This window comes from Lacerta agilis, chromosome 8 (assembly GCF_009819535.1).
Source record: "Lacerta agilis isolate rLacAgi1 chromosome 8, rLacAgi1.pri, whole genome shotgun sequence".
Classification (NCBI taxonomy): Eukaryota; Metazoa; Chordata; class Lepidosauria; order Squamata; family Lacertidae; genus Lacerta; species Lacerta agilis.
In genome coordinates, this window is record NC_046319.1 from 83,767,859 (window position 1) to 83,905,802 (window position 137,944).

General features: G+C 53.5%; 7 protein-coding genes across 9 annotated transcripts in view; 3 read left to right on the plus strand and 4 right to left on the minus strand.

Moving 5' to 3' along the window:
- Positions 1-565, minus strand: part of PPP1R14A (protein phosphatase 1 regulatory inhibitor subunit 14A) — a 5,984-nt gene extending 5,419 nt beyond the window's left edge. For both annotated transcript variants that reach the window (XM_033158641.1, XM_033158640.1), the window contains exon 1: positions 321-565. In XM_033158641.1, coding sequence (XP_033014532.1) covers positions 321-542 — 222 coding nt within the window. In that variant the 5' untranslated portion in view covers positions 543-565. The remainder of the gene's footprint in view (positions 1-320) is intronic.
- A 10,873-nt stretch (positions 566-11,438) lies between these two features.
- On the plus strand, positions 11,439-24,175 carry SPINT2 (serine peptidase inhibitor, Kunitz type 2). Its single transcript, XM_033158642.1, has 7 exons — positions 11,439-11,544; positions 16,992-17,156; positions 17,946-17,996; positions 18,209-18,265; positions 18,398-18,565; positions 22,483-22,557; positions 23,841-24,175. Exons 1-7 carry the CDS (start codon positions 11,475-11,477, stop codon positions 24,005-24,007), a joined length of 753 nt encoding a protein of 250 aa, XP_033014533.1. The 5' UTR covers positions 11,439-11,474; the 3' UTR covers positions 24,008-24,175.
- Positions 24,176-28,117: 3,942 nt separating this feature from the next.
- On the plus strand, positions 28,118-30,072 carry LOC117052505 (ADP-ribosylation factor-like protein 6-interacting protein 4). Of its 2 annotated transcripts, XR_004427261.1 has the most exons (5): positions 28,118-28,244; positions 28,396-28,523; positions 28,632-28,709; positions 29,587-29,731; positions 29,762-30,072. XR_004427261.1 is itself a non-coding variant. In XM_033159492.1 (4 exons), the coding sequence occupies exons 1-4, from the start codon at positions 28,223-28,225 to the stop codon at positions 29,674-29,676; spliced, it is 318 nt and encodes a 105-aa protein (XP_033015383.1). In that variant the 5' UTR covers positions 28,118-28,222; the 3' UTR covers positions 29,677-30,072. The 2 variants fall into 2 exon arrangements, 1 of the variants encoding a protein (XP_033015383.1); XM_033159492.1 differs by having other exon boundaries at positions 29,587-30,072.
- Positions 30,073-30,769: 697 nt separating this feature from the next.
- Positions 30,770-35,703, minus strand: YIF1B (Yip1 interacting factor homolog B, membrane trafficking protein). The gene is made up of 8 exons (XM_033158643.1): positions 35,624-35,703; positions 35,332-35,531; positions 34,161-34,265; positions 33,895-33,973; positions 33,702-33,759; positions 32,990-33,145; positions 32,695-32,788; positions 30,770-31,443 (listed from the first exon to the last, which is right to left on the minus strand). The coding sequence occupies exons 1-8, from the start codon at positions 35,673-35,675 to the stop codon at positions 31,288-31,290; spliced, it is 900 nt and encodes a 299-aa protein (XP_033014534.1). The 5' UTR covers positions 35,676-35,703; the 3' UTR covers positions 30,770-31,287.
- An 18,085-nt stretch (positions 35,704-53,788) lies between these two features.
- Positions 53,789-62,854, plus strand: KCNK6 (potassium two pore domain channel subfamily K member 6). Its single transcript, XM_033158644.1, has 3 exons — positions 53,789-54,188; positions 60,114-60,509; positions 62,147-62,854. Exons 1-3 carry the CDS (start codon positions 53,879-53,881, stop codon positions 62,380-62,382), a joined length of 942 nt encoding a protein of 313 aa, XP_033014535.1. The 5' UTR covers positions 53,789-53,878; the 3' UTR covers positions 62,383-62,854.
- Positions 62,855-63,545: 691 nt separating this feature from the next.
- Positions 63,546-112,727, minus strand: LTBP4 (latent transforming growth factor beta binding protein 4). Its single transcript, XM_033158645.1, has 33 exons — positions 112,702-112,727; positions 110,522-110,592; positions 107,988-108,165; positions 106,638-106,792; positions 94,212-94,442; positions 90,864-91,096; positions 87,301-87,406; positions 86,921-86,995; positions 86,585-86,707; positions 84,538-84,702; positions 84,007-84,183; positions 83,525-83,611; positions 81,216-81,347; positions 79,817-79,942; positions 79,587-79,712; positions 77,810-77,935; positions 76,399-76,524; positions 75,867-75,992; positions 75,644-75,769; positions 75,255-75,380; positions 74,966-75,088; positions 74,745-74,876; positions 72,892-73,023; positions 72,615-72,740; positions 72,303-72,440; positions 71,958-72,182; positions 71,222-71,296; positions 70,936-71,064; positions 70,081-70,230; positions 69,073-69,225; positions 66,083-66,466; positions 64,899-65,048; positions 63,546-64,772 (listed from the first exon to the last, which is right to left on the minus strand). The coding sequence occupies exons 1-33, from the start codon at positions 112,710-112,712 to the stop codon at positions 64,624-64,626; spliced, it is 4,692 nt and encodes a 1,563-aa protein (XP_033014536.1). The 5' UTR covers positions 112,713-112,727; the 3' UTR covers positions 63,546-64,623.
- Positions 112,728-132,385: 19,658 nt separating this feature from the next.
- The window catches only part of SHKBP1 (SH3KBP1 binding protein 1), a 17,589-nt gene continuing 12,030 nt past the window's right edge, over positions 132,386-137,944 (minus strand). Inside the window, exons 14-18 of the mRNA XM_033158647.1 lie at positions 137,691-137,846; positions 137,491-137,587; positions 136,525-136,703; positions 134,636-134,768; positions 132,386-133,228 (exon numbers count right to left, since the gene is read on the minus strand). Coding sequence (XP_033014538.1) covers positions 132,832-133,228; positions 134,636-134,768; positions 136,525-136,703; positions 137,491-137,587; positions 137,691-137,846 — 962 coding nt within the window. The 3' untranslated portion in view covers positions 132,386-132,831. The remainder of the gene's footprint in view (positions 133,229-134,635; positions 134,769-136,524; positions 136,704-137,490; positions 137,588-137,690; positions 137,847-137,944) is intronic.

The following is a 137,944-nucleotide window of genomic DNA, read 5'->3' on the forward strand; positions in this document are numbered from 1 at the left end:
GGAGTTCCCCTCCAACTCCACACTCCTCGGATGCTCAGCCCACACGCCGCATCATGCTGGGCCCTCGCTCTCCAGGGAGGGCGGCGGAGCAGCACAAGACCCCCGCCTCCAAGCCCTCGCCAGATGCGCCTCTTTCCCCCAGATGGCAGGCCGGATCTGTGCCCCCCCTTCCCCCTCTGTCGAGGAGCGGCGGGGCTGCATCGGTAGCCGCGCCGGAGGAAGCCGGGACGGAGTCTCCGCGAGAGGCTTCCGACGGGGCGGGCGTCCCTCCTGCTCCCCTCCCTCCCGGCCCTCGCTTCCCCTCCCTCCGGCCCGCTCACCTGTCCCCGGTAGAGCTCCTCCAGGCGGCCGTCGATCCACTTCTCGGTGTCGAGGCGCCGCTGCAGCTCCCGCCGGTCGTACTTGACGGTGACCCTCGCCTGGCGCCGCTGGATGCCGGGGCTGGGCGTCCTGTCCGCCGCGCGGCCGCCCCCCGGAGACAGCCCGGCCGGGCGCGCCGGCGAAGCCCGTCCCAGGCGCCTCCCCACCCGGTTCGCAGCCATCGCTCGCGCCGCCGCTGCCCGACGGGGCGCCCGCCGCCCGACGGCGCCTTATAGAGGACGAGGGGCGGGCGGGCGGGGCGGGGAGGGGCCGAGGGCTCCATGGCGCCCCGCCTCCCCGCAGGCCCGGACGGGGCGGGCGGTCCCCCAGCGCCACCTCCCGGCCGGCCCCGTCCAGGCCAGGCTGCGGGATCGCGAGGGAGACCCGCCCGGCCGCCTCGGACCCGAAGGCTCAGCGTCCAGTTTCGCGTGAAAGTCTCCAGCCAGATGCCTCTGAGAAGCGCCTGCTCTGTTGGGAGGTAGGCTGCCCCTGAACATGGAGGCTCCGTGCACCCCCACCCCCAATATATTCCTTTCCTCCATGCATTCGTCTTTTAAGGCTGTCCATCATCTCATGGCAAGGGATTCCTCAACAGGGAATGTGCGAAAATGACTTTTTGGCCCCTTTATTCCCTGGGTCCTTCTGAACTGGGAGCCGAGAGGTTGGTGTGATGGTGATGGACACCCGGCCCTTCATTTAAAGCTGCCTTGGGAAGGGGGGGGGGGAAGCCGGGGTTGGAGTAGAGGGCAAAGGATGATTTGGGGATGGGGGAGTGGGAAGGCGGTGAGACGGACCCCTCTAGGGGATGTGAGAGGCGGGGCTGGGGTCTCCGTGCCAATTTGCCCACCCCCACAATTGCTCACAGCAGCTGAGTTCTGCCCTGTGGGGTCCTCCTCCGGGAGAGGCTTGGGTCTCCCCGACCCACTTCCGAACCACACAGCAACCCCCCACCCCCCACCCCCGAGCAGACAGCTGGGCAGGAAGGAAGGAAGGAAAGGAGGGGGACGCGCAGCTCCTCTGCCTGTTCTCGTCGTTCTTGCCAACGCGACGCCCACGGGCTGCAGAGGGAAGTGAGGCGGGGCAGATGGGGCTCCTCAACCTGGGAAGGGAGCGGTTATAAAATTTCAGGGTGCACAAATAGCAGACACACAGTCCACAGAAAACCAACCCTTCACCCTTCAGATTTTAGGAAATATTCCCTAAAAAAATTACTTAGTTTTAGTACACAGAACAATCCCCAAAGCCATCTTGTCTCTCTTAATGACTCCAAATATTTCCATTTAGAATAAAGAAATAAAACTTGCTTCCTAAATCTCCGCTGCCTTGTGGGATTTTCCAGAAGGAGAAAAGGCTAAGGAATAAAACCTGCATTGATAAGAAAGGGTTTCGCAAAATATTATAGACAATTATATAAAAAATCTGGAAATCAGGATATTAATAAAATTGTGAAATATCTGAAAGGAAAAGAGGTGCGAAAGATAACGACAGAAATGAAGAACCGACTAAACCAAAAAATTGAAAAAGAGGAGATTACCAAAGCAATTAAAAATTTGAAAAGTGGGAAGGCTCCGGGACCGGATGGATTTACGGCAAGATATTACAAAAAATTTAGAGACATTCTACTTGAACCCTTCAAGGAAGTGATGAACAATATTTTAGAGAAAGCGGAAATACCAGATACCTGGAAGGATGCGTACATAACATTGATACCAAAACCTGATTCAGATTTGCTCCAAATCAAGAATTATAGGCCAATTTCGCTATTGAACAATGATTATAAGATTTTTGCTAGTATATTAGCAAACAGAATGAAGAATATACTGAAAGAAATAATTCATGAAGACCAGGCGGGCTTCCTACCAGGCAGACAGTTAAAAGACAACGTAAGAAATATAATTAATATCATTGAATATCTGACTGTCAGGAATGAGAAGCAAGCCGTTATGATTTTTGTGGATGCGGAAAAGGCCTTTGACAATATTTCGTGGGACTTTATGGTAAAGAATTTTGAAGCAATGGATATGGGAGAAAAATTTATAAGAAGTATCAAGGCAATATATTCACAGCAAAGAGCAAAAATAATTGTAAATAATACGCTAACTGAAAGTATAGAAATTGAGAAGGGAACAAGACAAGGATGTCCACTATCACCGTTATTATTCATCTCGGTCCTGGAAGTCCTTTTGAAGACGATAAGGCAATCAGAAAGAATAAAAGGAATTACAATTGGAAAGACTCAACATAAAGTGAAAGCCTATGCCGACGACTTGGTACTGACAGTTGAAGAACCTTTAGAAAGCGCAAACGCAGTATTAGAGGAGATGGAAGAATTTGGTCAATTCGCAGGATTTAAACTTAACAGGAAAAAGACCAAAATCTTGGTTAAGAATATGAAAAATGGAGAATTACAGGAACTGCAACAAAAAATACAAATTGAAGTGGCAAAGAAAGTTAAATATTTGGGAATATGGATAACACCAAAGAGCATTAATCTGTACCAAGACAATTATGAATTAACATGGAATAAAATTAAGAGAGACCTGGAAGTGTGGGAAAGGATGAAACTTTCCTTATTGGGAAGAATTTCAGCGGTAAAAATGAGCGTGCTACCGAGAATGTTATTCTTGTTTCAAACAATACCAATAATAAAAGGGACAGCTGTTTTCAGAGAATGGCAAAAGAAACTTTCAAGATTTATCTGGCAGGGGAAAAAACCCCGAATAAGATTTAAATTATTGACAGATAGTAAGGAAAGAGGAGGTTTTTCCTTACCGGATTTGAAGCTATACTATGAAGCAGCTTGTCTATGTTGGATAAAGGAATGGATAAATTTGAAGAAACCAGATCTTTTAGACCTTGAAGGACACGATAACAGATTCGGATGGCACGCATACCTTTGGCAAGAAAAGATAAAGGTACACAGAAGTTTTGGAAACCACATTTTCCGGAAGTCGCTCTATGAAGTATGGGACAGATATAAAAACCTGTTGGAAAGGAAAACACCATGGTGGTTATCCCCAATTGAAATAATTAGTTTGAAAAAGACAAATATGAGTCAGAAATGGATAACTTACGAGACATTGCTCAAGAAAGAAGGTAATAAATGGAAATTAAAACCATATGAGGAAGTGAAAGAACACGTTAATAATTGGTTGCAGTACCATCAAATTAATGAAATGTTTAAAAGCGATATGAAAAAGACGGGATTTAGCGAGACAAAATCCAAGTTTGAAGTTGAAGTACTTAACAATGACTTTAAAGTACTTGCTAAGATGTACAAAATGCTGTTGGAATGGAACTTAAAAGATGAAGAAGTGAAATCGGTGATGATTCATTGGGCAAAAGATATTGGACATAACATTATGCTAGAAGACTGGGAAAAACTTTGGAGGGAAGGAATGAAATTTACGGCATGTACGTCAATAAAAGAAAATTTATTGAAAATGATGTATAGATGGCATATTACCCCAGTTAAACTAGCTAAGATGTACAAGTCAGATAATAAGTGTTGGAAATGTAAACAAAATGTCGGCACCTTTTTTCACATGTGGTGGGATTGTAAAAAGGTGAGAGTGTATTGGGATATGATATATCATGAGTTAAGAAAAATGTTGAGATATAATTTTGTTAAGAAACCCGAAGCATTTTTGTTAGGTATTGTAGGTACAGACATTGAAAAAAAGGATATTAGACTTTTCCAATACGCAACGGCGGCAGCTAGAATCCTTCTAGCACAAAAATGGAAACAAGAAGAACTACCGACGAAAGAGGAATGGACAGTGAAATTGACTGAATACGCAGAAATGGACAAACTAACGGGAAGAATCCGAGAGCAGCGGGACCAGAAATTCATCAAAGACTGGTTAAAGTTTACGAACTATTTGAAAGACAATTTATATTTGAATACGTTAATAGGATTTCAAGAAGTTTTGTAGTGAATGTGTAGAACTATTATTGTAAGTAGGATAGTAAAGTAAGGGAAATTCTTTTTTTTTTGAAATGTAAGCAATAGTTGATTAAAGAAGTATAATATCAAGTTAAAAATTAGAAAACCATTTGAAGGGACTGACGGAAGTCATGGCTTGGCAGCCAAATGGAAAATATATGAAAATGTTTGTTAAGGATTTTTGTAGTATTTTAGTGTAAAAATAATAAAAATTATATATATATATAAAAAAAAGGAATAAAACCTGCATAAATCTGGAGTGGAGTCCTGAGACTCACACTAAGACGACTGCGACTAATCTTATTATTCAATTTTACGTTTCCAAATAAACATTTTACAAACTTTGAAATATCCAATGACTTCCCTTCTTCCCTTTCCATGGTCAAAAAATTGTCAAGTAGCACCTTAGAGACCAACTAAGTTTGTTCTTGGTATGAGCTTTTGTGTGCATGCACACTTCTTCAGATACACTGAAACAGAAGTCTCTTTCCATGGTTCATTTTACATATCCTACATCCCTGCGTATTTTTCTATAACCATTCAAATCATTTTTCCACTGTTACATCCATCAGAAATTATTTACTCTGTTGATGCAGCCAGCATTTTGAGCTGCATAGTTCTTTTCCATATAGTCAATAAATGTTTTCCAATCTTCTTTAAACATATGTTCTTATTCTATATATTAAATCTGCAAGTTGTGCATATTCTGTCAACTTAAGTCGCCAATCCTTTTTAGTTGGGACCTCGCTCACTTTCCATTTTGGGGCTGACAAAACACAGGCCGCAACTGTTGCATACAGTACATAAATAACCTTTTCCTGACACCTAGGAATTTCAATCTGGGTTATCCCCAACTAAAAGGACTCTGGGTTTTTTTTTGGGGGGGGGAAGTAATTTTAAACTTTTTTTTTTCAATTCATTATAAATCATTTCCCGATACACTTTTACCTTTTTACATGTCCACCACATGTGGAAGAATGTTCCCTCCGCTCCTTTACATTTCCAACACAGATCTGAACCTGTGTTATAAATCTTAGCCAACCTACTTGGAGTTAAACGCCATCTATGAATCATTTTCAGATAATTCTCTTTCAATGAATAACATGCTGTACATTTCAGGTTGCTTTTCCAGGGGTTTTCCCAGAGGTTAAGATCTACCGGTATATTGTGGGCAGTTGCACTGGGGCGGATCAGGAGGAGGCACTGGGGGAGTTTGTGACTGGGGCCAAGGAGGAGCAAGCGCGCTTCTTCCTGTTCAGGGAGGCAGGAGAGGATGTATTTTTTTTTTTAATTAATATCCTTCCTAACTTGCGCTAGCAAGTCCCTTTACTTAGCAGAGTTTCACATTCCCCTTTTAAACACACAGTGGGTAGCTGGTTGCAGGCTTGTTTAAGCCTCTATTAAGTTCCTGGCAAGTTCCCTTATGTCCCTCTTAAAAGAATAAACACGGCACAATCTTGTGTAAAGTATATAAAAGAAGTTTACTCACAGCATCATCAGCTCCTAGAACCACAGAATCCTAGAGTTGGAAGAGACCCCAAGGGCCATCCAGTCCAACCCCCTGCCAAGCAGGAAACACCATCATAGCATTCCTGACAAATGGCTGTCAAGCCTCCGCTTAAAGACCTCCAAAGGAGGAGACTCCACCACACTCCTTGGTAGCAAATTCCACTGCCGAACAGCTCTCACTGTGAGGAAGTTCTTCCTAATGTTTAGGTGGAATCTTCTTTCTTGTAGTTTGAATCCATTGCTCCGTGTCCACTTCTCTGGAGCAGCAGAAAACAACCTTTCTCCCTCCTCTATATGACATCCTTTTATATATTTGAACATGGCTATCATGTCACCCCTTAACCTTCTCTTCACCAGGCTAAACATACCCAGCTCCCTAAGCCGTTCCTCATAAGGCATCGTTTCCAGGCCTTGGACCATTTTGGTTGCCCTCTTCTGGACACGTTCCAGCTTGTCAGTATCCTTCTTGAACTGTGGTGCCCAGAACTGGACACAGTATTCCAGGTGAGGTCTGACCACAGCAGAATATAGTGGTACTATTGCCTCCCTTGATCTAGATGCTATACTCCTATTGATGCAGCCCAGAATTGCATTGGCTTTTTTAGCTGCTGCATCACACTGTTGACTCATGTCAAGTTTGTGGTCTACCAAGACTCCTAGATCCTTTTCACATGTACTGCTCTCAATACTCTCCAAAGATTGTTCTAATGTCAGCACCACATCATCAGCAAAAGTCCTTAATTTATAAATTCTACATCGCACCTCAATACCTTTAATTTTCCCATTTCTCCCTATATTTCTCATGTCATAATAAACAACAGTGGAGACAGGGGGCAGCCTTGTCTCGTTCCTTTTTCTATTTGGCATTTGTCTGAAAAAATATTATTTATTAATATATTTGCGGATTAATCTGTATAGATTGCTTTAATTCCTGCTAGGAAAGAATTACCTATTTCCATTTTCTCTAAAACCTTGTTAATAAATGACCATGAAATATGGTCAAAAGCTTTTTCTGCATCTAAAAATGTCAATGCAGCCTCTTGCTCATTTCTTACTTCCAAATACTCTATTAAATTACCGGTAATTACATTTCTTGTATTGTCTTTCATTCTGCTAATTTTATTATTTGTACCCAGCCCATCTGACTGGGTTGTACTCTGTACGCCTCCTTCTGGCAACTCCTGCAGCCCAGGTAATGCCCAGTGTCCTGCTCTGCTTGTCTTTGGGCCACGTCCATGAGGCTGCTGGACCGATGCTCAAACTTGGTACAAGGCAGCTTCCTGCATTTCCACAGGGAAGGGTCACCACTTACCAGTTGCGAAAGGAGAGATCCTCTCCTCGGACATCCTGTCCTGGGAATCAACACAACAGGTAGAAACTCCGAAGGGGCTTTTGGCATTTCCCTGACATTGTGGCGTAATTCTGGCATAATTCCTCTGAACCAGAGACCCAAATCTTTAGGCCCAGCCAGCTCCCCCCTCCCCATGGTCCTTCTTATCCTATTGGGGGAGGGGGCCTTCCAAGCTGAATTTCTCCCTCTCTTCTATTCAATTGTTCCTTTCATTAGCAAAAGCACTTTGTCCAAAGTGCTTTGCATAAAAGCAAAACGTCATCAGAGGTTGGTAGGAGAGGGAGGTGACCAAGAAGAGGAAGACACCAGGATTTTCCCCGCCCCAAAACAGGACCTTCTAGCGCCAACTCCCACAGGGAAGGACACAGACCCATTGCTCTAGATAGAGTTATTAAGATTTCAAGGGCTCAGGATATATGCCATAATCACCACAATTATAACAAGCAAAGGCTTGACATATCTCGCTTTGCATGTCATGAGTCTATCTCATATATGAAACTCCAGTAGCTAATGAAAACAATTGCTTACATAAATGGACTTTTCCACGATATTCTAATTTTTTGAGTTTTCACCTGCATAAAAGGGGATCTAAAAGTTGTTGGAAATGTAAAGAAAAAGATGGTACAGTACATTTTATTATATGTGGTGGGAATGCAAAAGGGTTAGAAATTATTAGGAAATGATATATATAATGAATTGAAAAAAAAAGTTTTAAAATACTTTTGTTAAGAAACCAGAAGCATTCCTCCTAGGAATTCTAGATCAAGATTAGAAAGGGGAAAAAAGAAAATTGGAAATTATTTATGTATGCAACAACAGCGGCTAGAATTATATTAGCACAAACTTGGAAGATAGAACAAATACCAATAAGAGAACTATGGCAAGGGAAACGTATGGAATATGCAGAACTGGCAAAATTAACAGATAAATTACATGAAAAGGATAACAAAGATTTTGAAAGAGAACGGGAACCATTTACAACATATATGAAGAGGCAACATAAGGAAATGGACTCACTGGCCGGGTTTGAGTAAACAATCTCAACTGCATACAACAAAAAAGAAGACTATATGCATTGGGAAAATTTTGGGAAACAACACGCAGGGTGAGTAATATGGAAATGAAACAAAATGGGAATATGAGGGAAGTCCAGGGGAGATGGGGGGATATGGAAAATTGTTAGAGAAATATTATTAAGAGGATGTATACATGGTAAAACCAATAAAAATATTTTTTTGAAGAAGATTTCATGGAGGCCTCTTTGCTGTTTGAAGCCTCCTGGGAAAGATCTGTATCCCAAAATACGAAATGTAAACCATCAAAACATATAAGCCAGATGCCCTAATGGGAAGTCTAGAAGCAAGACCTTCATATTACAGCCAGTCCCACCCCTCTGGCCTTCAGAAGAATTGCTGCCTCCAAAAACCCTGGAGCCAAAGCCGAGCCATCCTGGCTAGGAGTCATGGATACCCTTCTCTTCCTCCATGAATTTGTCCCACCCCACCCCAGTGGGTGGCCATCCCTGCTTCCTGAGGCAGTGAGTTCCGCAGTTTTACTTCCTTTTCCTCGGCCCTGCTGGCATCCAACCCCAGCGTCTGACCCCACTGGCTTCTGCGGTTCTGAGAGAGGGGCAGCAACTCTCCTCTCCACTTTCTCCAGGCCACACGGCAGCATTGTATGCCTGCGAAACACGGACACTTATCAACGCCATCTCCAACTCCTCAAAAGATTCCATCAATGGTTTCTCCGAAAATTTTTACACATCACTTGGGAAAACTAATGCCAGAAGAAGCAAAGATCACCAGTGTGGAAGCAATGATTCTTCATTGGGCTGGTCATGTTGTGTGGATGCCTGATGATTGTCTTCCAAAGCAACTACAGTGGTACCTCCTGTTGTGGACAGGATCCGTTCCAGAGTTCTGGTAGGATCCCGAGGTTTCCGCAACTGGGGGGACCGCTTCTGTGCATGTGCGCATGGCAAAACCCAATAAAATACTTCTGGGCTCGCTGAGGGAACATCCCAAAATTTACGTAACCAGAGGGTTACGTAAACAACAGAGGTACTTCTGTACTCTATTCCCAACTTAAAAATGGAAAGCGTAATGCTGGTGGTCAACAAAAGAGGTTCAAAGACTCTCTCAAGGCAAATCTTTAAAAATGTAGTATAAACACCGACAACTGGGAGACACTGGCCTGCGAGTGCTCCAGTTGGAGAACAGCCTTGACCAAAGGTGTCATGGGCTTTGAAGACACTCGAACTCAGGACGCAAGGGAGAAATGTGCTAAGAGGAAGGCACACTTGGCAAACCCTCACTGTGATCAACTCCCATCCGGAAACCAATGTCCCCACTGTGGAAGGATGTGTGGATCCAGAATTGGCCTCCACAGTCACTTACGGAGACATCACCTTGCCGACAAAAGTCCGTCTAGTTAAAGCCATGGTTTCCCCAGCAGTGATGTATGGAAGTGAGAGCTGGACCATCAAGAAGGCTGATCGCCGAAGAATTGATGTTTTTGAATTCTGGTGCTGGAGGAGACTCTTGAGAGTCCCATGGACTGCAAGAAGATCAAACCTATCCATTCTCAAAGAAATCAGCCCTGAGTGCTCACTAGAAGGACAGATCCTGAAGTTGAGGCTCCAGTACTTTGGCCACCTCATGAGAAGAGAAGACTCCCTGGAAAAGACCCTGATGTTGGGAAAGATGGAGGGCACAAGGAGAAGGGGGCGACAGAGGACGAGATGGGGGGACATGGTTCTTGAAGCTACGAACATTATGAGCCTAACCAAACTGCAGGAGGCAGGGGAAGACAGGAGGGCCTGGCGTGCTCTGGTCCATGGGGTCGGACATGACTAAACCACTAAACAACTTTAGGAATGTTGATATATAATATAATATAGCAGGGTTAAACATTTCCTTATTTAAATTTACACAGCAGCAAGTGGATTGCTGACTTGATTGAGTCCTTTTTAATAATTTCTACCTTCCTGCCTACTTGGTTGTTAATCCCTTTTGTCCCTCTTAAAAGAAAAATACACATGAATCTGAATGATAACAAAATAAACTAGTTTACTGTCAGATTCATTGAGTACATACTTAGGTTACAAAAGATATAAACTATATATTAGATCAGAGGTCGGCAACCTCCGGCCCATGGGCTGGATGCGTCCCACAAAGGCCGTTTTACTGGCCCACGAGCTGCCCGCTCGGCAAGCCCCCTGCGCACTGCGCTAAAGCAACACAGCGTGACTTGGGGACTGGCCAAGTGGCAACGGAAATCACGTCTGGAAGTTGCGTCTGCGCATGTCCAGATGCCGAAAAATCGTGTCTGCGCATGTCCAGATGCTGAAAATTGCTTCTGCGCAGGTGCGATTTTCGGCATCTGGGCATGCGCAGACGCGATTTCCGGCATCGCACTGTGCATGTCCGGCCCACGGATGCTCTCCAGGGGTTGATCCGGCCCATGGCCAGATAACCTTGCTGACGACACCTGTATTAGATATGAGTGAGTCCTCAAAAGACTCCATCGGAGCATTTACCACTTAACACTTCTATCAGCAGCAGCCTAACTGAGCAGCGGACCAAACTGACTGTCACATGGAGGCAGTTAGTCCTCTCTCGGAATGTTGGATTTGACTGACATGTCCCACAACAACAACAACGTCACTTATGGACTCATTGTTAAGACCGTGTTCATGGACGACCGTCTTACCTGGCTATGAGTGATTGCCAAAGAAGAAGAAGAAGAAAAACCAGACTCGCCATAGCCAGATGGGAAACCCATCTCCAAAGGGGAATATGACCCAGGCTGAACAAATGAACTGGCAACCGGCACTGCCATACGCCCGGAATTTCCCGGACAGTGACTCCATGGTCTCTTGTTAGGACCCTGTTCATGGAAGACAATCTTACTCGGCTACGAGGGATCGCCAAAGAAGAAGATGATTTTATCCGCTGCCCCCCCCGGCGCCCCCCCTTGGCGTTGCCTGTCCCGCCCTGACTTCCCTCCGCCGGGATCCCGGAGAACTGCCTGCAGCCGGGGCCGCCTTCTTCCCGCGGCACGGCAGCAGGATCCGATCGCGCCGGACACGGGCCGGCAGCAACCGGAGCCCTGCCGGAGGGGCGTGGCCTCTTCCTCTCCCCGGCCCCGCCCAGGTGCAGGTGCGCCGAGGGGCGTGGCCGGCTCCCTCCCTCCCTTGTGACGTGGGGCGCGGCGGTTGGCGGCCTGGGCGCGGGGGGCGGGGCTCACCTGCGGGGTCCGGGGGCGGCGGGCGCGGAGAGCGCAGTTGGGGCTTCTCAGGCAGCCAGGATGGGGCGCAGCGCGGGGCTGATCCTGATGGCCGCGATGGTGCTGGGCGCCGCCGCCGAGGCGCTGCCAGGTGAGGGGGGGTCGGGAAAAAACGGGGGGGGGGTTCTTTCTCTCTTTCTTTCTTTCTCTCTCTCTCTCTCCCTCCTGTTTTCTTTTCGGGGAGGGGGCGCCGTCGACTGCCGGGCTCCCCCCCCACCGGGCCGCGCAAGGGGGCGGGGCTTCTCTGCGGGCCCCTCCCCCTCCCCGAGGGACAATGGCTGCCCGATCCCTTGTTTTTGGGGGGTGGGGGGCTCCCCCCCTCCGCCGTGGTCCTCCTGTGGCTCTATGGGGCCCGCGCGGGGCTTGGGAGGGGGTGGCCCCATTCGGATGGGGGGGGGGGAGGCGAGGCGCGGCTTCCCGGCGAAGGTGAGCAGGTTCCCCTCCCCCCCCCCCGGCAGGAGGAGGAAGTGATCTCTCTGCCCGGGACTGTCTGTGCCCAGGTGTGTTTGCCAAGCCCCCCCCCCGCGTGTGCTCTTTGTTCCTGGTTCAGTTCCTCTGTACCTGGTGGCAGGTGCGAATTCTGCGCGAGGCGTGGAAGGTGGAAGGGCTGGGAGGAGAGAGACCCCACCCCGCTTATAGCCCTGGACAGGGGCCGGCCCCATAGGTCTGTGCCAGGGGACTGACTTGCCCCACTCGCCCTGGGCTGCTGCCCAGATGGTGTCTCCTCTTAAAGTCGAGGAAGTTGTGTGTTTATAACAACAACAACAACAATTTATTATTTATACATCTGGCTGGGTTTCTCCCCCCCCCCCTGTGTTTGCTCCTCGCTGGAGGGAAGGGTTGGGTCCCGAGTGGGGGGATTGGCAGAGGCAGTGATGGCACAATGGGCCGACTGTTGTGCCCCCCCTGGCACTCTTGCCATGCCAGTTTGGGAATTATGTGGGATAGGACTCCTGTCCGCCTGCAGAACTCCTGGTGGGTTTTGTTTTATTATCGGAAAGCTCTTTCCTGGCTGCCACCCCAGGGTGGGTTTTTTAGGCTGTGCTCCCTGGACCCAAGGCGGCAAGAAAACAGAAGTGGAGAGTTGGAGGGGACTCCAGGGGTCATCCAGTCCAACCCCCTGCAGCGCAAGGACAGAGATTCTCCATGGCTGGGCTTTGCGCTCCGGCTGCGCTGAGCTTGGTCCAGAGAGCTCTTTACTGTATTTTGTTAGAGAGGGCGAGAGTGCACCTGTGAGCACAGAAACCTGCTTTGTGGGCGAAAGAAAACAGCCTTTCTGGGTCAGGCTTCCAGGCGGCCTCCTCCTGAACTGGCCTGGCCAGGTGGGAAGGGAACCTGATCGGACTGGGTTCTGCAGGGCTGGGCAGACAAACTGGTTCAGCCTGTTTGTGGTGAGGTCACCGGAGCCGCTCTCCCTGAGTCACCAGGAGTCACCAGGCCGTCTGGCTCTGGGGAGGGGGCATCATCCTGCACAGGGCATCCTTCCTTTCTATTATCATTATTATATTTATAAAGTTTTCATTTTATTACATTTAAACAAATCCTTATTGTACTCATTACGTATTTGCTCAATCGAGCTTCGACTTCCCTCCCTCCCGTCTCATGGTTTCCATCATTCATTCTTACGTCATAGCGTTTATACATTTTCCCATTTATTCCATTAATCACAAATCTTTAAATAAATATAAAAAGGTACAAATCCTTAACACTGCAAGTTTTCTTACAACAACCCCGCTAGTTTTGCATCCTTCCGCCTCCACCAGAAACTTCCCCCGTGTCCCACTTTGGGGTCTTGGTTATTCCTTCCGTGCCCCGCTCACCTTCCTTAAACCTGCAAAAGAGCAGAACAGGGCTACCCCCACCTCTTAATTTTTTTAAAAATAAATCTTTTTTTTTTGTAAAATTTTTTTTTACAAAAACAAATCACAATAATAATTTAAAGTCCTTATCTTCTTGATTCCTGAGTCTCCCAGTCAGTTTTGGCATTTCAGCATAGTCCAGCAGTTCGGTTTTTATAAAATCATACTGCACGGATAAATACTGGAATATCCCATCCTAACCCAGAAGGTGATTCTAAGGCAATGCATGCAAAATATCAACCGAGCAACACAAATTCTTCTCCCCAAACTACTGTTTCTACAGAAGGCGATAAACAGTTTAAAGTTAGCCAAAAAGGTTTTCTGCTGTGAAGGACGTCCTCTCATTTCCATTTCTTGGCCTGGCCACTGGCGCGATTCAGTTACAGAAGAGTCTTTGTGCTTCAGGCCGTGGGCCAATTTCCTTTTATGATCTGATTTTTCCACAAGTGCTTTTTTTTTTGGCCATGCTTTGTTGGACCAATTTGTCAGAGAACTTGAGCTGTTCTTGTTTTCAACTGTAAGCCGCCTTGAGTTCCTGTCAGGGAAAAAGGTGGGGTACAAATGAATATGTCAATAACAATAATGCTAAGAGACGCCCCCTAAATTCTTCCAGCATCTCCTAAGAAGAGGACTTATTAAAGTTTTAAGCTGTTCAGTTGATACTGTCTCCTTAGACACGGAGAGACATTTTGCTTTTTGTCAGGGAGTTACTCCTTCCCTTGGATGTTGCTCATGACTAACGACAAGCCTTTAGGGAAGCTAAAACTATTTCTTGTCCATAATGGAATTACAGAGTCTCTGCAGCCATGACTGCTCAGTCAGTTTCAGTTCCTCAGAGTGGCGGGCTTCCTCTTGCCCGTCAACACAACCAACGGATCGGCACCCTAAAATGACATCTGCGTCTCCTCCCTCTCTCCCCCCCCCCCCGGCTCATCTTCCTGTCTGTGACTGACGGTGCTGGGCCTCTGTTCTGTCATCCCCAAGACTGGCATCTCCCTCTCTTCCGGAGACATTTCCTGACGGGGGCTGGAGGAGGAGGAGGATGAATCTGTAGAGATTATGGGTGGCTGTTCTCTATAACCCAGTGACCCCGCTTGCTCCTCTCTGCCTCCCTGCTCCTCCCGAGTAGTCCCTCTTTCCCTGACACTTTTATTTGGGTCCTTTCTCTCCTCCTACATCCCCTTCCTTTATGACAGGCACGTCCAACTCCCAAGAGACTGCGATCTACTCCCAATATAAAAAAAAATCGGCAGTGATCTACCCATTGTCATTGCCAAGAGTTGCTGAGCTTTCTTTGGGGGGGGCGGGAATGCAATGCAAAAAATCTCTCACACAACAGTCGGCCGCCCTCCCTCCTTCCCCCACTCTGCGATGGGACCTAGCACCGGGGACGGGGGGGGGGCAGGGACATTCATTGTCCACTTTATTTAATCCCGAGATCAATCAGGAGCACCCCGGGGATCTACCGGTTGAACAGGTCTTCTCTAAGAGGGTAACCTAACGGACAACTGCCAGGCGTGTAGAAGGGAGAATTCTCCCAGGTGTGGCCTGGCCTCTGTGCAAAGGATACCCCCCCCCCCGGAAGAAGTGTGCATGCACACGAAAGCTCATACCTAGAACAGACTTAGTTGGTCTCTAAGGTGCCACTGGAAGGAATTTTTTATTTTTTATTTTGTTTCGACTACAGCAGACAACATGGCTACCTACCTGTAAACTAGACCCCCCCCCAGACTGCTTCGCATGGAGGGAAGAATTGACTCCCCTTGCCCCCCCTGGGCAGACTGGGGGGCCACCGTAGTCGAGGGCGGCTGTGCCTCTGCCCATGTGAAGGGTTTTGCCAGTGGTTGGAGAAAGTTCTCTTGAGGTTGCTGCTGCTTTGTCACCAACGGAGGAGGCCTGGTGGGGAGGAGCATCATCCTGGGGGCTGGGCTAAGGGAAGGCAGCCTGTGTATGCTCAGAGGCACACTTTCCCTCTCGTCGTGCCGCAGCCGCCGGCTCGCCTTCCGCGCTCTCCCTTCCTTTATTATTGAGATTTTATCTTTTAATAGCTAGGAACGTTATAAAAACAAACACACTGTGAGCCTGAGAGCAGATTAACTCCAAAGGGCCGCCCAGGTCCATATTTAGATCTACATCTAACTCCTCAGTTAGCTAGCAAGCAGAGAACTCCAGTAACATAAACAGGAAGCAAAGACTCTCTGGGCAAACTTGGCTTATCTGTGTGAGAAGCGAATGGGAATCGTCCGCCCCAAAATGTAGTTGAATCCTGTTTAGAAGCAGCACCTTCCCTGTGGAGGCTGTGACTCTGGTTCACAGAGGCCTCCAGAAATGGGCGCCAGTTGGCCGATTGTGTTGGCTGTTGGGTGTCAGTTGGAGACTGGCAGTTGGAGCAGTCAGGGAGAGAGGGAAACAGCAATATCTACCTACCTACCTACCTATCCATCCATCCATCCAGGGGTGTCTTACCCATAGAGGCTAGTGGCGCAGGGTGTCAGGGCGCCAGGGAACAGGCAGAGGCTGGACATGGCGCCTCCCGGCATCAGCTTGCCCTCCTCGCCCGCCTCCGCCATGCCACGCTGAAGCAGCACCGCACCCGGAGCCTCCGTCTGCCATGGCCACCGCGGCACAAAGCGGCCAACTGAGCTGGGAGGCGCCGCATCCAGCCTCCGCCTCTTCCCCACTGGAGAAGCTGCTCTCCAGCCCCGCCGGCACCGCCGTCCTCCCTAAAAAACCCTAGGAAAGGGGGGGGCACCGCCGGAGGGAGCTTTGCACCACGGCGCCAGATATGCTTAAGACAGCCCTGTATCTATCTATCCAGTGCCAGATTTACATATAAGCTAAACAAGCTATAGCTTAGGGCCCCATTCGGTTGGGGGCCCCCAAAAAATTAAAGGAAAAGAACAACTGGATGTACATTTCCAAAATATAAGATTAAAATAAAATCATACATACATACATACATACATACATACAGCAACAGTGTTTTGTGTTGTGTAGGCTCCTATTTCCTAAAACTTTGAGGCCCTTCCCCATTTTTTTGGGGGGGGGAAAATAAAGATAAACCCAGTGAGCTTCATGGCTGAAGCAGGGATTCGAATCCTGGTCTCCCAGGTCCTGCTCCAGCACTCTAACCCAGGGCAGGATTGAGGTTTGATGCGGCCCTCAGTTCCTGACGGTAATGGGGCCCTTTCTATGCTCAGCTGTCCTTTGTCAACAACAAATGGTCGCTTTTTTGTGTTGAATATATGCTATATGTGGTAATTGATGGACCTCGTAGGTATCTCAAGCCATTTGCGCATGCTGCCATGCAACCAGTCCATGCAGAATGTGGGCACCCTATATATAGAAAGGAGCAAGCCAGGGATACTTGAGGGAGCAGGCTAGCAGGCGGGGCCCATGACTGATATCATAGGAGCCGACACAACACAAAACACTGTTGCTGTATGTAGGTTTTATTTTATTTGTTTTTTACTTTACATTTTGGAAATGTACATCCAGGGTTTTTTCCCATTTATTTTTTGGGGGGCCCCCAAGAGAGTGGGGCCCTAAGCTAGAGCTTCTTTAGCTTATACGTAAATCCGGCACTGCTCTAACCCCCCCCCCCCGCGCGACTGGATAGGTCCCCTCCTCCTTGTCGCAAGAGCCACTGAGCATGCTGGCCCCCTCTGCTTCCTTCCAGACGATTGCTACCTGCCCAAGGTGGTGGGACGCTGCCGGGCTGCCTTCCCCCGGTGGTGGTTCAACGCCTCCAGCCAGGCCTGCCAGGAGTTCATCTACGGCGGCTGCCGGGGAAACGCCAACAACTTTGGCTCGGTCGACAAGTGTCGCCAGATCTGCGCTGCAGGTAAGTGTGGGGTGTGTTCTGGTGCAGGTGAACCACCTGTGGCTTTACAGAAGTGTATCAATTGTTTTCAAAAAAATATATTTTTTACTAAGTTTTACATAACATTTAAATTCAAACACATCATTCACCTCCTCATTTAGGATTCTTTGAATCCCTTGGCTTCCCTCCGCCCTTCCAGGGTTACCGTTATCAACCCAATTTTCCATCTGCTTATCTTACTTCCTCTAAGTTGTTAAAAGAATATTATCTATTTTTCTGTATATTACAAGCATTACTCTAATCCTGCCAAAGGTTTTAATTGTTTACAAATTAAAATTAATTGTATTAATTGTTATATGTGTATATATAACTATCATCGATAATTTTTTATTTATACTCCGCCCATCTGGTTGGTTTCCCCAGCCACTCTGGGTGGCTCCCAACAGAATATTAAAAATACAACAAAACATCACACCTGAAAGGGGTCTTTCAGGTGTCTTCTAAAAGCCAGAGAGTTGTTTCTTTCCTTGACATTTGATGGGAGGGTGTTCCACAGGGCGGGCGCCACCACCGAGAAGGCCCTCTGCCTGCTTCCCCGTAACCTCACTTCTCGCAGGGGGGAGAACTGCCAGAAGGCCCTCAGAGCTGGACCTCAGTGTGCGGGCTGGACAATGGGGGTGGAGACGCTCCTTCAGCCTCTCCTGCTTTTCGCACATTGGGAGACTCGTGGTCTCCTCCCCCCTCCGGCTCGTTGCCCACCTTGGGGAGTCTTGGCTGCGGCCGCCTGACACCCTCTCTCTTGGCTTTCAGATGGCGGCAGGGGGGGCACAGAGGGAGAAGCAGCAGCACCCACCAGCAAGGGTAAGAGGCCGGGAGATGGGTAAGAAAGTCTCGGGGGGGGGGGACTGGGAGGGAGCTCTATGCCTGGGCCCTCCTTGCACAGGGAGACTCAGGGCACCCTAACCCCCCCCCCCCGAGAATGGGTGGCCTTCCTCGCAGGGGCGTCTAGGAGTTTGCCAAAGGGGCCAGGCGTGGGCTCTGGACTGACTTGCTCCGCCTTCCCTCCCTGACAGCCGCGTCTGGATCCGGACACCGCCGCCTGCCGGGAGACGACCGAAAGGGCTTCCAAGGTAACCGGGGTGCCTTTCTGTGGGGCAGGGGTGGCAGCTGAAGGGGGAGAGGTGGCTCCAGCCCCCCCCCGCCACTTCTGGCCTCTCTCCAAGGGCACCTTTGAGTCTCATTTTCCTCCTCCCCCCCCGCAGAGTTCTGCGCTGCCCCCCCAGAGGTTGGCCGCTGCCGCGGAGCCTTCCCCCGTTGGCACTTTGACCTGGAGACCCGGACCTGCAAGATGTTCATCTTTGGCGGCTGTGGGGGCAACAAGAACAACTACGACTACGAGGAGCACTGTCTCCAGTGCGCCAGAGACGGGGGTAAGGAGGGGCCGGCTGGGCGCCCAGGCCAGAGCTCCCCCCAGGGCTCCTTTGTGGGAAGCTTCCTTGCCCCCCCCCAATTCCCTCCTCTCCACAAAATCCAAGGAGATTTGGAAACGTTCCAGAGACTCCTCACTCCCTTCTTTTTAAAACTTTTATTGGTTAGCAAAGGAAAAAAGGGCAAAAAAAGAGAGAAAAGGGAACCAAAAAATTTAAACCACAGAAGCATCACGGTATGGAGGGACTAAAGGGCAAAGATCCAGCACTGCTCCAGAGTATGTTCCCTTTGCAAAGAATAAAGATTTAGAGAAATAAAAGCGTTCTCCACCTGGGAGTCCCATCCTAAAGGAGATTAGAGGTTCTACATGGTCTCAGGTGAGCCGGGTGTTTGTCCTGGTGGCTCGATGCGCCTCAGTGTTTGTCGAAGGCGTATCTTGTCATGCCTTGTCATATAGCAAGAAAACCGGTCGTTCCAGCTCTGCCCTTTCGATCCTATTAGTTTGTGGGGCGCCTTTTCCAGGAGGGCCATTTGCCAAAGCCTTGAATGCGGCCCATCCAGTTCCTTAAGCCTCAAGGTTTCCTGGATGTGGCAATGGGCGCCCCTGGCTGCTGCTTAGAGGCGTTTTAGAAGTGAGCTCCTTCCTTCGCTTCTCCCTGCCAGGAAGGCCCCGATCCCGTCCTTACCAGGCCTCCATTGGGACTGGGCTCTGAGGACTCGCAATTCCCCGTGGCTTCTCCTGCTGGAGCATTGAAGGATGGATGGATTGAATTTATATACCGCTCTATACCCAGAGGGCTCAGGGCAGTTCACGGAAAAGATCACAATATATAAAATCAAAAGAAGAACAATAACCCAATAATACCCCCCCCCAAAAGAGCCACATTTTAAAAGGGTATAGGACAGTGATGGCGAACCTTTTTGAGCCCGAGTGCCCAAACTGCAGCGGAAAAAAACTTTTTTATTTCAAAGTGCCAACACTGCAATTAAACCTGAATATCGAGGTTTTTAGTTAGAAAAAACTCCTACAGTTGTCCAAACATTTGCAGTCTTAAAAGTAAAAGTAAAACACAATAACAAAGTTTTCAATGTTACAGTTTTTTATTGAAAAAAACCATAAACTCTACATGTGCATGTATTTTAGACAAAGGGATACTCAACTTGTAATAATGATTATATGCCAGACTGACATTGTATGGAACAAGCCTTGTTGTTGTTGTTCAGTCGTTCAGTCGTGTCTGACTCTTCGTGACCCCATGGACCAGAGCACGCCAGGCACGCCTATCATTCACTGCCTCCCGCAGTTTGGCCAAACTCATGCCAGTCGCTTCGAGAACACTGTCCAACCATCTCATCCTCTGTCGTCCCCTTCTCCTTGTGCCCTCCATCTTTCCCAACATCAGGGTCTTTTCCAGGGAGTCTTCTCTTCTCATGAGGTGGCCAAAGTACTGGAGCCTCAACATCAGGATCTGTCCTTCTAGTGAGCACTCAGGGCTGATTTCTTTAAGAATGGATAGGTTTGATCTTCTTGCAGTCCATGGGACTCTCAAGTCTCCTCCAGCACCATAATTCAAAAGCATCAATTCTTTGGCGATCAGCCTTCTTGATGGTCCAGCTCTCACTTCCGTACATTACTACTGGGAAAACCATAGCTTTAACTATACGGACCTTTGTCAGCAAGGTGATGTCTTTGCTTTTTAAGATGCTGTCTAGGTTTGTCATTGCTTTTCTCCCAAGAAGCAGGCGTCTTTTAATTTCGTGACTGCTGTCACCATCTGCAGTGATCATGGAGCCCAAGAAAGTAAAATCTCTCATTGCCTCCATTTCTTCCCCTTCTATTTGCCAGGAGGTGATATTTAGATAGTTTGTTACTATTTCAACTTTGATTCAGACTGAAACAATATGCATATGATCAGGATGTCAAGTACTTATAGAGCCCAGTTCTGAACACTGCATCTGAAATTGTGTCCAAATGGTATTTGTGGATCTTCGTGAACAGATGGAGACACAGGCAGAAGTAGAACATTGACAGAATTTTTATATCGAATAAATAAATGGATCACTTTAACAGAATATGTGCTAAAATTAAGCTGCTGGTCAGGCAGATATATGTGTTAGCATAGTGGAAATAACTCATCTTATGCACAGTCTCTGAATAGCAGTAACAGATAGAGATTATAGTGCTGCTCCAAAAGGTTTTCTTTTTCTTTTTCCTTACAAGCATTTCTAGGGGCAAGCAAGATGTGATGTTAAATGTGTCTTTGCATCCAGTGTGCTGGCTTGCTGTTATTGTTTTAAATGCAAATAGCATCAATTGGGGCAGTTGATAATAATCAGGGCCACAGCAGATGGAGAGTTCAACCCTTTCCACACCTATTGTGGTCCTTATGAAAACCACCCCTTTGAAATTGCTATTTGCATTGGTAGGAAATGCAAATGTTAACACGGGAGGCTCTCTCCAAAGCAAATTAGGAATTGACCTCAGAAGAGCAACAGTCCTTAGGGCTGCAGCATGGGAGGAAATGGTTAAATTGCCTCTCCATGCCTGCTGTGTCCTTCATAAATATCCTTTTTGCCCCCAGCAAGAAGAGATGTTTTTACAATGCAAACCCACATCCCATCAGGAGAATATGCAATGCGGATGGGAGAAAAGAAAAGAAAAGTGGAGTGGAGAAGGCTGAAGGAAATGCTGGGGCTGGGGCTGGGGTGGAAGAAATGGAAAGGACGCAAAGAGGAGCAGGAAAGGAGGAAGGGAAAGGGACAGAAAGCGAACGAGAATCAGGAGGAGGCTGAAGGAGACCAGCAGCGCAAAAGGAAGGGAATATGAGGAGCGAGGGGAGAGAAAAAGGGCGAGAAGGGGCGAAGGTGCCCGAGGGAGGGGCAACAGAGAGAGAGAGAGAGAGAGAGAGAGAGAGAGAGAGATGGCTGGGTGCAGATGGAGAGAGGGAGGCAGGGAGGCGCGAGAGGGAAGAGCGAAGCCTGAGAGGCAGCAGCACAATGAGCAGCGCCGTCTCCACTCCCCCCCCTCGCAGCGCTCAAAAGGAGGGCTTCCCCCTCACCCACCACCCGCCGCCCCTGGCCCAGCCCCCGCTGCTGTTACCTCGTCGTCGTCGCCGCCTCGCGTCGAATCCTCCGCAGCAGCCAGCAGCAGCAGCAGCAGCCAAACACCACTGGGACAGGCGCCAAGGAGGGAAATTGCTGCTGTCTGCTGCTGCGCCTGCGCTGGCAGGACGCATGAGCAGAGCTGCGCGGCGGCGCCATTTCCCCGCCCCTGGCGTGCCAGCAGAGAGAGCTCTGCGTGCCAGCTGTGGCACGCGTGCCACGGGTTCGCCATCACTGGTATAGGATGTCCATCAGGTCAACCAAAGGACTGGTTAAAAAGGAACGTTTTTGCCTGGCGCCTAAAGGTGTGTAATGAAGGTGCCAGGTGAACTTCCCTGGGGAGAGCATTCCACAGACGGGGAGCCACTGCAGAGAAGGCCCTGTTCTTGTGTTGCCACCCTCCAGACCTCTCGAGGAGGAGGCACACGAATGAGGGCCTCAGAAGATGATCTCAGGGTCCAGGTAGGTTCACATGGAAAGAGGTGGTCCTGGAGGTATTGCGGTCGTCAGCCATTTATAGGTCAAAACCAGCACTTTTGGCCCATAGCTCCCCAGGACAGGACAGGGAGGCAGCGGCTGCTGCCCAGCCCCTTCTCACCAGCTGCCTTTTTGTCCTGGAGGAGAGGGCTCTGCGTGGCTCCTGGGCACAGTCAGGGAAGCCATGCTTCTGAATCCCTGTCGCTGGAAACCCCAGGAGGGAAGACTGTTGCTCTGGTGCTCGGACCCTGCTTTGGGGTTCCCTATTGGAACACCCAGTGTTTCCCCCTTGGGCCTGATCCAGCCGCAGGGCTCACCTTGCATTCTCCCCCCTTTTCAGAGTTAACGGAAGAGCCGTTGGAGCCCAAGCAGCACAGCCACCTCTTCCCGGACCCCATGATCCACTCCACCAGAGGTAGGTGCCTGGAGGGGGGAGTTGTGGTGGGGAGGGGAGGGGGTCGCAGCGCCAGGCCTCTGACTCTCCTGGAGGAGGCCAGGGCCTGGAGTGTTTGTCATTTAAATTCTACTTGATATTGATCCAGACCAGAGCTCTGACATATAGTTAGCAGAGTAAAAACAGGATTCCCAAAAAATGCAGGATTCCCCTAAAATAGACCAGAGGCCATTGCGTTTCATCCAGCAGAGCTTTACTGCTACTGAAGGCAAAGGAGCAGAATGGTCACAAATCCAAAACATTCAAGGATTTGCCCTGTCCAATTGCAGCAGATTTAACTTAAACTTACCATAACTTATAATAAGACTAAGCATACTATGTACAGAACAGCAGAAGGAAGAGAGATAGAAAGAGAAAGCGAAGCCCAGGCTCCTTCTGGCCTTACGGTTATAGTTTGCATGACCGTGACTGAAAGGGATGGCAGGGCCAGTTTAAACCAGCTCTGCTTTTCTGAAGGAATAACCCAAACATCAGGAACCTTCTGCTTGCATCTTTCAAACAGAGAAGCTTCCCGAACCCTCTTGAATTAACAAGAAGCGACACATCAGATCAGTACTTTCTGCACTAAGCAATGCAAGCCGACAGTGTTTGGGGGAGCCTCTGAAATCCAGAGGAGATTTGCCAAGGGTGCTGCGGGGCACCCTCGGGGGTCTGTCGCTTGGGTGCATCCGCTCTTGGCCCCCAGCCACCCTCTCAGCTGGCAGGTTTCCTGGCTCTGCCTCCAGCCTCTCTCTGGAGCTTCCCATTTGGGGAAGTGGCCTTAAGGTGGCACAGTCAGAAGGGCGTCCCCAAAGGCAGGAATCGCCACCTCGGTTCCTGGCCGTGGGTGGGGAAGAGGCAATATCTCTTGGTTTCTCTTCCTGGGGGCCAAGAAGTCTCCGCTGCAACCAGTCATATACGTGTTCTCTGATCTCTTCAAATTCCTCGAGCCATTTTCCTTCCCTATTTATTTGTTTTATTGAGGTTGCTTCTACTGGAGACAACAACCATTGGGTTTTTTGTTCTAATTAATCTTTATTTTTCTCCCATGCTATGAAGAGTGATCTCCTGATTATATGGTTATGAAATCCTTTGTGTATTTTCCCTTTGTTATACCACAAATAAGCGTGCCACCCAAATCTGTTATCATGACCTTCCAGATCTAACAGATCTGTATTTTCTAACTTAATCCATTCTCTGATCCAGGTAACACAGGCAGCTTCATAATAACTTCCCCTGACACTTTAACCCTTTCCCCTCTGCAGCAGTGGTGTTGGCGGTGCTGTTGGCCCTGATGGCGGCTGCCCTGCTGGGCTCCATGGTGCTCTTCCTGGTCAAGATCTGCCGGAGGAACCCGCAGCTGAGCCTGGGGCCAGTATGGACCACCCTGGATGACAAGGAGTACCTGATGAGCAACGCCTACACCCTCTGAGCGCCAGGGGTAGGCGGGCTCCCTCTTGCCGGCTGGGGCTCCAGCTGCATGTAAATAATGGAGACGTGGTGCTCTCCCCCTGCCCTGCCCGCCCCCTCTCTGGGGCCAGCTTTGTAGAACACGCTTGGATCATAAATCTCTCCCAGGGAGGGGGCTCTTTTCTCATGACGTTGCTTGTCTCTCCAAGTTTGCTCGCCCCTTCTCTTCTAAGCACAGCCGCCAGGAGCAGGAACACGGTCGGGGGGCAGGGGGGGGCTACATCTGGGGCCCCACCTCCCCGGAAAGGTTACTTGGGGCATGGGGGAGGCCTATGCCCCAAACATGGAAGAGAAGGGCGCCTGGGCAAATGTAAGAGCCCCAAGATGGGCGGCCTGCCCCTCCCCCCCATTTATCACAGCCACCCTCCTCAATGCCACAGCCCGCAAGCAGTGCAAGTTGGGGGCCCCTCCCCAGCCTTGGGATCCACTGCCGTTCCCAGATTCCGGTGGGTCTGGTCTGTGGGAGATGCTAAACGCAGGCGGCGAAGCCCAGTTCTTACAGTGGGTGTTTTTTTGGGGGAGGGGGCACAACACTGGAGTCCCCGACTCTGTGAAGCTGTGTCTCCTGACTGCAGGATAGAGATGTGAAGGTAGAGGGTGAGAAATTGGCCTGGCGGGGGCCCTCTTCTCCTCCTCCCCAAGGGTAGGAAACTTTGCTTTGTAGGGGAGGGAGGGAAGCGTCCCTGAATGTCCACTCTTTCCCCCTCCCCCGGTGTTCACAGCGCTGCTCCTGAGAGTTGAGGATTAGGGGCGGGGGGGGGGGGAAGAGAGGTCAAAGTCTCTGTCGGGTCAGAAATGCCCTGCTTCTGCCTGTCTTTGGTGCACCACGATGCGTGGGGGTGGGGAGGAGGACTTTGTGGACTTTGCCGTCTGTTTTATGGTCTCTTGTTGCGAGGGGGTGGGGGGGGAGGAGGAGGCGACGGTGGCGGCTGCTGTTGCTGCTGCTTCGAGGGAGACTCCAGCCATTTCTCACAGCCCCAGACAAACCCCACTGGGTGTCACTGAGCCCCACAAGCCAAGTCTGGCCACAGGTGCTGTGCTTACCCGAAAGGGGACTGGCCCTGGCCTTCCTCTCCTCAGAAAGACACTCCCCAGGCAGACAGGATGACCCCCCCTTCAAGGCCTGCTTTGCTTTGGCCCCTTCCGCTCCTCCTTGAGCTGCTCCTGCCTTGTCCAAGGTTTATTTCCGTGTGTGTCCAACTCTGCTGGCTTCTCCCGTTTGTTTTGGATCAATTGAAGTGAGTTCTGGTTTTTTCACGTTTGCCGGAGAGGCCTTTCCTCTCTGTCTCTGCCTGAGCTGCCGCCGCCGCCGCCGCCTTCCCTTCCTTCCACCTGCAGCTTCCCCATCCATCCCTCCACCCTGGCCCCTTTCTGGGGCAGAACCAGCCTCTCCTCTCTCCTGGCCTTCACAGGTGTGCTTTCCAGGTGTGGCCTCTGGTCCCTGCCAGAGTCATTGCAGCAGCAGCAGGAGCTTCAGGAGGAAAAATAAAATGGGAGGCAGGTTTTCAGTTTGGTCCAAGTCCTCCTCTGTGGCCTTGAAATCATCTTGTGCTTCTGGGACTGGCTGCACCGAACATGTCTGCATCTTCCAGATCTGTCAGGCACCGCCAGGCTCCAGCTGCAGGGCTGGCAGGCGGGAGGAACAAGCAGGCCGCTTACTTCAGAATCGTGGAGCCTGCTTGTCTGTCTGGGTCCTCCCTTGGAGCTGAGGCTGCTGGACCTCCTCCTCTGGAGAAAACAAGGAACTGACACCCACTTATTCCGCATTCGCCCCCAGGAGCTGGAGCGACTGCCCTGCAAGGCAGACTCCCTCCCTCCCTCGTTCTGGGGCTGCTTTTGTTCTGTCGGAGCGGGACCCTTCCTGCCTCCAGACAAGCAGCTCCCCTCCCCTTGGTGGGCAGCCAGGGTGCCTCTCTCTCAGCAAAATCTGACTTGTGTGTAGCATTCAGTGGGTTTTTATACTTTTTTAAAAAATTGAAAGTTGATTGCATTGAATCTTTTGGAATTGTTCTTTTAATTGCCTTTTTAAATCTGGAAGGTCTTTGAATAAAACAGATCAAACCCTTGCGGTGGCTGGAGTAATCTTGTGCTGGACAGCGGGAGAGGGGAGGGGTGTGCGTATCTTTTGGGGGGGACCCCTGGCTCTTGAGAGGGAAGGAAGGCAGAGAGGCAGCAACCTCTGCCCCCCACCTGGGGGAAAGCCTAAAAGCCTGGTCTGTCTCTGCACCCCCCCCCCAAGGACAAAGCCATTGGGGGCAGCTGCCTGGGTACCATTCCTGCTCCAGGCCCGTTCTGTGTGTTCACCTGGGGCGACTCCTGTTGTGGAGAGGGGAGTCTAGCTCAGAATACCTGAAGGAGCGTCTCCACCCCCATCGTTCAGCCCGGACACCGGGGTCCATCTCTGGGGGTCTTCCGGTGGTTCCCTCACTGCAAGAAGAGGTTACAGGGAACCAGGCAGAGGGCCTTTTCGGTGGTGGCGCCCGCCCTGTGGAACACCCTCCCACAAGATGTCAAGGAAATAAACAACTACCTGACTTTTAGAAAACGTCTGAAGGCAGCCCTGTTTAGGGAAATGTTTGATGTTACATCGTGTTTTTAATATTCTATTGGGAGCTGCCCAGAGTGGCCAGCCAGATGGGTGGGGTATTTATTATTATTATTATTATTATTATTATTATTATTATTATTATTATTACCAGGACAAGCCTCTCTGGCCTCTGTCACATTACTCTGCCCAAAGGAGGGACCTGTGAGAACTCTAGCCTTCCCCTGCCCCACACCCACAAAAGCCCCACATTCAGGTAAGGCCACAATTCAGCCACATACAAATCAAAAGCTTTATACTGAAGCTGGTGCAAGGGAACATTTCCTGCTTGAAACAGAAAATGCCTGGCAGGCACAGCTGCCTCTTGGCAGGTGTCCAGACCCACAGTTTTGGGGCAGTGGCCCCCCCTCTCTCTCTGTGGTTTTTAGTAAGCAGAGAGAGCAACTATTTTCCTCTCTATCAGAACCCCCCCCCCCAAAAAAAAACAGCACAGAGGGGAGAACAAAGAGGGTTTGCATGCTTCCCTCCTGTGTCCCCTTGTGATAAAATAACCCCCTCCTGCCTAAGGCTGGAACAAGCAGGAAGCAGATGCTCTGCAAGTCTACCTGCTGGCCTGTTGCACCACTGGGGGGGGGCAACCCTTAAAGATTCAGGCACCCCCAATGAGCAGAGCACCAAAGCAGGCATGGCTGTACCTTCCCCGCTGCACTGAGCCAGCCTCCGTTTTCTGCTGCCCAAAGGATTCACCTAACAAGGAAATATGTTGCCTCGGTAAGAGCTGCTGGACAGGAACAGGTGGGACAGGAACCCTCCTTTGTGGAGGTTTTTTTTTAACAGGTTGGATGGCCCTCTGCCAGGGGTTCTTGGTTCCTGGGGTTAGACTAGATGACCCTGGGGTTCATAAATGTACAAGGCAAACCGAAAAGGCAATCAGATAAGGCAGACAGGAGAGAAGCAACACTCAAATTTCTGCTGGGGACCACCTCTTCCTGTGATCTATGTATGATGTTTTGGGGGGTGGTCTTCTTGAGCTACAGGGGAGGCAATCTCAAAAGTCTACTAAGAACTAGCACACCAATGTTCGGGGTTCGTCTCCTCCCTCCCTGCGTGGGACCCTGTTGCAACAGTTGAATAAAGATCAGTCTTGCTAGTTGCTTTGCTTCTCAATATTCTCTGGCTGGCCTGTGATATGTTCTCCTACCGATAGGGGACCCACTTAAGGACTCTATACGGGCTCTTGGGTAGCCCATAAGGGAAAAAGGAGCAGTTTTTTCTTACAACACTGTCTCTAAGCTCAGGACGTCTGGCCAGGCGGGCAGGGGTGTGCGCGCCCTATGCCCACCAAGCTCCGGCCCCCGGAGACCCACCTCCCCGTCTCTTGGCCACTTCTGCGCTTCTCGGCCCGGAGAAGCCCCTGGCGCCCCCCGACGGGGCGGCAGCAGCCCCGCCCGCCGAGGGTGACGCATCGGGCTGGTTCCCGAAGCCCGTCCCCCGCGCTCGACGGACGCTCCGGGGCGGCTCCCGAGCCAGCGCGCGCGTCCCTCCTCTCCGGGCGCCGCCTCGCCTTTCCGCCGCCTGCCTTTGGGGAAGCGCCCCGCCGTCGCCCACCGGAGCAAGTGCGCACCTGGCGCGATGGATTTCGACCTGGCGGCAGGTGAGTTGGGGTGGGCTGCCTGGCAAGACGGCTGGGTTTTCTTTCTTTTTGCGGGCGGCGGGGGTCCCCAAGGCCAGGACGCCTGGGTCCCCTCGAGGTGAGGCCCCGCGTCACCCTAGCGCGCCTCTTTCGCTCTCTCCTCTGCCTGCAGCGCTGGGGCCCGACCCCCCGAAGCCCGAGCCCGTCGCGGAGATGAAGCCGGGCCCGCGCAGCGGCGATGCGCCTGCCCAGCCGTCGGGGGCGCCTTCTGCGGTCGAGGGCGCCGGAAAGAGCCTCGCGGTGAGTTGGGGGGTCCCTCCCCTCCCATTCCCCTCTTCCAAGGGCCGCGGTCTCGCTGGAGCAAGTGGCGGAGACCCCCCCCCTCTCACTCCCGCTTCCCCCTTGCAGGAAGGCGGGCCCCGATCTGCATCCGACTCCAGCAGCAGCTCCTCCTCCTCCTCCAGCGACAGCGACCAGGAGCGCAAGGCAAGAGGCGGTGGCGGGAGGTTGGCAGAGGGACACCCCCGTCCAGGAGAAAGAGGCCTGACCCCCTCCTTTTGCAGACCTTCCCGGGAGGGGCGCGTCCATGGAAGCCTAGAAGTGCAGCTGGAGACCAGACTAGGAGAGGGGCTCCAGCCTGGGTCTCCCACCATGGCCACCTGGCTGGCCCTCGTCAGGAGGGGGGTGGGATGGACTAGGTGCCCATTGGCCTCTTCTTGACTTCAAACCCTTTCCAGTCCAGGTTCAGATGTGCCTCTTTGCCCAGGTTTTGAGTTTGTGGGTGTTATGCTTACTGCCAGTTCTGTGTGCCTTTGGGGGTGGAGATGCTCTCTCTTAGGAGACAAGCAATAACTCCCTCCATCTCAGGACTGTGGGCAACGCTTGGGTGCAGGCAGCTCCCCAACGCTTCAGCCAACAGCTCCACCCAGCACCCCCCCCCCCAGAGCTGGATATGTCAGGGATTGAGGCTGGGACCCTTCTGCACGGAGACAGGGCACTTTGGCCCCTTCCCAAGCCCCACATGGGGCAAAGGATTCCTGCACTGCAAAGGGTTGGACTAGATGGCCACCACACCCCTTCCTACTCTACCATTCTCTGGGCAATGTAAAAATCTCCTGCATGGATGCCAACTGGCCTTTGATAGTTGGTGAAAGCAGTGTCCACAGGCTCTCTCCTCTTCCGTGTCCCCATTTCCTAGCCAGCCCTATCCATTCCCCCCCCCCACTGCACACCCTCAACACACCCGCCCCTGGATTGAGAGGGCTGGCTCCTGGCCCAACTTCCTTTGCCTGCTGGGGCCTCTCCTGCTGCAGCTGGTGGGAAATGTTGAAGATCTTCTGCTTCCCCCCACCCCCCTCTGCAGGGACCTGGCACTGGCCGCCAGAAGAAGCTGAAGAAGCCCAAGAAAGAAAAGAAGGCCCAGAAGGAGAAGAAGAAGAAGAAGGGCCACTGAGTCCTGCACACACCAGAGCCCCTCGCTGCAGACCTGCCTAAGCCCCACCAGAGCCCAGCACATGCTGCTCCTCCCAGCCATGGAGCAGCTCCTTCCTTTGGCTCAGGACTTAAGCATGTTATGCTCCCTGGTGATGGTTCAGCAGGGGAAGGGCTTTGCAGTTTGAAGGTTGGAGCACCAGGGGGCTGGAAGGCAGGCCTTGCATTGTATGCGGACGTGCTTTGCTTTCTTCTGCTGGCAGCAACAGCACCAACTTGGGATGGCTTTCAAAGATTGGACCAATTCACAAAGGAGGAGGAGGAGGAGGGCCAACGAGGGCTCCTGGCCACAGAGGCAGTAAATGCTTCTGAATGGCAGGTGCTGGAAACCGCAGGAAGGGAGAAGGCTCTTGTGCCCGGATCCTGCTTGCTGGCTTCCCAAAAGAGGCACCTGAGAACAGGATGCTGGACTTATTGGTCTGATCCAGCAGGCTCTGCTTATGTTCTCATGGAGGGTTTTTTTTCTTGCTTTTTGCACTATTGGGACAAATAAAGGGAGCTGCCTTTTCTGATACACTGGAATGTCTACGGAAGAAAATGGAAGGTGAAACTTCAGCGGAGTAAAATAATTAAATCCTTTCGGTGGCAAGGTGTTGTGAGGGTGTGTTAGTTTGCAGACCCAAGGAGAGGTGTGAGACTCTGGAGGGTGGGGTGGCTGAGCTGGAGGGGGCGAAAGGTGGGCAAAGGAGGAGGTTGCAGATTCAGCCTTGCCTTCTCTCCATGCGAGAGGAACCACCATTCAGCCCCAGGCCCCACTGGTGGAACAGGAATTGTGGCAGAGGGGGAGAAGTTAGTTACAAGGAAGAGGGTGGGAAGGACTGCCGTTCTTCTGCGAGGGCCAAGCCCTTGTGCTGCACCCCCATGCCCCCCAACCCCTCCTCCCCGGTTTGCATCCAGTAAACAGTGGCACGGTGTTGCAGGCTGAGCGAGCGACGTAAGCTGCATGCTCTGCCGAGAGGAACCGCCACAGCCAGCAAGAGCCTTTCTGCTCCAGAAAAAAAGCCCCACTTTCTGCCTCTCTCCCCCCCCCCCCCACCACAGAGCGACCCCCGGTGCAGGTTTCATTCTTTATTGGCCAGTTCTTACGTGTACAGCACCAAAGGCTGTGAAGTTGAACAGAGAAGCAAGCAGCTTGTGGGCTGGGGGGGGGGGAAGGGGGGTGTTGGTCGGCTGCTCCATGAAACCCCCCCCTGGCAGCCTCCCCCCGCCCTCCGTAGTAATACTGAGTGGCTCGCAAGCAGCAAAACCTGGCGCACAGGCAGAGAACGCTATGGGCTCTCTGGTGGTGTGCAGTGGTCGAAAGGGCTCTGGCCTGCATGCAAAGGGGGCTGGGGAAAGGATGCTGCCCCCAGGCAGAGGAAAGGAAGCCTGCCTGGGACCCCTGCCGGAGCCTCCCCCCCATCTACAAACAGGCTCCTGCTGCTGCCCACGCACCCCTGACAACATCCACACACCCTGAGGTCGCTGAAGCCAGAGCCACAGTGGCTCCAGGCCAGGTCTATGTCCAGCCTGCCGCACAGACCCCCCACCAGGAGTGGGCACCCCTGCCCTGCCCCCTTGGCAGACCCGTCCGTCAGTAGATGAGGTGAAAGGTGAGCCAGTACATGATGAGCGGCTGAAGGCCGGCCACAGCCATGGTCAGGTACATGCGCAGCTGGTTCTTGGCTCCCCGCACCAGCACCCCCTCGGCCGCTGCCTCCGACAGGATCTTCAGGCGCAGGGTCCTGATCTGGAAAAGCCAGAGGAAAAGGCAAATCACGGGCCAAGCGCAGGGAGGGACACGGAGGCCCTGCCTTCCTGGGGATTGGCCAAGCAGGGTGGAGGGTTCTTGCAAAAGGCGCCGTTTTATTTAAAGGCCATCTGCGTACTGCTTTTACACCTCAGAGGGGTTTGCAGCAATAAGGCCATGCGATTAAACCCACCAAAAAAAGTTACAAACAGAGAGCAATTAACTATTCTGGAAGGATGTATTCTTAAGTCGCTGGCATACGACTGGCGGAACAAAAAAGGTTTTAGCGGGTGTTTAACAGCTGGCACAAAGGCTGCCTCTTGCATCTCCAGTGGCAGAGCGTTCCACAGGACTGGGCGCTAAAGGCCCAGTTGCTTGTTGTTATCAAGTGAGTATCTCCAACATGGGGAATGGCCAAGGACACTCCGGCAGGTGATCTCAGTGACTGAGCTGGGACTGAAAGGCTTAAGGGCCTTTCTAGATCAACACAAGGACCTTGAACCCAGGAGGAACCTCTGAAGGAACAAATTCACGGAGAAGAGGGCGACTGATGGCTACCAGCCATGACGACTCTGCTCTGCCCTCCACAGCGATGCTTCAGGAGCCCAGTTGCTGGAAACCACAGGAGGGGAGAGGGCGTGGCTCCTTCCTAACCGAGGGCTGCCCTTTGGGGAATCTGGCTGGCCACCGTGAGAAGAGGATAATGGACCAGACGGGCCACTGGCCGGATCCAGTAGGGCTCTTCTTGCGCTAAGTGTCCAGGGGAGCCGTTCAACAGGAGTCATGCGTTCTCAACCAGAGGCCCCTATCACATTTTGCAGCAGCTGGAGATTTCAGACTGAACCAAAGGGCAGCCCTATGTAGAGCGCATTGCAGTCATCTAGCCTCAAGGTTACCAACGCATCGACTACAGTGGTCAGGCTGTCCTAGTCAGGGGCAGACCTCTGGCCTTTCAAATTTCAGTGGCGCCCTGTGCGAGGCCAAAATTCAACACCTGCCCGTCCACCTCCTGCCTTCCGCTCTGCGCATGCGCTGCGCCATAGTTGTGGCACTCCCTCAGCTCTGCTCAGTGCGTGGCAGAACCAGCCTCCCCTGCCCTAAATCCATTAACAAAGCTGGTAAAAGGCTGCTGTTCCGAGAGGCCAACGCAGAGCCCGAGACAAGGCCTGCTCCTGCTGTGTAAAATGCTGAACATGTGCAGAAGAATTTGGGAAACGAGCCTCCACCAGGCACTTCCTGGGAAGTTCTTACCATGAAGACAAAGATTGTGATGCAGCACCAGCTCAGCAGCAGGTAATAGCCCGTCTTGCCAAAGAGCAGCCCAGCCAGGAGGCCAACGATCATCCTGTCACAGGAGGGGAGATGCGTTTGCCCAGCCCACAACAACAACTTATACCCCACCCAACTGGCCAGGGCCAGGCCTCCCCAGCCACTCTGGCTGGCTTCCAACAGGATATTAAAAACAATAAAACTCCAAACATTAAAAGGGGCTCAGTCACCCCCCCCCCTGGCTGGAGCAGGCTGCCCTCGCCTCCTGGTTACTCACCCAACGTACTTGTACCCTGAGAAGGCCACCAGGTCAATGGTGGACAGGTCGGTGTTGACAGTGACCAGGTAGAGGCTGAGGAGAATGGCCAGCACCTCAACAATGAGCCAGGCCAGGGCTGAGCTCGCCTGCAAGCCCAGCAGGTCGGGGGAGAATCTGCAAGGGGCGGGTGAGGGAGAGCGTTGAGGAGGGGGCTCCCTGGCCACCCAAACTGCCCAGGCCCCCAGGAGGGTGCTCACAGCCCCAGACCCTCTCACGCCCCTTCCGTGATTCCAACTAAACTTTTGGAAAATATTCTTGACAGTAAGGGCCTGTCCACAGCGGAATGGACTCCCTCAGAAGGCGGCAGGCTCTCCTTCCTTAGAGGTTTCTAAGCAGAGGTCGGGTGGCCCCCTGTCAGGGACTCTGTGATTCCTGCACTGCAGGGGGTTGGACTGGAACAGAGGACTATTCTAAGAGTGCTGTTAGGCGACCGCTTATCCCCCTGCAGAGCTACGGGGTCCCCAGAGTTCCTAACAAATCTCAGCATCCTTCACAAGCTACACATCATGGGATTTTTTGCAGGATGCCATGCCTTGTTTGGGCTGAGCTGGCAAGGAAATGAGGGTGGGGGTCCAGGTCTTCCTGGGAAGCTCAGCAGCGTTTTGGGGAGCTGCCTTGCCCCGCCTTCCCTAGGAATGCCAGCAGAAATGAGATCCCTAAAACTTCTCACCTGTTCTGGGTCCCCAGCGCCAGACCCGCCACCAGGACGTAGGTGATGAACGCCATGACTGCGGAGGGAAAGGGCTCCTTAGCCACAGGAGAGACCGGCACTCAGCCCTGCCAAAGCAAGGCCTCCACCATTTCCCTCCCCAGGGGTATCTCCCCCCCAAGCGACCTCAGGGACCCAAAGAGACCTGCCGTACCTGGAATGTAGAGGTCGGGAGCGTTGATGTCAAAGCGAGGGGCCACGGGGGTGTCCTGCTGGTACTGCACCTGCCAGTCCTGCCAAAGACAGCCAAGAACCCCCACAGGCTACCAACGGGCTCCCTGCCGCCAAGAGACCAGGGTGGGCAAAGGGGTTGGGGTGGCACAGGGAAAGGCACCCTGGCCTGAGCCTCAAAGCCATAGCAGGGGGCTGCTTGGAGCAGGCCGATCCCGGGGGGCCCCCATCCCGCCTTTTGCAGCTCACCTGGTGCAGGAAGGGGAAGAGGAGCAGCCCCAGCTTCCTGCCCACATAGACGGTGTCCACGGCAAAGTAGTACTTCAGCTTGGTCACGGGGACAAAGCGGTCGATCTGGGGGGCGGGAGAGAAGCGGCAGAAGCAGAGTGTGAACAGAGAGGAAAGAGAAGCCCCCTTCAAGGGCCGTCACACGGGATGCGGATCCCCACCCGTCCATGAAGCTCGCTGGGTGGGACCCTGGGAGCCAGCCTCTGCCTCTCTCTGCCCAGCCTACCTTGCAGGGTTGTGGAGAGGATTTAAGTGTGGAAGCAGGGAGAACCACGGTTGCCAACCGTCGCTCCTCAGAGTAAATGCAATGCAATTAATAATACGAATGTTTCTAAGCCCAGGCTGGCTGGCTGGCTGTCATGGATGCGTTGAGTTGGGATTCCTGCATAGCAGGGGGCTGGACTAGATGGGCTCTGGGGGTCCCTTCCAACTGTATGATTCTTGGGTTTTAAGAAAAGGGGCCAAGCTTGTTTCCTGCCACTTCAGAGGGGGAGGACATGAACCAGTTATGGTCTGGGGTTATTAACGGGAGCAGGGCCAGATGATGAGGCCCTAAGCTCCTGAAGGTAATGGGGTCCTTGATATGTCAAACTGTCCTTTGTCAACAACAAATGGCCGCTCTTTTGTGTTGAATATATGCTATATGGTAACTTATGGTCCTAACGGGTATCTCAGGCCATTTGCACATCACAAATAGGTGCCTACACAACACAAAACACTGTTGCTGTACGTAGGTTTTATGTTATTTGTTTTTTATCTTATATTTTGGAAATGTACATTCAGTCCCCCCCCTTTTAACTTTTTTGGGGGCCCCCAAGAGAATGGGGCCCTAAGCTGTAGCTTGTTTAGCTTATACATAAATCCAGCCTGTATGTAAGCCCTCCATTACGGGAGGGTTTTAAGGAGAGCTCCGGGGCTGGACTAGAGGACCCCTGGGGGTCCCGTCCAACTGTATGATTCTTGGGTTCTAGGAAAAGGGGCCAAGCTGGTTTCCTGCCGCTGGGGGGAGGGAGGACGACCTCAACCGGTTATGGACTGGTCTTATTAACGGGACGGTTTTAAGGAGAGACCCCGGGGGACCCCTCGCCTGATGTGCGGCGGCGCTCTGCGCATGCCCCGGAGCCGCACTCACGTTCCTGCCCACGATCTCCTTGCCCTGGCTGGCCAGGCTGCTCCCGTAGGCGGCGGCGAAGCTGGAGACGGGCTCCGAGAGGAAGGCGGCGGAGGCGCTGGTGTCCTCGAAGAGCCGCTGCGGGTCCGCCCTGAGGGCCGGGCTGGAGGCCGAGAGGCCGAGCGGGGCGGGCGAGGAGGCCGGCGGGCGGCGCTTCGTGGCTGCCGGGGGGGGAGAAGAGAGAGCGGGGCGTCAGGGGGGCGACGGGCCGACCTCGCGGGGCCCCCTCCCGCCTCTCCCACGTGACACCCACGCATGCGGCTGGGCGTTGCTCCTCCCGGCGCGGCGGCGGCGCCTCGCTCCATGTCGGGCCGCTTTCAGGGCCGCCGCGATAGAAGGAGGAAGGAGGCGGGCCGCGCGGCGCAGGCGCACTCGGAGGCCGACCCGCGGCCAATCAGCGCGCGGCGCCGGCGGCAAGAGCCAATCGCGGGACTCGTAGCAGAGCGCGCGCGGGCGCCGTGACGCGTCGGCCGACGCGCCTCTCCGTCGGAGCCGCGGGAGGGAGGGAGGAGAGCGCGCGGTTGCCAAGGGGACGAGAGAGAGAGAGCGAGCGGCTCACGTGACCGGGGAAAAAGCTGTTTCCGTGAGGGGGAAGCGCATGCGCCGGGGGGGAAAAGGCGCGGAAAGAGGGGCTGGCATTCCCAGAAGCCTTTGCGTCTTCCATCCCAGAAGCCTTTGCGTCGACTTTGGAGTCGTCCTGAGGGGAGTTGAGCTTGGAGGGAGGGAGGCTCTGCCATGGCAACCAGGCCCAAGGCCCCGCGCAGGCCCAGGACCCTCGGGGGCCGGGCGGCGGGAAGGAAGGCCCTGACCCCGGGGCTCCAGGACGGGATTCGCCAGAGCATCCCTGGCCCCAGAAGGCCCCCCAGGCCCACTTCTGCCCAGGGGGAGCTCCACGCCAGCCCCCCCCTGAAGGCTGAAGCGCTTCAAGGGTCACGTCACCCCGAAGAACGTGGTGTTAAGGGGGGGGGAACTCCTGGGTGAGAGACTCTACTCAGCAGCCCAGCTCGTGGGGGTGCAAGTCCCCCGCGGGTGCATGCGGTCAGTAAAAGAAGGACGTTCCGGCCAAGTCATTTGGAGCAAAACAGCGGTCAGTAGACCATGATCTTTATTGTTGCGCTACAAGTCCCCCCCCCCCAGGAGTAAGAACCCCGAACATGGGGTGACCTCCTCTTTTAAAACTTGCCTCTTTCACCCAGAATACACTTCGAGAGGCATCGTTGATTCATCATCGCTACGTCACTGTTGTTGTTCAGTCATGTCCGACTCTTCGTGACCCCATGGACCAGAGCACGCCAGGCACGCCTATCCTTCACTGCCTCTCGCAGTTTGGCCAAACTCATGCCAGTCACTTTGAGAACACTGTCCAACCATCTCATCCTCTGTCGTCCCCTTCTCCTTGTGCCCTCCATCTTTCCCAACATCAGGGTCTTTTCCAGGGAGTCTTCTCTTCTCATGAGGTGGCCAAAGTACTGGAGCCTCAACTTCAGGATCTGTCCTTCTAGTGAGCACTCAGGGCTGATTTCCTTGAGAATGGATAGGTTTGATCTTCTTGCAGTCCATGGGACTCTCAAGAGTCTCCTCCAGCACCAGAATTCAAAAGCATCAATTCTTCGGCGATCAGCCTTCTTGATGGTCCAGCTCTCACTTCCGTACATTACTACTGGGAAAACCATAGCTTTAACTATACGGACCTTTGTCGGCAAGGTGATGTCTTTGCTTTTTAAGATGCTGTCTAGGTTTGTCATTGCTTTTCTCCCAAGAAGCAGGTGTCTTCTAATTTCATGACTGCTGTCACCATCTGCAGTGATCATGGAACCCAAGAAAGTGAAATCTCTCACTGCCTCCATTTCTTCCCCTTCTATTTGCCAGGAGGTGATGGGACCAGTGGCCATGATCTTAGTTTTTTTGATGTTGAGCTTCAGACCATATTTTGCGCTCTCCTCTTTCACCCTCATTAAAAGGTTCTTTAATTCCTCCTCACTTTCTGCCATCAAGGTAGTGTCATCAGCATATCTGAGGTTGTTGATATTTTTTCCGGCAATCTTAATTCCGGTTTGGGATTCATCCAGTCCAGCCTTTCGCATGATGAATTCTGCATATAAGTTAAATAAGCAGGGAGACAATATACAGCCTTGTCGTACTCCTTTCCCAATTTTGAACCAATCAGTTGTTCCATATCCAGTTCTAACTGTAGCTTCTTGTCCCACATAGAGATTTCTCAGGAGACAAATGAGGTGATCCGGCACTCCCATTTCTTTAAGAACTTGCCATAGTTTGCTGTGGTCGACACAGTCAAATGCTTTTGCGTAGTCAATGAAGCAGAAGTAGATGTTTTTCTGGAACTCTCTAGCTTTCTCCATAATCCAGTGCATGTTTGCAATTTGGTCTCTGGTTCCTCTGCCCCTTCGAAATCCAGCTTGCACTTCTGGGAGTTCTCGGTCCACATACTGCTTAAGCCTGCCTTGTAGAATTTTAAGCATAACCTTGCTAGCGTGTGAAATGAGTGTAATTGTGTGGTAGTTTGAGCATTCTTTGGCACTGCCCTTCTTTGGGATTGGGATATAGACTGATCTTCTCCAATCCTCTGGCCACTGCTGAGTTTTCCAAACTTGCTGGCATATTGAGTGTAGCACCTTAACAGCATCATCTTTTAAAATTTTAAATAGTTCAGCTGGTATATCATCACTTCCACTGGCCTTGTTGTTAGCGAGGCTTTCTAAGGCCCATTTGACTTCACTCTCCAGGATGTCTGGCTCAAGGTCAGCAACCACATTACCTGGGGTGTATGAGACCTCCATATCTTTCTGGTATAATTCTTCTGTGTATTCTTGCCACCTCTTCTTGATGTCTTCTGCTTCTGTTAGATCCTTTCCACTTTTGTCCTTAATTGTGGTAATCTTTGTACGAAATGTTCCTTTCATATCTCCAATTTTCTTGAACAAATCTCTGGTTTTTCCCATTCTGTTATTTTCCTCTATTTCTTTGCATTGCTCGTTTAGAAAGGCCCTCTTGTCTCTCCTTGCTATTCTTTGGAAATCTGCATTCAATTTCCTGTATCTTTCACGATCTCCCTCGCATTTTGCTTGCCTTCTCTCCCCCGCTATTTGTAAGGCCTCCTTGGACAGCCACTTTGCTTTCTTGCATTTCTTTTTCATTGGGATGGTTTTTGTTGCTGTCTCCTGTATAATGTTACGAGCCTCCATCCACAGTTCTTCAGGCACTCTATCCACCAAATCTAAATCCTTAAACCTGTTCATCACTTCAACTGTGTATTCATAAGGAATTTGATTTAGATTGTATCTTACTGGCCCAGTGGTTTTTCCTACTTTCTTCAGTTTAAGCTGGAATTTTGCTATAAGAAGCTGATGATCTGAGCCACAGTCAGCTCCAGCTCTTGTTTTTGCTGACTGTATAGAGCTTCTCCATCTTTGGCTGCAGAGAATATAATCAATCTGATTTCGATGTTGCCCATCTGGTGATGTCCATGTGTAGAGTCGTCTCTTGTGTTGTTGGAAAAGAGTGTTTGTGATGACCAGCTTGTTCTCTTGACAGAACTCTATTAGCCTTTGCCCTGCTTCATTTTGAACTCCAAGGCCAAACTTGCCAGTTGTTCCTTTTATCTCTTGACTCCCTACTTTAGCATTCCAATCCCCTATAATGAGAAGAACATCCTTCTTTGGTGTCATTTCTATAAGGTGTTGTAAGTCTTCATAGAATTGATCAATTTCGGTTTCTTCAGCACTGGTAGTTGGTGCATAAACTTGGATTACTGTGATGTTAAAAGGTCTGCCTTGGATTCGTATCGAGATCATTCTATCATTTTTGAAATTGCATCCCAGTATAGCTTTCGCCACTCTTTTGTTGACTATGAGGGCTACTCCATTTCTTTTACGGGATTCCTGCCCACAGTAGTAGATATGATAGTCATCCGAACTGAATTCGCCCATTCCTGTCCATTTTAGTTCACTGATGCCTAGGATGTCAATGTTTATTCTTGCCATCTCACTTTTTACCACATCCAGTTTTCCAAGGTTCATGGTTCTTACATTCCAGGTTCCTATGCAATACTTTTCTTTACAGCATTGGACTTTCCTTTCGCTTCCAGGCATATCCGCAACCGAGCGTCCTTTCGGCTTTGGCCCAGCCGCTTCATCAGCTCTGGATCTACTTGTACTTGTCCTCCGCTCTTCCCCAGTAGCATGTTGGACGCCTTCCGACCTGAGGGGCTCATCTTCCAGCGTCATATCTTTTATATGCCTGTTGTCTTTGTCCATGGAGTTTTCTTGGCAAGGATACTGGAGTGGGTTGCCAGTTCCTACTCCAGGTGGATCACGTTTGGTCCAAACTCTCTACTATGACCTGTCCATCTTGACCTGTCCATAGCTTCCCTGAGTAATTCAAGCCCCTTCGCCACGACAAGGCAGTGATCCATGAAGGGGACTACGTCACTAGCATGTCACAAATGGGGAGGGGGTGGTGCTGTGGGTTAAACCACTGAGCCTAGGGCTTGCTGATCAGAAGGTCTGCGGTTCGAATCCCCGTGACAGGGTGAGCCCCCATTGCTCGGTCCCTGATCCTGCCCACCTAGCAGTCTAAAAGCATGTCAAAGTGCAAGTAGATAAATAGGTACCACTCCAGTGGGAAGGTAACTAACGTTTTCATGTGCTGCTCTGGTTCGCCAGAAGCAGTTTAGTCATGCTGGCCACATGACCTGGAAGCTGTCTGTGGACAAACGCTGGCTCCCTCGGCCTATAGAGCGAGATGAGCACCGCAACCCCAGAGTTGTCCACGACTGGACTTAACAGTCAGGGATCCTTTACCTTTTTACACAAGGGTTACACAAGTTCAACATTAGGTCACTTTATCAGACACCTTTGCCAACACCTCTTAAGTTCCCATCACAGAAAGAACATAGAATCATAGAATCATAGAGTTGGAAGAGACCACAAGGGCCATCCAGTCCAATCCCCTGCCAAGCAGGAAACACCATCAAAGCATTCCTGACAGATGGCTGTCAAGCCTCTGCTTAAAGACCTCCAAAGAAGGAGACTCCACCACACTCCTTGGCAGCAAATTCCACTGTCGAACAGCTCTCACTGTCAGGAAGTTCTTCCTCATGTTTAGGTGGAATCTTCTTCTTGTAGTTTGAATCCATTACTCCGTGTCCGCTTCTTTGGAGCAGCAGAAAACAACCTTTCACCCTCCTCTATATGACATCCTTTTATATATTTGAACATGGCTATCATATCACCCCTTAACCTTCTCTTCTCCAGGCTAAACATACCCAGCTCCCTAAGCCGTTCCTCATAAGGCATCGTTTCCAGGCCTTTGACCATTTTGGTTGCCCTCTTCTGTACACATTTCAGCTTGTCAGTATCCTTCTTGAACTGTGGTGCCCAGAACTGGACACAGTATTCCAGGTGAGGTCTGACCAGAGCAGAATATAGTGGTACTATTACTTCCCACTATAAAACTTGACATCTCCTTGCCTTCAGGACTGGTCTGGAGATGGGCTTTCAGAACACCTGACTTGCTCAACTGCCTCTGTGGATGTATAGTGTTGCCCCCTTGGTCACTCCCTGGGTGGGGTGCCGTGTGTGTGCTCTCATGCTTTGGGAATTATGGCGGGATGCCCTGTTCCTGCTGCCTGCGTGACTTCCTGCTTCTTGGTTCATGGAGGGAGGTGGAGCCCAAATTCGCCTTTCCTTCAGGGTTCAAATGGCGTTGGAATGGAGGAAATTGGCAAAGGGGTTGATTTATATGAAAGCTAGGTATCTTCCCTGAGCCGTCAAGTTGAAAGGAAACATTCAGGCATAATATTTGTGGCATTGTAACAACTTTAAAGATGTGCCCCCCCCCCCATTTCATTTCCGTAACAATGGGAATCGGCAGGCACAGAAGCGCCCCCTGGCCGGCTGAAGAGGCTGCTTGCATGGAGCAGTGGGCATTGTGCAGGGTCTTTGACGCAGGCGAGATGCACCTGTTGCAGAGGAAGAGGCCTGACCGGACCTACGTTGCCAGAGCACAGGAAGCAGCCCCTGGATTCAGAGCAGCGAAGGATCGGGTGACTGTGGCAAGGCGGTTGGGCACTTGATCAAGCTGGGCTTGCAGGATAGGCCCAAAAACCACCATGCCCTCAAAGGCAAGAACTAGAATGAGAGAGCTGAAAACAATGCCAATATATTTCACATCTGTGTGCCCCTTTGGTTTCAGATAGTATGTGGGTAGACGAGTCTAAAAAGCCCAGTTTTCATGGCCCTCTAGTGGCTATGATGGCTCGTTTGCCATAAGTACTGTAATGTATTTAGTGTTAGCTCTGAAAGCGAATACTTGATTCTGATCCAGCTTAGCCACTTGATCAGGGCCGCCTTAGGCAGATTGGCTGCCGTGGCGCGGTGATCCCTCCGGCGCCCCCGACATGCCGCCTCTCTGCCTTTGGGGCCACCTCCCTCCTGCGCTGGCCGCCCCTCGGGAGGGGGGGTGGGCAAGCGGGGGATGAGGGGCGTGACACGAGCGGCGCGGGGCTCTGCGTGCCCTTCCAGCGCTCCAGCTGGAGCTCCCCGCGCGGGATGGGAGGTGAGGGCGGCCGGCTCGCAGCCCGCCCAGGAGTGGCATGAGCAGCAGCGGCTGCGCTGGTGGCGCGTGAGCGCCCGCCCGCCCGTGGGGGCGGGGGCGGGTTGGGGAGGGGGCGCACGGTAGCCCCTATCGATAAGACGGGGCTGCACTTGATGTACCATATATTGTGCTCTAGGAAGACAACAAGCTGCTCATGTTCTGCAAAAAGGAGGCTCTGGCTGGAGCCAGATTGAAGTGGACTTGTTAGCAAGCAAAGCAACTCATCAATTATCACATAATTTTTGAGATTTCAAGACCCTCAAGCAGAGGCATGAGATGCCTTAGTGTCCCTGTGGCCTCAAGGCCTCCTCTATGCATTCCACATCAATCCATCCTTCCACGGGTCCTTTGCAAGATCAGACAGGAAAAGACACAGGTGGTTATGCTGCCTTCTTTTTGGCCCTGCCGACTGGATGTCAGAGTTTCAGGCCCTCTCAGTAGGTTATCCCGGCCAGGGGCGTAGCAAGGTAAATTGGTACCCGGGGGCAATTTTTTTTGTCAAACCCCCCCCCCCCCGGCATGGGAAGGTCAGGTGGTACCCGGTCCGAAAAATTTCTTGTCAAAATGTTTCCTTGATAATTTGTCACGCCCTCCATTATGGAACCCGGGGTGGCTCGCCCCCACTTGCTACGCCCCTGCTCCCGGCTGACCGCCTGAAAAAGGTTCAGCGGAAAAGTTTACTTTAGAGGCAGCATCAGTGTTCTAGGGCTTCAGCCACAGGGTGCATCTAGCAGCTACCTGGGATGCCATGGCTCTAGATGCAAACGGCATGGAGTCCATGGAGGCATCTGCCATAAAAGCTTGAGCTTTAAGGTGTTTGGTCAGAATCTGGGGCTGTCGAGCTGGATCTTGGGGAGGAGATTGCAATAAATCCTCAAGCCATACGATACATGCTCAAGCACATGAGGATGCTATGCAGGCAGCTCTCGTAGAGAGGGCTGTTGCATCATGAGTCTTACATAAAGCAAGTTCGATTCTCCTATCAGTAGTGTCCCGAAGTTGAGCATTTCCTTCCTTGGGGACCAGATGTTGCAATGACAGATTTAAAACTGGTCTGTCTATAGTAGGAGTCTTAATATATATCATGATTCAGGATCCAAGTCATATAATTTGTCAGCTAAGGTAGATTTTTAAAAAGAGTATAGGCACATCAAGTTCAGATTTAACTACTGCCTTAAGCACTGAGGGAACCAACATGAGGTTGGCTGGGATACGGCTATTAGTTGACAAATACAGATCCTTGGATAAGAGCTTGCACACCATTGTTCTAGGTTCTCCCTGCGTGGGGTGAGCGGGGGACCCTGTTTCAACAGTTTAATAAAGATCAGGCTTACTAGCTGCTTTGCTTCTCAGTATTCTCTGGTCCCATCACCTCCTGGCAAATAGAAGGGGAAGAAATGGAGGCAGTGAGAGATTTCACTTTCTTGGGTTCCATGATCACTGCAGATGGTGACAGCAGTCACGAAATTAAGAGACGCCTGCTTCTTGGGAGAAAAGCAATGACAAACCTAGACAGCATCTTCAAAAGCAAAGACATCACCTTGCCGACAAAGGTCCGTATAGTTAAAGCTATGGTTTCCCCAGTAGTGATGTATGGAAGTGAGAGCTGGACCATAAAGAAGGCTGATCGCCGAAGAATGGATGCTTTTGAATTCTGGTGCTGGAGGAGACTCTTGAGAGTCCCATGGACTGCAAGAAGATCAAACCTATCCATTCTGAAGGAAATCAGCCCTGAGTGCTCACTGGAAGGACAGATTCTGAAGCTGAGGTGCCAATACATTGGCCACCTCATGAGAAGAGAAGACTCCCTGGAAAAGACCCTGATGTTGGGAAAGATGGAGGGCACAAGGAGACTGGGATGACAGAGGATGAGATGGTTGGACAGTGTTCTCGAAGCTACGAACATGAGCCTAACCAAACTGCAGGAGGCAGTGGAAGACAGGAGTGCCCGGCGTGCTCTGTTCCATGGGGTCTACTTCTCCCTTACACAGCTGCAGGTGAGGCAGTGGAAATGCTGGACCAGTGTCTTGCCTCAGTAATGGACTGGATGAGAGACAACTGAAACTCAATCCAAATAAGATGGAGGCAGTTACAGGTAGGTAGCCGTGTTGGTCTGCCATAGTCAAAATAATAATAATAAAAATTCCTTCCAGTAGCACCTTAGAGACCAACTAAGTTAGTTCTTGGTATGAACTATGGCAAGTTCTTAAAGAAATGGGAGTGCCGGATCACCTCATTTGCCTCCTGAGAAATCTCTATGTGGGACAAGAAGCTACAGTTAGAACTGGATATGGAACAACTGATTGGTTCAAAATTGGGAAAGGAGTACGACAAGGCTGTATATTGTCTCCCTGCTTATTTAACTTATATGCAGAATACATCATGCGAAAGGCTGGACTGGATGAATCCCCAACTGGAATTAAGATTGCCGGAAAAAATATCAACAACCTCAGATATGCTGATGATACTACCTTGATGGCAGAAAGTGAGGAAGAATTGAAGAACCTTTTAATGAGGGTGAAAGAAGAGAGCGCAAAATATGGTCTGAAGCTCAACATCAAAAAAACTAAGATCATGGCCACTGGTCCCATCACCTCCTGGCAAATAGAAGGGGAAGAAATGGAGGCAGTGAGAGATTTCACTTTCTTGGGTTCCATGATCACTGCAGATGGTGACAGCAGTCACGAAATCAGAAGACGCCTGCTTCTTGGGAGAAAAGCAATGACAAACCTAGACAGCATCTTAAAAAACAAAGACATCACCTTGCCGACAAAAGTCCGTATAGTTAAAGCTATGGTTTTCCCAGTAGTAATGTACGGAAGTGAGAGCTGGACCATAAAGAAGGCTGATCGCCGTAGAATTGATGCTTTTGAATTATGGTGCTGGAGGAGACTCTTGAGAGTCCCATGGACTGCAAGAAGATCAAACCTATCCATTCTCAAAGAAATCAGCCCTGAGTACTCACTAGAAGGACAGATCCTGAAGTTGAGGCTCCAGTACTTTGGCCACCTCATGAGAAGAGAAGAATCCCTAGAAAAGACCCTGATGTTGAGAAAGATGGAGGGCACAAGGAGAAGGGGACGACAGAGGATGAGATGGTTGGACAGTGTTCTTGAAGCTACTAACATGAGTTTGGCCAAACTGCGAGAGGCAGTGAAGGATAGGCGTGCCTGGCGTACTCTGGTCCATGGGGTCACGAAGAGTCGGACACGACTGAACGACTGAACAACAACAACAACAATGAGCTTTCGTGTGCATGCACACTTCTTCAAATGGAGGCAGTTAGTTATACATAGGGCTGCCCCTGAAGGTGGTTCAGAAACTTTAGCTGGTGCAGAATTTGGTGGCCAGGTTGCTCACTGGGGCAAGATGTTGAAGATATTTCACTATTCTTGGCCCAACTTCACTGGGTCAAATTTCAATCCACCCCACCTGTCCCTCTGAGGTCCATCTGTGATGTCAATCCCCTTTTATTAATAATCTGGGAATCTCTTAGTAACGGGAGTTTTCCTGTCCAGCGGCCGTGGCCGGTTATATCCTCCGCTTTGGGCTTCAGGGGTTAAACTCTTCTTTGCCTACAGTTCAGGGTCTCTCTTTCATTAGATCCCTCACTGTATCAGTTAGCTAAGCCCTCTTAGCAACTCTGTGGCAATACCAGGGTTTCCGCCCGCTAGCCCCTCCTGAGGGAACTCTAAGACACAAATTATCACCTTGCAGGTCAGTTTTGTCCTTTCCCTGAGTTCACCTCCTCATGAGCATACATAACTCGCTGGACCAAATGAACGACGATATTTTCTTAGCTCAACAATAAGAAGTCTTTATTTCTTTCAGAACATAACGGTTTCAGTAATGGTTTATAAGCTTAGTTTCATAACAGTGTAAACTCTTTCTTTCAGCATCATATACACATCTTCAACGTATCCTAACCTAACCTAACCTACCCACCACTATCCTGGCCCCACACCCTCCTCCTTCCAGTCACCACCCACCCTCACTAACGGCTGCTCCCTCCTTTTAAACAGCGGAATGTCCCGCCTCCCATGAGATACCTGCCACTCAAACTGGGGTGCCCATTAACTCATAAAACACCGTGGGCTTCTGAAAATCCCTTAACTTAGATCTGTTTCGTTACAGTCTGCCATAGTCAAAACAAAATAAAATAAAAAATTCCTTCCAGTAGCACCTTAGAGACCAACTAAGTTCGTTCTTGGTATGAGCTTTCGTGTGCATGCACACTTCTTCAGATGGAGGCAGTTAGTTATACATAGGGCTGCCCCTGAAGGTGGTTCAGAAACTTTGGCTGGTGCAGAATTTGGTGGCCAGGTTGCTCACTGGGGCAAGATGTTGAAGATATTTCACCATTCTTGGCCCAACTTCACTCCAGGCCCAATTCAAAGTGCTTGTTTTGGCCTATAAAGCCTTAAGTGGCTCATGACCACAAGACCTCAAGGGCCTCCTCTCCCCACGGGAACTGACCCAGATCCTCCAGTTATCACCTGTGTGTTCTTGTTTATATTATGTATTTTGTTTTATTATATATTTATGTTTTTATGTTGCGACCTGCCCTGAGATCTACAGATAAATTCTGGTATACAAATGAAATGTATGTATGTATGTTTATAAGTAAACTGCAAAATAGCAAAACCCATTTATTTCCAGATGAGAGTAGATGTGAGGACGGACCCCTCTCAGAAAGTGTTGGGCCTGGTTATAATTATTATTTATTGAATTTATATACCGCCCTATATCCGGTGGTCTATATATTTATATACTGCCCTATACCCAGCCTGCCCAGGGCAAGGACGGTGCTTTTAAGCCAAAGTGCATGACTTGGTCAGAAATCCGGACTTAACTGCTCCCTGAGCCGCCAGCCAGCAGCCTTTGGCCGCCCTTGAGTTCCGCCTGGCTTTGCTGAGCCCTCCCCACCGAGCCTTTCCCCGAGAGCAAGGCTTCTGGAACAAGCCGCTCACCTCTTCCCCACTTCTTGTTGTTTACCCAGAAGCTGTTTCCTACCAGGAAAGACGGGTCAGGAAACCCACTTGAGAGCCATGAAGAGGCAGGGATTTGGGAACAGCAGGCAGTTCTCTGTGCCCAGCAAGGGACACTCGTGACATCCCATCATCGCAGGTGAAATCCAGTTGACGTGCAGCAGGGGAGAGAGGAGGAGACGGGATACCAGGTCCTTCCAGGTGGAGCACGGAGCGTGTCTCATCTGTCGCTCTCCAGGCCTGAGCGACATGCCCAAGACAGCCTCCTGCTCCTGCTGCTCTCACCTATGGGTGCCTCCTTCTCAGTCCGCCACCAGAATGGGGTGCAAGCCCCTGCGGCACTCTTCCCGAGTTGCTGCGTCATTAAACTTCAGTGGATAAATTTGGACACCATTCGGTGCTTTAAAGAGCTGCACTGCCTGCCATTCCAGGTCCAGGTTCTGTTTCAGGACCACCGGACCCCGTATGTCTCTCTCTCTCCCCCCCCCCAGCTCCCCTGGGCATTCTGCTCAATATCTGAAGTATTGCTACAGTGCCAAAACTCCATAGCTGGATTTTTGAGGAATGGGCAGTAGCTCTGCCTGTCTGCCATGCTGCCCTACAGCTCCCCCCCCCCCAGATACACTACTGGATGGGCGTCTCCTAAGGACGGCCGGGGGGGGGGTCTTCTCTGTTGTGGCACCAGCCTTACGCAGTGGAGCCTGACAGGCAGCCCCCAAACATTCGGGCTTTCAGGTGCCAGGTCCAGCCCAGCTTTTCAGGAAGGTTTGTTAGGGTTGACTGGTGAAGCTTCCGTATGATGATGATGATGATGGCGATGATTTGGGGTTTTGCATTATTTGTTTTTCTTTCCTTCGTTTTATGAGTTCCTGCTGGGATAAAAGCGGATATAATTTTTGCTTTATTTTGATGTTTTCTATAATCCGCCTTGGATATGGCAGAGATTGTCTGGGGTGTGAAGACAGTGGATACATCATTAAGAAGTGCCGAGCACACATTTAAAAAAGAAAATAAAAGGAACATTTTGCCCACATTCTTCTTGGCTGCCCTTCCTCAGAAGGCCAAGCAACTCAAGCACCTCTGGGAATCTTGAATCTTGTAGCACCATCAAAGACAGGTAACTAATTGAATATGGTATGAACTGCCTTGATGGCAGAAAGTGAGGAGGAATTGAACCTTTTAATGAGGGTGAAAGAGGAGAGCGCAAAATATGGTCTGAAGCTCAACATCAAAAAAACTAAGATCATGGCCACTGGTCCCATCACCTCCTGGCAAATAGAAGGGGAAGAAATGGAGGCAGTGAGAGATTTCACTTTCTTGGGTTCCGTGATCACTGCAGATGGTGACAGTAGTCACGAAATTAGAAGACACCTGCTTCTTGGGAGAAAAGCAATGACAAACCTAGACAGCATCTTAAAAAGCAAAGACATCACCTTGCCAACAAAGGTCCGTATACTGTATATACTTGAGTATAAGCCTAGTTTTTCAGCACATTTTTTGTGCTGAAAAAGCTGCCCTCGGCTTATACTCGAGTGAGGCGAGCGGTGGGGGCGGCGAGAAAGAAGCCCTTTCTCTCCGCTCGTGCCGCCACCCGCTCTCCCCAGTCAACCATTCCTTAAGAAGCGTACAAGAACGGCGGTTCTTTACTCTCCCCAGGCAGCTTGTTCCATTCCTGAACTGCTCGCATAAATGCAAACTTGGCAAAGGAAGAAGAGGAAGGAGCAGCCCAAAGGGCTGCTTTCGGGCTGCTCGTTCCTCCTCCTCTTCCACAGCAGCAAAGGTGAACCGGCTTATACTCAAGTCAATAAGCTTTCCCATGTTTTTGTGGGAAAATTAGGTGCCTCGGTTTATATTTGGGTCGGCTTATACTCGGGTATATACGGTAGTTAAAGCTATGGTTTTCCCAGTAGTAATGTACGGAAGTGAGAGCTGGACCATCAAGAAGGCTGATCGCCGTAGAATTGATGCTTTTGAATTATGGTGCTGGAGGAGACTCTTGAGAGTCCCATGGACTGCAAGAAGATCAAACCTATCCATTCTCAAAGAAATCAGCCCTGAGTGCTCACTAGAAGGACAGGTCCTGAAGTTGAGGCTCCAGTACTTTGGCCACCTCATGAGAAGAGAAGACTCCCTAGAAAAGACCCTGATGTTGGGAAAGATGGAGAGCACAAGGAAAAGGGGACGACGGAGGATGAGATGGTTGGACAGTGTTCTCGAAGCTACTAACATGAGTTTGGCCAAACTGCGGGAGGCAGTGAAGGATAGGCGTGCCTGGCGTGCTTTGGTCCATGGGGTCATGAAGAGTCGGACACGACTGAACGACTGAACAACAACAATGAACTTTCATGGACCGGATCATGCCATAAAAGATTGGTTAGCGTTGAAGGTGTCACAAGGCTCATTTTTGCTGTGACAGATGTAAAACAGCTCCCCTTTTGAAAGGTAAAGTTATTAAGTGGGTCTTTCACAACAGAGTTCACTTATTAGATTTTTATTCTACTATCTTCCACTGAACTGTACATGGTTCTCCCCTTCTTAGCTTCTACCTCTGCACAACAGCCCTGTGAGGCGGGTCAGGCAGAAAGATGGTGACACTCTCAAGGTCGCCTAACCCAGTGAGCTTCCTGGCTGAGTGGCAATTTGAACCCAGGCCTCTTAGGAGGAACATTTTACCCCTACACCTCCCTGTCTCTCCGGTGTATTGCAGAATTGGGGCCTCTTTTAATCTGGCCAGCCTGTTTCTAAACAAGCTGCCTCTTGCTTCTAAGATTATAAACACCATCCAACAACAATTCACAGGCAGAGTGCAAATGCCCCTGCAGGCCAGTTTCCTTTATTCTGGACCCAGCCTCTGTGCATGGCAAAAGGCAGAGGGTCCAGACTGGCCCCGATCTGCGTGACTTGCAGGACGGTGCCAGAGCCTGGTGGTGACCCAGTTCAGGGCCCTGAGAAGAACAGGCTGTGCTTGTGTTCCTCCGGCAGCTGCCCTCTGTGCCCCCTTGTTGAGCAGCCAGTCTCCCCCTCGGCTAACTCCTCTCTGTCAATAGACCATGGACTGTCGGACTCACTTTGACCAGAATGGGCTTTGCGCGCTGGAAACCCTTCTTGCCCTGCTGTCCCAGCAAAAGAGGACCCTGGCCGTGTCTGGCGGCTGAATTATCTGTTCCTGGCCTCTCCTGCGTGGCCAAGGGGCCAGTCACCCCACTCTGCAGGGCCTGCTTATCTCCTGCCTCCGAGGTTCATTGCTGCTACCCCCCCGCCCACCTTCCTGCTCTGTGCTGCAGTTCAAATGAGACTTTTCCTTCTTGCAATGTGGGGCTCCTGAGCTCAGCAATGTTATATTTAAAAAGAAATGCTTCTGTTCCCTTATGGGGTATCTAAGAGTCCATATAGAGTCCTTAAGTGGGTTCTCTATCAGCAGCAGACAATAACTGAGGCCAACCAGAGAATATTGAGAAGCAAAGCAGCTAGTAAGCCTGATCTTTATTACACTGTTGCAACAGGGTCCCACCCCTCGCAGGGAGGGAGGAGAGGAACCTAGAACAATGGTGTGCAAGCCCTTATATAGACATTTGAAAATTGCCTCCCCTGTAGGTCAAGACCCCCCTCAAACGTCATACATACATCACTGAAGGAGGCAGTCTACAGCAGAAAACCTGTCTGCCAGGATACCTGATAATGGTCACTGATTGCTTTTACCCGGGCATCCTGGCCATTCTTTTGTGTTGGTAAATACTCAGTTCCTGAATCCAGGTCACAGGCTCCCCCTATTCATAGACAGATATGCTCTTAAGACAGGATTTGTGAGCAAAGAGACAATGGGGAGGCCTTCCCATTTCCTTCCTCCTTGCAGAGAAACATTTGAGGTCCATTTGGGAGAGTCAGAATGGTTTCAGGATTGCTCTCCTGTACTATTTCAGACACGTAGTTTATATACTTATGCATGTGTTTGCCTTGTAAATTTACTAGCAGTACATGTAAATTTATGAGCATTTATTTTATATATATGAAACCTTACAATTCCTAAAACAGCAATGTCTACAGGTCTCCCCAGCTGAGCCCATGTGGAAAGGATATGGGGTCTTGGTGGACTACAACCTGAACATGAGTCCACAGTGTGAGGCAGCAGCAAAAAAAAGGAAATGCAGTTGCATCCACAGAAGTCTAGTATCCTGATCAAGGATGCTGGAGGAGGCTCTTGAGAGTCCCATGGACTGCAAGAAGATCAAACCTATCCATTCTGAAGGAAATCAGCCCTGACAAGCTCACTGGAAGGACAGATCCTGAAGCTGAGGCTCCAGTACTTTGACCACCTCATGAGAAGAGAAGACTCCCTGGAAAAGACCCTGATGTTGGGAAAGATGGAGGGCACAAGGAGAAGGGGACGACAGAGGATGAGATGGTTGGACAGTGTTCTCGAAGCTGAGTCTGACCAAACTGTGGGAGGCAGTGGAATACAGGAGTGCCTGGCATGCTCTGGTCCATGGGGTCACGAAGAGGCGGACACGACTAAATGACTAAACAACATTCTGCCTTAGTCAGACCACACCTGGAATACTGTGTCCAGTTCTGGGCACTACAATTTATGAAGGATGTTGACAAGCTGGAAGGTGTGCAGAGGAAGGTGACCAAGATGATAAAGTGTCAGGAAACCGAACCTTAGGAGGAACGTTTGAAGGAGATCCCCGATGTTTATTCAGAATCTCTACCCCAGCAGGAACTCTCAAGACAAAGCCAGGGAAGCAGGAGATGGTTTGTGCTCATGGTGGGATGGTGGCATTCCACTTTCAAATGTTCACAGCAGGCACCCTGCATGTTTTCCTATCAGTGCTACTGCTGCTTCCCTGTAACCTCCTATACCACAAATGTGGGTCTGGTATATATATCTGCCACTAATGCACCATTAGGGCATCAGTGACTTGCCTCAGAAGACACCCCCTTCCCCAAGTCTGGAGGGGCCGCCAGTGTTACCAGGAAATTGAAAGGAGGGTGAGAGACCTCCCCCCCACACCCCAGCCTTGGCTCTCCACACAACCAGGCAAAGACATTACCAAATGTAGCAATTCACTGATAAATGTATTTCTGTACTGGCTCAATGGGAAAACTTTAGAAATTTATAAGAAATCACATCATTGTACAAGTGGTACCTTGGATTAAGAACAGCTTAGTTTATGAACAATTTGGATTAAGAACGCTGCAAACCCAGAAGTAGGTGTTTTGGTTTGTGAACTTTGCTTGGAAGCAGAACAGGTTCCGCTTCCTGTTGAGTGTGTTCCATTTGTAAATTGAGCCCCCCACTGCTATGGGAAAGCATGCCTTGGTTTAAGAACACTTTGGTTTAAGAACGGACTTCCGGAACGGATCAAGTTTGTAAACCACTGTATCAATCTTCTCAGTTCCAATGGCATTTAGGACCCAAGGAGAACTTAATCTGTTCCAGGAGTCGGTTCGACTCCCGGAACGGTTCAAACACCAAGGTGCGGCTTCTGATTGGCTGCAGGAGCTTCCTGCACTCAATCAATAGCCGCGTTGGACGTTCGGCTTCCGAAAAACATTCACAAACCACAACACTCACTTCCGGGTTTGTGGCGTTTGGGAGCCAATTTGTTTGGGAGCCAAGACATTCGACAACCAAGATACCACTGTATAAGGGGAGGGATGAGTGAGCCCTCCATAATCCCTGAGATGTACAGTCACTTCTGTCTGCAGGGCCTTCCCAAGGAGTCAGTCCTGCCCCAAGAGTGTCAGACAGATAACCATTCAATCACAATGCCTACCCACCCCATAGTGGGATGAAGCCTGGACAAGGCAAAGGGGTGTATTTGACTTGACTCAGGTGGTACCAGGGAACTGTAAATACTTTCCTTTGTACTGTGATGGAGCATGTATGAAATTTGAGTGACAGGGGCATGCCTGGATTTCAGGTTCTACCTGTGACCACACCTTTTCTGTGATGCTTCTGGAAACGTATTATGGGAAACTCTTAAAAACGGATGTAATGGGGCTTTTGGCTGCTTCATCTTTGTGGTAGTGGGAAGTTGTTGCAACAATAAAGATCAGGCCTCCAGGCTGCTGTTTTGTTTCTATCTCCTGGCTGAAGTCTCCAAGGTTAGGCAACTGTGGGTGCTCCAATGATTCCCTTATACACCAGGGAGAGGCAATTCTAGAAAAGACTGTCGGTATCCCCAAGGGGAAAAGCCCTCCCCACCAGTGAAAGACACCAGAAAAACCCTCCCTGCAGGAATATCAGCCCTGCTGGGAATACTGGCCTGCTGGCCACGCCAAGCCTCCTATTGAGCTAATTCTTGCCCGTCCTGAAAACGCGCTTCATTTGGGGTGGGATGTGAAAATGAAACACTTCATAACTGCACGCGAGAATCTCAAGGCGATCTCTCGGTGCCCGACTTGCGCGCGGGGGTCGCCGTCGCTCGGGGACAGGGCAGGTGTTTGGAAGCAGAAGCTCGCGCCCTGCAGCAGCCGGGTAGGGCTGAGAAAGGCGCTTTCCCCCTGGGGAGCAGCTCGGCTGGCGGCTGCTCCAGGGGCAAATAAGCAGCGTCCCTGAGCATGGGCAGAGGGTCACCCTCTCCGCAACTGAGCCTCCCGACTCGGCTTGGGCTGGAAGGGGCGCGCCGAGGCGCTTCCGCGTGCCGATCCGGGCCCCTCGGGGCGCTCCCTCCCCTGGGCGGCGCCGGCTGCCGCTGCCAGGTGCGACGGGAGGCGGGCGTGGCTCCGCCCGACGGGAGGGGCTTGGCTGGGCCGCCTAAGAGGCTGGCTCGCCGCGTCGCCGGGACGAGCGAGACGGAGTGCGGCGTGGCGGCCTCCTCCCCGCTCCGAGAGCCGCTTCCCGCTGCGCGCGCGGTGCCCGGCCGCCGGCCAAGCGGGCAGGTGCCGTCGGCGGGGTGGCCATGCGGCGCTGCGCCCTGCTGGCCGCCTTGGCGCTGGGCTACGTGGGCTACCTGCTGCTGGGCGCGCTCATCATCTCGGCGGTGGAGCGGCCCTACGAGAGCCGGCTGCGCGCTGAGCTGCGCTCTCTCAAGGCCGCCTTCCTGCGCGAGAGTCCCTGCCTGCCCGAGCCCGCCCTCGAAAGTTTCCTGGTCGCCGTCCTGAGTGCCAACCGCCACGGCGTGGCTCTGCTCCGCAACGGCTCGGCCGCCCCGTCCAACTGGGACTTCGCCTCCGCCTTCTTCTTCTCCAGCACCTTGATCACCACCGTCGGTGAGTCGCCGGGCGAGACGCGCGTCTCGCGGACGGGGACGGGGGAGGCGGCTGCGGATCCCACCTCTCAGTCCCTTTGCGCCCCGGAGACTCCAGCCAGGGCCCCGAGCGAGGCTCCCTCCCCGCGTGGCCCCGACGCCAGTCCCCGCTAGGGCCGCCTGCTCTCTCCAAGGGACGCCGGTGCTCAGCGCCGCTTTCCCTGCTCTGTTACAAGGGGAAAGTTCTCTTTGCGCTTATCGCACCGCGCAGCCGTCGGCTTGTTTGCTCAGGTTCCGCAGAGTACAATGTGACTTACTCCCGAGTAAGCACGCACTGGAATACAGTAATGCATCCTGAAGCGAGTCCTCCTTCCAGGTAGCTAAAGGAACCTGGCAGTTTGGGGAGTGGGCGTCCATCCAAGTGTGAGCCTGGGCCAGCAGGGGGTGGCAGGGTAAGGCAGGCCGGGGTCCTTGGCACAAGGTGTCAAACACAGAGTTCTCAAATTGGAAGGGACTCCAAAGGGGCATCTAGTCCAACCCTCTACACTCCAGGAATCACAGCTAAAAGAGGGGGGACTGGGGGAGGGCTGAGATGTTTTTTTGGGGGGGGGTCATCACCTGCAGGATGGTGATGTAGCTTCCTGGTTTCCAGTTGGAAGTTTGTATGTGGGGCTTCTGGCATGAAATAGAGGAACTGCAGCCCTGCAGGGGTGGGACCCCCCCCCCAGAGCACCTTGACACACAGGCCCACATCCTGCTGCTAGGAGCTTAGTACCAGGAGTAGCACCAGCTATTCCTCCAACATGAGGAATCTTGGTAACCCTTACAACAACCCTATGGTGCTGGTCTTACCAAGCCAGCCAATGCCAGGATTATTGCCATGCCGGGGCAGTTGTGGGTCTGAACATGTGGCTTAAGACATGACCTCCCACCCCGCCAGCCTCTGCAGCCCAGCTTCCTTGTTCCTGCTTCCTCCAAGAGGTTCTGGTGTCTACCCTTTGCGGCTAAATAGCGTCTTCTTTTCCAGTGTTTCCTGCAAGCGAGCAATGGAGGGTGTGTGTGTGTTCAGAGGTTAACTGCAGCCAGCTGTGAGTGTTAGCCTGTGGGGCGGGAGAGCCTGGCCCTCTCTGGCTGTGCTCTGCCCAGGAGTGGCCTGCCAGCACAGCTTTCTGATCCAAGTTCCCTACATCCTGTTTTTATCCTGGTGGGTGTGGACAGAACAAGGACTGAGTCACTGCCCAGCTGTACAGAAGTCCTGGACTGCAGAGCTAGGCCCGGTTCCTAGAGGGAGGGGGCTGGGGTGACATCTGGGAAGAGAAGCGCCCATCTCTTCCAGCACTCTGTCCCCACCGGGGCCAACCAGAGGCCTCTCTGGGGAAGAAGCCTGCAAGCTGGACCACGCAGCGCACAGTCGAACTGGGGAACTCCCTCCTGAAGGAGGCAGTAATGGCCCTTAACTTGGATGACTTTAAAAGAGGAGCAGACAAAAAGGGCCTCTTGATGGAAGCATTGATGATGCACCTGAATCCTAGTTGCTGGAAGCCACGGGGGGGGGGGGTGGAGAGGGCTGCTCTCGCACCCGGCTCCTGTGTGTGGCCTTCTCATAATCTGCTCAGCCACTGTGAGAACAGGAGGCTGGACTAGATGGACCCCCTTTGGCCTGACCCAGCAGGTTCTCCTTGCGTCCTTCCCCCAAGCAGCTGGCACTGGGGGGCCTTTCCTGCCTCTGACTGTGGAGGGAGACACAGGGCCAGCAGAGCTAGGAGCCATCAGTGTTGCCTCTCAGGCTCCGTTGGGGCACTTGAGTTGGGACCCCTGCATTGCAGGGGGTGGGACTAGAGGCCAGGGGGAAGCTGCGGCCTGCTCTTGGTTCCTGGAGGGGGAAACGGCTGAGCTTCGTGGAAAGTAGCAGACGGCATGTTCTCTGCAGGAAGTCGGGTGCCCTCCCCGCTCTCTCAGCGCATGCGGTGGCCTCCCTTTGCTCTGCTCCACCGCAACCCTCCGGAGAGCTTGCCCCATCTCTGTGGGGATGCTGTAGAGCTGGGAAACGGGGAAGCAGAAGAAGGTGCAACGAAACCTCTCCCGGGCCTTGAGCAACTCCCCTGGGAGGGAACTGGCCTCATTCTGGCCCCCCAAGTGGCTTTAAAAGAGGATCCGGCAAATTCACAGAGGAGGAGGACTGTCAACGGCTACTAACCAATATGGCAATTGTCCCACTTGCTGGAAACTGTAGGAGGGGAGAGGGCTGCTCTTGTGCTCAAATTCTGCTTTGCGGCTTCCCGCAAGCGGAGAGCAGGATGGGCCATGGGTCTGATCCAGTAGCCAGCCTGCCTCTCCTTAGGTCCTTATTTTTGGAGCCCTTTAATTTAGGGGGAAAGGCAAGTAAGGGGAGCAGACATGACAGAGATTATGCCTAAAGTGGAGAACCCCACCTAGGGGTCACCCACTGCAGCTGAAAGTTTAGAGATTCAGGATGAGCGAAAGGAAATACGGTACTTCTTTGCACACTGCAGAATTAACGCTGGGGTTTGCTGCTCTGGGATGTCGAGGTGCCCATCAATTTGGATTAGACAAATTTATTAAATTGCAGAACGGGGCTCTCAGTGGGCCTTTGGTCAGTTCCGGCAGCCCAGGCTAGGGACCTCAGGGATCATCTAGTCCAACCCTCTGCGATGCAGGAATTGCAGTTAAAGAATATCTGACAGGTGGCCATCCACCTTCTGATTCGAAACCTCCAGTGAAGGAGAGCCACCGCTTTCCCCAGAAAAATGGCCCTTTTGGTTCCTTGTCAGGCTGAGAAAATTCTGCGTTTTCCATCCGGCTACTCTTAAGGGCCTCTTGTGATTGGAGTCTCCTTGGAGGAGCTGGGCAAGTGGGCAGGCCAGATGTGCCGCTGCCGCTGCTGCTTAGCCCACGGAAGGAGCAGCCCCACCCAGGGGAAGGCTGCAGTCTTGGCCTCCCTGGACTGGCCCCCTGCCAGCCCTGTCTGGGCTCATGGCTCTCCTCTCTCCCCATCTCAGGTGAGGGCATCTACCCAGTGCAGGTCATTGGGTGGAACTGGCTGCCCATTCACAGGGCAGGGGCTTCTTGGTTGGCACAATGTGTGAACTGCTATGATTGTGCTGTAGTAGTAGTAGTAGTATCATCTTCCGAAGCAACTACTCTATTCCCAACTTAAAAATGGAAAGTGTAATGCTGGTGGTCAACAAAAGAGGTTTAAAGACTGTCTCAAGAAAAATCTTAAAAAATGTAGTATAAACACAGACAACTGGGAAACACCGGCCTGCGAGCGCCCCAGTTGGAGAACAGCCTTGACCAAAGGTGTCTTGGGCTTTGAAGACACTCAAACTCAGGACGCAAGGGAGAAACGTGCCAAGAGGAAGGCACGCTTGGCAAATCCACACCGTGATCAACTCCCGCCCGGAAACCAATGTCTGCACTGTGGAAGGACGTGTGGATCCAGAATTGGCCTCCACAGTCACTTCAGGACTCATTGTTAAAACCGTGTTTATGGAAGACAATCTTACTCGGCTACGAGGGATCACCGAAGACAAAGAAGTAGTAGTAGCTATTAATAATAATAATAATAATAATAATAATAATAATAATAATAATAATAATTTATTTAAATCCCGCCCATCGGCTGGGTTCCCCCAGCCACTCTGGGTGGCTCCCAACAGATTAAAAACAGAATAAAACATCAAACATTAAAAACTTCCCCAAACAAGGCTGCCTTCAGATGTCTTCTAAATGTCAAATAGTTGTTTATTTCCTTGACATCTGGTAGACAGCTGCCCTGGACACAGAACTGACCTGTGCCTCCATGGACAGCTGTGAGTCCTAAATGACTCCCAGGCTGTGCACCTGGTCCTTCAGGGGCACAGTTGCCCCGTTCACAACCAGGGAGTCCCCCACACCTGTTGTTGGAGGCTGCCTGTCTTCAGCATCACTGGTCAGAAGGATTGGTCACAGGTTTCACTTAAAAACTAATAAATTAAGGTGTAGCCCCGTTGCAGGTATTTCTTGTCCTCTTGTGTGGTGTGTGTGTTGGTGTGCATTTCAATGAACTGAATAGAATGAAAGTTTATGAGTCATTTGGGGCGGGGGGGGTGGAGGGAGAGAGTGTATGGACTTTTAAAAGTTGCTATTTGGACATTATGGTTTCATAGATTATAAATACCTCGTTGATTTCTTAATCGTGTAATACGTCATGCTGTAATTGTGTTAGGTTGTTCTTTTAGTTGCTGGTTTGTTAAATAGTGTTCGTTTATTCATTTGTATACTGCCCTTCATCTGTGGATCTCAGTGGTTCACCACATAACAGTACAAGATTAAAAAACAAACAAACTACATCATAAAAACAAGAACCAAAAACCCTGCACGACCCCCCTCCCAAAAAGACAGAAGCAGAGTCTAGGCAAGTTCATAAGGGAAGAGGCCGTCCGTTACTTTTTTTGGTTTTGTAGATTGTAAGTGTATTACTGATGATTTGCTAATTACATTATAGGATTTATGCCGTACTTAGAATAATATAATTGTAGAATTGGAAGGGAACCTCAGGGTCATCTAGTCCAACCCCCTGCAACGCAGGAATTTCAGCTGAAGCATCCGTGGCAGACGGCAGCCCAACCTCTGCTTGAAAAACCTCCAAGGAAGGAGAGGCCACCACCTTCCCAGGGAGTCCGTTGCACAGTCAAATGGCTCTTTCTGTCAGTTGCTTAGAGCCTGGTGCTGAGAATGCCATAGTTGTAGGTTCAATCCCACTATGGGACAGCTGCATATTCTGGTGTTGCTGTGGGTTGGGCTGGATGACCCTTGGGGGTCCCCCTTCCAACTTCTGAGATTCTAACATATTTCTTTTTGAGGGCCTCCTGGATGCCAGCAAACCGTTGGCTCCTCTCCCCCTGGCAGCCTTGGCTCTATTTTCTTTCGCTAAAAATAGCCTCCTGCTTCAGCCGTTTGTTCCTCATATGATCGGCCTTTATCTCGCACATGTCAGCATCCTTTGTGCGCTGCTGGGGGGGGGGCTGCTCTTTGCCAAAGCCCCAAAGCCTTTCCCTTGCTGTTGCTATGAGAAGAAGGCTCATGTGGCCAACTCAAGTCTCGAGGGCAGCTCAGCCTCCCTTGCTTGCCCCAAAGTTCCTGTTTATTGCATTTATATCTTACCTTTTTCCTCCAAGGAGCTCAAAGTGACATCCATGTGTGTGTGTGTCCCCAATCTCATTTAAACTACACAACAACCCTGTGAGGTCAGGCTAAGAGGCAGGCACTGGCCCCCAGGATTGCCTGGTGAGCTTCATGGCCGAGGGGGCGGGGCGGGATTTGAACCCAGGTCTTTCCAAGGTCCTAGCTGGGCGGACACTCTAATTACTGCACCATATTGGGAGGACTGATAGTTGTCTGGCTGCCTCCCTTCCTCCATTCATATTTAATTAATAATAATAATGATTAATAATTAATAATAATAATAACAACAACCACCTAGTTTTGCAAGTCAAGGGGGCAGCAAATGCCTTTGCTGAGGTGACTAATGCGCATCTGCCTTCTGTGGGGAAGCAAAGATCTGATCTGATCTGCCCAGCTCCTCCCCCAGGACCCCTAGAAGCTGCCCTCAGCCCCTTCGGCAATCCTGTGAAAGGTCAGATATCCAAAGCGCCCTGTTCCCTTTAAATCAGTTGTTCCCAAAGTGGGCAGTGGGATTACCTGGAGGTGGGGTTGCTAAGAGACAAGGGGGCGGCTGACCTGTCAGGTCAATTTTCTCTTGGAAGGTGGCGGACTCCCCTGGTTGGCGGTCTTTAAGCAGAGGCTGGAGGGCTTAGTTTGAGCTGGGACTCCTGCCTTGTATGGCGGTTGGACTAGAAGACCCCTGGCGGTCCCTTAAGACCCCTGTGCCCCTCTTTGCCTCCTCCTGCCAGCCGTTGCCCTTCTTCTCCCTCCCTCCCTGCAGGCTACGGCTACACCACCCCTCTCTCGGACGCGGGCAAGGCCTTCTGCATCTTCTACGCGCTGCTGGGCGTCCCCTTCACCATGCTGGTGCTCACGGCCACCGCCCAGCGCCTGCTGGGCACCTTCACCTCCGGCCCCCTGGAGTACCTGGCGCTGCACTGGGGCCACAGCCGGCGGGCGCTCTCCTGCGGGCACCTCGTCTTCCTGGCACTGGTGGTGCTGGTTGCCTTCTTCCTGATCCCCGCTGCCATCTTCAGCTCCCTGGAGGAGTCCTGGAGCTTCCTGGACGCCTTCTACTTCTGCTTCATCTCCCTCTGCACCATCGGCCTGGGCGACTACGTCCCCGGGGAGCAGCCCGGCCAACGCCTCCGCTCCCTCTACAAGGTCTCCATCACCGGTGAGCATCTCTGCGCCAGTCGAGGGCAAGGCGGGCAGCGGGGGTGAGCAGGGCCGGGTTTAGGTTTGATCAGGCCCTCAGCTCCTGAAGGTAATGGGGCCCTTTATATGTCCAGCTGTCCTTTGTCAGCAACAAATCGTCGCTTTTTTTGGGTTCAGTATATGCTATCTGGTAATTTATGGACCTAATAGGTATCTAAAGTCCTTTGCACAGGTTGCCATGCAATCAGTCAATGCAGAATGGGGGCACCCTATATATAGAAAGGAGCAAACCAGTGATATTTTAGGGAGCAGGCTAGCAGGCGGGGGCCATGACTTACATCATTGGAGCCTGCACAACACAAAACACTGTTGCTGTATGTAGGTCTTGTGGGAATGTTTTGGGATGCAGAAGAGGATATATTGTTTAAAATATGCTATTCCAACTTGTGTTTACAAGTCCCAGAAATTAGCAGAGTTCTCATTCCCCTTTTGCTCAGGTTTGTTAACACCTCTGTAATAAAATGTTCTGGTATTTTCCCCATTAATCCCTCTCAAAATAAGACACTACACAGCCTTCTATAAAAGCATAAAGAGTTTCCTTACAGACGTCCCAGAAGGCAGACTTAAACTTAGTAAAAGTTACATTTACTCAGGAGACTGTTCCATAAGGGAAAACAGCTCCTTTGTCCTCTCTTGGCATCTAGCAATGCGGCTTCTTTGAGAGCGTGGTCCAGAAGAGGAAGATGGAGTCTGGTCCCTGTGGTTTTGTGTTAACCTGCCCAGGTGAGACCACACCCATCTCCAGTTACACAGAGGAAGTCCATCCCAGCCCAGGAGAAACAGGAAATTCTGGCTGGTGGACTAAGATGCCTTTTGTGTCCACTCTAGCAATGTTGTATTTGACTGCTCCTGTGTTTTACATCCCACAGGTTTTTTTTTAAAAAAATCTTATATTTTGGAAATGTACATCCAGTTGTTTTTTCCCCTCTAATTTTTTTTTGAGGCCCCCAAGAGAGTGGGGCCCTAAGCTAGAGCTTGTTCAGCTTATATGTAAATCCGGGGGGTGAGGATAGTTACAACTGCAGGACTCCCTGCCGCAGGATCCGGCGACGGCCACCGTCTCGGATGGCTTTGAAAGAGAACTGGGCAGATTCATGGAGCAGACAGAGATGGCTTTGCTCTGCCTTCCACCGTTGGAGGATCAGTCGCTGGAAACCGCAGGGGGGGAGAGGGGCTCATGTTCTGCTTCTGCCACTGAGGCACCTGGCTGGCCAGTGTGAGAACAGCACTTTGGACCAGGTGGGTCCTTGGGCCTCATCCAGCAGGTTCTTCTTGTGGAGCCTCCATGCCCAGGGACAGTCTGCCTCTGAAACTACAGGGGGAGAGTCCTCTTGCGCTTCCCACTGGGGCAAGTCGTTTGCCGCAGCATCCAGAAACTGACTGTGGTCTTTTTTGGGGGAAGGCAGGGGTCCTCTGAGCTGCCCCAAGCGCTGCAGCCTTGGCCGGAGGAAGCCCCAAAGTGGCAAGCGGGGAGGGCATGCAGAAGAGCAAGCGGTGGGTGGGAGGGTGCTTCTCCCTTGTGCCAACCCTTGTGGGGAGGGGGCGCTGGTTCTGCCTGCCTTGCCCTGCTACCCCCCCTCTTTCTTTCCCCTCCAGTTTACCTCCTCCTGGGGCTGATGGCCATGCTCCTGCTCCTCCAGACCTTCCACCGGCTGGCCGAGCTGCACGGCCTCTCCGACCTGGTCTTGCTCCCCCGGGAGCAGCCCTGCGAGGAAGACCACCAGCGCATCCTGGACGAGCCCCCGACTCCCTCGGAGCCCCGCCAGGCGGAGAAGACCCCCGTGCAGCCCAGCCCTGGGGGGCAGGCCAACTACTCCTCCATCAACAGATGATCCGGCCCAAAGCTGCAGGGGGGGCAGGGAATCCTTACAGAGCCCCCTTTCCTGGGGGGATGTGTGCCTGTTTTACTCCCCCTCTCACCCTGTATGCTGAGCCTCTGCCCATGTACAAAGCTTCTTTCTCCTTGGCCCTGTGCTACTGGGTGCTGGCCAGTCTCTTGTGGGGTGGGGGAAGGAGAAAGCCCTTCTCTCAGGGGAGGGCCTGAACACAACCTACGCGGGGAGGCGATGTCGTCACTGGGTGCTTCCTCTGAGCTTTCAGATTTAACGTTTGTAGGGTGGTGATTTTATTTGAAAAAGAACAAAGAATGACGTTGGAACTCATGGACACTTGATTCCACACAGGGACACGAGATTCTGCTGTTGGGGGTGGGCCTCTCTCACGCCCCCCACCCCAAAGGGAACATGCTCTGTTGCTGCCCCCCCCCACTTGCCTGAGACTGCCTGGATTTGCCCCTGAGCAGATTCAACAAGGCCCTTTGGTCCCCCCTCCCCCTGCCTCCCCCTCTCTCTGTGGGAGGGGCGGGCTTGCTTTCCACCCTTGCCTCCCCCCCTCCCCAACTTGCAGAGAGCAGCTGTTGGATTTTAATTTAACTACAAAGCGTGGGCTTCCACCTTGCAGAACCTCATTTCCAGACAGGATCAGCTTTGCAAGAGCTGAGCCACCCTGCTGCTGTGTGTGTGGGGGGGGGATTGGCCACAAACAAGACTGAAAATGGAGCTGGGGGCGGGGAGCAAGTTTTGGGGTGGGAGGGAGATGGGAGTTGACTCGCCAATATGAAGTGCCTTTTTCCCCTTTTGCTTTTAATGTGCACTTGTAATACTTTGTGGAATGAATGGAGAATATTTAAACGGATGGGTCTGGCTTCTGTGCCCTGCAGGGCAGTTAGCGGGTGGGGGGGCATGTTGGAGTGACACACACAAGCCCCCAAACACACACAAACACAAACCCCCCGGATGATTTGAGAGCAGGAGACCTCGCAGGCGGCGAAGGGAGAAAGGGCACCCCACAAGTTGCTCCGCAGGCCCTCGTCTCCCCCCAGCCCTGGAACTGGGGAACTGGGCTCTCTTTTCTGCCCCCCCCAACCTCAAACCACACCCTGCCCTCTCCCCTCCCTGCCCCATCTCACTTCCCAAGAGACACCCACTCCATCACATTTTGTAGAAAACCTTTATTGTTCTAGTAACAGCAGTGAGGGGGGTGGCGATGCCCAGGAGCACCCATCTTGCGGTGGGCAAGGGGGGGGGCTAAGCCAGGCAAGCAGGGGGGCTGGCCCTTGTTGCCTGGGAGGGGTGTGTGTGTCTGGATAGCTTAGGAAGGGTGTGGGACTGGCGGGGGGGGGTCTGCTGGAGCCAGGGGGGGATTTGAAGCCCTTCTCTGCCGGTTCTGGAGGCTACAAGACCAAGGGGGAACATGCACCCAGTTGTGAATGTCTTTTTCCAAAACCAGCCCCCAGGGGGGTTCTTCTCCCCACCCTCATTACAGCTTTGGGATAGGGTGGGGGGGACACTTGCCCCCCATCTCAGCAGGGGGGTGGCAGCCCACCCAGTAAGGCATCCTGGCTTTCTTTGGCAAGCAGACTGGGTTCCCCAGGGGGGCACCAAATATTTGGCCCAGGCAGACTCTGGGGTCAGATCCGCAAGGCTCCAGCATCTAAAGGCCCAGGAGGCTGGGCATGTGTGTGGAAAGGAGGGCGCAGGGCCACGCGCAGAGTGCCTCTTCCTCCCTGAGGCGATGCAGAAATAGCCTCAGTGACCCCCTGCCCCCCCCCCAGCTGGCGAGGAAAGTGGCTTGGCCTTTACAAAAAACATTGCCAGAAGAGGAATGGGGCAAATCCAGTGGGGCAGAGTGGAGGCTGTTCAAATGGGGGTGGGGGGAACAAGCTCAGTTTGCTGAATGCCACCCCCCTTTCCCGAGTAAGGCAAGCCTGAAGTTCAGCTTCTTTTTTGACTACAAATATTTCCTCAAAGATGGGCAATTAAATCCTATTTTGAGACTTTTTGCACTGATGCAGCGGGCCAAGTTGGCCCAAACTGGGAGTGGACAAGAGCTGCTTCCTACCCCCCCCCCCCAAATATAAGTGCATTTCCAGGCCACCTCCTCTGGGTCTCCCTGGGTGAGGAGCCTCCATTTGCTGGTGGGGGGGGGAGAGGATTTTGTCCTGGGTCACCCCTCCCCTCCCAGTCTATACAGGTAAATAAATACTTTCCCCCAGCCTTTTCCTCCCCCCTTGCTCAGGCTCGGCTGCGGGGGGCAGGGACGCAGCGGGGGGGCTGCCCAGCGGGCACAGTGCCACGGGGGCACAGGCAGCGGTAGGAGCCCTCCATGTTGAGGCAGCGCCCCCCCGGGCAGAGGTGCTCCGACTCGCCACACTCGTCGACGTCTGCGGAAGAGGGAGAGAGACGCGAAGGGGCTGAAAGGGGGCAGCCAAACCTTGGCATGGGCCAGGTGGCCCTTGGGGGTCCCACCCCCAGGCACGCCGCGATGGCAGGGCGTGGGGCAGACTCACCCAGGCAGGCCATGCGGGCGGGGTCCAGGCGGTAGCCCTCGTGGCAGTCGCAGGTGAAGCCGTCGCCAACGCGGACGCAGCGCCCGTTCTCGCAGCCGCTCAGGATCCCACACTCCTCTGCCAGGAGACCCCCAAATCCCTCAAAGGGGCCTGGGGAGGGAGGGAGGGGGGCAAGGCAGATTGGCAAGCGGAAGAGAAAAGGTGCCCAGTTCTGATGGTCTCCCCGCAGGAAGGGTTTTGTAGAGATAGGAAAGGGCCACACCAAGGATCCAAGGGGAAGGAGCGACACCCTGTGAGTAAGGGGCGCAGCCCACGGGGCTTTCCAGCTTAGGAAAAAGCAGTGCTTTTTTCCTGGGGGTACGCATACCCCTAAACATTTTGTGAATCTTTGTACTTTTGTCCATTTACTGTATTTATTTGTTCTTCCTTATTTGGACTACTGCATTTCTTTTTTCCTGATTTGAACTATAAAACAATGATTTTCTTGAGTCAAAATGAAAGTACCCCTAAACATTTTTTTTAAAGAAAAAAGGCACCGGAAAGAAGGCAAGGGAGTCGGAAGTGAACTTAACGCCTGGCCTGGAGAAAAGAGAGCAGGGGAAAGATTTCCTCCCTCCTAACACTAAAACTTGTGGACACCCAATAAATAGACCCAGGACAGGTTTAGAAAAAAGGGCTGGTTCCTTCGGCACCAAGTTCAACTGTGGAACTCCCTGCCACATGTCTGGATGGCTCTCAAAGAGGATTAGACAACATCCATGGCGACAGGTGGCTATTAGCCATGATGGCTCTGCTCTGGCTCCGTGGTTCAGAAGCAGTAACTGCTTCTGATTCACAGTTGTTGGAAACCGCAGGAGGGGTCTTGGGTGCAGATCCTGCTTGTGGGGGTAGGGGCTTCCCACTGGGGCATCTGGTTGCCCACTCCACAGACCTGATCTCTAATAGCCAGGCCCTTCTTATGGAACCTCCAGCTCCAGAGGCAGTCTACCTGGGTTCTCAGGGGTACTTGGCCACTGCGAGAACAGGAGGTTGGACTAGATGGGCCAGTGGCTTCATCCATGGCAGGGCCACCCCCACTTTCCACCAGGCCTTGCCCACTTCCACACTAGAGCCCCCCCCCCCCCAGTCGGTGACAGTCGGCCACATATGCCAGTTTGGGGAAAACCCAGCCCCCCCCCACTTACCATAGTCCTCGCTGGCCCTTCCTGGCCGTTCCAGGTAGGAGCTGGAGCCGCTGCGGGGTGGGGGCAGGTGCCATTCCGGCTCGGGGGGGCTGCGGGGCCGGTACACCCCCCGGGGGGTCTCTGCGGGGCCCTCCTGCCTGGCCTCGCCATAGGGCAGGTCCTCAAAGTCGGTGGCCTCGTAGGGCGAAGGGCCGTACAGGGAGTCGCGGGGGAAGAGGTCGTAGTCCGGCAGGCGGGGGGGTCCAGGGCGCGGCGGGGGGGCGAAGATCTCTGGGCTGTAGGGCAGCCCGCCGTACTCAAAGGGCGGCCCCACACCTCCCGGGCGCGGACCTGCTCCGTAGCCAGTGGGGGGGCGGAGGACGTTGCAGAGGGTCTCAAAGTCATCTGGTTGGGGGGGGGAGAAGGAGATTGTTGGTCAGGGGAGCGTCACAAAGCCTCTTCTCTCCCCAATTCCCAAGGGCATCTGCAAGTGGGGCTGGGGAGGGGGGAGTTACATGGGAATGGGTCCCAGGCAGGGCCAGATTTAGATTTGATAAGGCCCTAAGCTCCTGAAGGTAATGGGGCCCTTGATATGTCCAGCTGTCCTTTGTCAACAACAAATGGTTGCTGTTTTTGTGTTGAATATATGCTATATGGTCATTTATGGACCTAAGAGGTATCTCAAGCCATTTGCGCATGTTGCCATGCAACCAGTCCATGCAGAATGTAGGCACCCTATATATAGAAAGGAGCAAAGCAGGGATATTTGAGGGAGCAGACAAACAGGCGGGGCCCATGTCTTACATCATAGGAACCAACACAATACTAAACGCTGTTGCTGTATGTAGGTTTTAATTTATTTGTTTTTTATTATTGTATTTTGGAAATGTACATCCAGGGTTTTTTTCTTTCCTTTAATTTTTTTGGGGGACCCCAAGAGAGGGGGGCCCTAAGCTAGAGCTTCTTTAGCTTATACGTAAATCCGGCACTGATCCCAGGCCTCCCTCCCGTAGTGCAAAGGGACTCCAAGGGGGAAAGAGGAAGCCCAGCACTCGGCAATGTTGGAATTGCAACTAGGGCAGCATTCGAACTCATGAATTCGGACTAAACCTTAGGGGTACAGTGGTACCGTGGTTGTCGAATGGCTTGGTTCCGGTTTGCAAATGTTTTTCGGAAGCCGAGCGTCCGACGCGGCTCACGGTTGAGTGCAGGAAGCCCCTGCAGCCAGTCGGAAGCCACACTTTGGTTTTCAAATGGACTCCCAGAACGGATTAAGTTTGACAACCAAGTGGGGCGCGGGAAGAGCGTCCCGCGCCCTGGGCTCCCCGGCTATGCCCGCTGTGCTCCGAACCCTTCCCCCGCGCCCCCTGTAAGGGGGGAGTGGGGGTGAAGGGACCACGGAGTCGGGCTCTAGGGGGATATGCCCCAACCGGGATGTTTACATGCGGCGGCAAAGTCCGTGAGGAGCGTCTCTGTTCTACCTGTCATTAAGGAGTTGCCAAGAAACCAGAAGCTGTGAGTAATTGACTGACTCTTTGTACTTCGGGAAAAGCTCTGGGATCAAAAGAAAAGGCAGCCCGCCTCTCTCCCTTCGGGTGGTGGAAGGACTTAACTCTTTAAGTGACTGCTGCTACACTAATCATTTGAAAGTACTCGGAATTTGAAAACTGACTCTGTAGAGATTCCCTCTCAGGGGTTAATTGAGGAAAAATATCTCCATTTGAAGTTTTGGTCTTTATACTCTGGCTTCGGAAGAAATGGCGGCGATTTGGAATTGCGCAGGAAAAAATTGAGACAAAGGAGGAAAAAGACAGGAAATGTAATTTGATACCCACCTCCCTTCCCCGAAGATGTTGGACTTTGCGCTTATGCTAGCACAGAAGGACTGGGAGGTAGAGGAAAAGCTCACTGTCTTTCAATTGGAGCTGACTAATCGAAAATTAAGAGTCTTGTGTGGGATTATAAATGGAAATAATCTGCATTCCACAGAGGAGGCTCTCCAAAAAATCTACTCAATGGAAACAGACTTTTGCAAAGAGCTGGAAGATGTGCTGGAAGGATGGTCTGAGATGGCAGAGCAAATCCGATTGGAACAGGGACTGTTTTCAGGGGGTGGCAGAAACCCTGAAACGGAAAGTTTTTTAATATCTAGATTCCGAGGTGGCAGCTCGGGGTCGAGGGACAGAGAATTAAGATTTCTACAAGAAGAAGAATTTTGGTACAAAGCTACGGAGAAGCTCAGAACGCAGAGGATGAACATCTTGGAGCTCGATGCAGGGCTTGTTGTGGTTGTAACCTGGATCTGTGGACATTCAGAAGCATACAATAGGGGATTCGGTTCTGGTGAAAGACAGGAGAAGACAATGGACAAAAGGGGAGTGGGTTGAATTAATCATGGTATAACATAGATGGTCTGCCATGGTATCCGAAATCGGAGTGTGAAGTTTGTTAAATAAGTTTATGTTAAATAAGTAAGGAGATATTGAATTTAAGTTAAAAGCAGCATGTTAAATGATAGAAGAAATAAGTTTAGCTCTAAGAATATTTGGTTAAGTTTTAGGCTATAATGCAAAAGATAAGACAAAGGTGTCTTTTCTTTCTATATCAAGTTAAGTTAAACTTCTATAGAGAAAAGATGTTAAGGAGAAAGTGTATTGTATTAAAACCGAAGGTGCACAGGCGGGGGAAGTCAAGTGTCAAGATTCGGAACTAGAATTTTTTTTTTTTTTCTATAGTAAGATATACAGATAAGAAGAAGAATCCTGACATTATGTGTATGTGTATTTGTATTTGTTTTGATATTTGTAGGTGTGGGGGTTGGGTTTATGTTGTTTTGTGAAAATGCCAATAAATTCTGTTAAAAAAAAAAAAAAAAAGTTTGACAACCAAGGTACCGCTTCCTTTGGCCCCTGGGAGGACAGGATGCTGGGCTCGAGGGGTCTCCTTGGGACTGACCCAGCAGTACTTAGGCTGCAATGCCTCCCCCCCCCCCAGCCCACCATGGGTCTTACCTGAGTCTGGGGCTGGGCACAGAGCGCAGTCCATGCTCCAGGCCTCGCCATAGAGGCAGCAGCACTCCGTGTAGGTGACCTGCCGGTCCAGGAGGGGGCGGCTGCAGACCAAGTCGGGCCCCACCTCTTGCCAGCACACAGCCAGGTTGTCATCTGGAACGCAGGGAGAGCGGGAGAAATGGAGATGCGGCCGCAATGGATGCCAGGCCCTCTTCTCGCCCCCTCCCCCATGGCCCCAACCCTGCGCGGATCCCGTTCACAGGGATCCTGCGGAGTGGTGGAGGAGTAAACACAGAGAGCCCAAATGACCAGATCTGGATCTGGGGCTGAGTTTACGGAATCAAGGAGGCAGGTCCTGGAAAAAGTTTGGGATCTGCTGAGCTGGAGCATCAGCCCTCCACAAGAATCCCACATGGAGTGATCCCTTTCAAAATCCTGAGGTCAAACCGCAAAAAAACAACAAAAAACGGCGAGGCTGAAGATGGCCAAAACAAATTAGCCTCTGGAACCTACCACCACAAGATTTTGCAGCCGCTGGCCTTTGGGGAAAGAGGTGGGCCCAGAAGGGGTCAGAACTGCTTCCTCCAGGTTCACAGACTTAATTGTATGAGAAATGGAGGTCCAGCATTTTCCCCTTTTAGCCTTCTGGCGCCCCGCAGAATTCGGCGCCTGCAGGCTAAAAGGGGAAAAACCGAGCCGACACTCGGCGGGAGCGGCGCACGCACCCTTGTTCACTCAGCGCGCTCGTTTGGTGTTCCCCGGACTCTCGCCTGGCGCCCTCCAGAACTTGGTGCCCTGGCGCCCCCCCCCCTAGCCTCAATGGGTAAGAAGGGCCAGGTTGGAAGGGAGCCCAAGGGTGAGCTGGCCCAAGCCTCTTGAATGCAAGAATTGAGGGGAGGAAGGGAGTCAGAGGGAGGGCAGGATGGGTCAAGGAGAGAGAGAGAGAGAGAGACAGCCGAGGGGGGGAATTGGGAAGCGGGTGGGTGTGGGGAGGGGTCTGCCCCCTACCTGCGCCTTGGCTGTCGTTGCTCACACAGCGGCGATGCGAAGCGTCCAGCACCAGAGGGGCAGCGCAGGAGCAGTAGTAGGAGCCAATGGTGTTGATGCAGCGCCCCCCCACGCATGGCTCCGCCTCCTCGTCAAGGCACTCGTCGTTATCTGGGGAGGGACAAGCGGGGGGGTCAGAAGAGCAGGCGAGGGCCTCCTTTTTGCAGAATCATTGAATTGCAGAGTCGGGAAAAGTCGCCAAGGGTCACCCAACCCTCTGCAATTTAGCTAGTTCCTAAAGTTTATACACCGCTTGATTGCAAAAAAAGCATCTAAGCTTTTCCCAAAAAAATATAATAAAGGTATCGATAATAGTTTAATACGTTCAGAAATTTAATAGGCTTAAAACAGATTGAAACTTGCACAGAATTTCTGAACATCTGGGTTAGGCTCAGTGCTTTTTTCTGGGGGTATGCATACCCCTAAACATTTTGCGAATCTTTGTACTTGTTTCCATTTACTGTATTTATCCCCGCCCCCCAAACTGAATTATAAAATGGTGATTTTCATGAGTCAAAATGAGAGTACCCCTAAACATCTTTTTAAAGCAACAAAGCACTGGTTCGGCTTCTCTAAATGGGAACATTTCAAGCACAGCAGAGGTGGCACGGCCTGATATCAAGAGGCAGGGAGTTCCACAGTGTCGGTGTTAATTGGTTTCTTGCCAATGTGAGCGCTTTGCTGATGCAGGAGGTCAAGTAGGCGTGTGTGGGTTCCAGGAGGGACCTGTTTACCCCGGGGTCCCTCAAGGGCATAATTGGGGCAAGAGGAGCTGCCCAGGCAGAAGGGGGTTCGGGGGCGGGCAGAGGCTCTCACCGATGCACTCCAAGTGCTGCGTCTCGTAGTAGTAGCCGTTGGGGCAGTAGCAGGCGTAGCCGGGGACCTTGTTGACGCAGACGCCCCCCTTGCACACCTGGGCGTTGAAGAGGGAGCACTCGTCCACATCTGCCCAGGACAAGGAGAGGGTCAGCGAGAGAGCCCCACAGGACCAAGGGCAGCGCGCCCAGAAACCCCAGTGCCTCCCGGGGCCAAGGACAGACCCAGGAGGGTGGCCAGGGCACCTTCCCCCCGACAAAAGCCCCCCGAGAGCAGCAAATCTCACCTGCAAGGGCAGAGAGGCTTCCTGTGCCAGGGGCAGCGAAGCCGTTGCCGTGAGGACACAGGATCTGGTACTCAGCTGGGGGGCAGAAGGAGGAGAGGATGTGTCAGCAGCGCCCAAGGGCCCCCCCACTCCTGCCCCGCTTGCAGAACCCTACAGAAACTTCCCACCTGCACCCATAACGGGCTGTGTTGCCTAGTGGTTGGAGTGTCAGACTAGGGCATGGGTCAGCAAACTAAGGTCCGTGGGCTGGATCAGGCCCAATTGCCTTCTAAATCTGCCCCACGGACAGTTCAGCACACGTGTTCTTTCCCTCTCCCTCCCTCTCCCTCACAGGGTGGCGGCACCAGTGCCTCCTCCCTCCCTCCTCCTGGCTTCTCCCTGCCCTGCCTAGAGGAGGAAGGGGGCTGGGCTTTGTTGGTGCCAACCCCTCTCCGGAGCCCTTTCGCGTGCCACTCATCGTCCCTCTGCTGTGTTCAACCCCCCCATATAGTCCGGCCCCCCACAAGGTCTGAGGGACAGTGAACTGGCCTCCTGCTGAAAAAGTTTGAGGACCCCCGGACTAGGACATGGGAGAGACCATGAAGCTCTCCCTGGGCGAGCCAGGCTCAGTGACTGCTTCAGCCTCGCCTACCTCACAGGGTTGTTGTTGCTGCGGGGATGAAATGAGACGAGGGTTCGAATCCCCGCTCGGGCTTAGGGCTCAGCGGAACCTTCCCCGCCTCTGAGAGTTCCTTACCTGTCCCTGGGGCGGGGCAGGCCTGGATGTGGCAGTCGACCCCCCAGCCATGGCCCAGGCTGCAGCAGCACTCTTGGCGCGTGGCGTTCCAGGCCAGGACGTTCTCGCACGCCTGCGCTGCGTTGGGGTCATAGTAGCATTCGCGGCGGACGCCCTCACTGGTCCCGGAGGGCCAGGTCTCGGGCCGTGGAGACTCGGGGTGCCGAGGGAAGGCCGGGGGGCGCGCTGGAAAAGGCGGAAGGGGGGAGAGTTGGAGGAGGTCCGGGAAAGAGCAGCCGGGATGATCCAGGGGTGGACCCTATGGAGAAAGGAGTCCCCCCCCAGCCCAAGCTCGAAGCCTCTCACCTGGCACAGCAACACAGCGCCCGACCATGGGGTCAAATTCTTCGCCCGCCCGGGGGCAGATGCACAGGAAGGAGCCCTCCACATTCTCACAGGGGGCCGTTCCGCAGACCCCTTGCAGCATCTCACACTCGTTCATGTCTGTGGGGGGCAGCAAAGAGAGGGGGGTGATGGCGGAGGGACTCACTGGGGACCTGCCCCCTCTGCCACTGGTCCCTTACGGAGACACCCCCTGGCAGCCTCTTCCCCAGGAGACCTTGGTGGAGAATGGGGGCATCGCCAGCACCCCTCCCTCCCTCGCCCCCCTCCACGTACCCAGGCAATGGCGCCCGTCCCTGGCGCTCTCGTAGCCCTGGTCGCAGATGCACTGGAAGGAGCCGGGCAGGTTGTGGCAGACGGCGTGGGCGCCACAGAGGGAGCTGTTCTGGCACTCGTCCACGTCTGGAAGACACCAGGGCCACCCGCTCAGCGCCCTCTCCCTCCACCCCCCCAAGGAGCCTCCTCACAGGCTTGCACCCCTTTCCCAGCTCGGCCCGGGGGCAAGAGGCGACCCACTCCCGTCTGATGGGTTCGCCCCCCCCCAGTGACTCACCCACACAGTCCCCGGTGGCTGTGGCTTGATAGCCAGTCTGGCAGCTGGCAACGCAGTGGTAGGAGCCCGGGGTGTTTTCGCAGCGCTTCTCCCCACAGAGGCTCACGCCGTACTCCTGGCATTCGTTGATGTCTGAAGGAAGGCCCCATAAGGACATGTTGTGGGGCAGGGGAGGAAAGAAAAGAGAGGAGCGGCGCCCAAGGAGCGCAAAACGTGATGTCAAACTTAAGAGCGTCAACAGAGCTTGCTGCATCAGGACAGCAGAGCACAGAGTCCAGCGTCCCGCTCTCAGGGGGGGGGGCAATGGGGACTTTGCAGCATCCGGGACGCAGGAAAAAATTGGAGGCAGAGCCATTGGAGCTGAAAGCCATCCACAGGCATCTCTCCTCCTCCATGAATCTGACTAATCCTTTTAAAAAGCCACCCAGGTGGCTGGCCGTCAATGCCTCCTGTGGCAGGGAGTTCCACGGTTCAACTCGGCAAAGAAGGACTTTCTTTCACCTGCCCTGAACCTTCCTGCATTCAGCTTCATAGGAGTCAGGAGCCTCTCAAGTCTGGAGGGATCTCTTTGACGGGGGGGCAGCTTCAGGAAAGAGCTTTTGCTCCTCCTCCTCCTCCTATTATTATTATTATTATTATTATTATTATTATTATTATTATTTATATACTGGCGGTTGGAGGATGGATGGCGGCTAACAGATTGAGGTTGAATCCTGACAAGACAGAAGTACTGTTTTTGGAGGACAGGGGGTGGGCAGGTGTGGGGGACTCTCTGGTCCTGAATGGGGTAACTGTGCCCCTGAAGGACCAGGTGCACAGCCTGGGAGTCATTTTGGACTCACAGCTGTCCATGGAGGCGCAGGTTAATTCTGTATCCAGGGCAGCTGTCTACCAGCTCCATCTGGTACGCAGGATGAGACCCTCCCTGCCCGCAGACTGTCTCACCAGAGTGGTGCATGCTCTGGTTATCTCTCACTTGGACTACTGCAATGCGCTCTATGTGGGGCTACCTTTGAAGGTGACCCAGAAACTGCAATTAATCCAGCATGTGGTGGCTAGACTGGTGATTGAGAGCGGCCGCCGGGACCACATAACACCGGTCCTGAGAGATCTACATTGGCTCCCGGTACGTTTCCGAGCACAATTCAAAGTGTTGGTGCTGACCTTTAAAGCCCTAAACGGCCTCGGTCCTGTATACCTGAAGGAGCGTCTCCACCCCCATCATTCAGCCCGGACACTGAGATCCAGCGCCGAGGGCCTTCTGTCGGTTCCCTCACTGCGAGAAGCAAAACTACAGGGAACCAGGCAGAGGGCCTTCTCGGTAGTGGCGCCCGCCCTGTGGAACGCCCTCCCATCAGAGGTCAAGGGAATAAACTACTACCTGACATTCAGAAAATACCTGAAGGCAGCCCTTTTCAGGGAAGTTTTAAATGTGTGATGTTTTTGTATCTGATTTTTGTTGGAAGCCGCCCAAAGTGGCTGGAGAAATCCAGCCAGATGGGCGGGGTACAAATAATAAATATTATTATTTATTATTATTATTACTGCCCGATACCTGGAGGTCTCAGGGTGGTTCACAAAAAAGATCACAATATATAAAAACAATAACCCAATAATACCGCCCCTCCCCCAGCAATAAAGGGGGTGGGGACTCCTTGGCAGCCTCAGAAATCACAGAATCGTAGAGTCGGAAGGGACCCCTGAAGGTCCTCTAGTCCAACCCCTGGCGAGGCAAGAATCTCAGCTAAAGCATCCAAGACAGATGGCCACCCAACGAAGCCCCAGAGCAAAAGAGAGACTTCCAGACCCCCCCCCACCGAGCCCCCCGCTTGGGCCCTGGCAGCAACACTCACCAATGCAGTCTCCCGCGCTGCCAGCCTGGTAGCCAGCCTGGCAATCTGCCACGCAGCGGTAAGAGCCGGGCGTGTTCTCACAGCGCTGAGTCCCACAGAGGGCGGCCCCATACTCCTGGCACTCGTCGATGTCTAGGGGAGTCGGAGGTCAGGCCCATGCCAGAGTTTCTTGGCCCTCCCCCCCGCCTCCCTCTTGCCCCCCCTCCCCCGGCCCTCCTCACCCTCGCAGGAGGCCTTGTTGGCGCTGCTGCGGGTGCCCGGCGGGCAGTAGCAGTCGAAAGAGCCCTCGGTGTTGGCGCAGTGGCCCCCGGCACACGCAGTGCCAGGCAGGCATTCGTCAATGTCTGTGGGGAGGGAAGGAGGGGGTCAGCGCGGCAGGGAGATGCCCGCCCGCCCTGCCCAGCACCCAAGGAAGAGATCCAAGACCGCTGCCTCCCTCCGTCTGCCAGGCCGCATCTGTGCCAGCCTGCATCCTGCGCCGGGTGGCCCTCGGGGTCCGGGGCCCCTTACCAATGCAGGAGGCCCCGCTGGGGGCGAGGGTGAAGCCCTGGGCACACAGGCAAGTGTAGGAGCCCTCGGTGTTGAGGCACTCGCCCCGCGGGAAGCAGAAGTCGCCCTCCAGGCACTCGTTGACGTCTGGGGGGCAGAGAAGGAGGCGGGGGGAGTTGGGGGTGCTCAGCCAGGGGAGCGTGAGGAGGCGGCTCAGAGGGGGCAACTCCAGAAGGGCTGCCCCATGGAAGTTTGTTTTTGGAAGGGACCCCTGAGGGTCATCCATTCCAACCCCGAGCACACCAGAACACACAGCCAAGGGAATCAGTGGAGGTGGGTATGGTCTGCCTGCAGGGGCGCCCAATGCCAAATCCCCCCCCCCCAGCCGCCCGCCCCCTGCCCCCCCTCACCCACGCAGGACGTCCCCGTGCCCTCTGCGCGGTACCCTCGTCCACACTGGCAGCGGAAGGAGCCCTCCGTGTTGATGCAGCGCCCTTGAGGCCCACAGGGCGTTCCCGCGGCACACTCATCCATGTCTAGAAAGGGGCAGACGGGGAGAGTCAGGGGCCCCGCGGGGCTGACCCCAACCCCAAAGGCCCCCCAAGCAAGGCGCCTCCGCTCTCATCCTCTCACCCAGGCACTGGTTTTCCGTCAGGCTGGCGCGGAATCCCGCAGGGCAGAGGCAGCGATACCCGCCGGGCACGTTCTCGCAGCGCCCAGACCCACAGGGCGGGGGGCTCTGCTGGCATTCATCCACATCTTTTGGGGGGGGGGAGAGAAAAGAGAGACACACCAGAATTTCACCATGACCAATTCTTTCTTCTTTGTATCTCACTTACCCTCCCAGTCGCTTCCTTATCCTCTCAACAACCCTGCGAGGTAGGCCAGGCTGAGCGGCAGCGACTGGACCGAGACCCCCCCCCCAGCGGGCTTTGTGGCCGAGTGGGAGGATTTGAACCCGGGTCTCCCAGGTCCCAAGCCGACGCTCAAACCGCTGCCTGCGCTACACCAAACATCTCCGGATTCGTGGAGGAGCCGTTTCGAAATCCAGATCTCTGCGCATGGACAGGGGCGCTCTGGTTTTCCTGTCCCCCTGGGAACTCATGCCCAGCCCTGGAAGCCAAGGCAGTGGTCGGTGTCTCCGCCCTCTCCCTGGCACTCTTACCTACGCACTGAGTGCCCAGCGGGTGGGGCTGGTAGCCAATGGGGCAGGTGCAGCGGTAGCCCCCGGGGACGTTTTCGCAGCGGCCGGGTTGGCAGATGGTGGGGGTCTCCCGGCACTCGTCCACGTCTGCAAAAAAAGAGCGATGGAGGTCTCGGGGGCTTCTCTGCGCCTGACCCTCCCTCCCTCCCAAGGTACTTGGGCCCAGGGGGGTCTGGAAGCCCCCACTGGACATGTGGAGTGGGGGCTGGCTGGCTGGCTGGCTGGGACCAGGGTGGATAAAAATCAATGATTTTTTAAATATCAGATTAAAAAAAATTTAATCAGATTTTTAAAATAAAATGCTTTTGGAGGAAAAATCTTTCTAAAGATAGTTTTCTATTTAAGTTACATTATAGTCCAAAGGCTATTAATCAGGAAACAAGGGTTTGTTTTAATTTTTTCATGTGTGCTAAAACTCAATCTAAGGGTTTTATTTTTTTTTATTTTTTTAATCATTTAACCACATCGGTTAACAAACATGGATACATATGCTATAATGTTATTGTTTTAGTTAAATAAATTGTTGAAATGGTTATTAAGGAAATGATTATTTATCTCCTTCCAATCAAGTACAGCAGAAAAGTTGTCTTACAGTTAACTTATTGAACCTCACAATAATTTCATAATTGCTTGTCTAGGTATTTCTAAACAAAATAAAACATAAAAAATCTTCAGATACGAAAGCTCATACCATATATAAGGGTCTGGTGACTTCTATTTCATTGTATCTGAAGAAGTGTGCATGCACACGAAAGCTCATATACCAAGAACAAACTTAGCTGGTCTCTAAGGTGCTACTGGAAGGAATTATTTATTTTTTATTTTGTTTTGACTATGGCAGACCAACTAATAGTTTAACCAAATCAGGAATTGGTGATATAACTGTAAAAACTACTCTGAAAACTTATGATTCCAAAAAGGAAACCTTCATCTGGTTGTAAATATTAGGATGACACCAGCAAAAACGAGTCTTTCTGTAAAAAAAATAAATTATTTCAATCCAGTCTTACTGACTAGTGGTTTAAATTGTGATTTAAACCAAATCCACCCTGACTGGGACCCCCCCGTTTGCTCTGGTGCTGGGTCCCAGGAGGAGGCAGGTTGGGGGAACGTTCAGCAAAAGGGCCCCATGTCTACAGCAGTTGCTTGGCATGCAGAAGGCGCCCAGGCTCCCTCCCTGGTGGCAGCATCTAGAGGGAGGGCTGGGAGGGCTGCTGCTGCCAGCCTGTGTAAGCAATACTGAGGCAGGTGGGCCCAATGGTCTGACGCAGGGCAAGGCAGCATCCCCCGGGAGGCGGGCTGTGGGGGCCGAGGGCCGTGGGCCCCAAGCTGGCTGCTGTGGGAAGGGGGGCAAGGGGGCGCCCTCTCTCACCCTGGCATTCGGTGCCCGTGGGGCCGGGCTGGAAGCCGGAGGGGCAGCTGCACTGGTAGGAGCCGGGCGTGTTCTGGCAGCGGCCGCGGGCGCAGGGTGGGGGGCTCTGGGAGCATTCGTCGATGTCTGGGGGCAGAGAAAGGGGGTCACATTCAACTTTCAGCTTGGGAAAGGCTGTGGAAAACTGATTTGAAATTTTATTAGACATTTGAAATTGAAATCAGAGGATATTTTAGGCGATAGTAATAAAATGTTAGGTGAAAGTAGGATGTAAGAAGTTAGAATAGTGTTATGTGTATTTTGTTAGGAATAAGTTTATGGATATATGATGATAGATAAGGATTAAGAATATTGGAAGAAGAGGAAATTAAAAATGTTTTAAAGTTACTATAGTATATTTGAAATGAACGCAGAAGAGAGGTCGTGAGGAAGTCCCAAATTAAGATTATAAATAAGGTAAGTATAGTTAAAATAAATGTTTTTTGTTAGGTTTTGTTTTTGTATTTTGGTTTTGTAGTGTATTGTAGTAGTGTTTTGTTTTGTATTTTGTATGTTTATTCTCTGTTATATTCTTTAAAAAATTAATAAATTCTTGATTAAAAAAAAGGAAAACTGATTTGAAATTTTCAGCACGTCAAAAGAAAATGCTATGAAAATTCCCCGTGAGCAGAAATCAAAAATGGAATTGCTGGAATGCGGATATAACAACAGAGAAACTTATTTCATACAGAACTATGAAGGCGAAAGTTGAACAGATCAGTGGCAGGAAAAGGAAATGAAAATTAAACGAAGAATTAACATCGGAACGGTCTGCTGACTAATTAAGAAATGCAATGTGGTATTAGATGATCAGCACTTCACGAAATTCAGAGCAGGGGAAGTCACGCAAAGATATATAATTTGGCATTTATAGTTGGCTTTTTTGATTGTATTATAATTTGGAATGTTTTAGTGTGGTTTTTCTTGGATTATTAAAATGGAAAACTTAATAAATATTATTTCAGAAAAAAGAAAATGGTATGAAAATGATGTGCTATTGGTATTTGACTCCCAGTAAGCTAGCAAAAATGTATAAGACGGGTACAAATATCTACTGGAAATGTCAAGAAAAAGAGGTCACCTTTTATCATATGTGGTGGAATTGTAAGGTCATAAAAGCATTCTGGGTAATGATATATAATGAATTGGAATCCTAGAATCATAGAATCATCGAGTTGGAAGAGACCCCAAGGGCCATCCAGTCCAACCCCCTGCCAAGCAGGAAACACCATCAAAGCATTCCTGACAGATGAAAAAATATTTAAAATAACTTTTATTTAAAAAAAATAAAAATAAAAACCAGAGGCTTTTTCACTAGGAATTCTGGGTGGTGAAAGGTAGCAGAAAAGATTCCCACTTTTTGCTCTTAAAGTCCTCGCCGCTGTGGTTGCGTATATGAAAAGGGTTCTGTAGGTTTCTTTTGACATCGATGCGCTAACAAAAAGACTTCAGGGTGTTTGGTTTTTTTTGAAACGGGAATTTAAATTTTTGGAGTTTGTTGTAGGTATATTATGTCCCCAAATTCCCTTATCTTCGCACAGCCCCACCATGAAAAGCATTAATACCGGAGGGGAGGGAGACCCAGGAGGGTAAGAAAATGGGGGGAACGAAACAGGACCCCCAAAAGGCTGCCTCCTCCACCTGTCCCCCCCACCCTCCCTTGGTCAGAGGGGCCTCAGTTTCCCCTCCAGCCTCTCCCTTCCTCCCAGACAGGCAGGGACCCCCCCCCCCCTGTTACCTCTGCATTCAAAGCCGGTGGGGCTGGGAACATAGCCGGTGGGGCAGGAGCAGCGGAAAGAGCCGGGGGTGTTTTGGCAGTGCCCGTTGGCACACGGCGGGGGGGTCTTGGCACATTCGTCAATGTCTGGAGGAGGAGGAGGAGGAGGAGGAGGAGGAAGAGAGTGTTGCTTTGAGGCGGAGGTGGGGAGCAGTCCATCCCAGCCCCCCCTCTCTTTGCCCCAGACCCACCCTGGCACTCGGAGCCGGAGGGGTCCACCTGGTAGCCGGCCCGGCACCTGCAGCTGAAGCTGCCCACTGAGTTCTCGCAGCGCCCGTTGGCACAGGGGCGGGGGCTCCTCCGGCACTCGTCCACGTCTGGGGCGGGGAGGGAGAGAAAAGAGGGGGGGTCAGGGGGAAGGAAAGAAGTTGGGCCACGGAGACACGCGGCCCTCACCCCACCCCACATTTCTGCTGCCCCCATTGCTGGATTTACGTATAGGTATAAGCTAAAGAAGCTCTATCTTAGCACCCCACTCTCTTGGGGGCCCCCAAAAAAAATAAAAGGAAAAAAACAACTGGATGTACATTTCCAAAATGTAAGATAAAAAAAACAAATAAAATAAAACTTACATACAGCAACAGTGTTTTGTGTTGTGTTGCCTCCTATGATGTAATTCATGGGCCCCCAACCATTTTAAGTTAGAGCTTAATAATTATTTCACAATTAATATGCTTCTTCTTAATTGTATTTCAGTTCAACAATTACTTTGATAAAATACATATTTTGTCATGTGCAAGTGGCTTTAGATACCTATGAGGCCCATAAATTACCATATATTCAACACAAAAAAACAGCGACCATTTGTTGTTGACAAAGGACAGGTGGACATAGAAAGGGCCCCATTACCTTCAGGAGTTTAGCCACCTGCTAAAGCTGAGCTCTGCAAAACACTCCGGGAGAGGCTACCTCTGAGCATGTACAGCCTGCTTTCCTAACCACAGCTGAGCTTACGGGCCACAGATTTCCCCAAGTGCCGCAATAGTCCACTGGGAGAGGCAGAAAACGCCTCTGAGTGCCAGTTGCGGTGGCTGCTGTGGGGCTCAGGCGGGGCTGGTGGCCCCCCCCGGCACCCAGTTCCTTGGGGCACTTGGCTGGCCACATGGAGGTGGGCACCTCTGGCTCTGCTGAGGCCGCCTTCTGATGCCATGCACACCCTCAAAGCTTCCAAAGAGCACAAGAGGATCATTCAGGATCAGGCCCGTGGCCGGCCAGCCTCCTGTTCTCACAGTGGCCAACCAGGTGCCTGTTGTGAGAAACCTGCAATCAGGATTTGAACTCAAGAGCCCCCTTCCCCTGCTCTGGCTTCCGGCAACTGGGATTCAGGAGCATTTCTGCCTGCAACTGTGGAGGAGCCATCGATAGCCCTCCCCTCCTTCATGAATTTCAAAGCCATCCAGGTTGGCGGTCCTGTGGAAGGGAGTTCCACAGATTAACAATACACTGCGTGAAGAAGTCTTTCCTTTTATCCGTCCCGAATCTCCCTACGCTCAGCTTTGGAAGCTGAACCCCGTGTCCCCAAAGGGTTGCCTCCTCCTGCTCCTTGCTTCTCTCACCCCCCCCCAGAACAGCCCCCCCCCCGCCTCTCACCAATGCAATGGGTGCCTTGAGGACTCAGCCAGAAGCCGCGGTCGCACACACAGGTGTAGCCACTCTGGCGGGGGATGCAGCGCCCGGGACCACACACTTGGGGCCGCCGTTCACACACACCCTGCCCAGCGTCTGGTGGGGAGAAAACAATAATAATAATAATAATAATAATAATAATAATAATAATAATAATAATAATTGTACCCTTCCCATCTGACTGGGTTGTCCCAGCCACTCTGGGCAGCTTCCAGCATATATAAAAACAATCACGGGAAGGTAAAGAAGAGAAGAAGAGTTTGGATTTCCACTACCCGAAGGAGTCTCAAAGCGGCTCACATTCTCCTTTCCCTTCCTCCCCCACTGTGAGGTGAGTGGGGCTGAGAGACTTCAGAGAAGTGTGACTAGCCCAAGGTCACCCAGCAGCTGCTTGTGGAGGAGGGGAGACACAAACCCGGTTCCCCAGATTACGAGTCTACCGCTCTTAACCACGAGAACAGAATAATCCAGTGGTGTCCAAACTTTTTTCAAAGAGGGCCAGATTTGATGAAGTGAAGGGCCGTGGGGGCCAACCAAGGGGCTGATCCAAGTGCCCCAAAGTTACTGAGCTTTTTTAAGAGTTGGAATTGTTGAGGTTTTTTTTTTTTTTTTTAGGATTTTACCCTAGGAAATAAACTGCTGCAGGGGCGGACTGGCAGGCTGGATTAGGCCTCCGAAACAGACTTAGGACATGCCTGGAATGATGTATACAGGTAAAGGTAAAGGTAAAGGGACCCCTGACCGTTAGGTCCAGTCGCGGACGACTCTGGGGTTGCGGCGCTCATCTTGCTCTACTGGTGAACCAGAGCAACGCACGGAAACACCGTTTACCTTCCTGCTGGAGCAGTATCTATTTATCTACTTGCACTTTGGCGAGTTATAACCTTTAAATGTGTTATACAAATGTGACACCAGGGGGCGCTGCACAGCAGTCAATGGTAAATTGCATTGAGAGCTAAATAATGTTCTTAAAAACCATTGTAAACAGTCAAAATTGTTAGTAGGATTGGAATAACACTTACAGCTTAATGGTGAATTTTGGATATAACGGAGATGTAAAAGATCTGGCTCATTATAAAAGATGCAGGAGGAAATGATTAACAATAGGGGAGGAGGGAAGACTAGGAGATTCTATGGAATCCTGTCCTTTATGTTGTATGTTGGATATGTGATTGATTGTAAAACTGTAATTTGAAAAACCAAATAAATAAAGAAAAGAAAAGAAAAAGAGAACTATAGAACGTGGGTTTTTTTTCTTAGCATTTTTAAAATACAGAGGTACCTTGATTCCCAAACCCTGAAAACCCGGATGTAAATGTTCCGGTTTTCGAACGTTTTTCGGAAGCCAAATGTCCGATGCGGCTGTCGGCTATTGTTTCCGGGGCGCCTGCACCAATCAGAAGCTGCGCCTTGGTTTTCCGAACATTTCGGAAGTCAAACGGACTTCTGGAACAGATTATGTTTGGTGCTTTTGTTTTTGCTATTTATTTTGCGTTTTTGTTTTTGAGGCTTTTTCGGTTCATTTGTTTTTGTGACTGTGTGGAACCCAGTTCAGCTACTGATTGATGGATTGTTTGACAGCGGAAATGGATCAAAGCCTCCAGTCCAAACAAGGACTATCATCAGTGCAGGTAAGAAGAAAAATTATTTTTAATTTTTATCATCTGCAATAACTTCTTATTTATTTTATAGTACAATAAATTGATTTTTGCTTTTATTTTATGGATCAATGTTCTTGTTAGATAGCAAAATTCATGTTAAATTGCTGTTTCAGGGGTTGTTTTTAAAAGTCTGGAATGGATTAATCCATTTTGCATGACTTTCTATGGGAAAGCGCGCCTCGGTTTTGGAATGCTTTGGTTTGGGAACGGACTTCCGGAACAGATGAAGTTTGAGAACCAAGGGACCACTGTTTCAGCGTAGATCCAGCCTAAGACTGGCATAAGCTTTCAGAGTATCTCTGTGGGCTTTTCTAAACGTTTTTAGCAGGCGCCAAAAAAGTGCAGGGAAGGCACGGCTGACGGGTGTCAATAGGCAGGGAGTTCCAGAGTGTTGCCGCTGCCACATTAGAATCAAAGAATTTTAGAATGGGCATCTAGTCAAATTCACTGCAAGGCAGGAATCTTTCTCCCAACATGGGGCTCAAACCCACAGCCCTAAGAGCTTTGCACTCGACCGACTGAGCTATCCCAGAGTCTATTAAACGCTTGAATTCTGGCTCCCACATTGAGGCACAATTCCCCCCCCCCTCCTTACTTGCCCGCTTTTCCTACCTGGCACAGGTGGGTCAGGAGACTGGGTTGGCACACGCCGGGGAGGCTGGCGCTCCGGCAAGGAGGTGGGCGGGGGGCTCCAGCGAACTGCAAGGCGGGGAGAGAACTGGCGTGAGGAGGGGAGGGGGCAAGGACCCCTCCGCCCACAATGCCCAGCCCTGAAAGATGAGAGACGGCACCAGCCCACCTCATCCAAACTGGCACAGACAATTGGAAGGGGCGCCAAGGGTCCTCTGGAATGAGGGAGTTGCAGCTGGTGGCTGATGCTGTGCCAGACAGCACTGGTAGAACTGCCCGCCCTCTGCCCCCCCCCCCAGTCCCAAACTGGCCCGCCTTGCAGGGGTGGCCTGCCAAGGCTTTCCTTTTCCCTAAACATCCGGATCAGAGAAGCCACCCAAACTCTGCCCCCAGAGGGAGGGTTTGCCATGCGGAGAGGGACAGAGCAGGAAGGGGGGGCTCTGGCCTCCCCCCAGGGAACATACGGACGGATGGCGCTGTGGTTGTTGCCAGGGCGGGTCTGGGGGCCGGATCCCGCCCCCCTTGCTGGCGGCCGACGGGCACCCGGGGCAGGTCCTGGCCGAGGAAGCGGGTGTCGTAGCGCAAGTCAGAGGCCGAGTAGTGGTAGCCGGGCCCCGCCGGGCAGATCTCCTTGAACCCGTCTGCCAAAGAGAAGGAGATCAGTGTGAAGAGAGGGTTTTTTTGGGGGGGGAGAAACCCTCAGCACCCCCACTCCACTCCGGGCATTGCCCTCACAGCCTCCCCCAGGCTTAATCCCAGGGTGGGGCTGGTTGCACTGGGCAAAAGGCACTCTGTGCGCATGAGCAAAGAGAAAGCTTATAGAATTGTGCAATTGGAATGGGACCCCCAGAGATCCTCTAGCCCAACCCCCCCATCACGCAGCATTATTTTGCTGTTACAGCACAGCACACGCAAAGCTGGCTCCCCCCCCCTTCCAGCCTCTGATCCCGCCGTCCGGGTGTCTCCCAATCGCCTCCCTCCCTCGGTGCCCTCACCTGAGCCAAAGGGCGGGCATCGCTCGCAGGTGTGTCCCCAGGCCTTGCCCACGCGGCTGCAGCAGCAGATCTGCTTGGTGATGTTGCGCAGGATGGGCAGGGAGCAGCCGCCATCCCTCAGGACGCGGAAGCAGGGGCCCTTGGCCTCCGAGATCACGTGGTGGGCTGCGGGGAGGGGGGGGGGGAGAGCGTGAAAATCTGCACCTCTGCTGGACGTGCAGTAAAGGTAAAGCCTACAGGGATATGATACACAATGAACTGGAAAAAGATCTTTACATATACTTTTATTAAACAACCGGAGGCTGTTCTATTGGGTATGGTGGGAGAAGAAATTCCAAAAGTAGACTTAAATATAAAAAATTGTCCAGTAGCACCTTAGAGACCAACTAAGTTTGTTCTTGGTATGAGCTTTCGTGGAAGAAGTGTGCACACAAAAGCTTATACCAAGAAACAAACTTAGTTGGTCTCTAAGGTGCTACAGGAAAATTTTGAAAATTTATTTATGTATTTCGACTGCGTCAGACCAACACGGCTACCTACCTGAATCTAGACTTAAATATGTTTCTGTATGCTACCATGGCTGCAAAATGGAAGCAGCAGGAACTTCCAACTTTGGAAGAACGGCAGATAGAAAGGATTGAATATGCAAAACTGGCAAAGCTGACAGGGAAAACCCGAAACCAGCGAACTGTTTGAAAAGGACTGCAGCAAATTTATACAACAGAGGAAAGAACATTGTAAACATTTGAGAACGTTTGCCGTTTGGATTTAAAATATTTCGCAATGATCATATTTGAAACTGATTTACAGATACCAAAGTAAAATTGTTCAAGTATAGTAAGAAGGTAAATGGGGTGATAAAGAAATGCTAAAAGGATTGCAATTGCTTAAGAAAGCCGGGGTGGGGGGTGGGGGCAGTCGATGCTCGGTATGAGCAAAGTTGCATGTGATGATATGATTTGATATGAATGTGACAAAGGAAAAATAGGAAAACTTAATAAAAAAAATTATAGATAGATAGGTGATAGATATATAAATAAATAACAAAATCTGCACATCTGTGGTGTGGGGTGTGTTGGGGGTACTGTGGCCAGTTCTGGTCTCCTCCTCTCAAAATGGAGATGGAGATGGCAGCGTGGGGGGAGGTTTTCAGAAAAGGGCAGCCAGAATGAGAAGGGGGCAGCGTTTGGGCCTTGTTAGTTTAGAGCGGGGTAGGCAACCTAAGGCCCGGGGGCCGGATGCGACCCAATTGCCTTCTCAATCCGGCCCACGGACGGTCCGGGAATCAGTGTGTTTGTACATAGAATGTGTCCTTTTATTTAAAATGAATCTCTGGGTTATTTGTGGGGCATAGGAATTCGTTCGTTTCTCCCCCCAAAAATATAGTCCGGCCCACCACATGGTCTGAGGGATGGTGGACCAGCCCATGGCTGAAAAAGGTTGCTGACCCCTGATTTAGAGGAAAAGTGAGTGAGGGGCGACAGTGTAGAAGTCTGTAAAATTATGCCTGGCCTGGAAAAAGTGCAGAGCTCCCCCTCCCCCGTAACACTAGAACTGCTGGACATCTAACGAAGCTGGACGTTGGGAGATGCTGTGGGAATTTGCAGGCAACCGTAACTATGCGTAAGTGCTAGTTGGTGCATGAAGGGGTTAAGACCACAGAGTCAGATTCCTAGATTCAGCTAGGCCACGCCCCCTCTTACCTGATGAGGGAGGAAGTGAAGCCTTCTCTTCCTGCTCTCTCTCTCTCTCTGAGCCATGTAACTGACCAAGCTCCAGGCTTAGAGCATGTGTTTGGAGCTATCTTTCTGCATTTGCTACCCAAGAGTATTCTGCCTCTGTTTTCCTCGCTGCTGCTTGGATAAATGCATGAATCTGAGCTTTGGAACATTTTGTAAGTAAATCATTTTAAACTTGTTTGGACTACGTGGGCCATAGGCCGGATCCAGCGGGCTCTGCTCATGCAATCAGGAACAGAAGGCGAGCTTGCAGGCCTGCCACCCCCCACCTCCACCCCCCATGCCCGTGCCAGGGGTGCCCGACTTACAGATGCAGCTGCTTCGAGAGGAGTCGAGGATGTACCCCTCGTGGCAGACGCAGGCAAAGCTGCCACGGGTGTTGGTGCAGTCGCCGTTGTGGCAGAAGCTGCCCTCTGTGCATTCATCCACATCTGGCCATGGGGGGGGGGGAGAAAGAGGGTGTCAGAAAAGGCCGGGGGGGGGGGAGATCCAGGATGGGTGGGCAGCAAAGGCCCCTCCTGGGAGGAAGCCTGAGAGCCAGGGGATGGACTTTGTGGGGGCTCTGCCTTGGCCCCTAGGAGGATCCGGGGGTGGAAAAGCCCCCCCCCCACCAAGGGGTCCTCAGCCAGCCCAGCCCCACTCACCAATGCAGGATCCGTTCTGCCGGCGGAAGCCTTTGGGGCAGGCCACTTCATTCCTCCCCACTGGGCTGGTGTCTCCTTTGAGGAGGAGAGAGCAGGTGGTTGGAGGAATCCATTGCTATGTCCATGCCCCCCCCCCGGGATGATGCACCCCTCCCCCACCGACACTTTCAGGGCTGCACCAAAAGCCACGTTAAAGAACAACTCCCCACTCCCCAAAAGGACAGGAGTTTGGGGTGGGGGAGAAGAATTTGTGCTAGAGAAAGGCCCCCCTCCCCTCCCCAACCGGCCCAGGAGGGTGCGAGCCACGTTCTCCTTCCCAGCCCCCCCCCCAGCTGCTACCCCTTCTTCGGAGAGGGTGGGGGCCCAGACGGTAACCTTACCTACATCACCGTTGGTGCAAGGCAGGCACTCGTGGACCCCCCAGGCCAGGCCGGCCCCCCGGCAGCAGATCTCTCGAGTGCGCAAGCCAGGCAGGGGGGCACTGCACTGAAAGAGGAGGGAGAGAGTCAGTTGGGGGTCCTAACCCAGGAACACCCCCCCCCCCAGCATAGTCCAGACCTTGGCTGTTCCAGAGAAGCCCTAAAAGCCCAGCTTTCGGTCCACACCTGTAGGATAAGGCATGGCTCGGCTCACAATAATCCCTCTGGGGGTCCCCCATAGAGCAGCCCCCCCCCAGAGCAGAGGGGCTCCCCCCCCAAGCCATGGCATTCCCCTAGGGCGGGGGTCGGGAAGGCGCGGCTCCGGAGCCGCATGTGGCTCTTTTAGAGCTTTGCCGCGGCTCCGGGGCGGGGAAATGGTGGGGGGCGCTGCGCCTGTGGCCCGCCTGCGCCCCCCTGCCTGGCTTTTGGGATCGGCAGCAGAGCGCAGGGTGGAGAAAGCAGTGGGGATGCAGCTCTCTCCACCCCTCGCCCTGTGTGCCAATCCCAAAATGGGATCCGCGGCTGGGCGCAGGGTGGAGAGAGCTGCATCCCGGCTGCTTTCTCCACTCTGCGCCCTCCTGCCGATCTCAAAAGCAGGCTTTTGGGATCGGCGGCTGGGCGCGGGGTGGTGGAGAAAGCAGCCGGGATGCTGCTTTCTCCACCACCCCACGCCCTGTGCTCATCCCGCTTGCTTTGAAGGGAGGTGGGGACAGGGGTGAAAGCTCACCCCTCCTCCCCAGCTCCATTCAAAGCAAGCGGGGATGAGCCGTTGTGAAGGGGTGCATGGTGCCCCTTCAGAGCGGCTTATCCCCGTTTTTTTAAAGGGAGCCTGGGAGAACACCCATACACCCCCGTACACACACGCACACACCTTGACTTGATTCAACACACATACACACCCCCTGAGTTTATTCAACACCCCCTTTATTTGATTCAAAACAAACACACACACACACACCCCTACATGCACACCTTGACTTCATTCAACACCCAGGAGAGCAAGCCCAAGCTTGCTCAGAATACGAGAGGGTTTTGTATTTGGGGCATCAAAAGCAGCAAAGCATACATGCATTTGGGACCATATGGGGTGCATCTCTCTCCCCTCATTAGAGAATAATAACTGGGACTAGCCATCAAAAGTCACAGATCAGACATGCTCATATTTTTCATTGATATAGCAGCTATAGCAGCTGACTGCACGATCCTGTATATATAGCATTAAGATAAGAAACAATATATGCAGTGTTATATTTGTTTTAAATGTCGCAATGGTTTTGCGGCTCCCAGGTTTTTTTTCCCTTTGGAAATGGGTCCAAGTGGCTCTTTTCGTCTTAAAGGTTGCAGACCCCTGCCCTAGGGCATACGTACACAGTGCCCTCTGCTCACAAGTGTGCAAAACCTTTGCGCATAGGGGGCCGTGTGGTGTCGTGGTGAGAATGTCAGACTAGGAGAGACCAGGGTTCGAATCCGCCCCCCCCCTCAGCCATGAAGCTGGTTGGGTGGCCTTGGGGTCAGTTTCCCTCTCAGCCTAATCTACCTCACAGGGTTGTTGTGGGGAATACATGAAGAGGGAGGACCATGAATGACTCCTTGAGCTCCTTGGTGAGAAAGAAGGCAGGCTATGATAATGCAATAAAATAAAATTAGATAGACCCCATCCTTTTTTCTTGCTTGTTCAAGCCCCAAAGGGGGTTTAACGGAAGACAAGAGGGGTCCCATCTTCCTCTCCGGGACAGAACAAAAGAAAATCCTTATTAGCGGCACCGCAGAGTTAAACTGTGGAACTCGCAGTGTTCCTGGAATCGGCATAGAGAAGACGACTACGATCTCTCCCTCCCTCTCTCCCTCTCTCCCTTTCTGCCTCTCTCGGCCTCATCTTTCTTTCTTCTTCATTTCTTCTCTCTGTGCCCCTCAGACCCGCCCCCCGCTCTAGCCAGTCCAGCTGCTGCCATTTCACAATCCCCTCTTTTGGCACAGATGGCGGCCCCCTCCCTCCTGACACAATCATCTGCGTGCGGCTCTTTTCTGGAGTCTTCTGGCCTCCTGTCAACCCAAAGTGCTGAAATCCAGCCATTTCGCTAAAGAGAAACCCACCAGGGCTTGTAGGGCCCCCCCCCAACCTCGCCCTGCTGGGGCTGAGGCCTCCAGGCACCCCTTGCTTTGCTCCCGGCGGCGGGGGGGGGGGGGAGAGACCCCCATCAAAAGGGCCCCATAAACTCCTGTTTCTCCTGGGTTTGGAACGGCACCTGCTGCCTCCAGCCAAAGCAGATGAGTCAACCGGACCCCCTTGCCAAAGAGGCGGCGGGGGGCTCAGCCACTCTCTCCCCTCCCCGGTCTCCACTTCACATGAATTCACAGCTGTGCTTCCCTTCTGGCAGCGCAGAGCTGGACTGTGGAACTCCCTCCCACAGGAGACAGCGATGGCCACGAACTTGGATGGCTTCAAGAGAGGATTAGACAAACCCACGGAGGAGGGGGGCACGACCCACGGCTGTGTTCTTCCCTGTTGCCAGAGGCAATACACCTCCGAATCCCAGCCGGGCTCTTCTTACGGAGGCCGATGTTGACTGCAGAACCTCCATGCCCAGGGACAGTCTACCTCTGAATGCCAGATAGCGGGAGAACGCTCTTGCACTCAGGTCCTGCTTGTGGGCTTCCTATGGAGGCATCTGGTTGGCCACTGTCAGGAGAGGAAGCTGGACCAGATGGGCCAATGGCCAGGCTCTCCTTCTGCCAACTTGGGGCCAGGTGATGGGTGCCCAGTGCGTGTGACGGGATGCCATGAGGTCACGCACCCGGCGCCCTCAGAACCTGAATCCCGGTGGCACCAGAAGTCCGGTTCCGAGTTGTTACAGTTATCGCAAGGCCTCCGACCCCATCTCCAAGTTCTCGGTTGGCCTTCTATGGTTTTGCGAGGCGCCGAAAGTCATGACGGGGGCCCTGGGATGTGAGTGCTGAGCAGCCACAACCAAACATTTTTGGGGTGCTTGGACCCCCAGGGCCCCCTATAGTTGGCGGCCCTGCTTCTTCTATTCTTATGGAACCTCCAGGTCCAGAGGCAGTCTACCTGGATTCCTAAGTTCTTTTTTTATGCTTTATTGGTTTTGCAAACTGTGCAGCAGAAATGATCCATAAAAGTTGTTATCAAAATAAAAATTCATTCGTTCCTTGGTTGATACTTGTTTTGTATATCATCCTGAAATTCAGTTTAACATGACCTGGATTCCTAAGTTCTTGGGGGTATTTGGCCACTGTGAGAATAGAAAGCTGAACTAGGTGGGCCACTGGCCTGATCCTGAAGGCTCCTCTTATGTTTTTAAGAATGGAGAGCTGCTGGCCGCTTTAAGGAACAGTGGGGGACCCCTAGATCGCCCCCATTTACAGAGGGTTTTCTAAGCAGACCCCATTTTTTCCCCTAGAGGGCTGAGTTGGAAGTGAGCTGACGGTGGGGGGTGGGTTGGTCCTCTGCATTCTGCCCCCCGCCCTCCCCTCTCCCCCGTGCTCCCCCCACCCCAAGTACTTACCTCTCCTCCGCGGAGCTGGCGGAAGCAATATCCGAACCCGGCGCCCTCTCCGTAGCCCCCGCTGGGGGTGTCTCGGGGGCTGCTCTGCGCCAGGACGCTGTAGAGGGCCGGGCGGGAGAGGGGGAGCGCGTTGGCGTCCCCCGCCGGCTCCTCGCTCACGCGCTCCACCTGGTGGATGGTGACAGAGGCCTCGGGAGGGTGCTCGACGTGGACGTTGGCCAGGGAAGCCACACCTGGCGGGGGGGGGGGGAGCAGAGAGGAAGGCTGAAGCAGTCGGGGCCATTGAACCCGGAGAAGAGGGGACTGAGAGGGATCCCCAAATACCTGGAGGGAAGGCAGGCAAGACCCAAACCAAGGATTCCTGCATTGCTGGGGGTGGGCTGGATGACCCCCAGGGTTCCCTTCCAGCTCCACAATTCTACGATTCCCCAAATTTCTAACAGGAAGAGACGTTTCACAGCAGAAGGAACTCCCTTGGGAGCCTGAGACCCTTCGCCGTTAATTGATAATAATGCTACCTCTGGACGTTTGGCCAGCTTTAACCCCGTGATTTCTGTTATCTCATTAAACACCCTTTGCCCAAAAAATTGTACGTATTGACACCCCCCCCATTTGAACTAAATTCCCTGTTTGTTGGCATCCGGGAGGTTTTTAAGCCAAGGCTGGATGCTCACCTGTCGGGAGAGTCTTCAGCATTGCAGGGGGTTGGACTAGATGACCGCTGGGGGTCCCTCCCAATTCCCCAGAAGGTGGTTTTCTCTTTGCCTCTCTCACCCAGGAGTAATGAAGGATGGAGATGGCTTCCCTGCCCCTTCTCTGGTCCACGGTGGATCAGCTCCCACAGGCAGAAGTTAAGGCCGAGATTCCCAATGGGGCAGTCCCTGGGGGGCACTCAGAGGAGCAGGAAATGACTCCCAGATTTTGAAAAGCTGCTCTTGCAGGATCAAGCCCACCCTAGACAGTTTTGACTGGGATTTGACCAAATGTGCAATTCATTTGTTTTCAGATATTATCTTCCCGAGTGGGTTGCCCAGGCAGCTACTCTGAATTGTGCTTTTCATGGGGCGGGGGGGGGGGGGGCGGCACCGCAGGCGGGTTTATTGGCCCCCTAAGGTTTGGGGGCCCCTGAATTGACAAAAGGAGCCTCTGCAAAATTAAAGGGGAAAAAACTGGATGTACATTTCCAAAATATAAGATAAAATAAATATTACTTTGATAAAGTACAGATCTGGTTATGTGCGAATGGCTTGAGATACCTATGTGGTCCATAAATGACCATCGAGCATCTATTCAACACAAAAAACAGCGACACTTGGTTGTGGACAAAGGGCAGCTGGACATGTCAAGGGCCCCATTACCTTCAGGAGCTGAGGGCCTCATCCAACCTGTATCCGGCCCTGGATTCTGCATTTCAGGGGGTCAGACTAGATGTCCCCTGGTGTCCCTTCCAGCTCTACTCCACCAGGCAAGGCCTCTTTCCACCTGCCCCTGCTTCTTTCTCATTTTGTATTGGTATTATGTTGCGCACTGTGGCTTGCTGTTGTTTTATTGATTGGAGTTTAGAAATTACTTATTGTAACTGTTAAGAGTGGATTATCTGATTAATATTATTCTATATTATTTTAATGAATGTTGAATGTTATTTTATTTGCCTGCTGTATTATGCATATTGTCTTATATATGATGTTAGCAGCTCTGAGCCCGGCTTTGGCCAGGGAGGGCGGGATATAAATAAAATTTATTATTAATATTACTACGATTCTCCCCTCGCAAACTCCCAGCCAGGGAAGCAAGGCGGAGCCCTGCCTGCTGCTTCTCCCCCACCCTCCTTCCAGCACCTCTAAGGTAGACTGCTTCTGCCCATGGAGGCTCCGCCGAGCCCACGGCCCTCGAGAGGCCTGTCCGCTGCCAAATTCTTCCTTCTGCTTAATCTGCACCTCTGCGGCTCCAACTGCGTCTCGGCGGCTTTGGCTGGGCCAGGGAGGAGAGAAACCATGTCCTGCCGCTATCTCCTCAAATATTTGCAAGCAGGCAATGTGTCCCTCTGCCTTCCTCCAAAAAGAATAATTCCAGGCGTCCCTCCAGCAAACATTTATCTGCTCTGTCGCTGGGTGTCTGCTCCGTCCCTTCCTCGCTGGCAGAGATCCCTTTTCCAGGAGCCGTGCCCAAAAAGGAGCACCCCACCCCCACCCTAAAGGGATCTCCTGCCAGCACCAAGCAAGGGGGACCACAAGTTGCTCCTGTGTTCGAATCCTTGGGGGCACCTGGTTGGCCACTGTGAGAACAGGAGGCCGGACTGGAGGGCGTGATCCAGCAGCCAGGCTCTTCAGAGGCTCTAATGGAGCCTCCAGGTCCAGGCGCAGTCTATCTTGAATGCTAGGCTCTTTGGGGTATTTGGCCACTGTGAGAACAGGAGACTGGACTGGAGGGCGTGATCCAGCAGCCAGGCTCTTCAGAGGCTCTAATGGAGCCTCCAGGTCCAGGCGCAGTCTATCTCGAATGCTAGGCTCTTTGGGGTATTTGGCCACTGGGAGGCTGGACTAGATGGGCTCTTCTGGGGTTTCTATCCCTGAGCTGTAAGGAGTGGGGGGTGTCTCTTCTGCCAAATCAAACCAGAATGGTCTTGGCTGCGCCTGACGCAGTATGGCACTGTTGGCACCCAAGGGTCCTCACAGCACGGGAAGCCACGCAGCACAGGATTCGGACTCACACCGGCTTCCCAGCTGGGTGTGTCCCCCCCCCAACAACCCCACCATTTAACTCCGAGATTCCCAAAGTGGGTGGTGCCACCCCGGAGGGAGGCAGTGGCGTAGCAAGGTCAGATGGTACCCGGTGCAGAAAATTTCTTGTCACGCCCCCCCCCCCATTGAAATTTTTAAAAGAAGGAAAAATAAGATACTTATGACCTGAGGGATGGCGCTAAGAGGCAAGGGGGCAGCAGGGGGGGGCGCCTCTCAGACACCTAAAACTCCCTGCTTTTAATTAGATCTTGCCAAAATATGCAATGAATTGTTACTGCTCAGAATTTCATGGTGTTCTTTCCTCTTGGTGAGTCGTGCAACGTGCTCTTGTGAACAATGGCTGGAGAAACCCAGCCAGATGGGCGGGGTAGAAATAATAAAAATTATTATTCATTCTTACTATATCGATGCTTTTTTTGGGGGGTGGGATTACGAATCCGAGGTGGGCAGGGTCCCCAAAATGACTCAACTGCATTCTGGAACCTCCTGCCCCCTTCTCTGACTCCTCTTAGAATCGCAGGATGGGAGAGCTGGAAGGGACCCCCCCCCCAGGGTCATTTAGCCCAACCCGCTGCAACGCCGCCCCCTCTCCCGGCCCCCGTCTTACCGTCACGCTCCTCGCGGTGGTTGGCGATGGGGAGGGTGTAGGTGGACTTGGCCATGGGCTGGGCCCCCGCCTCGGCCTGGGCGTTGGTCTCGCGTCGGGAGGGCGCCTGCTGTCCGTGGGGCCGAGGGAGGGCTGGGATGTGGCAGAACTTCCCCGTCCAGCTGGGGGGGCAGAGGCACTTGTCCTTCTTGAGGCAGACCCCCCCATTTTGGCAGATGAGGGGGCAGAGGACTGGGGGGCAGAGAGAGAGAGAGAGAGAGATCAGGTCAGCAGCCACACCTGCAGACAGGAGGCAGAATCCAGTGGGGTGTTTTCCTTTTTCGCCTAGTTGGAAGAGAGAGCTAGTGTGGCCTAGTGGTTAGCGCTGGACTATGACCTGGTTTGAAATTCTGCTCTCAGTCGTAGGGTGTCCTTGGGGGCCAGCTGCTGCCTCTCAGCCTGGCCTCCCTCGCAGGGTTGTTGTGGGGGGTCAAAGGAGGAGGGGGAGAACCTTGAGCTCCTTGGAGAAAAAGCAGGGCTATAAATGCAAAATAATAAATGCACCCAAAAATTAAATCCCTCCACCTTCCCCATCTCTCTCATCCCTCCTCCTTGAGAGGTCCGGAGGGTGGCAGCACAAGAACGGGGCCTTCTCTGCAGTGGCTCCCCGTCTGTGGCATGCTCTCCCCAGGGAAGTTTGCCTGGTGTCTTTATTATACACCTTTAAAAAGCAGAGACATCACCTTGCCAACAAAGGTCTGTATAGTTAAAGCTATGGTTTTCCCAGTAGTGATGTATGGAAGTGAGAGCTGGACCATAAAGAAGACTGATCCCTGAAGAATTGATGCTTTTGAATTATGGTGCTGGAGGAGACTCTTGAGAGTCCCATGGACCACAAGAAGATCAAACCTATCCATTCTGAAGGAAATCAGCCCTGAGTGCTCACTGGAAGGGCAGATCCTGAAGCTGAGGCTCCAGTACTTTGGCCACCTCATGAGAAGAGAAGACTCCCTGGAAAAGACCCTGATGTTGGGAAAGATGGAGGGCACAAGGAGAAGGGGACGACAGAGGATGAGATGGTGGGACAGTGTTCTCGAAGCGACTGGCATGAGTTTGGCCAAACTGCGGGAGGCAGTGAAGGATAGGTGTGCCTGGCGTGCTCTGGTCCATGGGGTCACGAAGAGTCGGACACGACTGAACGACTGAACAACAACAGGCACCAGGCAAAAACGTTCCTTTGGTTGACCTGATTGACACCCTGTGCCCTTTTAGAATGCGGTTCTTTTTTGGGGGGGGGGGGGTTCTTTGGGGTTCTTGTTTTTGGTTTGATTTTATACGTTGTGGTCTTCTTTGTGAACCGCCCTGCGACCTCCGGGTATAGGGAGGTGTGCAAGTTGAAACAACAACAACAACAACAACAACAACCCCACCTCCCCTTTAGGTGCAGCTGCTTCCCAGGACAGAGGCCCCCTTGGCTCTCTGGACCCCTACGTGCACAAAGGCCAACTCTCAGTCCAGGGTGCAGACTCTCCCCTGGGGGGAGAAAAGCCCCTGGGGAAACACGACTCTGGGGAGGGGGACGGAAGAGGGAGCCCCAGGGTCCCTGATCGCTCTCAGCCCCACAGCTCAGGGGAGGGGGCAGCTGACGACAGTGTGCCCCCCGGGTCCAGAGGTTGCAGATGCAAAAGAGGAGCTGCTCCATCCCCAACCCAGGGTGGAGGGTGCCAAGGAAATTGTGCTGGGAGTTTAACAATGCTGCCTTTGCACAAATGAGGCCGGCTCTGCAGGTTCACAGCCACGCAGAAGTTAATGTCTGCAAATAACCCTCTCCTTTCCCTAGCCCCCTCTCCCTCCCCAACAAGGAGGCGGCAAAATACCTGGAGGGTGGCTTCCGGAAAGGTTCCGTATCCCAGCGGTAGGCAACCCCCCCCCTGCCCCAACCAAAAGTCTGTACATGAGATGCCACATATTGTCCTGAAAAAGATTTCCAAAGAGCGCCTTTTAGGGAGGGGTGCAGGCCCATCCCCGGAGCCCCCTTTTCCTAAATTTATAGTACCACCTCTGGGCATCGTGCCTAAAAGGGTACCGGGTGAGTTCCGCATGATTCATAACTTATCGTACCCAAAGAGCAGGTCAGTAAATGACGCCATTCCTCGGGAGCAATGCTCCGTAAAACATGCGCCGCCGGATTATGCAATCAAGCTGATTAAGGAACGCGGCCCTGGTGCTCTTATGGCAAAAAGTGTGGTCTTGAATCGGCCTTTCGCCTTCTTCCAGTCCACCCGCATGACTTCTGGCTGCTAGGTTTAAAGTTTCAGGACCAATGGTACTTTGACAAAACGATGCCCGTGGGCTGTTCCGTTGCACGCGCATTTCTGGAGTGGGCCATGAAAATAAGGTCAGGATCCCATGACGCCACGCATTATTTGGATGGTTATTTGACGATCCAGGCGGCAGGAGAACCGGGGTTTTTAACACTTCCCATCAGTGCCGCTGCCTCTGCCACTAGCAATCCCTTTTATTTATGGCCTGCTAATTTTATTGCCACAAATGCTTCCGAGTGCCAGCTGCTGCAAACTGCGGGAGGGGAGAGCTGCTTTTGCTCTCAGCTCCTGCTTGTGGGTATCTGCTTGGCCGCCGTGAAGACAGGCCCCCGTTGGCCTGATCCAGCAGCCAAGCTCTTCTGATGGAACCTCCAGCTCCAGAGGCAGTCTATCTAGATTCCTGGGTTCTTAGGGAAATTTGGCCACTGGGAGACGAGGATGCTTGACCAGGTGGGCCATTGGCCTCATCCCGGACACTTCTTAGGTTCTTAAAGTGGGATGTAATTAAAAATAAAATCAACAATGACTTTGATCCTAGACACACCCAAATGGGAAATGTCCCCAGCAGGATGCGATCTCCTTACCCAAAAGGCCCCTACCTGACTGCTTTGATTTGTGCTTTTAAGAACTCGATCATTTAGTGGCGGCACCGACCCTTTGGAACTCCCTGCCACTTGAGGCGTCTTCACTGGACTCTTGTCGGCACCTGCTAAAAGCACCCAAACCCAGATGCTTAGAAAATTGAGGCAACTTTAATCGGCTTTTGTATTTTAAGTTTTGTACATTTCAAAGTAAACCACGCTTGGTTTTTCCCCATTTTATCTATTTGCAAACTACTTTGAGGCTTTTAATGTTTTTGTCTTATTTATTACGAAATAAATAACAAGGACGTTCACTCCCCGCTGCGACGCAACAGAGATTCCTGCAGCTCCCCGGGGGCCGACATGCCCGTTTGCCCCCATTCATGGGCGAGTCTCTGAGGGGAGACTCTGGGGGAACTTCCACACGGGACCAGCGCAGGGACTCCAGTGTCCCGATCCGGCTTGCCAAAACTCAGCCTCATCCCGCAAGTCTTTTGGGGGGTTTGGGAGCTGTGTGTTTGTGTTAGGAAAAGTCTTTGGCTCCCCCCCCCCGCTCCGGTGGGGTCTGGGCTGCCAAGTCAGCAGGAAGTCTCTGCTCTCAGGACACCCCACCTTCCCCTGGAGGGACGGGGTAGGGGGGCGCGTGGCCTCCTTCCAGAGCGTGCGGCTTGGCTCGCTTGCCAGAGTCACGGCGAGGTATGTGCTTTTCTAAACACTCGGGGGTGGGGACACATCTGCACAGCAAGATCTGAACTGGGCTGATCGGGGGTGGGGTGGGGGTGGAGAATATGGTGGAAAAGAAGCTTGTCCTTTAACACACAACGCTGCCTGGCACTGTGGGCTCCTGAGCCTGCTCCCTGCTTGGAGCAACCCCATGGCCACTCAGCCTGCAGTGCAGAGGGCCCCCCCCTCAATCCCTGGGGCTGGGCGGGAGCCAGATCTCTTGGAGGGGGCCCACTTGCCCCACATTCCCAGGCGCAATCGAGGCCGGCCAGACAGTCTCGGTTGTTCTTGGCTGCCCTGCGCCCGTCTGGGTGGTGCTGGGAAGGGACAGATCCAGCCAGGCCTTTGAGAGGGCAAGTCTGCAGGCCGGCCAGCTGGGCCGCGGTCAGAGGGAGGCCAGATTAGGCAGAGGGCGAAGTTGGCGTGGGGAGGACGGGAGGCGAGAGGACCAGCCGGGCACCAGCGATGGAGCAGACTGAGAAAGCAGCGCAGGGGGCTTCTCTTGCGAAACAACCCCTGCTCTCTGGGGCCAGAGCAGGCACAACCGAGTCCAGCCCCAAGCTCTCCCTCTTCTTGAAGTCAGAAATGCGTATGCTTCTGAGCCCCACAGAGTCCTTCAGCGGCGGAACGGCATCCTATACTCCTTGTTCTCTCTGGAAAAGCTGTCATGGCAGGAAGCAGCCTGCAAGTTGTGTCCTTGGAGAGGACCACACGGACACCTTGTCCGAACCAGGACACTCATTCCCCCCCCCGCCAGGGTCAACCTGAGCTGAGGGTAAAGGAAGAGACAGGTGTCGTCCCCTCCCCATCCTGTCCCAACCACCTGCTGTCCCTTTGAGCGAAAAGGCTCCCACAAGGACTGGGGCTGCTGCTGTCGCCTCTCCAAAGCTCTATGGAACCAAAGCAATCCATGTAAACTGGTTCAGCAAAGTCCAGGGGGCAGGATCCGAAACAATGGATTCAAACAACGGCAAGAAAGGAGATTTTAACTAAACAACAGGAAGAGCTTTCTGACAGCCAGAGCCATGAGACAGCGGAATGGGATCCCTCAAAAGGGAGCCTCTGTCAGCGATCTCCTTCTTCTTTGGTGATCCCTCATAGCCGAGTAAGATGGTCTTCCATGAACACTGTCTTAGCAGTGAGTCCGTAAGTGACTGTGGAGGCCGATTCTGGATCCACACGTCCTTCCACAGTGGGGACATAGGTTTCCAGGCAGGAGTTGATCCCGGTGAGGGTTTGCCAAGCGTGCCTTCCTCTGAGCATGTTTCTCCCTTGCGTCCTGAGTTCGAGTGTCTTCAAAGCCCAGGACACCTTTGGTCAAGGCTGTTCTCCAACTGGAGCGCTTGCAGGCCAGTGTTTCCTAGTTGTTGGTGTTTATACTACATTTTTTCAGATTTGGCTTGAGTGAGTCTTTGAACCTCTTTTGTTGACCACCAGCATTACGCTTTCCATTTTTAAGTTCGGGTATCAGGGATGCTTCAGCCGCGATTCCTGCCTTGCAGGGGGTTGGACTAGATGATCCCTGGGGGTCCCCTTCCAACTCTACAATTCTAAGATCCTGAGATTCTTTGAAAACTTCCCCTCTTGCCCCACTGGGGGCGGGGGCTTGCATTTGGGCTCTACAAGGCCTGATCCCCCGCAATGCAGCAGCCACGGATGGACATCCCCCGGCAGACAACCCCCCCCAACCTCCGCTTAGAAACCTCCAAGGAAGGAGAGTCCGCCACCTTCCAAGGGGGTCCGTCCCCCCGTCAAACGGCTCTCGGCGTCAGAAAGTTCTTCCTGATGTTCAGGCGACTCTCCATCTTTCTCCAGCCTCGCTGGACATATGGAAGCTGTAATTGCAGCCTCGAGCCCAGTTTATGTTATCTCCGTGATTAATTCTCCTTACATAAAGAAGAGACTGTGTCCTGCAACGTTATTTTGGCCTATTTTCCTCGTCATTTTCGTTTTGACCTCCACCCAGGTCCTGCCTCCGTTATTGACTTGTCGGTTTTTTCACTCTCGGTTCGTTTCGTTAGCTGCTCCAGCTTTGCACTGCGACACTTGAAACCTTAATAAATGTTATCTTGGGGGGGGGGGGAGTGACCCAGGCAGCCTTGACAAAACAGGGGCCCTGTGGATAGAAGCTCCCACCAGTCCCCACCAGCACAGCTCTATGTTGCAAGGGCTGGTGGGAATTGTAGTTCAAAACATTGGGGCAGGGGGTTTCCAGGTTGGTGGGGGCCACTTTGGGGCAGGGGCAGAACACAACATCAGAGAAGCCTCCTGAAATCGGGCCCAAGAATACCCCTAAGAACACAGGGATCCCGGTAGACTGCTTCTGGAGCTGGAGGTTCCATAAGAAGAGCCAGACTGCTGGATCAGCCCAAGGGGGGGGGGCATACAGTCCAGCAGCCGCTTCCCACAGTGGCCAACCAGATTCCATTGTGGGAAACTCGCATGCAGGATTCGAACCCAAGAGCGCTCTCCTCTCCTGTGGTTTCCAGCGACTGGCATTTGGAAGCATTGTTCCCTCCAACCATGGAGGGCAGGGCAGGGCCATCATGGCCATCAACAGCCCTCTCCTCCAAGACTGGTTGGTGGCCACCTCTGTGGCAGGGAGTTCCATAGTTTAACTGTGCCAAAGGGGGCTGTCCTCTGTCTACTTCTGACAGTCAAAATTTAGACCTGGGGGGACATAAAACTCCCAGGACGCCCACGGCTTCCTCCTACTCAGATGCAAGGAAGGGGAGAGGCAGGGGGCAGACGGCTCAGTCCCCGAGACCCCCAGAAGGCGGCACAAAGGCTGTGCTGCCAGCCCCTCCCCTTCCTCGCATCTCCACTCAACGGAGGAGCAGGCTCCCTTGGGCTGCCACCATTCAGGGATCCTTCAGCTGTGATTCCTGCAGTGCGGGGGTCAGACTAGAGGACGCTTGGCTTCCCCCACAACCCTGCAATTCCACGATGCCATAAGGGGGTTCTGTGCCAGGGACCCCTCAGTCCCTCTGTTGGCAGAATGGCAGCCCCCACCGGATGGGCTGGGGCCAGCGGCGGAGCTAGCCGCTCGGGCACCTGGAGCACATGCCACGCACCCAGGATCGGGGCTGCGATCGGCGCCTGGGAGGGCAGGGCAGGATTCTGTCACCCCCCCCCCCCCAGGGATGACACCCAGGGCAGTCCGCCCCCACCGCCCCCCTTCCTACGCCCCTGGCTGGGGCTGCAGAGCAAGGCTGCCATACCTGCCCTGCGTACCTGAGGGAGCGTCTCCACGCCCATCGTTCTGCCCGGACACAGAGGTCCCCCTCCGAGGGTCTTCTGCTGGTTCCCTCGCCGTGAGAAGCGAAGTTACAGGGACCCGGGCAGAGGGCCTTCTTGGTGGTGGCACCCTCCCTTCAGGTGCCATGGAGATAATAATAATAATAATAATAATAATAATAATAATAATAATAATAATATTTATTATTTGTACCCCACCCATCTGGCTGGATTTCCCCAGCCACTCTGGGCGGCTTCCAACAGAAATCAAATACAAAAATATCACACATTAAAAACTTCCCTAAAAAGGGCTGCCTTCAGGTATTTTCTGAATGTCAGGTAGTTGTTTATTCCCTTGACCTCTGATGGGAGGGCGTTCCACAGGGCGGGTGCCACTACCGAGAAGGCCCTCTGCCTGGTTCCCTGTAGTTTTGCTTCTCGCAGTGAGGGAACCGACAGAAGGCCCTCGGCGCTGGATCTCAGTGTCCGGGCTGAATGATGGGGGTGGAGACGCTCCTTCAGGTATGCAGGACCGAGGCCGTTTAGGGCTTTAAAGGTCAGCACCAACACTTTGAATTGTGCTCGGAAACGTACTGGGAGCCAATGCAGATCTCTCAGGACCGGTGTTATGTGGTCCCGGCGGCCACTCCCAGTCACCAGTCTAGCTGCTGCATTCTGGATTAATTGCAGTTTCCGGGTCACCTTCAAAGGTAGCCCCACATAGAGTGCATTGCAGTAGTCCAAGCGGGAGATAACCAGAGCATGCACCACTCTGGCGAGACAGTCTGCGGGCAGGGAGGGTCTCAGCCTGCGTACCAGGTGGAGCTGGTAGACAGCTGCCCTGGATACAGAATTAACCTGCGCTTCCATGGACAGCTGTGAGTCCAAAATGACTCCCAGGCTGCGCACCTGGTCCTTCAGGGGCACAGTTACCCCATTCAGGACCAGGGAATCCTCCACACCTGCCCTCCTCCTGTCCCCCCAAAACAGTACTTCTGTCTTGTCAGGATTCAACCTCAATCTGTTAGCCGCCATCCATCCTCCAACCGCCTCCAGGCACTCACACAGGACCTTCACGGCCTTCACTGGTTCTGATTTGAAAGAGAGGTAGAGCTGGGTATCATCCGCATACTGATGAACACCCAGCCCAAACCCCCTGATGATCTCTCCCAGCGGCTTCATATAGATATTAAAAAGCATGGGGGAGAGGACAGAACCCTGAGGCACCCCACAAGTGAGAGCCCAGGGGTCTGAACACTCATCCCCCACCACCACTTTCTGAACACGGCCCAGGAGGAAGGAGCGGAACCACTGTATAACAGTGCCCCCAGCTCCCAACCCCTCTAGCCGGTCCAGAAGGATGTTATGGTCGATGGTGTCAAAGGCCGCTGAGAGATCCAGCAGAACTAGGAAACAGCTCTCACCTTTGTCCCTAGCCCGCCGGAGATCATCGACCAGCGCGACCAAGGCGGTTTCAGTCCCATGGTGAGGCCTGAATCCTGATTGGAAGGGATCCAAATGGACTTTTAGAAGACATCTGAAGGCAGCCCTGTATTGGGAAGTTTTGAATCTTTGGTGTTTTATTATGCTTTGATAATTGTTGGAAGCCGTCCAGAGTGGCAGAGGCAAGCCAGTCAGATGGGTGGGCCATTATCATCATCATCATCATCATCATCATCATCATCATCATCATTTGGAGCCCCCACTGTAGAAACAACATGGCAGCATGTGAACTGCAAGTGCCTTCAGGAGCAGGAGAAATTTTGGGGGGTGGGCAAGCAGGTCAGGTCTGATCCTTCACAGGCCGGAGCCATAGCTATGGGGCAGAAGGTATTGGGTTGGGGGGCTGAGAGACACTCCTCTGCCTGCAACTCCTTCGGGTAGTGACAAAGCGGGATATCAAATCCAAACTCTTCTCTTCTTCTTCCCTTGCTTGCTGCCAGGCAGTGTCTTCTGAGCTAATGGACCTGCTGGCTGGATTCCTATGTTCCTGCTGGGAGTGGCGTGGGCAGGGGCGCAAGAGCCCTCCCACCCCCCACCCCCACGGACTGTGGACTACGTCAATGAGCATGTGGTGCTGTGTCCCATCCTGGGGGGCCGCTGTCTCCCCCCGCGCAAGCACCAGGCGCTGCTCCGGAGAGCCAGCGAGGCACGACACGCGGGGAGAGGGGGAGACACGCCAGGACACGCCTCGCTTTGCACACCCACCCACGCTCAGGCTGGGGAGCATCACGAAGCACAACAGGGAGGAGAGGACGGGGAGACGCCCCCCCCAAAGAGCCCCCGCCCCTCTCCAAGCCTCCAGCATGCAGGACACCCCTCTTCAAGCCTGCAGAGGGAAACTGAGGCACAGGGTGGCTGCAAAGACCCCCTGCCTGCCTCCTCTGGGCCTGGGGATGGAGCTCAGGCCCCCTGGCCGCCCGCCAGAGGCAGCTGGGCCCATCTGGCGGAGGGAGGGATCCTCGCCAGCTGGCCGCCTCCTCTCCCTCCCTCCCGCCCCCAAAGGAGCCTCTGCCGGCATCCGGGGGCCAAGGGAAGACCCTCGTGGGGCGCCAGGAAGAGAAGGCGCTCGCAGGGTTAACGTGGGTGGGAAAGCAGGCAGGCCCCTCACCAACCCACAGCGCCTTCGGGGAGACAGGGGAGGGGGCAGACAGCAACGAACCCCTGGACCCCTGGCTCCCGAGTCCCTGCCCCCCCCCCTGCAAGGTGGCGCTCAGCAGCCGCTCATAACTCCCAGGAGGGAGGGATCTGCACCCCAGGCCCCCTCCTAAAGTTTGACCGTAGAGGAGGAAGGGATGCAACGCAGGAGTGGCTCCTGGGGAGAATCCCATCTGCCCGCCTGACCGCGGCCACAGAGGCCATGACCCCCAGACCCATTTGCAGCCATGGCCCCTCCTGGGTCCCTTCCACACACAAACACCCAGCTGCAGACGGGGAAGAGGGAGACGGGAGCAGCTGGCAGGTGGGTGGGAGACGATCCGTGCCCTGGGGGGGGGGAGAACCAGCTAGTGGGAACATCTGGTCAAGTGGCAGAGGGAGGGGGAGAAGCTCTGCCCTTCTCCGTTCCTGGGAAACAGAAACCACATTCCAGGAAGGGGAAGAAGACGTTGCCCATCGCCGTGCGAAAGGACCAAAGGATGCGAGGGCACCAGGAAGCCTCCCTCCCTCCCTCTCCTGGCCCAAATGGGGGGTGGGGTAGCCACAAGCCTCAGCAACAAGACACAGACCCAGGTGAGGGGCAAAGGTGTGCCTGGCAAGGCAGGCACCGAGCACCCAGGGGGGCACACGACATCCAGGAAGGGCACTTTGCACACTTGATGGAAGAGGCTGCCTGCTTCTCCAGGGGGGCAGCCGGGGGTCCTGCTCCCAACTGCCCAGGGCAGAGTGCTGCACCCCCTGCCCGCCCCACCCCGATCTGTGCCAGCCCCCCACCAAGCCCCCCTGCTGCAATACTCACAGACACGGAACCCGGGTCCCCCTTCGGCCGGGCCGGCGTCCGCCCCGCTGTACAGGGTGGTGGCATTGCCCCTCTCGCAGCGGTTGGTGCAGCGGCCCTCACTGCTGCAGTGCACCCGGCAGATCATGGGGGTGAAGAGAACCTTGACCCCCTGGGCACCGGCGGGCAGGGGGTCCCGGCAGAGCAGCAGCAGGAGTAGCAGCAGGGAGACCGCCGGGAGGAAGGAGCGGCGGCGGTGGCCGTGGCGGCTGGGGATCATGGCCCCGCGCGGAAGAGGGCGCCACGGGCGGAGGAGCCGAGCAGGCAGGGGAGCCGGCGACCCACCGCAGAAGCTCACGGACCCACCAGCTAATTGAAAGCAGTCGGGTGGGCGGGGGGTGGGGGTCTCGGGCGGGGGGCCAAGCACAATGTTTACGAGGGACGGCGGCGGCGGATGGGAGCGTTAACTCTTCGCCTGCTCTCCGCAGCCCAGATGGAGCAGCACTGCCTGGGCTTGGCACCCACCCGGGGGCCGCCCTCCTTGCCTCCGCCCCCCAAAAGCCGGGTGCCAGCAGGAAAGCAGCCTCGGCCCAAGTTCCCAGAGCAGCCGCCTCCCAGCCGTCCCCCCCCCCCGGCCTGTGAAAAGGCGTCCGGCAGCCCTGTCCCTTTTGCAATCCGAGCCGCACCCCCCCCCCTGCGAGGGAGAACCAGCCGGCTCTTGCTCAGCGCTGCACTTGTCAGCTCAGAAGAAGCCCCCCCCCCATAAGAGTCCTGCTCCAACCCACCTCAGCAGCCGCCACCTCCTGGGGCGAGAGACCTCTTCCCCCTCCCCAAGAGAAGAGGCTCTCTCCTCCTCCGCTCCCTCCCCCCTCCTCACCGAGGATATGAAGGCAGGCCCCCACCCTGACTTCAAATGTGCTGAGTGGGGCCCATGCAGCAGTGCCCCCCCCCGCATCCTCCTCCAGCTGCTGGATCTACTCAAGGAAGCTGTGCCCCCCACTGGCTCCAGCTGTTCAACACCCCCCCATGAAAAGACTCCCAGCAAATGCAGGTGGGTGGGGGCAAAGGAGGCAAACATCTGTGCCAAAGGAGCCGCAGCCCCCCTAGCTCCCCCCCACCCCAGCTTCCCAAGTCTTGAGTTTGTGCTCCCCCCCCCCCAATGACAGGGCTGCTTGCATCACAGTTGAAGGAGAAGGAGCTCATCTCCCCCCCCCTCCCAGGAAAAAAACATGAGGTTGTCCAGGGGGTGACAAGGTGGGTGTTCTCCTTCTGGAGGGAGGGAGGGAGGGAGGGGTGCGTAAAAGGCATTGCAACCCGCCCCCCCCCCCTCCTGGAGTGGCTGAGCAGAGCACTCCCAGGCAGCAACGGGGGTGGGGCTTCCGAACAGGCTCCCCAGGGAGGAAGCTGGCTTGTAGGGGGGGGGGAGAAGAAAGCAGAGCTGTCCCACTCCCCCCAGCCAGCCAGGCCTCACCCTCCCATCGCAGGCCAGACTGACGTCATCTGGAAAAACTCAGGCAGAAGTGGGGGTGGCTGGGGGTGCAGAACAATTGCCGGATCCGGAGGGGTGGGGACTGCGCTGCACATGGGAACCCGCCTGAGACTGCCGGGGGCAACGGGGGGGGGGAGGTACCCAGAATAACGTCAGGGCTCTGGCCCTCCCTCTCCGCAATTGCAAGAGGCTCATTGACGAAGCGAAGAAGAGCCTTTGGGTCAGGCAAAGGGAACCCTGAAGTCAGGATTCGAACACAAGAGCAACTCTTCCGGCAACCGGGATTCAGAAGCATTGCTGCTCCCCAGTGTGTGTGTGGGGGGGGGGGGGCAGAACAGAGCCCTCAGAGCTAGGAGCCCTCAAAATCCCTCTCTTCCTTCTCCAAGCCACCCAAGCAGCGGTCACTACTGCCTCCTGTGGCAAGGAGTTCCACAGCTTAACTCTGCACAGCACTGAGGATTTCGCACCCTGGGCTACAGGAGAAAGTGGCTCTCTCCTGGCCACAGAAACGGCAGAGAGCCCACAAGCTTCCACGCTCCCCTCCTTCCCCAGCAGAGGAGGGCCCACGCTCTTCCAGGCCCCAGTCCTTGCACAGAACAGATGGCCATTCCAGCGCCCCCCAGCCTCCCCTTCCCCCACACACCCCGTGCCCAGTACCTTGGGGCCTTGGTGTTGCTGGGGGGCCATGTCCGGGAGGGCCACTGTTGTCCCCGCTTGGCCGGGAGGCCAGGTGCTGCGCCAGGATCATGGCCATCTTCTCAGAGGGGTCCAATGTCTTCCGGCGCCGGAGAACCACCTGGAGCTCGGCCAGCCTGAGGGGAACGATCCTGGGGTCAGTGAATCCCCACGGAAGTCAGGACACCCCAGACCTCTCTCTGGTGCCCCCATGACCCCTCCCTCCAAGCGCAGCCCCACAGAAGCAGCAGCCACTGGATCAGGCCGGTGGCCCATCAGGTCCAGCCTCCTGTTCTCACCGGGGCTGAGCAGATGCCCCAAAGGGAAAGCAGGAAGCAGGATTCGAACACAGAGCCTGTGTTGCCGGCGACTGGCATTCAGAAGCAGTTGTTGTAGGCAGGCAACCTTAGAGAAGAGATGCCTGGCGTGGAAAAAGTGGAGAGAGAAGACGTCATCTCCCTCTCTGTGGAAGCTGAGATTCAGGGAGACAGAACCAAGTTAAACCGTGGAACTCCCTGCCACAGGAGGCTTCCAAAGAGGCTTTGACAAATTCGTGGCTGTCGGGACGGATGGCTCTGCCTTGCCTCAAGAATCGGAAGCGATGGAGGAGAGAGTGCTCCTGTGTTCAAATCCTGCTTGCAAGTTTCCCGCAATGGGGCTCCGGTGATAAGAGGAGGCTGGACTAGACTCTCTCTTTTGTTAAATTATTTTATTAGTTTTCGATTATAAATATCCAATATATGCCACATTGCATCAATACCCTATTACGCCACACATTTCTCATTAACATTAAAAAATAACCAAAATGAAAACATATCCCCCGCCACCAAATCCTCGGACTTCCCACCACCCCCTCTTCTGTTTCTTTAAATGAACCAAATCACCTTACATTCCAGATCCCTTTACCCAATTGTCCAACTACTAAACAATTAAACCTGTGATACACTGCAGAGATATTTTAAACATTCAAACCACTTCATACATCACACATCTATGCTTAGAGACTATTTCCCCTTTTAAAATTATTTAAAATTTAAAATCCATGTCCCCCGATGTCCTTATTTATTTACGATCGCTGGGCCCGAGACTAGACTCTCTCGACCTTCGCACCTCTTGCTCCCCATTTCTGTAAAGAGTCCCCATTGTCCCTTCCCTGCTCCACACACACACACACACACACACCCGTCCATTTCGGCTGCCCTTTTCCGACTCTGCAATATCCCTTTTGAGACGAGGCAACCAGAACCGTGTGCAGGATTCGATTGTGGTGCCCTGCGGCGTGTGCGAGGGAAGGGGGCAGAAAGGGAAGTCCCCCAGCCTGCTCCAACTCACGTCAGGGGCTGCCAGCGGATGGCCATGGAGCGCTGGGGCGCCTGGGGGGTCTGCGGCGTCATCGTGGGGCCGGGGGGCACGGCGTGCTCACAACGGGGGCCGGAGAAACCTGAGCGGCAGGCGCAGCGCTGGGGGGCCCTGCACTGGCCCCCGTTTCGACATCGAGGGACGCAGGAGGCTGGGGAAGACGAGAGAGAGGTCAAAGCAGGTCCACCCGTAGCCCCCTTCTGCCCCCCACCTGCCATCCTATGGCTCCCCACAGTTCCTGGGGGAAGGGCCATTGCAAACCAGGAGCAGGGGGCTGCTGGGCAGGCAGAACGCCCCACTTTCCATCCCCCCAAGTCTCTCCTGGAGAAGCCAACATGGGGCAGTCTAGATATTTCTGTGAATCCCCCAAAGTTCAGGGACCGTGGGAGTTCTAGTCCCACAACTGGGGTGGTGGAGGGGCTAGTGTCAGACCAGGACCCGGGAGCCCAGGGTTCGAATCCCCACTCAGCCATGAAGCTCACTGGCTGGCCTTGGGCTAGGGACTGCCTCTCTCAACCTAACCTGGGGGGCGGGGGGGGGGTGTCATTGCGCTGTTTTTATTCTGATTACCGTATTCTTCCGTGTATAAGACAATACTGTTTCCTAAAGAAAATTAGGAAGAAATTGGGTGTCATCTTATACAGCGGAACCTCGAGTTGCGGACGTAATCCGCCCCGGAGGCACGTCCACGACTCAAAGCGTTTGCATCCAGAAGCGCCGCATCTGCGCAGGAACCAGGCGATTGGCAGTGGCGATTGGGTGGGTGATTGGCGGCTGCGGCAAGTGGGCGGGTGGGCTGTTGGTGGCGGCAGGTGGGCAGACAATTGGCAGCTGTGGCGAGGTGTGGGACCGGCAGTGGCTGTGGCAAGCGATTGGCAGTGGTGGGCAGGCGGGTGAGCGATTGGCGGAAGTGACACCCCCCCAAAAAAAGCTAAACAACTTACTTTCTTAATTTTGGGTTTAAAAATAAAGTGTTGGAGATACAGTGGTACCTTGGTTCCCAAATGCCGAAAACCTGGAAGTGAGAGTTCTGGTTTTCGAACGCTTTTCGGAAGCCGAACATCCGACGCGGCTGTCGGCTATTGTTTCCGGGGCGCCTGCACCAATCAGAAGCCGCGCCTTGGTTTTCAAACATTTCGGAAGTCAAATGGACTTCCGGAACGGATTCAGTTTGGCGCTTTTGCTTTTGCTATTTATTTTGCGTTTTTGCTTTTGAGGCTTTTTCGGTTCATTTGTTTTTGTGACTGTGCGGAACCCAGTTCAGCTACCGATTGATGGATTGTGTGACAGCGGAAATGTCATCAGCGCAGGTAGGAAAAAAAATAATAATTTTAATTTTTATCATCTACAATACTGTCCTATTTATTTTATAGTACAGTACATGGATTGTTGCTTTCATTTTATGGATCAATGGTCTCGTTAGATGGTAAAATTCATGTCAAATTGCTGTTTTAGGGGTTGTTTTTGACAGTCTGGAACGGATTAATCCATTTTGCAGTACTTTCTAGGGGAAAGCGCGCCTCGGTTTTGGAACGGACTTCCAGAATGGATTATGTTTGAGAATCCAGGGACCACTGGACTGACTGCGCTAGCCAGGGAACTCTTGCACAAAGGCAGCTGCTGCCACCTGCTGGCCAAGCATGGACCTGCAACATGCTTTGAAGCCTGGGGAGGGAAACCGGTTGCTGGGAATGGCAAGGGGAACCCTCTCCTCCCCCCTGAACTGGTCCCAGGCTTCCCAAGGAGGCACCTGGGTGGCCCCTGTGAGAAGAGGGTGCTGGGCTGCACCCAGCGGGTGCTTTGGGGCGGACGTTCTTAACGTCCCGGGAGGCGATTTGCATCCGACTCCAGCCCTGGCTCTGGGAGACGTCATCTGCAGGGCCCAATCTCCTCTCTGCTGCCCAGCTCTGCTTCCTAAGAGCATCACAGCCGGGGGCTGGACTAGATGACCCCTGGGGACCCCTTACGACTCCACAGTTCTGTGGTTCTATGACCAGGAGAGCCCTCCTGCCCAACCAGCAGAGATTGCAATTGCATAGAAACAGAAATGTAGGCTTGGAAGGGACCCCGAGGGTCATCCGGTCCAACCCCCTGCAAGGCAGGAGTCTATTCATTTATTCCATTTCTGTATTGCCCTTTATCTGAGGATCACAGGGCAGTTTGCAATATGAGCAAACTCAGTCAGGACAGCTTCTCCATGTGGCTCCAATCACCCCCGTGTCTTGTGTCTGAAATTTCCCAAAGCCAAATGATGCGCCATGTAAGGAAACAGGAAGCTCCAGATGAAACTGGCCCCCTTGAGGCGCCCCCCAACCTCTGGCTGGGGGCTGGACCAGGTGACCCCCCTGGGACCCCTTTCCAGTTCTATGATTCTATGAATGCAAGTCGCAAGTCAAGACGGTGGAGGGGTGGTGAAGCAACACACAGCGGATGCAGGATGAGGCCTGCCTTTCAGGAGGGGGGAGGATCCTTGTCCCTGAAAATCTGCCTCCCCCTCCCCCCTGTACCTTTGGTGCACTTCCCAGTTTTGGGTGCGAGGGACCATCCGGGGCAGCAGACCTCCCCACAGAGGTTGGGCCTAGAGAGAGAGAGAGAGATACAAAGATTGTGAAGCAAGAGCCAGGAGTGGGTCATGAGAGCGGGGGGTGGGGGGTGGGACTGCTAGCCAGTCCAAAAAGCAGAGGGATTAACTGGGGGTGCAGGAAGAAGGGGGAGAGGCCGGGAGTCCAGGGTCTCCCAACACATCCACATGTGATTTGTGCCAGAATGACTTTAGCAGACGGCGCAGGAGCTCAGCAGCAGGACATGACCTTCATGTGGAGAGGGGAGTTAGCTACTTAGGTAAAGGTAAAGGGACCCCTGACCGTTAGGTCCAGTCACGGACGACTCTGGGGTTGCGGCGCTCATCTTGTTTTACTGGCCGAGGGAGCCGGTGTACAGCTTCTGGGTCATATGGCCAGCATGAGTAAGCCGCTTCTGGTGAACCAGAGCAGCGCGCAGAAACGCCGTTTACCTTCCCGCCAGAGCGGTACCTATTTATCTACTTGCACTTCATGCTTTTGAACTGCTAGGTTGGCAGGAACAGGGACCGAGCAACGGCAGGGGGGGGGGGAGGGCAGAGAAACTCAGTCCTGGTGTGGGGTGTACCCAAAGGAAGAGAGTGCCAAAACCTTGGTGTTTCAGGAGCCAAGCCCAGACCGTGTGGCTTTTGGGTGGGTTCGAGCCCCAGTACCTCTCAATTAAAAAATAAATACACATAGGCCCAGCACCCATGGACCACCACAAGCTGAAATGTCCTGGGAGGATTCAATGGCAGCGCCCCCTTACCATCTGCCCCCACCTTCATGTGACTTCCTGGGACCCCCAGAAGTGGAGTGACTCCCCCCCCCAACGCCACCTCACAGGGTCAAACCGTTCCTTTCCTCCCTCCTTGGGGAAGAGAGGTAGCTCCTCAGGAGAGCCTCTCTCCAGAGACAACCCCCCACAGCATCTCCCAATGGGGCTGGAGGTGCTGAGCTCAATGGACCCGGCAGCCTGACTCAGTCAAAAGCAGATTCCCATGGCCCCTTCCCACAAGGAAAGGCTAATCCCAGCCGGCTGCGCATGTGACCGGCAGCCGGGTCAACTTCCATAAAGCTTCTGAAGGAGGACTGGGGCTCCTCTGCGCCCCCCCCCCCCGGTTCTCGCTGAACCACAGCTCCCATCCTCCTGCTGCCTGGCCGTGCTTGCTGGGGCTGATGGAGCTGTAGTTTGGCCTTCTTTGGAGAGCCACAGGTCCAGACTTGGAGCTCCGGCCCGCCTTGGACTCCTGCTCTCCCGCCTGGAGGCCCTGCTGCCTGGAAGCCGGGATGGTGCAGCTGCACCATAGTGAGGGGGAAACACTCTCTGCATAGAGGTGAAGAAGAGTTGGCTGGATCAGGCCAGTGGCCCACCTGGCCCAGCACCCTCTTCTCACAGTGGCCAACCAGGTGCCTCTTTTGGGATCCCAGTACAAGAGCGCCTCTCGCCTCCTGCAGCCTCCGGCAACAGGGATGCAGAAGTCTGGCTGCCTCCAGCCCTGGAAGCAGAGCACAGCCACCCTGGCTGGGAGCCCCCGAGAGCCCCCTCCTCCTCCTGGAAGCCTTCCAGGTTGGCAGTCACCCTTGCCTCCTGTGGGAGGGAGTTCCACAGTTTAACTCTGTGTTGTGTGAAGAAGCACTTTCTTTATCTGTCCTCAGTCGCCCAACCTTCATCTTCCCCGGATGAGGCTCATCTCACCCACCACGACACCCCCCTCCTCTGCCTGCTGGGTGCCCCATAAGCCGGGCAGGAGGGTTCTCAGAAGGAGCCCACTTCCGTGGCTCCTGGAGGGAAGAAGCAGCCATCATGCCTTGACCAGACGACCCTTTGGGGCCCTTCCAATTCTAGGATTCTATGAGGAGCAGCCATGAGTGGTCTGATCCTTTCCTTGCCCTCCAAGCTGCTGGGCATCTCAACAGTTTAAGGATGCTCTGTGAAGAAGACAGTTTTTGTCTGTTCTGAAACATACCACGTCCAGTTTCTGTGGGAAACCCTGCATGAGAGAGGAGGGAGGCAGCACACTCTCCACACACTCTGCACATGTTCAGAAGTGCTCTCTCTTCCCAAGGCTGGTCCCAAGGCTGCAAAGTCTGCTGCCCCCCTCCCCAATTCACATCTGGACACCCACCTCTGTGTCATCCAGACTCCTCTTTCTTCTTCTTCTCTCTCTCCCCCCCCCCCTCTAATTCCTGACATTCTTGTCCTGACCGGGACTCAAGTTACTAAGTGGATTTGCAGGAGAAGGAGATTGTTTCTCTGGAGCTCCATGAAGCAGAGCAAGAAGGAGAGAACAGGGTGGGGGGGGGGGAGGACCACAGGGCCCCTTCTTGGACTGGCTGCTTTGCCTAGGCTTTGCCTGGGGGAGCAGGATGCCCCCACCTCACTCCGAGGGGCTATGGGGCAGGCACTTGCCTTCATGCCCCACATCCAGGCACACACCCCCTCCACAAAGTGGCTTCGGCGGTCTCCTGCCTGACCTGGGCCACGCTGTCTCCAAAGTGCGGGGCAGAGGACAGGAAGAGCCAAAAAGGAAGGAGGGCACCTCTGAGCATGTGCAGAGAACCTCTCCCTCTCCGCTTGGCCGTCTGGGTTTCCACCTGCCAGCAGCTTGAGGGCCCCTGCCTGCCTGGCTGCCGGGGAAGAGGAGTGTCTGCCACCAGAGCCTCAAGCAGAGGATGCCAGCCCTTGTCGCCTCTGCGGGCAGAGCTCATGGAAAGAGCTGGAGCCAGCTGTAAAGGTGGGAGCCAGCCTCGGAGGAGGAGGAGGGGTCTTCTCTGGGAGATGCATAATTGGACGGGGGGGGGGGAGAAGGGGGTCAGCACAGCAGCCCCAGACGGGGGACGCTGGCAAGAGGGGTTGCCCCAGGTTGCTCCTGCCAAGCTGAGCTCCGTCCCCTGGTTCCAGCTTCCCTCTTCTGGGAAGGGGAGTGGGAGGAGCAGCAGCGACCCACCTGGCAAGGGCGTTGTTCGCGCCAGCACGTGAGCCGCGGCAGGAGATGGGAGCCTGGCTGGGCGGCTGGTGCTCCAGGCCAGCGCTGCTGACATTTCCAGATGGGGCCTCCAGCCGCCGCCGCCGCCCCTGCCAAAGCCGCCCCCTCCGCCCTGATGAGAAGACCAGGCGCCTCGGGCTGGCCCGAAGGGGCGGGGGTCAGAGCGCGCAGCTCCGGCGCGACGGCGGTGCCAGCGCCACCGGGCAGCCCGTCTCCGTCTCTCCGGGCGGCCGCTGCGCCGGGCACCGCTGGGACGCCCCTCGGGGCTCCCGGGAGAGCCCGCCCAAGCCCCCGGGGGTCCTCGGCGGCGCGCCCCCTGCCCGGGCAGGCGGGCCCGTCGGGGAAGGAAAGGGCAGGTTGTGGGGTGGGAAGCACGGGGAGTGGGGTCCCGACTCACCTGGCCGTCTTCGGGGCCCGCCCCGCGGGGCTCTTTCTGCGCTTTTCCAGGGGGGGCGGGCCGCCGCCGGGGGTGGGAGCGGCCCGAAGGCGCGGCCCGCGGGCGCCCAGCGCCGCCGGGAGGAGCGCGACGGCGGCGGCGAGAAGGCAGAGCGCGGCCAGCGCCGGCGGCCGCATCCTGCCGTCGACGGCGCGGCGAAGAGGCAGCGGCGGCGCTGGGCTCGGATCGGCGGCCACCAATGGGCGCCCAGCCCGACCCGCCTGCCCCTCCGGCCCCGCAGCCAATAGCCAGCCAACCGGCCGCCGGACGGGGAGGGGCTCCGGCCGCAGCGCAGGTGCCGTCGGGGTGGGCTCGCCGCGGGGAGGGGGCGGGCCTGGGCGCCCCGAGAGCGCGGCCGCCCCGTCCCTCGCGCCCCGGGCCGCCTGGGCCGAATCTTCGCTGCGCGCACGGAGCCAGAGATGGGCTCTGTCCGGAGGGGGGTCCCCCCTCTCTCTTCCTCCGCCCCCGTCTGCAATGGGGGCGGGAGAACACGAGAAGAGGCTGCTGGATCAGGCCAAAGAGAGGCCCTCCGGCCCAGCATCCTCTTCTTACAGTTGCACAGCAGGATCCGAGCACCCCAGAGCCGTCTCCCCTCCTGGGGATTCAGAAGCATTTACTGCTTCCGACTTGGAAGCAGAGCAGAGCCATCCTGGCTAGGGTCCACCCAAAGCCTTCTCCTCCTCCTCTGTGAATGTGTCCAATCCCCTTGGGAACCCCCCCAGGTGGGTGGCCTTCCTTGCCTCCAGTGGGAGGGAGTTCCATAGCTTCGCTCATATGGACAATGAAACGCGGCCGGTTTGCTGCAAGCATCGCTGTAGCAGGACGGAGGCGGAGCGTAAAAGCCAAGCAGGACCCGGGAACCCAAGGCTGGTCCTGCAGACGCTGGATCGGGACAAAGGGGGGCCCATCTCGTCAAAAGATGCCCCAGTGGGAAGAAGCCGCCAAGCAGCGCAGCCGGGAGTCTCCCCACACTCACCGCGGCGAGGAGGAGCCAGGGATCGATCGCCGCCTCTTCTTCCCTGACTTTGCCTGATCCTCTTTGAAAGTCACCCAAGCCGCTTCCTCCTGCCTGAGGGAGTTCCAGGGTTTACGAGCACCACCCATTTACCCTGAAAGCGCATGGCTTCTCCCAAAGGACCCTGGGACCTGTAGTTTCCTCTCTCGGTGCTACAGAACCCAGCATCCTTAAGCAAGACTTCCCAGGATTCTCATGTGCTTTCAGTGGGGTGGGGTGGCTCCGCCCCCCAACTCTGCCTTGTGTGGAAAAGTTACAGGTGGGTAGCCGTGTTGGTCTGCCATAGTCAAAACAAAATCGAAAATTCTTTCTAGTAGCACCTTAGAGACCAACTGAGTTTGTTCCTGGTATGAGCTTTCGTGTGCATGCACACTTCTTCAGATACCATCTATCTGAAGAAGTGTGCATGCACACGAAAGCTCATACCAGGAACAAACTCAGTTGGTCTCTAAGGTGCTACTGGAAAGAATTTTCGATTTTGTTTTGTGTGGAAAAGTCCCTCCCTTTGTCTGCCCTGACGCTGCTAACCTTCGGCTTTCTCCATGCCGTGCATGGGGGGAGCGCATGGTGAAAACCAGATGCCAGACTAGATGGGCCCCCTTTGGCCTGATCCAGAAGGCTCTTCTCATGGTCTTCTCAGAGCCAGTGTGGTGTAGTGGTTAAGAGCGGTAGACTCGTTATCTGGGGAACCGGGTTCGCGTCTCCACTCCTCCACATGCAGCTGCTGGGTGACCTTGGGCTAGTCACACTTCTTTGAAGTCTCTCAGCCCCACTCACCTCACAGAGTGTTTGTTGTGGGGGAGGAAGGGAAAGGAGAATGTTAGCCGCTTTGAGACTCCTTCGGGTAGTGAAAAGCGGGATATCAAATCCAAACTCTTCTACCTCTCTTTCAAATCGGAACCAGTGAAGGGCCTGTGGTTGAATCCTGACAAGACAGAAGTACTGTTTTGGGGAACGGGGCAGGCAGGTGTGGGGCTGTGGGGGACTCCCTGGTCAAACCTGTGACCCATCCTTCTGACCAGTGATGCTGAAGACAGGCAGCCTCCAAGAACAGGTGTGGGGGACTCCCTGGTCCTGAATGGGGCAGCTGTGCCGCTGAAGGACCAAGTGCGCAGCCTGGGGGTCATTTTGGATTCACAGCTGTCCATGGAGCCGCAGGTCCATTCTGTGTCCAGGGCAGCTGTCCACCACCTCCATCTGGTACGCAGGATGAGACCCTACCTGCCCACAGACTGTCTCCCCAGAGTGGTGCATGCTCTGGTTATCTCCCACTTGGACTACTGCGATGCACTCCACATGGGGCTATCTTTAAAGGTGACTCGGAAACTACAATTAATCCAGAATGTGGCAGCCAGATTGGTGACTGGGAGTGGCCGCCAAGACCCCATAACACCGGTCTTGAAAGACCTACATTGGCTCCCAGGACGTTTCCGAGCACAATTCAAAGTGTTGGTGCTGACCTTGAAAGCCCTAAATGGCCTCGGCTCAGTAGACCTGAAGGGGGGTCTCCACCCCCATCATTCAGCCCAGACACTGGGGTCCATCTCTGGGGGTCTTCTGGCAGTTCCCTCACTACAACAAATAAGGTTACAGAGAACCAGACAGAGGGCCTTCTCAGTGGTGGCACCCGCCCTGTGGACCACCCTCCCATCAGATGCCAAAGAAACAAACAACTATCTGACATTTAGAAGACATTTGAAGGCAGCCCTGTTTAGGGAAGTTTTTAATGTTTGATGTTTTATTTTGTTTTTAATCTTTTGTTGGAAGCCGCCCAAAGTGGCTCAGGAAACCCAGCCAGATATGCGAGGTATAAGTAGTAATTTGTTGTTGTTGTTGTTGTTGTTGTTGTTGTTGTTGTTGTTGTTGTTGTTGTTGTTGTTGTTGTTGTTGTTGTCTTCTGCTCTGAAGCTTGCAAGGACTCCCCTGGACACCAGCCGGGCAACTCTGTGCATTGCAGATGGCTCCTGGGTGTGTTGGATTGTTCTTTTCACCCCTGCAGCTCCTGAGAGGGATCCAGAGCTGGGCTGCCTTGAACTTGGCATGTGGCTGATTTCCTTTCGACTCGTCTTCCTTTCGATACACTATGACCTCTAAAGCTGGGTTGCAGGCTCAGAATCTCTCATTTAGTGAAGCCACTGCAGTTCCGTGACCCTGAGCCCACTGCCTGCCCCCTTGCTGAGGAGTATCTGAAAGGCCCGTGGTGCAGGATCAGGTCTTTCCACAAGGGCCGACACTGGTGCTGAAATGCAGCATCGCCTGATCTCTGCGAGTGCAGCTTTCTCCCAATTGAAGTGCAGAGTCTTTGAGGACGGGGACATTCGCAGGGAAACCTAAATGCTTGTTTACAAAGCTATTGTACTACCAACCTTACTGTAAGCTTGTGAAACACGGACCATTTATGAACGCCATCTCCAACTCCTCAAAAGATTTCATCAATGGTGTCTCCGAAAATTTTTACACATCACTTGGGAAGACAGGCGAACTAGTGCCAGTGTACTGGAAGAAGCAAAGATCCCCAGTGTCAAAGCAAGGATTCTCCAACATCAACTTCGTTGGACTGGTCATGTTGTGCGGATTCCTGACGATCGTCTTCCAAAGCAACTACTCCATTCCTAACTTAAAAACTGAATGCATAATGCTGGTGGTCAACAAAAGAGGTTCAAAGACTCTCACAAGGCAAATCTTTAAAAAATGTAGTATTAACACTAACAATTGGGAAACACTGGCCTGCGAGCCATTTGGAAAACAGCCCTGACCGAAGGTGTCATGGGCTTTGAAGACACTCGAACTCAGGACGCAAGGGAGAAACGTGCTAAGAGGAAGGCACGCTTGGCAAATCCACGTGATCAACTCCCGCCTGGAGACCTATGTCCCCACTGTGGAAGGACGTGTGGATCCAGAACTGGCCTCCACAGTCACTTACACTGTTACGGCCGTGTTCATGGAAGACAATCTTACTTGGCTACGAAGGATCGCCAAAGAAGAAAAGAAGAAGAAGAAGTGGTCATGGCTTGTGGCAAGGAAACAATGCCTTATGAGGAACGGCTTAGGGAGCTGGGTATGTTTAGCCTGGAGAAGAGAAGGTTAAGGGGTGATATGATAGCCATGTTCAAATATATAAAAGGATGTCCTATAGAGGAGGGAGAAAGGTTGTTTTCTGCTGCTCCAGAGAAGCGGACACAGAGCAATGGATTCAAAATACAAGAAAGAAGATTCCACCAAAACATTAGGAAGAACTTCCTGACAGTGAGAGCTGTTGGACAGTGGAATTTGCTGCCCAGGAGTGTGGTGGAGTCTCCTTCTTTGGAGGTCTTTAAGCAGAGGCTTGACAGCCATCTGTCAGGAATGCTTGGATGGTGTTTCCTGCTTGGCAGGGGGTTGGACTGGATGGCCCTTGGGGTCTCTTCCAACTCTAGGATTCTATGAAGGAAGGCCCAGAAAGGAAGAATGGTCTTGCCAGGGAAATTTCCAAGAATCTGCCTTGGGAGCAAGAGGATTGGAGGGAGATGGCTCAGCCAGTTTGGGATGCTCCTTGGAGCAGGAAGCTCCTTCTGCGAAGGTGAAGGCCTGAGTGTGCCCTCTTTGGAGAGCTATTGTAGGGAACGTGGTGGCCCCAGCCCCAGACCTGCCGGGCTTGCTCTCCCGTTTTTGCAAGCCAGGGGGCAAATGCCCAGGAGTTGGAGGTGCTGGATTTGAGGAACATCATAGGCAGCTCACCCAGGAAGACACGCAGAGGCCTAACCCAAGCACACTCACACACACACACACACACACACACACACACACACTCCTTGAGATGGCATGACAGCAGTGGTGGCTCCCCGAGAGCTGCAGGCAAACACATAGGCAGACCCCATCTTTTACGTCCATAAATATTTCCTTGTGATTATTTCAAACTCGGTTGCATATAAAATTTCACAATTACAACATGGTTGTTAGAAAAGCACAACCCCTCCCTCCCTGCTTGGCACGGTGCTGGAGTCAAGAGCTGCCACCTCTCACCCCCCCACCACCCCGTAGTTTCTCTCCGGCACAAAGGTGAAGACCCCAGAAGTTGGTCCCAGCAGGAGACTCGCTTGGGAAGAGGAAGAAGACGATTAAGGGGTTTCGAGAGGGGTTGCTAAAGAAAAGATTCCTGGGTTTGGGCACCTTCCAAAAAGTCTAGGCTACAGCCCAGCCCCCCCCCCCCCAGCCCAGCCCCAGGGTCCCCTGCAGGGAGTGTGGAAGCGCCATGGGGGATGCCCCTCCCAGGGCGAAGCAGAGGTCCCTGCAGGGTCTTGTACGGATGGGGGCAATTCCTGTACCAGCCCCCTCCCTGGAGAATCCTACAAATCTCTCAATCTTGCCAGAAAAGGGGGAGAAACCTGGCAAGGAAACCAACCCCGGAGCAGTGCCCCCTGCCCCCCTGCCAGCTTCTGGGCATCTCCCGTCATCCCTGGGGCACCTGCTCTGCCTTTGGAGTGAGAGTCAGGCCTCCTCTGGGCTCCATCCTGCACAGGTCTCCACCTGCCCCATAGGGGGCGCTGTTCCAGGGGCAAAATTTCACCAGGAAGCTTAATAAAGCACTTTTGAGTTAGGGGGTCTGGCTGAGCCCTCCCTGCCCCAAAAGCATCCCCATATCCTGCTCCAGAATGTACTTTGAACCCCCCCCCCCCGGGCAGAGGGAGCTGGGTGTTAAGGCTGGGGGTGCACAAGGAAGACCATTCCAGAAAAAGGCCCTCCCCCACCCGCACCCCCGTGCACTGAGGGTCTTTCAGGCAGGAGGGGAAGGATCCCTAGGAAGCTCTGAGGGTGTCTGGTGGGGGTGGGCAGCTGGCTTGGCAAGGGGGCACACTCAGCGCCAGGCTACAGGACCCCAACCTCAGAAGGGGCGTCGGCGGCTGCAGGAGCTGCCCTCCATGGCTACAGGTGGGGGAGGCTCAGGGAGGCTGGTGTCACATTTGCAGGAGGCAGGGAGGAAGAACCCTTGGCAGGAGGGGCTTCTCCTGGCCCCCTCCCCCAACCTTCATCGCCCTCTGTGGCAGTGGGCAGCTTGCAAGGGCAGGTGTTTTAGGGGGGGGAGAGATATAATTCCTTGTGCTTCTTGGTGTTCAGAGGTGACAGGCATGGGGCCACAAAGGCCAGGCAGTCAAGGCCCCCCTCCCCAATTCGGCGTCTGCTGCAAGGGGTGGGGGTGGCAGGGTAGAAGAGGCCTCTGGCAGGCGCTGGCATCGCTGGGCCAACTGCCCTGGAAAGGGTCACCCTGCATCGTCCCCAGATGTGCCACAGCTGGCAGCCTGGCACGAGTCCACGGGGGCGTCACGCGGAGCTGGTATCACCCAGCCCCACTGGGCGGTCACAATCCCAGCAGCTCCGGACAGCTGCAAAGCCAAGTCTCGTCAGCAACTTCCTGAAGGCGGCAAAGGCAGGTGGGCAAAGTCCCTCCTGGGCCCGGCTGGCGCAGATTGGCAGCATCCCAGGTGCTTCTGCCCTCTGGCTACACAAAAGTTCCCATCTCTCTGTGCCCATGTGGCCCTGCGTCGCCATGGCAGAAGAGGAGGCACTGGGGCTCAGATGGTGGTGTAAATGTAGACAAAGATGATCACAAGGAGGTTCAGGATGGTGCCCACGATGCCCAGCATGGCCAGGACCTTCTCCTCCCGGTCTTCCTTGGACTCTGGCGGGAGCCGGGGGCTGGGACCATCGCCCGGCCCAGCGGCGCCAGGCACCATCCTCACGTTCAGCTTCTCCACCCGCAGCTTCAGATCAACCTGCTGATGAGAGAGAAGGTTAGTCCAGCATCCTGTTTCCCGAATGCCCCATAGATTAGAACCTAGGAATCTAGATAGACTGCCTCTGGACGGGGAGGCTCCGTAAGATCAGGCCAATGGGCCGTCTAGTCCAGCATCCTCACAGTACCCAACCAGATGGCCCAAAGGGAAATAAGGAAGAGACAGTAGGAGGTCACTTCCTTCATGCTTTGGCGGGCATTTCTAACAAAGGAGCGCTCTTCTTTCAAGCTAGCCATGTGCACAGATGTACATCCCTGGCTCTGCTCAGGGACCAGACTCCATTTTGGTGACACATTTTTTATTTTGTAACTAAGAAGTATTTTACTAGCGTATTACTTTGATGTATTTGCTGCCTGCATTGAAATGTAAGTAAACCTTGAAGTTTGTCTTACTAAAAATGTGGTTCATTCTTGGCAACAGGGACAAAGAGGGCAAGCTGAGGAAACCACAAATAAACAGGGATGAACAGGTGTAATTTACTAATTCTTTGCTTCTAGTAAGCTGCAAAAACACACGGGTTCTTACCCTGCTAAAAGGTCTTCACAGCCTGTTTACTCTCACATTTCTGTCTCACACACGGAACAGGTGGTTTACATTTTAATTTACATATTTAATCCTCATTCCATCTCCACATCTCATCTCTTCTTGCTTGCCTTTAGGAGGATCTTGGGGTCTTAGTAAACCACAAGCTGAACATGAGTCCACAGTGTGATGCAGCAGCAAAAAAGGCTAATGTTATTCTATGCTACATCCACAGAAGTCTATTGCCCAGAGTCCCACGCTAGTCTGCCTTGGTCAGACCAGACCTGGAATATTGTGTCCAGTTCTGGGCACCACAATTTAAGAAGGATGTTGACAAGCTGGAATGTGTGCAGAGGAGGGCAACCAAGATAATCAAGGGTTTGGTAATCTATCCTTATGAAGAATGGTTGAAGGAGTTGGGTGTGTTTAGCTTGGAGAAGAGGACACTGAGAGGAGATATGAGAGCCATCTTCAAATATCCCAAGGGCTGTCACATAGAAGAGGGAACATGCTTGTTTTCTCCTGCTGTGGAGGGCAGGACTCGAACCCATGGCTTCAAGTTACAAGGAAGGAGATCCCGACTCAACATCAGAAGGAACATCCTGACAGTAAGAGATGTTTGGCAGCGAAATGGTCTCTTTTGGGAGCGGGTGGACTCTCCTTCCTTGGAGATTCTTAAACAGAGGTTGGATGGCCATGTCCTGACCTCCATCTCACCCTACCTGATCCAGAAAGGTCATTATTTTACTTAAAAAAGCAAAAATACACACAGATAGTGTCCGCTCTTCAGAATCACGTTCCACCTTCTGGGCCAGTGGAAGGCGGCCGGGGGCCGGGAGAGACTTACCACACACTGCATCAGGAACAGCAGGAGGAGAGTCCCATGGGTGCCTCATGTGTCTCAGCAGGGCCTCTGTTCTCCTCTGGCTCAGTCCAGGCTGGCCACAGCTGGAAGCTGGCAAGGCAAGACAGTCCTCTGTTAGGGTCCACACTGGGCACAAGGACATCCTCTGAACCCACAGCCTTTGTGTCTGCCACCCATTTGGGAAGGAGGCTGGAGCAGCAGAAGGTCAAAAGAGGATGGGTGGGGCATAGGTCAATGGCCTACCAGGTCCAGCATCCTGATCTCACAGTGGCCGACCATCTGGTATGCAGGATGAAACCCTACCTGCCCGCAGACTGTCTTGCCAGAGTGGTGCATGCTCTGGTTATCTCCCGCTTGGACTACTGCAATGCGCTCTATGTGGGGCTCCCTTTGAAGGTGACTCAGAAACTGCAACTAATCCAGAATGCAGCCGCTAGACTAGGGACTGGGAGCGGCTGCTGAGACCACATAACACCACTCCTGAAAGGACCTACATTGGCTCCCAGGATGTTTCCGAGCACAATTCAAAGTGTTGGTGCTGACCTTGAAAGCCCTAAACGGCCTTGGCCCAGTATACTTGAAGGAGCGTCTCCACCCCATCGTTCAGCCCAGACACTGAGGTCCAGCTCCGAGGGCCTTCTGGCAGTTCCCTCACTGCAAGAAGCAAGGTTATGGGGAACCAGGCAGAGGGCCTTCTCAATGCCGGCAGTGGCACCCCCCCTCTGTGGAATGCCCTCCCACCAGATGTCAAGGAAATAAACAACTCTCTGATTGACACCTGAAGGCAACCCTAACCCACCTGCGTCCATGTGCAATTAGTTTGTTACTATTTGGGATTTTATGGTGTTATCATCTTCCTTAGCGGGTTATGCAAACCACTATTTTGAATAATGCTTTTTTTTTTTTTTAGAGGGTAAGAGGCAATGAGGATGACCTTTTGTAACCAAAGGGGCAGCAGCCCCCCCCCCCGGGTTTGGGAACTGCTTGTGTGGCTGTCCAACACAACACCCGCCCACCCTGTGCCCCCCTTTCCCCATCCATCCATCCCCCACTTTCTGTTTCCTCTCCTACTTAGGTTTAGATGCCCCACCCACTAGCACTGTCTGCATTGATGGGACATCCTAAACACCCCCCCTCCAAAACCGCTTTCCAGGGGGTAAATATACTGTAGGCAACTCACAATTAAAATGAAATTGAAAACACCACCAATGAGTTCAATCAAATGCAGAGACCCTAAAGCTCCCTTCACACGGCAGCTACATGCAGAAAGGGAAGTGGCGGAGCTGGGGCAGGTTGCCTCCTTAGGAGAGGCCACATTCAATACCTTGAGGAGCCACAACAGAAAAGGCCCCGTTTCTCAGGCCCTTCATGCCCTACTTCAGACAGCAGGACAAGGTGGAGCAGGCTTCCCAGGGGGGTCTTCTCTAGGGCTGGGCAGTCTCCCAAGAAGCTTTCAGCAGGGGGGAGGAGGAATGGTGGGGACTGTTAAATCAGTGCAACAGCGAGACAATAATAGCAGAGGTGTGTTTGTGCACAGGGATGGGAGTGCATAAACACCCACACCCACATTTGGCATGTCACAATCACAATCAAGCAGCATTTAAGTTCCATGAAATAAAATTAATCAAGATTATAAATTTGTGTCTGTTATTCGCTGTGATTCCTGCATTGCAGGGGGCTGGAATGGATGACTGTTGGGGGGGGGGTGCCTTCTAACTCCATCCTCTGCATTTAGTGCTGTTGCTGCTGCGTGTCGCTCAGCCTCACTTCGTGTGGAGCTAGGGGCACCTACACACAACTAGGGCTCTCAGCCCCACAGCCTCTTTGGGTGCCCCAGTTGCAAGTGCGGCCTCTCCACCCTTTCTCCCCCCAACCCACCCTGAGCCTGCCCGTTGTCCTGCCCCTGTGTGACCGCTGCGAATCCGGCCGGCCTGTGGTGCGGGGTCCGCTGCCCTCCACGCACCCGTTGTACGTTGTTGCGGCGGCTGTGCCAAGGCTGCCCTCCCGTTGGGCGCGGATGTGCCCTCCCCTGGCAAGAAGAAGGACGTGCAACGGGGAGGCCTTCTGCTGCCCACTCGAGGGCTGCCCCTTCTCCAGTGACACCCACCTGTTTTGTGCGCACACGCGCCATCCTTCCCTCTGCGGGGCAAAGAAAGCACCCCACCCCCCCGCACCCCCTTGGTGGTGCTCCAAGGCAGAGGCCCTGGTGCCCTGCGGGTGGCGCGTGGCTGCCTCTGAGGCGCGCGCACCCCTCCTGCCCGTGGCGCCCGGAGCTGCCCGCGGCCCTTTCCCCCGCATGGCGTGGGCTGGGTGCCGCGGCAGGGCCACGTGAAAACGCACACCGCGTCCCTCCCCAGCCTGCCCGTGTGCGCTGTGGCGTCTGCTGGCTCCGCCGGCCATGCTCGGCTCTCCCCACTGGCGGGCGGGCGGTCAGGCAGGCAGGCTCTCGCGCGCTGCCGCCGCCGCCTCCCTACCTGCGTGGCGGCGATGGTGGTGGCAATGGTGGCCTCTCCTGCCACGTCGCTCCCGGCTTGCCCACAGCCGCCCATGGCACCGGGGACCGGGCTGGTGCCCTCGCCTCCTCCTCGCTGAATCTTCGCCTGGAGGGGGAGGACAGGCGGGGGTTGGCACGGTGCATGGGGCGGGGAGTGGGGCAGGCTGCCTCTTCCCATGCCCGCTGGCCAGCCCCCTAGGCGCTCGCCCTAGCTGGGAGCTGCTCTCATAGCTCCCCACCGCACCCCAGATGGCAGCCCCCCCCCCGCCACAAAGCACACTATAGAAGCACCTAGAATGGCAGCCGCGACGCCTTCGCCTCTCCTCCTCCATTCTTGAAATGCCAGCCCCTGCCCTATCCACGCCTGGCAGCGGGAGGGGGGGGGGGAAGCCCAGCTGTGCCCCCTCCAGGCTGCTCACTTACCCCAGCCCCAGCAGGTGGCTCTCGCCAGCCCCTCACCGGCTCCTCCGCCTCGTGGTGACGCTGCTTCGGTGCGAACGGGGGGCTCCCCTGCTCGCCCCCCCCCCGCGCCACGATCGCTCCTCGCCAGCTGAGAGCCTCTGCATCGGCCGGAGACAGTTGCTAGGCAACCGCCTCCAGGAGTTACATCTTGCATCGCGAGCAGGGCCCTCGAGATGCCTCCTAATGGGGGCTGGGGAGTGGGGAGACCCCTCTCTTAGACCTGCGGGGATCCGATGGGAAAAAACACCCTCGCATCTGGTGTGTGTGTGTGGGGGAAACCCTTGCCCCCCAATTGGGCAGGCGCATGCATCCCTGTTTCACAGACGCACAACGCATCTCGTCGAATCGGGCGTTGGGGTTGCAACAGGAGAGGAGCTCCCTCGGTCTTTGCCCCTGCCAAAAAAGCACCCAGGCGCCAAGTGGGGCTGGGATAAGGGCAGGGCTTCAGCCGGATAGATCCCCCCCCTTGCAGTGCCAACCTTGCCCACTTGCAGAAAGAGCATCCCCGGCTCAGGCGCTGGGCATTTCCCCTCCCGCCCCCCGCGGCCCTGGATCTCCCCACTGCTTTGGGGTTATAGGGGTACGGAAAAGGGTCTCTCTCCCCGCAGCGGCCTGGCCTGATCCTGCACCACCCAGCGAGCCTATTTGCATCTCTAGCCACCAGGTGGTTTCCAGGCTCTGGATCTGGAAGCAACCTCAGGTGGAAGAGATTTCCCCATCCTATGCTGTCGCTTAGGCGCAGATCCAAGGAGGTGCTTTCTAATGCCCCCGTTTGCCCCAGAAAGCAGGTTCGCCCTCACAGGAAGAGATCAGGGGCTGCTGAGCGACAGGTAGAGTGGCCCTTTCGGCTCTGGCGGGGGAAAAAAAATATTAGGGCGAAGGAACGGGATAAAAGGGCCATAAATTGTCAGGGGGGGAGGAGGAGGTGTGAGCTGAAACTCCGTGAGCGCAACTGCGTGTTATTCCGGCTGTCGGCTATCTTGCAATCTATGGCCACTGTTTTTATTTGCAGCCGTTCGAGATATATTTTAAACTGATTGTATGGCTTTGTCATGGCCTTCTGCCAATGCAATAAAATTTATTGGAGGAGCGGGAGTCCGGGCTGCTGGCTAGGATCTCTCTGCTCCTCGGCCTTCACGGTCTGTGGCAGCAACGCTCCGGAATGCCACCTGCTGTGAGGACGGAGGTTTATTTGCATTTGTTTCATAAAAAATATACACCCCTTGATTGCAGAAAAAGGAAAGGAAGGAAGCTCAAAGCGGTTTACAAAAAGATAAAAAAAAAGAAATCAAGAAAATCTTACAGCAATACTGAAAAGCATAAGAAGGGGTAAACAGTTTTAATCCCCACCAACTCTCTAAGCCTCTAGGACACTTTGAGCAGGTGCGGAGCAGAGTCCCGGGAAGGCACCTGCCTGGTGTCCAGAGGCGGGGAGTTTCAAAGGTTTGGTGCTGCCACACTTAACGAAGGAGTTCTTTCATAGAATGGTAGAGTTGGAAGGGACCCCCGAGGGTCTTCTAGGCCAACCCCTTGCAATGCAGGAATCTCTGCTAAAGAATCTAAATCTCTGCTCCATGAGGACGTGGCATTGCTTGGCACCTGTAGTCCCGATTCCGCTGGCTGACTGGACGTGCTGGAGGAAACTGGACTAGGTGGGCCACTGGCCTCATCCATCCGACTTTTGCTCTGTCCTCACCGCACAGGTCAGAAGATCCGAAAAGCCCGGGGACTGTGGCTGGCACAGACCCCAGGAAGGAGGGCACTGGCCCCCTCTTGTCCATCACCCCGAGAACAGCCAAGCAGATGGGAAAGGGCGAGGGGGCCACTGTTCCCCTCCCTACACGTCACCGGCTTCCAGGGTCTGGCAGGCAGAGGTAGACTTCCTCTGGTGCTGGAAGCTCTATGCTGTCAGCATTCCTCCTCCGTCTCCACAGGCATCCAAGGGAGGTGCTGGGGCTTCTGGCATGCCTTGAAGACACCCCCCCCAGTACGAAACATTTAACTCCAATCTTGGTGTCCCCCCCCCCCCAAAAAAAATTATCAGTCCTGCATGGATGGCCCCCAAAAAATTTAAAGGAGAAGAAAACTGGATGTACTTTTCCAAAATTTTAAGTTGGAGCTTAATAAGTTATTTCACTATTAATATACTTCTTAATTGTATTTCACTATTAATATACTTCTTTGCCATTGTATTTCAGTTCAACAATTAGTTTGATAAAATACATATTTTGTGATGTGCAAATTGTGGGAATGTTTTAGCGATGCAGGAGAGGATATATTGTTTATTATATCCTATTCCAACTTGTGTTAACAAGTCCCAGAACTTAGCAGAGTTTTCATTTTAAACAAACGCAGAGGATAGCTTGCTCAGGTTCGCTAGAACCTCTATAATAAAACCGTCCCGGTATTTTCCCCTTCTAATTCCCTCCTAAAATAAGACACGACACAGTCTTCTATAAAAGTATAAAGAGTTTACTTACAAGCATCATCTGTTCACAATTGGATCCCAGAAGGCAGACTTTTAGCTTAGAAAATATAATATACATTAGGAGACTGTTCCTTAAGGGCAATAACTCCTTCTCCTCTCTGGAGGCCAAGAGAGCATCTTGCCTAAGCACATGTTGCTCCGTTGAAAGCGAGTCAAAAAGAAGAGAGAAATGGTGGCTAGCCTGTGGTTTTGTTTTACCTGCACAGGTGAAGCCACACCCATCTCTAGTTACACAGAGGAAGTTTGTTTCAGCCCAGGAGAAACAGGAAGTTCCGACTGGATGACTCAGAGATCCCCTTTCATGTCCCCTCTAGGGATGTTGTATTTGACTGCTCCTGTGTTTCACATCCCACACAAATGGCTTTAGATACCTATTAGGACCAGAAATTGTCATATAGCATATATACTATTCAACCAAAAAAAAAAAAAAAAAAAAAAAAAAAAAAAAAGCGACCATTTGTTGTTGACAAAGGACAGCTGGACATAGAAAGGGCCCCATTAACTTCAGGAGCTGAGAGCCGCATCAAAACTAAATCCGGCCCTGCTCAGTGGTAAAAGTAAAGGCACTCTGCACATGGTCAGGGACTCTGCTGTTTACTACTGTGCTCCTGAGCTGAGCCAGTATTGGATAGGTCCGAGAGAGAGACAGAGAGAGAGAGAGAGGAGCGAGGAGGATTTAAGGCAGCCCAGTTAACTCTGCAGATGCCAACCATGCCTCTCCCTCTCTTACGGGGGGGGGGGGGAAGAAGGAATCGCAGAAATGCTGCGAGGAGGGAGCCCGGCATGTCGGGGTCGGGGTGGGGGGGAGGCAGAGCCGGAGGCGGCAAGCTCTCTCCCTGCAGTTGCAACCACTGGACCTCGTTGCCCGCAGGGCAGCTGCGGCCATTCTGCCGGAATTACATAAGCCTCCGAGGTGGGGAGGGAGCGGCGCCTAGGGGGTGCAGCAGGGTGGGGACAGGAGCAGCGGCGGCGAGGCTGACTCACAGGCAGACGCTTACATAAGCCAGTCGGTCTTCTTGGTGGTGGGGGGGGGCTGGGAAAAGGGGTCCCCTGCCCGCCCTGGGCTGTGGCAGCCCCCCTCCCCCCCACCCCAGCTCCAAGGCAGGGGCCACTCTCACACGGAAGACTGCAAACGGGGGCGGGGGGGGGGAAGATACTGGTCCTTTCGCATGCCCCCCACATCCTCCCAGCTCATCATCACACGCCAAGCAGGCAAGATGGGCAAGAAATGTCTAGGCTTCCCCAGTTGCACTGAAATGTGATGGGAGAGAGCATGGAAGCTGTCTGGGAAGGAAACCCCACCCCTCCGAAGACTGTGAGGGGCTCATCGATCCCAGAGCCATCCTCCCCCCCCCCCGGCCAACCAGGTGCCCCCAATGGGAAGCCTCCACGCCCAAGCGCCCCCTTCTCCTCTTGCAGACTCCGGCAACTGGCCTGATTCGGAAGCATCGCTGTGGAGGAAGAGGCTGGCCATGGGAATGGATCGAATCCTCTTTCAAAGCCACCCAGGCTGACAGACCTCACTGCCTCCAGTGGGAGACAGTTCCACAGTTTAACCAGGCAAGATTGTCACAAGAGTGCCTGGACTAAAATCGACTATCAAAAACTTCACTCTTGCAGTTTATCACCACAACAGCTACTCATCACTTTGAGTTTCAGTAAAGCAAACAGTCTTAATTTGTCAGTGCCTAAATGATATTGAGCACCAGAACTACTTGGCCACAATAAGGAAATTCTGCCCATGGCATGGCTATCTCCCACCTTCCCATTTCGACTCTCCGGCACCCTATCTGCGTAACCGAGCAATCCTAAAATACAGACGCGCTTTTACTCTCGCAAGATTGAATGTCTTGCCCTCGGCTGGACTTGAGGGACGATTCCAACAGATTCTATGTCCCGAATCGGTGGCACATGCCCTCCTGGCTTGCACTCTTTATAAAGATTTGAGGAATGAGGTTATTGTCCACTTCGGGTCGCCCAGCCACTGCCCCAGTGTCCTTTCTCTTGGCAGATCAAGATGAGCAGCTGACAGCAAAGGTGGCAAAGTTTTTAGCAGGGGCAATCAGAATAAGGTCCACTATTTGTTTTTTTTATAAGAATTTATTGGCATTTTTCTATAACAAACATATACCCACACCCACACCTACAATAAACAAGTGCAGAACAAATAAAACAAATACAAACAATGTCAAGCTTTCTTATTGCATCTTTCTAGAAAAAAAAAAAAAAAAATTTCTAATTCCATATCTTGACTTTTGACTTCCCCTGCCTTTTCACCTTCGAGTTTGTATCCTTAGTCTATTTAATAACCATTTCTCCTACAAAAAAAAACATTAACTACAATTGTATAATTACATTCAATTATATCTTCAACAGTTGCTAAAAATGCATCATCATAATAATACCTCACCATTTAATCTTCTAAATCCATAAACTTAATCCACTTAAATTCACTTTGCTTATAGTCCACCTCATAAATCTTCTCAAATCATTCACATCTAATCTATCTCTTCTATCCTTAAGGTTGCTGCTAGTAACATAAAAACTTGAAATATCTCCATTCATGTTCAAATAAGAAATATAACAAAAAGTTGTTGACAGTATTCACCCTCCAATTTCAATTTACCATATCAGGCTGCATAAAGTTTTACTTAATGCTTCACCCCACACCCCCTCTGTCCATTATTCTTCTCCTAATGGCATCAGCACTGAACTTCCATATCTCTTCCCTCTCCAAGCGTCCACAGATCCAGGCACAGTCCAAACCTCTCCTTGCCGCGAGTTCAGAGGTGTCCATCTCATCATCTCTCAGCTTCTTCGGTTCTTTGTAACATTCCTTTTCTTCTTGTAAATACCTTAATTCTCTGTCCCTGGCCCCCGAGCTCACACCTCGGGGACTGGATATACGAAATCTTAACGTCGCCTTGGGGCTGCCACCCCCAAAAAGCGAATTTCTTCTCCGAAGTAGCTCATTCATTTCACTCCATCTTTGCATCCATCCTCTCAACTCTTTGGCAAGGCTTTCTTCCAAAGTATCAAAAGTTTTGTAAGCCTCCTCTGTGGGCAATTGGTTCCATTTCAGACCCCCACACAAGACTTTGACTTTTCTATAAAGCAGTTCCACCTTCAAGGCAGTGAGTCTCTGTTCGTCCGTTAGTCCAGAGTTCAGTGCCAGTTCAAGGACGAAACCCAGCATACTGGCAGAGGAGGAGGAAGTGGGTATCATATTTCTACTCCCCTCTTTGTTCGTCGCCATTTTCCTGAACTGGAGCGCAAATACCGCAACTTTAAAAGGAGATATTTTCCTCTAGTTAGCTTCCCAAAAGAAAAGTTTGCCAGTCTCCTGTGTCAATTTTAAATACATTGTAACCAGTTCTGTAGCAGCAATCGGTCAAACTGGTTAGATTCTTGAGCTCGAAGGGAGGGAGGGCAGGCTGCCATTCTCCTTCCCCCCGGATCGTTCCAAAAGCACGATTTCTAATCAAATTCTTTACTCACGACCACCGGGTTCTTTTAGCTCCATTCTTCACAGGTAGAACTTGGACGCTCACCGCGGGCTCTGTCGCCGCATTTGCATCCCGGTTGGGGCATGTCCCCGAAGCCCGGCTCCGTTTGCCCTTCACCCCCACTCCCCCTTTACAGGGGGGGCAAGGGAAGGGTTCAGAGCCTCCGCGGGCGCAGCCGGGGAGCCCAGGGTGCGGGACGCTCTTCCCGCACCCCAACCGGAGCCGCGCGCTGCGGTAGCGCGGCTCCTAACCCCCGGGATGGACAAGGCGCTTCGGACCCGAAGCAGCCTTCGACCACCCGGCGATGGCGTCGCCGCCGGAAGTCTAAGGTCCACTATTTGACTATTGATTCAAAACCCTAAGAGGTATTATATATAACTTGACTTTTTATTTCTATTCTTTGTATACTGTATTGTTGTTTTATTGCTGTGGCCGGTGGCTGACGCAAATAAAGATTCCTTCATGCATGCATGCACTGTGTGAAGAAGGGCTCCAGCCTTTTCTCCCTGGACTTCCCTGCTAACCCCCCAGGGGCTTGTGCGCTCTCCCACTCCAGACACCCCATTCCGCTCTGAGTGTCCTTCTGCCCCTCTCATCCTGCCCCACGTGCCTAGGACTCACATGCCCATCTCAACATGCTGAAGCCAAGGGCTCCGTCCTTCTGTGACATCACAGCAGCTCCACAGGCAGCCGCGGGGCTTGTTGTTCCTCCATCCCCACCGCATGGGCTCTGTGGTGTAGTGGTTAGTGTGCCAGGCTAGTCCCTTGGGGGACCAGGGTTCAAATCCAGCCCCTCAGCCAAACTCCTGGGTGAACCTGGGGGCCAGCTGCTGTCTGTTCTCAGCCTAGCCTACCTCGCAGGCTTGAAGTGGGGATTAAAGGAGGAGGGGGAGAGAACCACGTGCGCCCCCTTGGAGGAAAAGGTGGGGTATAATAAAATAATAATTACTTACACCCCTCCCATCTGGCCAGGCCTCCCCAGCCACTCTGGGCGGCTCCCCACAGAGTATTAAACATGCAACATTAAAAACTTCCCTAAACAGGTCTGCCTTCAGATGTCTTCTAAAAGTCAGATAGTTGTTTATTTCCTTGACATCTGGTGGGAGGGCGTTCCACAGGGCAGGTGCCACCACCGAGAAGGCCCTCTGCCTGCTATGAATGTAGCAATAAACAAGGAGGTATTCTGATGTTGGAATTCCTTCGTTTTCTTTTATTTCTTCTTCCTTTCTCCTGCTCCGCCCCCCCCCCCAAAGACACCCACAGAGGCAGCTTTCCACATTTTATTGCATGGCCAGTCTCAGACTGATACAAAAAAAAGAGAGGCATTATTGAGCTTTGGCTTGTCGGGGGGCAGGGGCGGGGGGAGGGAGACAACAGCCACCCAGCCACCCACTGGGCCTTCCCCACGGAGGAGGAGAAGGGCCCCCCCCATGGATGCTGCTGCAGACCTGTGCAAAATCCCTCGCTGGGGAGAAAAGCGCCCAGCGCCTGGGGGGAGGGAAAGGGGCAAGGAGACCCTGAGAGGACTGGAAGTCACTTGGGGACGGAGGTGCAAGCGTTTTGGGGGAGGCAGGAAGAAGAGGAGGGCCCAGAGGCCAGCCCTGCGCTCCTCCCCACGGCGGCGCAGGAGGCCGGAAGCAAAGGCTGCTCCCCCCCCACCGGCTGCACGGGGGTCTTTGGTCGGAGAGACGCGCCTCCTTTTGTGGAGGGTCAGAAGGAGGTCTCGCTGAGCCGCACTTTGGAGGGGGCCAGCGGGAGTGGAGGCTCGACGGATGAGGGGCTCGGGCTGGGGGGTCTTGGAGCCGCCGTGGCCCCCCCGCCAGCAGGGCCCCCGCCGCCACGCCTGGCCTTGGCACCCAGCTGCTGCTCCCTGGGGCCGCCGCTGGCAACCCACCGGGGGTCAGGCTGGGCCAGCCCAGAGGAGCGGGCAAGTTCCTGGCAACGCTCCACAAAGTTCCCGCCCAGGCGCCGCCGGTCCGGGTCTCCGCACTGCAGGTGGGGGGAGTCCAGGGGGGGCGAGTTCTCACGGCCGAAGCGGCAGGCGGGGGCTGGGGAACCCCTGGCCGCCTTGTCCCGGGGGCTGTCTGAGTCTTGGCCCTGGAGGCTGCTGGGAAAGAAGAAGCACAGGCAGGTTATTGGGGGGGGGATGCTCTGGAATGAAACGAAGAAGACCTTAAAACGGTCCGTTCCCCAAAGACCAGAAGCTCCAAAGAAGATGACGAAACTATTTCTGTATGGGGCAACAGCAGCTGGAATATCGTATGTGCAGAAATGGAAAGAAGAAAAGGTTGCAACGAAGGAAGAGCTGCTTCTGAAAGTAACGGATTCTGCAGAAATGGCAAAGCTGACAGTGAAATTAAGAGAACAAAGTGAGGAATTTTTATAGAAAAATGGAGGCCTTTTGTGGACTATTTTGAAAAGATATTACTGCCAAATGAAATTGTGGGCAGGAATTGAGATAAAAGCAGTGGAAGAAAAACGACAAAACAATTGTAATAAATATTGCAGTAAAAAAGATTTGAGTATAAACACAGTGGAAGTGAGGGTGGGAAGTCCGCTTAGGAAATAATAGAATTATTTGATTTGAAGGTTGTTGTGAAAATATTTGAAAAAACTTAATGAACCTTATATAGATATAATCTGTTCCCATGAAGGCTAGAGTCCCCTGAGGGACACAAGAAGGGCCCAGCTGCAGGATCAGGCCGAGGGCCCATCTAGCATAGCCTCCTCTTCTCACAACCAGACACCTCCAAGAGAAACCCCCAAACAGGATCCGAGTGTGAAAGTATTCTCCAACTGTTCCCCATTATCTGCTATTGAGAGGTAGACTGTTCCTGGGCATGGAGGATCTGCTATCATGATAGGCCTCCATAGGAAGAGCCTGGCAGCTGGATCAGGCCAAAGGGAGCCCATCGGGTCCAGCCTCCTGTGCTCCCCGTGGCCAGCAAGCAGGGGCACGCCAAGGGGGTGGTCAGGCTGGCCAAGGCCACCCAAAGCAAACTGGTTTGAGTTTCCTCTCCATGGTCTCTCCTGGCTTCAGAGGCACCGAGACATCTCCTTGCCAAGGGGGCAAGGGAGCCGGGTATGCCTCTGCCAACCAGATGCCTGTTAATGGAAACCTGAACACAAGAGCCCTCTTCCCTCCTGAGGTTTCCAGCAAGCGGCAGTCAGAAGAGGAACAGCACAGCCATCCATCCTGTCTCGAAGCCGCCCTTTGCCCTCTCCCCCTCCATGAATTTGTGCAACCCTCTTTTGAAGCCCCCCAGGCTGGTGGCTGCCACTTCCTCCGGTGGGAGGGAGTTCCACGGTTTAACTATGTATTGCTCAGGAAGATGCCACGCAGATCACGTGACTCACAGGAGTGCAACTGCCCTCCACTGCCCCTCGGGAAGAGCTGCTAGCCTGGAATTGCGAGCCCCCGACAAGGAGGCTGGGCTGGGCTGGGGGGTCGGCTTTCTCAGCCCTCCCTCCCTCGCCTTCCTCCACGCAGAGGCACGCCGGTGCCAATCTCTACCTGGTGCTGGCAGTCCAAGGAGCGTTGGCGGCAGCGAAAGGTCTGGCCGGGTTCGCCTCGAGGGAGTGCGAGAGAGCCAAGTCACACTGCTCCAGTTCCTGCAGAAGTTCCTCCTCCGAGAGACCCCCCACGTCTGAGGAAGGCAGGAAAATGGGGGGGGGGGGAGAGATGGAAGGAGGAATTTATTGGCACAGCAAGTGATCAGCCTGACTGTGCCCGGGGTTGGTGTGTGGCACAGCCATTGTAGGAAACTAACCCTGGGGAGGAACGGCTGAAGCAGGTGGGTGGGTTTAGCCTGGAAAAGAGGAGACTGAGAGGAGATCTGCACCGAAGAGGGAACAAGCTGGTTTCCTCCTGCTCTGAAGGGGAGGACTCGAACTCATGGCTTCAAGTCACAGGGAAGGAGATTCCGGCTCAACATCAGGAAGAACCTTCTGGGGGAAAGAGCAGTTCGGCGGTGGAACGGCCTCTCCTTCCTTGGAGGTTTTTAAGCAGAGGTTGGATGGTCATCTGTCCAGGATGCTTGAGTGGAGATTTCTCCATTGCAGGGGGCAGAACTAGATGACCCTTGGGGGTCCCTTCCAACTCTACAACATCAACTTCGCTGGACTGGTCATGTTGTGCGGATGCCTGATTATCATCTTCCAAAGCAACTACTCTTTTCCAAACTTTAAAATGGAAAGCGTAATGGTGGTGGTCAACAAAAGAGGTTTAAAGACTCTCTCAAGGCAATCCTTAAAAATGTAGTATAAACATTGACAACTGGGAAACACTGGCCTGCGAGCGCTCCAGTTGGAGAACAGCCTTTACCAAAGGTGTCATGGGCTTGGAAGACACTCGAATTCAGGACGCAAGGGAGAAATGTGCTAAGAGGAAGGCACACATGGTAATCCACACCGTGATCAACTCCTGCCCAGAAACCCACTGTGGAAGGATGTGTGGGTCCAGAATGGGCCTCCACAGTCACTTACGGACTCACTGTTCAAACCGTGTTCATGGAAGACAATCTTACTCGGCTACGAGGGATTGCCAGAGAAGACAATTACATGACTGTGATCTCGGGAGTGTTAGCATTTCACTCCTCCGTTGCTGGATGTGTGATTGTTACATGACATGTCTGTGTTTACTTTCTAGGCTTGGAAAGTGTGAGAACGGATGTCAGTCTTATCTCTCTTCCGCTGTGCTGTACTTTTCCTTACTCTCTCTCTCTCTTGGAGAATGTGACAGGGAGGTAGCCGTGTTGGTCTGCCATAGTCGAAACAAAATAAAAAATAAGGTGCTACTGGAAGGGATTTTAATATTTTTTTTCTCTTGGAGAAGTGAGAGGACGCCATGGTTGCTTTGTCCTGTATATATTGCTTAATAAATCACTTTGAATGCTCCACTCATGCTCCACGAATGTTTCTGCTATACTCTGCTGAGTGAGTATGCGCGTCTTTTGATGTGATTTGTGAATGCCGCAGGCTGCGCTTCATCAGGGAGACGCCTGGAGTGGTCTGTCTCATTCTGGGGGCTGCGTGTGCCCCCCAGGCGTGGTGGACTCTCCTTGGAAGTTGGGGGGCCACCTGTCAGGGATTCTAGAGCTGTGCTCCTTGCATTGCAAGGGGTTGGGCCAGATGACCCCTGGGGGCCTCTTCAAACTCTACGAGAAAAGCCACAGCCCAGAGAGGAAGCAAGAGAGGGCCAGAGTCTAAGTGCCCGGCGCTGCCTGACAGAATCCGGCCACGCCACCCGGCCTCCCCGTGGCTTCCAGACCCCCACATGGCTCTTCAGTTCATTCCTCTGCACATGGCTGCTGCCTGTGACAGGCACCAAGGCAGCTCCTGGGCCAGTGTGCCCTCCTGTGGGGGGACGACCAGCCCCGCTGCCCCCCGCCCTGCCTGGCTCACCTGCCGGCTGGCCCACCACCTCCATGGCGGTGGTGAGGTCCCACATCTGCAGGCTGCCGTTGCTGTGGCCGGTGAAGAGGTAGCGGCGGGGGCGGAAGCCGATGCGGCTGGAGCCCTCGCACTCCTGCACCGCGAAGGCCGTGATGGGGGACCCGTCGACAGAGCGCACCTCGCAGATCCTGCGGAGCGCAGGGGGGAGGAGAAGAAAGAGGTCAGGGACAAAGGGGGCCCATCCAGTCCAGCCTCCAAGCACCCTGAGAACCAAGGAATCAAGGTAGACTGCCTCTGGACCTGGAGGCTCCATGAGAACAGAGGAAGAGCCTGGCTCACCTAGGCCAGCATCCTGCTCTCACAGAGACCAACCAGAGGACCCTAATAATAATAATAATTTATTGTTTATACCCCACCCATCTGGCTGCCGCATTCTGGATTAATTCCAGCTTCTGGGTCACCTTCATAGGTAGCCCCACGTATAGCGCATTGCAGTAGTCCATGCGGGAGATAACCAGAGCATGCACCACTCTGGCGAGACAGTCTGCGGGCAGGGAGGGTCTCATCCTGCATACCAGATGGAGCTGGGAGACAGCTGCCCTGGACACAGAATGGAGCTGCGCCTCCATGGACAGCTGTGAGTCCAAAATGACCCCCAGGCTGTGCACCTGGTCCTTCAGAGGCACAGCTGCCCCATTCAGGACCAGGGAGTCCCCCAAACCTGCCCGCCCCCCTGTCCTCCCAAAACAGTCCTTCTGTCCCATGGGATCTGAGCCCAAGAGTATCCCTCTGTCCCCCTGCAGTTTGCAGCAACTGTGATTCAGAAGCATCACTGCCTCCGACGGTGGAGGGCAGAACAGAGCCGTCCCAGCTCGTATCCCTCAATAGCCTCTCCTCCCCCGTGAATCTGTCCAGCCCTCTTCCCAAGCCACCCCTGCGCTGCTGCTGCGCCAAGGAGGGCTTCCCCCGACCCACCTCTTGCCCGTGGAGGAGAGTCTCACGTAGAGCTTGCTGGCGTCTGGAACCACCCTCTGGAGGAAGACCTGCTGGTCGTCCCGCTCCCCAAAGGGGCCTGCAAGAGGGAGGGGAGGGGGGGGGTCACAGACCTGGCAAGGCAATGGCGGGGAGCCCCCTCGGGGGGGCCCGACCCTCCCCCCCAGCCAGCCCCCACTTGCCAATGTCGGTGCCGGCGCTGCAGCCCCCGTGCCCGTCCACCGACTCCAGGGCGAGGATCTTGAAGGAGGCCAGCGGGGTGGAGCCAGGCTGCGTGGAGATCATCCCGCGGAACCGAGTCACGGTCCACGTGCGGACGTGGTTGTTGTCAGCGCAGACTGGGAAGGAGAGAGGGAGAGGCGGTGGGGGAAGGAGACCTCTCCGTAAGAGGAGCCTGCTGGATCAGGCCAGCGGCCCATCCAGTCCAGCATTCCTG

Excerpts from the sequence above, each read along its gene's own strand:
- SPINT2 (XM_033158642.1), top strand. The coding sequence starts at position 11,475 with ATGGGGCGCAGCGCGGGGCTGATCCTGATGGCCGCGATGGTGCTGGGC. Across the intron at positions 17,157-17,945 it reads TCGCCAGATCTGCGCTGCAG|ATGGCGGCAGGGGGGGCACA; the intron begins GTAAGTGTGGGG and ends CTTGGCTTTCAG. Across the intron at positions 17,997-18,208 it reads AGCAGCACCCACCAGCAAGG|CCGCGTCTGGATCCGGACAC; the intron begins GTAAGAGGCCGG and ends CCTCCCTGACAG.
- LOC117052505 (XM_033159492.1), top strand. The coding sequence starts at position 28,223 with ATGGATTTCGACCTGGCGGCAG. Across the intron at positions 28,245-28,395 it reads GGATTTCGACCTGGCGGCAG|CGCTGGGGCCCGACCCCCCG; the intron begins GTGAGTTGGGGT and ends CTCTGCCTGCAG. Across the intron at positions 28,710-29,586 it reads ACAGCGACCAGGAGCGCAAG|GGACCTGGCACTGGCCGCCA; the intron begins GCAAGAGGCGGT and ends CCCCCTCTGCAG.
- YIF1B (XM_033158643.1), bottom strand. The coding sequence starts at position 35,675 with ATGGAGCGAGGCGCCGCCGCCGCGCCGGGAGGAGCAACGCCCAGCCGC. Across the intron at positions 34,266-35,331 it reads AGGAGATCGTGGGCAGGAAC|ATCGACCGCTTTGTCCCCGT; the intron begins GTGAGTGCGGCT and ends CCCGCCCCCCAG. Across the intron at positions 33,974-34,160 it reads TCTTCCCCTTCCTGCACCAG|GACTGGCAGGTGCAGTACCA; the intron begins GTGAGCTGCAAA and ends TGTCTTTGGCAG.
- KCNK6 (XM_033158644.1), top strand. The coding sequence starts at position 53,879 with ATGCGGCGCTGCGCCCTGCTGGCCGCCTTGGCGCTGGGCTACGTGGGC. Across the intron at positions 54,189-60,113 it reads CACCTTGATCACCACCGTCG|GCTACGGCTACACCACCCCT; the intron begins GTGAGTCGCCGG and ends CCCTCCCTGCAG. Across the intron at positions 60,510-62,146 it reads CTACAAGGTCTCCATCACCG|TTTACCTCCTCCTGGGGCTG; the intron begins GTGAGCATCTCT and ends TTTCCCCTCCAG.
- LTBP4 (XM_033158645.1), bottom strand. Across the intron at positions 84,703-86,584 it reads CTCTCGAAGCAGCTGCATCT|CCCACCACGTGATCTCGGAG; the intron begins GTAAGTCGGGCA and ends CCCTCCCCGCAG. Across the intron at positions 72,741-72,891 it reads AGCCACCGGGGACTGTGTGG|ACGTGGACGAGTGCCAGAAC; the intron begins GTGAGTCACTGG and ends GGTGTCTTCCAG.